At 46.6% G+C, this 144,179-nt stretch overlaps 1 protein-coding gene across 1 annotated transcript; it reads right to left on the bottom strand.

Annotated features, from left to right (window-relative positions):
• Nucleotides 1-51,185: 51,185 nt before the first annotated feature.
• Nucleotides 51,186-142,965, bottom strand: CCDC180 (coiled-coil domain containing 180). The gene is made up of 37 exons (XM_069747651.1): nt 142,893-142,965; nt 135,864-135,981; nt 135,598-135,788; nt 124,823-124,911; nt 117,628-117,737; nt 117,417-117,545; nt 116,559-116,669; nt 116,162-116,257; nt 93,909-94,072; nt 93,709-93,828; nt 93,550-93,629; nt 91,706-91,794; nt 89,739-89,861; nt 89,466-89,639; nt 89,219-89,334; nt 88,761-88,887; nt 87,673-88,020; nt 79,307-79,530; nt 73,317-73,492; nt 72,365-72,545; nt 70,957-71,103; nt 70,726-70,870; nt 70,354-70,470; nt 67,982-68,080; nt 67,295-67,381; nt 67,020-67,207; nt 65,112-65,182; nt 64,319-64,436; nt 63,944-64,018; nt 63,642-63,708; nt 62,941-63,082; nt 62,697-62,857; nt 61,353-61,490; nt 52,328-52,439; nt 52,149-52,254; nt 51,621-51,765; nt 51,186-51,469 (listed from the first exon to the last, which is right to left on the bottom strand). The coding sequence occupies exons 2-37, from the start codon at nt 135,930-135,932 to the stop codon at nt 51,332-51,334; spliced, it is 4,773 nt and encodes a 1,590-aa protein (XP_069603752.1). The 5' UTR covers nt 135,933-135,981; nt 142,893-142,965; the 3' UTR covers nt 51,186-51,331.
• Nucleotides 142,966-144,179: the final 1,214 nt, after the last annotated feature.

The following is a 144,179-nucleotide window of genomic DNA, read 5'->3' as shown; positions in this document are numbered from 1 at the left end:
ACCTCTTCCGACAAGCCTACAACCTGCAGTAACCACCGATCAACCAAACCGCTGCACGGCCAGCTCTACCCTACCTACTGTATCCTCACCCATCCCTTGTAGATTGTGAGCCCTTGCGGGCAGGGTCCTCTCTCCTCCTGTACCAGTTGTGACTTGTATTGTTCAAGATTATTGTACTTGTTTTACTATGTATACCCCTCCTCACATGTAAAGCGCCATGGAATAAATGGCGCTATAATAATAAATAATAATAATAATCTTCCAGATGTGCCTTTTCTAGGGTGGCTGGGAGCAGATGTTTGTAGCCAGGGGGGAGCCAATAACCATGGACCGCGATTTAACCCTTTAATTTAATAGCTAGAGCGCCCAAATTTTTCACATACACACTACTAGCATTAGTAGTGTGGAATATGAAAAAAAAAGGGATATGAGATGGTTTACTGTATGTAAACCATGTCTCATATAATGTCGGGTTTGAGAAGGAGATAGTAAAAGCCGGCAATTGAATTACAGTCTTTTAAGCTATCTAGCGCTGTATGATATATTAATATATATATACAGTATATGGGTCTCACTGATATATATATATATATATATACATATATATATATTTGTATATATAACAGTATATATGTTTTTACGATTTTTTGAGCACATGGATCCATTGTATGTGCATATGTCGGTTTTGCAAGCCTGCGAAAAAATCTCGCAGTACGGATGCCATACGGATTACATACAGAGGATGCCATGCGCAAAATACGTTGACACACCGTGCCTACGGAGTACTTACGGATCATCATTTTTTAAATTTTGTGGCGTATTACGGCCGTAAAATACAGACCGTATTTTTATACGCTGAGTGTGAGGCCGGCCTAAAGGTGTTGTCCGAGCTGAAATGAAAAGACTGCAGTCACTCTATGTGGCTGCATAATAATGAATTGCAACAGCGTGTGGTGCACATTTTTCTAATGAATATATATATATTTCATTGATCACATATCTGTATATTAGATCTATTGCTTGCCAGGTATAGTCTATATCATGTTATATATCGTGGATTCTATACAGTGTTGGACTGGGGTGACAAGGACCCACCAGTAGCATTGACTTCGGGGGGCCCACTTTTCACCTGCATGCAAATATTATACTACCTTCGTTCACAAATTTACCTATATCTCTATATAATAATAAACTGGGTAGTTTGGTTAATGAGCGATGAGATGCTGCTTTTTTCTGTACAGAGTGAATCAAGTGAATAATGCCAAGTACTGCCCATACAGTGGGGTTGGGGGCCCAGATCTACACAGGGGCCCACTGGGGGATTCCCCTGTTACCCAGTGGGCCAGTCCGAGCCTGATTCTATATATTTTGTACCATATAGTTTCCACATAATACGGTAATTACAATATATCCAAGTGAAATTACACTATGTTTTAATATCTTTTATATACCAGATCTTTCCACATCAATGACAATTTATCAGTTATCTGTTTTATTATATCTGTGCCGCGTTCTTGATCCATTATTTTTATGACCTGGGTTCTACAATAAAATAAGGACCTCCAGAGTTCTGTCATTTTGTGGGACATTGACCATTGCGATTGCGCCTAAACTTGCAACATTTCATTGCCATGAACACCTAAAACAAATTTATCAGCATTTGGCATAATTTATTTAATTAGATACCATTCATACCTATGCCAAAACGTAAAAAACGGTGAGAAAAAGGAACACGGAAAACCTTTCAGCGTGAAGTATGACAAATTTATAAAAGGGATTTCTGCATAAAAGTTGTTATAAAGTCTTTAAAAGAAATCAAGGAACAAACATTTATTTTTAAACATTTTTAACTTTCAGATAAAGTCACAATTTGTTAAAAACATAAAAGCACAGCACTTGCGACACACATGGGTCTTCAGCTCTTATCTAACACTGGAAACTGTATAAATGGTCTTAATTGGCGCCAAATCTGCGACATGTGAAAAATATGGAGCAACGGAGTTTTAGCGAGTGCACGAAGGGAACGTTCACAATCTCTTCTGGTGTCTTTTGGAATTGGATCGCTCTGAAAAATGCTTTAAATACTCTTCCTATTCATTCCTATGTAAAAATTACTCACTGGCTTACAAATATCAAAAGACTAATTTGGTAGTTCCGCTGGATTAGAAAAATGTCAAGCAGTTATAAAAAGTGAGCAGACCATTCCTTAGGCATTTTTTCTGAGTAACAATCAATGGGAAGAAGTACAAGTTTTTTTTGCTTAAAAAAGCTCACATTTCTTAATTACCTACTTAAAGGGACGGTCTTCTTTCAGAAAATTTCGTCACTTAGGCACAATTTGATATTACAAAAAAAAAAAAAACTCCCCCTCCCCTGTTCTATCAGGTCCAGCGCCGAGTTTCTGCTGTTGATCTTGTGTGTTATTGTCTGCAGCGCTGACAACACACCAACAGCGCTGCAGGCAATCAGTGAGATCAGCGGCTTTACCAGACAGAACACTCCGTTCCGAGCTGATGAGCTCACTAATTGGCTGCAGCGCTGTCAGTGTCATGTCAGTGCTGGACCCAGGAACAGTGGGTAATGCATATTTTTTAACAACTGCACCCCGAATCTTGAGAAATGTGACAACCCCTTTAATGGATATCAAAACATGTTCGGGGTTCATACCGGACTCTTGATGACACCATCATCAGTGTTAATATCCTACTTCTATGTCTGCTTGAAAAAACACTTCAGGAGATGATAGATAAGGTGGTGGCACAGAAGGATAAGGTGGTGGCACAGAAGGAAGAGGAGCTGGAGGACCAGGCAACATTCACTAAAATAAGCCAGGCATGGATCACAAAGGACCGGTCAGTATACCAGAAGCACTCAGCCCTGGTAACACTATTTGCCTTTCATTTAATTTTGGGGCCTCCCCCACAAAAAATAAAGAAAAAAATGTAAAAAAAATAATTGTTGATTACCTCCTCCTTGGCAGCGTCCACCTCCACTTCCCCATCATCCTCCACTTGGACCTCGGCCTCCTGGTTCGAGATAACACTTTGTTTTTGTATTTACTGTATTTTCTGGTGTATAAGACGACTGGGCGTATAAGACGACCCCCAACTTTTCCATATAAAATATGGAATTTGGGATATACCCGCCATATAAGACGGGGGTCATCTTATACGCCCAGTCATCTTATACGGCGTGTGGTTCCCAGGGTCTGGAGGAAAGGAGACTCTCCTTCAGGCCCCGGGATCCATATTCATGTAAAAAATAAAGAATAAAAATAAAAAATATGGATATACTCACCCCTCCGACGGACCCTGGCTCTCAGCGCTGCAAGAGTCTGCCTCCGTTCGTAAGAATGCAGTGAGTGAAGGACCTTCGATGACGTCGCGGTCACGCGACCGCTCACGTGACTGCTCAAGTGACTGCGACGTCATCGAAGGTCCTTCACTCACTGCATTCTTAGGAACGGAGGCAGAAGCTTGCACTGCTGAGAGCCAGGGTCCGTCGGAGGGGTGAGTATATGGAGCGTCCCCATACACAGGGCCGCGGGGTACTCGGTACCGGTCCTCTCTGTCTCGGTTCTAGGGTTGTCACGGAGGCTGGACCCGGTCCGTGACCCTGCTAAGGGGCGTCCAAAGAAAGGTGATGCAAGTTTGTCAAAGTTTTGTGACGCCACCTGTGGTATTCGGTCAGGGTGACCGACGCTGCTTGGAGCCCACTGGGGTGGTGTTATGGCAGCTAGATGGTATATCTTCCCACAGGTGAAGTATATCCCCAGGGCTTCCCAGTAGTATAGATGGTGATGATGTGAGGCGCGGTTAATAACGAGGACACAGGGTTGCAGTCTCTTTACCTTTTTACTGAAGGCTTCGGGATCCGCAATCCAGAGCACTGTTAACAGGGCTGGCTGAGACCGGCCGGTCCGAAGGCACATTCAGAGTTCCCTTTGCAGGTGGAAATCGTTGCCTACCAACTAGCGCCTGTGTGTTGTAGTCCTTCCCTGCTGAGCACCACGGGATAGTCCTCACAACTCTCGTATCAGTTCTTTCTCTTCTCTGTCCCCCAAGTTTATCTGGCTAGGACGCACCCATATGACGGGTAGGCTCGGAGCTATTCTGGGACCCTAGAGACGCCCCTCTCCATGTTTGCCCCCTGTGTCTGCTTAGGTGATTTAAGGTAGACAGCCAACCTGTAATCAACTGTCCTGCCACTGTTTGAAGTAATGCTTGGAGTCAGTTACTTCCTCGGCGTTCCGGCCACCGGCTACGCGCCTCAGTAGGATGTTGCCGATCTCGGGGCACGACTCCTACTGGCTCTATCTCCTTGTGCTGTGATCTTGTTTCTCACTTCTCCACAATATACTTCGCTTCGTGTCCTTTCTTAGGATGCCGCCGCAGGGTAGCGCAGGCGCGGCTCCGTCACGTTCTGTCCTTTCTGCTAGGTACCTGCCAGGAACCCACCCCTGACAGGTCCTCCCTGGAGCTCTCCCAGGTTGCTTTCTGACTAACTTCCTGTCCAACCCCCAGTTTTACCAGAGTGTGAGGAGTGGCCTAATACATAGTGCCTTTTGCTCCCCATGGTGGCCGGAGTGTGAAGTGTAATGTGTGACTGTGATACCTGGTCAGGTGAACTCCTTTAGTGCAATCAGACATAACATCACTTCCATTAGTGGCAGAGTGACATTACTGCAATGACCAGGACTCTGGAGCGCTGCACTTTCCCCCGGTTAAATCCAGTACTCCCGGACTGGGAAAAGAAGAACAACAATACATGTTGGCAAAAGACATACAAAATTTTGGAATGCTTTGAACAAGTAAATATTACAATGCTACCCTTTATGGGAGGTGAGGTCACTTGAACGTTACAAACAGAAACATATTGAAATCTTTTAGATAACACTCTAATCTACTGACTATAAATAATTTCTATTACCCAGCCGGGTATTCTACTAAGTGCAAATTTTTGAACAATAATTTAACTTCTCCTTTAAGGGCGTATAAGCTGAACCCACTAAAGGCTGACTATAAAACTCTATGGTACAAAGGTAACCTTTTTCTTCTTCGACTTCACATATGCAGGACCGCCTAGCCACTTGTCTGGGCCTACTGCATCTCTCCTTCTCGGTTCACAACATGAGACCTATCAACCATCTCTCTATGGCTTTCAGAAGGACTCACTAACCCCTATGGGTTCATTTACTAGCTTTCTAGCTAAAACATTATTACTATCTTATTACTTAAGGCAACATTATCACAAGGCAACAAGTAACATTCCCTTTAAGAGGGAAAATCAGTCTTCTTCGAGGTAGTGCAAACAATCACCAAGTCTCTAATAAACTGTAAGACACAAGAAACTTTCACGTCGTCACCTGGAATAGTTTCTTCGCAAAGTCTTCTTTCCTTGTAAAACCAGTAGAGAGCACCTTTACGAAGGCGCAAACTATTTACAAAACCAGTTTGTGAATCATTCACCGTCCATGATTCGGCAGTCTTTTGAAACAATGATAAACTTGTGCAAAAAACATAAAACAATAGGGATCACGGGTCAACAAAGGGATCCCTTTAAGAAATAACCCTAAACGGGTTGAAGCAGCAAAAGAGCAGGAAACAAACAGTTAACTATTTACATTTGTCGGGGTTTCGAGGTTTACTCCTGCTCCGGTGGTCTCTACCAGGGCCTAACCGGGCAGGTAGGCCTCTGTGGCTTGGGAAGGCTTGCATCCAAGTCTGCTCCCGGCGCCAGGTGCGCCTGATGAGTCCAGTGATTGATTCCAGGGATGGCAGCGGCGGCTGCTGCAGCTTCAGCAAGTTCTGTTATGATCTGGTGGCCTAGGAGTAGCATGAGACGGACTCTGGAGAAGGTGGTCCCTGTACTGACCGCAAACCCTGAACCTAGCAGCGCAACTAGAAGTAGCCGTGGGGGGTACCTAACACTCCCTAGACCCCTCGGCACAGCCTAAGATCTAACTACCCCTAAAGACAGAAACAGGAAACCTATCTTGCCTCAGAGAAAATCCCCAAAGGATAGATAGCCCCCCACAAATATTGACTGTGAGAGGAGAGGGAAACAACATACGCAGATATGAAATCAGATTTTAGCATAGGAGGCCATACTAGCTAAAAAGAAAGAATAGAACAGAGTACTATGCGGTCAGTATAAAAACACTAGAAAATATCCACCGCAGAAAATACGAATCACCACATCTGACTAAAGACATGGGGGGTATATCTGCATCTCCAGAGAAATAGCTAGGCTGCAAAAAATCCTTCGCAGACTAAGCTGGACAAAACAAAAACATGAAAAAGCACAGAACTGTAAGGTCCACAGCAGGTGGACAGCAAAAACAAAGCCAGGACTTATCTTTGTAGAAAAACACAGCAAACTGGAGAGACCAGCAGGGAAGTGAATCCTTCAAGAACAATGGACAATTGGCACTGACTAAAGGATCCTGCAAAGCTATATACCCCAGTCAATTTTGCAATTAGTAGATACACCTGTCCACTCCTGCAGTCCAGGCACAACTGCATTACCCTCTACAACCACCGGAGGGAGCCCAAAAGCTGAATTCACAACAAAGTTCCTCCTCTAAGGTATTGGAGATGGCTAAGACAGCGGTACATCGCTGGATATCTTGGGCCCACTAGCCACAGCCCCTTTGGTATCCACGATAACTTACTGCATCCCTCGGCGTCAGGACAAGACCTTTACTGTCACCACTCAGGCAAGACTCTACCACTTCCCGGGTGATGTGGACCCTTACCGACGACCCGATCTCCTGGACGAAACCTTTTCCCCTCTGGGGCTGGTAGACGATCACCACTCCCCATTTCGGTAGGGAACCATCCAGCAACTCACCGCGGGCCTCTCGCTCCACCTCTCTAGCATATTCCGCAATTAGGTGCCTCCGATAGTCCCCCCCAGGGAAAGGGTCCAAGATCCCGCCCACACAAATCCGGGCCTGATAGTGGGGACTCCGGAGCTCCGTCAGCCATGGTGAAGGTCGGCTCCAAGGTCGGAGGAATACCGACTCCCGGTCTGTCAGGACACCGAGCTCTCTCACAGGTGGGGGCTCTGCCGGCACCACGCCACTCCTCTGGGGCTGCTGCCAGAGCTGGTGCCGGCAGCGGAGGCTCCACGGACAGCTCCCAGGGATCGATCTTTTCCAACGGTGGCATAGATCCCCATACTCCGGTGATGGGGATCTATGCAGGGCCATTCTCTTTCGTAAACCTTCTCTGCTCTCCAGTTCCACTCCATCTGAGTCATAGTTTCGGTTCTTCGGCCTCCGCCCGCCATAGATAATTAGGAGGCGGACCTCGGCTGCTGACAGACACGTCCTCAAGACACAGAAATATTTAGACTGGGCAGCCATTACTTTTTGCGCTTCTCAGTTCGTTTATGCCCACAACTCCACGCCCTTCTTCTCCTGCGCTCCTCGTGGCGCTATAATAGCGGCAATTTTGGCGGGAATCTTTGCAGCAGTTAGCAACACACAGTCTTTGCAATAAGTCACAGTTCAAGCACGATTCAATCACAGTTCCAAGGCACACATGACCTGATTCTTCAGGCTTAAGTAGATCCTGTTCGTGACACCAAGTTGGAGTGCCCCCAGACACAGGGCCGCGGGGTACTCGGTACCGGTCCTCTCTGTCACGGTTCTAGGGTTGTCACGGTGGCTGGACCCGGTCCGTGACCCTGCTAAGGGGTGTCCAATGAAAGGTGATGCAAGTTTGTCAAGGTTTTGTGACGCCACCTGCGGTATTCGGTCAGGGTGACCGACGCTGCTTGGGGCCCACTGGGGTGGTGTTATGGCAGCTAGATGGTATACCTTCCCACAGGTGAAGTATATCCCCAGGGCTTCCCAGTAGTATAGGTGGTGATGATGTGAGGTGCAGTTAACAACGAGGACACAGGGTTGCAGTCTCTTTACCTTTTTACTGAAGGCTTCAGGATCCGCAATCCAGAGCACTGTTAACAGGGCTGGCTGAGACCGGCCGGTCCAAAGGCACATCCAGAGTTCCCTTTGCAGGTGGAAATCATTGCCTACCAACTAGCGCCTGTGTGTTGTAGTCCTTCCCTGCTGAGCACCACGGGATAGTCCTCACAACTCTCGTATCAGTTCTTTCTCTTCTCCATCCCCCAAGTTTATCTGGCTAGGACACACCCGTATGACGGGTAGGCAAGGAGCTATTCTGAGACCCTAGAGACACCCCTCTCCACGTTTGCCCCCTATGTCTGCTTAGGTGATTTAAGGTAGACAGCCAACCTGTAATCAACTGTCCTGCCGCTGTTTGAAGTAATGCTTGGAGTCAGTTACTTCCTCGGCGTTCCGGCCACCGGCTACGCGCCTCAGTAGGATGTTGCCGATCTCGGGGCACGACTCCTACTGGCTCTATCTCCTTGTGCTGTGATCTCGTTTCTCACTTCTCCACAATATACTTCGCTTCGTGTCCTTTCTTAGGATGCCGCCGCAGGGTAGCGCAGGCGCTGCTCCGTCACGTTCTGTCCTTTCTGCTAGGTACCTCCCAAGAACCCACCCTGACAGGTCCTCCCTGGAGCTCTCCCAGGTTGCTTTCTGACTAACTTCCTGTCCAACCCCCAGTTTTACCAGAGTGTGAGGAGTGGCCTAATACACAGTGCCTTTTGCTCCCCCTGGTGGCCGGAGTGTGAAGTGTAATGTGTGACTGTGATACCTGGTCAGGTGAACTCCTTTAGTGCAATCAGACATAACATCACTCCCATTAGTGGCAGAGCGACATTACTGCAACGACCAGGACTCTGGGGCGCTGCATATATCCATATTTTTTATTTTTATTCTTTATTTTTTACATGACTATGGATCCCAGGGCCTGAAGGAGAGTCTCCTCTCCTTCAGACCCTAGGAACCATCCAGGATCGCTCCGTGCACCTGTACCCAGCGTATAAGACGACCCGCGACTTTTGGGACAATTTTTAGGGGTTGAAAAGTCGTCTTATACGCCGGAAAATACGGTAATTTGTTATTTTCATTAGTTCTCCTAAATAAAAAATGTTGGCTACTGTACAGGTAGGTGCCCACGATCCGGAGTTGCTGCGGGTTTGATGCCGCGTACTTGTGCAGCATCTGGATGTTTGCTGTGAATTCCGCTCTTGGGCTCCCTCCGGTGGTTGTAAGTGGCACTTTTGTGAGTTCTGCTCTTGGGCTCCCTCTTGTGGTTTCTAGTGGTATCGCTGCTCCTTGGAGTTAGCTGTCATCAGCTGCATCCACTTATCGTCTCTTCTGCTCGGCTATTTAAGTCTGGCTCTTTCTTCAGCCAGTGCCACTTGTAAATGGTTCCTGGTTGGATTCACATCTCTTTGGAGTTCCCTGTTATCCTCACCAGTTCAGCTAAGCTAAGTTTTTGCTTGCTCTTTTCTGTCCATAGTTTGTGGACTTATCCATTCTGTGCTTTCTGTGTTTTTCCAGCTTATCAGTGTGAATTAATTCTGTCTTGCTGGAAGCTCTGGGAGGCAGATTTGCCCTCCACACCTTTAGTCAGGTGTGGAGATTTTTTGTAAACTCTGCGTGGATTTTTGTAGTTTTTTATACTGACCGCACAGTATTCCATCCTGTCCTATCTATTTAGCTAGACTGGCCTCCTGTGCTCATCCTGGTTTCATTCTATGTATGTCTTTTCCCTCTCCACTCACAGTCATTATTTGTGGGGGGCTCATCTATCCTTTGGGGATTTTCTCTGAGGCAAGATAGTTTTCCTGCTTCGTTCTTTAGGGATAGTTAGCTCTTAGGCTGTGACGAGATGCCTAGGGAGAGTTAGGAGCATTCCACGGCTACTTCTAGTGTTGTGTTGAGCTTAGGGACTGCGGTCAGTACAGTTACCACGTCCTTCAGAGCTCGTTCCATGTTGCTCCTAGACCACTGTATCATAACAGTAGCCAAAAATGAATTAAATGCATCTCAAAAGAAGGAAAAGAAAGTTCTGAACCATTTTTTTTTTCTGTGCTTTGGTTTGTCTTTTTTTTTCCTCTTGATATCTGGGCGGTTCAGGATATATGCTTTAGCATGGATGTTCAGGGTTTGTTTACTCGTGTGGATCAACTTGCTGCAAGAGTACAGAGTATCCAGGACTATGTTGTCCAGACTCCGGCTTTAGAGCCCAGAATTCCTACTCCTGATTTGTTTTTTTTGGGGACAGATCCAAGTTTTGGAACTTTAAAAATAACTGCAAATTGTTTTTTTGCTTTCAAACCCCGTTCTTCTGGTGATCCCATTCAGCAAGTAAAAATCATCATATCCTTGCTGCGTGGTGACCCTCAAGACTGGGCTTTTTCTCTTGAAACAGGGGATCCGGCATTATTGAATGTAGATGCATTTTTTCAAGCGCTCGGATTATTGTTTGACAAACCTAATTCTGTGGATCATGCAGAAAAAAACCCTGTTGGCCTTGTGTCAAGGTCAGGAAGCGGCAGAGCTATACTGCCAGAAATTTAGAAAATGGTCTGTGCTGACTAAATGGAATGAAGAGGCTCTGGCTGCTATTTTCAGAAAAGGTCTTTCTGAAACCCTTAAAGATGTTATGGTGGGCTTTCCTACGCCAGCGAATCTATGTCTCTAGCCATTCAGATTCATCGGCGTCTGCGCGAGCGCAAAGCTGTGCACCATATGGCAGTATCCTCTGAGCAAAGTCCTGAACCTATGCAATGTGATAGGATTTTGACTAGAATAGAACGGCAGGAATTCAGACGTCAGAATAGGCTGTGTTTTTACTGTGGTGATTCGGCTCATGTTATCTCTGATTGCCCTAAGTGTACTAAGAGAGTCGCTAGGTCTGTTACCATTAGTACTATACAGCCTAAATTTCTCTTATCTGTGACCCTGATTTGCTCATTGTCGTCCTTTCCTGTCATGGCATTTGTGGATTCAGGCGCTGCCCTGAACTTAATGGACTTAGAATTCGCCAGGCGCTGTGGTTTTTCCTTGCAGCCTTTGCAGAGCCCTATTCCTTTGAGGGCCATTGATGCTACACCCTTGGCCAAGGATAAACCTCAGTACTGGACACAGATGACTATGTACATGGCTCCTGCACATCAGGAAGATTGCCATTTTCTGGTGTTGCATAATCTGCATGATGTTGTTGTACTGGGATTTCCATGGTTACAGGAACATAATCCGGTGCTGGATTGGAAAACTATGTCGGTGACTAGTTGGGGTTGTCGAGGAGTACATAGTGACGTTCCTTTGATGTCATTTTCCTCTTCCCCCTCTTCTGAGGTCCCTGAGTTTTTGTCGGATTTCCAGGATGTATTTGATGAGCCCAAGTCCAGTTCCCTTCCTCCACATAGGGACTGTGATTGTGCTATTAACTTGATTCCTGGTTGTAAGTTCCCTAAGGGCCGACTTTTCAATCTGTCTGTGCCAGAGCATGCCGCCATGCGGAGCTATGTTAAGGAATCTTTGGAGAAAGGGCATATTCGGCCGTCTTCGTCACCATTGGGAGCGGGTTTCTTTTTTGTTGCTAAGAAGGATGGCTCCTTGAGACCCTGTATTGATTATCGTCTTCTTAATAAGATCACGGTAAAATTCCAGTACCCCTTGCCTTTGCTTACTGATTTGTTTGCTCAGATTAAGGGGGCTAGTTGGTTTACTAAGATTGACCTCCGAGGGGCATATAATCTTGTTCGTATTAAACAGGGTGGCGAATGGAAAACTGCATTTAGTACGCCCGAAGGCCATTTTTAATACCTTGTGATGCCATTTGGGCTCTCTAATGCTCCATCTGTGTTCCAGTCTTTCATGCATGATATTTTCCGCAATTATCTTGATAAATTCATGGTCGTATATTTGGATGATATTTTGATTTTTTCCAATGATTGGGAGTCTCATGTGAAGCAGGTCAGGATGGTGTTCCAGATCCTTCGTGATAATGCTTTATTTGTGAAGGGGTCTAAGTGCCTATTCGGAGTTCAGAAGGTCTCTTTTTTGGGTTTTATTTTTTCTCCCTCGTCTATAGAAATGGATCCTGTTAAGGTCCAAGCTATTCATGACTGGATCCAACCCACATCTGTGAAGGGTCTTCAAAAATTTTTGGGCTTTGCTAATTTCTATCGCCGTTTCATTGCCAACTTTTCCAGTGTGGTTAAGCCCCTTACTGATTTGACGAAGAAAGGCGCTGATGTGACGAATTGGTCCTCTGAGGCTGTTGAGGCCTTTCAGGAGCTTAAACGCCGATTTACTTCTGCCCCTGTGTTGCGTCAACCGGATGTTTCTCTTCCTTTTCAGGTTGAGGTCGACGCTTCTGAGATTGGGGCAGGGGCCGTTTTGTCTCAGAGGGAGTCTGATGGTTCTTTGATGAAACCGTGTGCTTTTTTTTCCAGAAAGTTTTCGCCTGCGGAACGCAATTATGATGTCGGCAATCGGGAGTTGTTGGCTATGAAGTGGGCGTTTGAGGAGTGGCGACATTGGCTTGAGGGAGGTAAACACCGTGTTGTGGTCCTGACCGATCATAAGAATCTGATTTACCTCGAGTCGGCCAAGTGGCTGAATCCTAGATAGGCTCGATGGTCCCTGTTTTTCTCCCGTTTTGATTTTGTGGTCTCGTATCTTCCGGGATCTAAGAATGTTAAGGCTGATGCCCTCTCTAGGAGTTTTTCGCCTGATTCTCCTGGAGTCCTTGAGCCGGTTGGCATTCTTAAGGAGGGGGTGATTCTTTCTGCTATCTCCCCTGATTTGCGGCAGGTGCTTCAGGAATTTCAGGCTGATGGGCCTGACCGTTGTCCAGTGGGGAAGCTGTTTGTTCCTGATAGATGGACAAGTAAGGTAATTTCTGAGGTTCATTGTTCAGTGTTGGCTGGTCATCCTGGGATTTTTGGTACCAGAGATTTGGTTGCTAGGTCCTTTTGGTGGCCTTCCTTGTCGCGTGATGTGCGTGCTTTTGTGCAGTCCTGTGGGACTTGCGCCCGGGCCAAGCCTTGCTGTTCCCGCGCTAGTGGGTTGCTTTTGCCTTTGCCGGTCCCTGAGAGGCCCTGGATGCATATTTCCATGGATTTTATTTTGGATCTTCCTGTTTCCCAGAAGATGTCTGTTATCTGGGTTGTTTGTGACCGGTTCTCTAAAATGGTCCATCTGTTACCTTTGCCTAAGTTGCCTTCCTCCTCAGATCTGGTTCCATTATTTTTTCAGCATGTGGTTCGTTTGCATGGCATTCCGGAGAATATTGTGTCTGACAGAGGTTCTCAGTTTGTCTCTAGAATTTGGCGGGCCTTTTGTGCTAGGATGGGCATTGATTTGTCTTTTTCTTCGGCGTTTCATCCTCAGGCTAATGGCCAAACTGAGCGATCTAATCAGACCTTGGAGACCTATTTGAGATGCTTTGTGTCTGCTGATCAGGATGATTGGGTGTCTTTCTTGCCGTTGGCCGAGTTTGCCCTTAATAATCGGGCTAGTTCGGCTACTTTGGTTTCACCTTTCTTTTGTAATTTTGGTTTTCATCCTCGTTTTTCTTCTGGGCAGGTTGAGCCTTCTGATTGTCCTGGTGTTAATTCTGTGGTGGACAGGCTGCAGCAGATTTGGACTCATGTGGTGGACAATTTGACGTTGTCTCAGGAAAGGGCTAAACGTTTTGCTAACCGCCGTCGGTGTGTTGGTCCCCCGCTTCGTGTGGGGGATTTGGTTTGGTTGTCTTCTCGTCATGTTCCTATGAAGGTTTCTTCTCCTAAGATTAAGCCTCGGTTTATTGGTCCTTATAAAATTTCTGAAATTATTAATCCGGTGTCTTTTCGTTTGGCTCTTCCTGTCTCTTTTGCCATTCATAATGTTTTCCATAGATCTTTGTTGCGGAGATATGTGGTGCCCGTTGTTCCCTCGGTTGACCGTCCTGCCCCGGTGTTGGTTGAGGGAGAGTTGGAATATGAGGTTGAGAAGATTTTGGATTCTCGTTTTTCAAGGCGGAGGCTTCAGTATCTTGTCAAGTGGAAGGGTTATGGCCAGGAGGATAATTCTTGGGTTGTTGCCTCTGATGTCCATGCCACCGATTTGGTTCGTGCTTTTCACTTGGCTCGTCCTGATCGGCCTGGGGGCACTGGTGAGGGTTTGGTGACCCCTCCTCAAGGGGGGGGGTACTGTTGTGAATTCCGCTCTTGGGCTCCCTCCGGTGGTTGTAAGTGGCACTTTTGTGAGTTCTGCTCTTGGGCTCCCTCTTGTGGTTTCTAGTGGTATGGCTTCTCCTTGGAGTTAGCTGTCATCAGCTGCATCCACTTATCGTCTCTTCTGCTCGGCTATTTAAGTCTGGCTCTTTCTTCAGCCAGTGCCACTTGTAAATGGTTCCTGGTTGGATTCACATCTCTTTGGAGTTCCCTGTTATCCTCACCAGTTCAGCTAAGCTAAGTTTTTGCTTGCTCTTTTCTGTCCATAGTTTGTGGACTTATCCATTCTGTGCTTTCTATGTTTGTCCAGCTTATCAGTGTGAATTTATTCTGTCTTGCTGGAAGCTCTGGGAGGCAGATTTGCCCTCCACACCTTTAGTCAGGTGTGGAGATTTTTTGTAAACTCTGCGTGGATTTTTGTAGTGTTTTATACTGACCGCACAGTATTCCATCCTGTCCTATCTATTTAGCTAGACTGGCCTCCTGTGCTCATCCTGGTTTCATTCTGTGTATGTCTTTTCCCTCTCCACTCACAGTCATTATTTGTGGGGGGCTCATCTATCCTTTGGGGATTTTCTCTGAGGCAAGATAGTTTTCCTGCTTCGTTCTTTAGGGGTAGTTAGCTCTTAGGCTGTGACGAGATGCCTAGGGAGAGTTAGGAGCATTCCACGGCTACTTCTAGTGTTGTGTTGAGCTTAGGGACTGCGGTCAGTACAGTTACCACGTCCTTCAGAGCTCGTTCCATGTTGCTCCTAGACCACCGTATCATAACAGTTGTTACAGCATAGGGGATGAGATTCACTATGCGACTCTGTGCACCAGCGGATACTGACACACGATGCAGCTTTCAAGACAGCACAATGACAATTTCTCTTGCAGAGACATTAGACTCTGAAACAGAAATGTCACCAATATAAATGTACTAGCTGAAGAGCCCGGCGTTTCCTGGGCATAGTAAATAACTGTGATTAGTTATAGCACCTCACTTCTCTTATTTTCCCATCACCCCTCTCATTTAGCACCTCACTTCTCTCATTTTCTCCCTCACACCTCTCATTTTCCCCCTCCTTTTATTTTCCCCCTCACTCCTCTCATTGCCCCCCTAACACTTGTCATTTCGACCTCACATCTGTCATTTTCTGATCACTCCACTATTTCCCCTCACTCCTCTCATTTTGCACTCACACCTTTTCATTTTCACCTGAAACCTCTCATTTTCCCCTCATTATATACATGTTTGTCATCTCCCTTATATATAGTATACACCTGTATATAGTATATACCTGTATGTCATCTCCCCTGTATATAGTATACTAGATGGTGGCCAGATTCTAACACATCGGGTATTCTAGAATATGCATGTCCATGTAGTATATTGCCCAGCCACGTAGTATATTGCCCAGCCACGTAGTATATTGCCCAGCGATGGAGTATACAGACTTAAAACAAAAAATAAACATACTCACCCTCCGTTGAAGTCCTGGCCCTGTGTGCGGTGCACGCGGCAGCTTCCGGTCCCAGGGTTGGTATGGGCGCAGGACCTGTGATGATGTCGCGGTCACATGACCGTGACGTCATGGCAGGTCTTTCTCGCAGGACCTGTGATGACGTCGCGGTCACATGACCGTGACGTCATGGCAGGTCCTTGTCGCTTTCCATCCTTGCCACCGGAACCTGCCGCTTGCAGGAGCGGTTACCGGTGCGCCACGAGGAGCGGGAAAGGTGCCGGAATGTGAGTATATGATGATTTTTTTATTTTTTTACTATTTTTAACATTAGATCTTTTTACTATAGAGGCTGCATAAGCAGCATCAATAGTAAAAAGTTGTTCACACAGGGTTAATAGCAGCGTTAATGGAGTGCGTTACACCGCTGCATAACGCGGTCCATTAGCACTGCCATTAACCCTGTGTGAGCGCTGACTGGAGGGGAGTACGGAGCGGGGACTGACTGCAGGGAGGAAGGAGCGGCCATGTTGCCGCCGGACTGCGCCCGTCGCTGATTGGTCATAGCAATGGTCATGGGCGTTTTGCCACGACCAATCAGCGACTTGGATTCCATGACAGACAGAGGCCGTGACCAATCACTATCCGTGACAGAAGGACAGACAAAGACGGAAGTGAACCTTAGACAATTATATAGTAGATACCTGTATGTCATCTCCCCTGTAAATAGTATATACCTGCTGTATGTCATCTCCTCCTGTATATTGTATATACCTGTCTCATCTCCTCCTGTATATACTGTAGTATATACCTGTATGTCATCTCTTCTGTATATACAGTCATGGCCAAAAGTATTGACACCCCTGCAATTCTGTCAGATAATACTCATTTTCTTCCTGAAAATGATTGCAAACACAAATTATGTAGTAGTATTATCTTCTTTTAATTTGTCTTAAATGAAAAAAAAACACAAAAAGAATTGTCCGAAAGCCAGATTGGATATAATTCCACACCAAACATAAAAAAGGGGGTGGACAAAAGTATTGGCACTGTTCGAAAAATCATGTGATGCTTCTCTAATTTGTGTAATTAACAGCACCTGTAACTTACCTGTGGCACCTAACAGATGTCGGCAATAACTAAATCACACTTGCAACCAGTTGACATGGATTAAAGTTGACTCAACCTCTGTCCTGTGTCCTTGTGTGTACCACATTGAGCATAGAGAAAAGAAAGAAGACCAAATAACTGTCTGAGGACTTGAGAAACCAAATTGTGAGGAAGCATGAGCAATCTCAAGGCTACAAGTCCATCTCCAAAGACCTGAATGTTCCTGTGTCTACCGTGCGCAGTGTCATCAAGAAGTTTAAAGCTCATGGCACTGTGGCTAACCTCCCTAGATGTGGACAGAAAAGAAAAATTGACAAGAGATTTCAACGCAAGATTGTGCGGATGTTGGATAAAGAACCTCGACTAACATCCAAACAAGTTGAAGCTGCCCTGCAGTCCGAGGGTACAACAGTGTCAACCCGTACTATCCGTCGGCGTCTGAATGAAAAGGGACTGTATGGTAGGAGACCCAGGAAGACCCCACTTCTTACCCCGAGACATAAAAAAGCCAGGCTGGAGTTTGCCAAAACTTTCCTGAAAAAGCCTAAAACGTTTTGGAAGAATGTTCTCTGGTCAGATGAGACAAAAATAGAGCTTTTTGGGCAAAGGCATCAACATAGAGTTTACAGGAGAAAAAAAGAGGCATTCAAAGAAAAGAACACGGTCCCTACAGTCAAACATGGCAGAGGTTCCCTGATGTTTTGGGGTTGCTTTGCTGCCTCTGGCACTGGATTGCTTGACCGTGTGCATGGCATTATGAAGTCCGAAGACTACCAACAAATTTTGCAGCATAATGTAGGGCCCAGTGTGAGAAAGCTGGGTCTCCATTAGAGGTCATGGGTCTTCCAGCAGGACAATGACCCAAAACACACTTCAAAAAGCACTAGAAAATGGTTTGAGAGAAAACACTGGAGACTTCTAAGGTGGCCAGCAATGAGTCCAGACCTGAATCCCATAGAACACCTGTGGAGAGATCTAAAAATGGCAGTTTTGAGAAGGCACCCTTCAAATATCAGGGACCTGGAGCAGTTTGCCCAAGAAGAATGGTCTAAAATTCCAGCAGAGCATTGTAAGAAACTCATTGATGGTTACCGGAAACGGTTGGTCGCAGTTATTTTGGCTAAAGGTTGTGCAACTAAGTATTAGGCTAAGGGTGCCAATACTTTTGTCTGGCCCATTTTTGGAGTTTTGTGTGAAATGATCAATGTTTTTCTTTTTGCTTAATTTTCTTTTGTGTTTTTTTCATTTAAGACAAATGAAATGAAGATAATAATACCAAAGAATTTGTGTTTGCAATCATTTTCAGGAAGAAAATGAGTATTATCTGACAGAATTGCAGGGGTGTCAATACTTTTGGCCATGACTGTAGTATATACCTGTATGTCATATCCTCCTATATAAAGTATATACCTGTATGTCATCTCCTATATATAGTATATACCTGCTGTAACATAGTAACATAGTAACATAGTAACATAGTTAGTAAGGCCGAAAAAAGACATTTGTCCATCCAGTTCAGCCTATATTCCATCATAATAAATCCCCAGATCTACGTCCTTCTACAGAACCTAATAATTGTATGATACAATATTGTTCTGCTCCAGGAAGACATCCAGGCCTCTCTTGAACCCCTCGACTGAGTTCGCCATCACCACCTCCTCAGGCAAGCAATTCGAGATTCTCACTGCCCTAACAGTAAAGAATCCTCTTCTATGTTGGTGGAAAAACCTTCTCTCCTCCAGACGTAAAGAATGCCCCCTTGTGCCCGACACCTTCCTTGGTATAAACAGATCCTCAGCGAGATATTTGTATTGTCCCCTTATATACTTATACATGGTTATTAGATCGCCCCTCAGTCGTCTTTTTTCTAGACTAAATAATCCTAATTTCGCTAATCTATCTGGGTATTGTAGTTCTCCCATCCCCTTTATTAATTTTGTTGCCCTCCTTTGTACTCTCTCTAGTTCCATTATATCCTTCCTGAGCACCGGTGCCCAAAACTGGACACAGTACTCCATGTGCGGTCTAACTAGGGATTTGTACAGAGGCAGTATAATGCTCTCATCATGTGTATCCAGACCTCTTTTAATGCACCCCATGATCCTGTTTGCCTTGGCAGCTGCTGCCTGGCACTGGCTGCTCCAGGTAAGTTTATCATTAACTAGGATCCCCAAGTCCTTCTCCCTGTCAGATTTACCCAGTGGTTTCCCATTCAGTGTGTAATGGTGACATTGATTCCTTCTTCCCATGTGTATAACCTTACATTTATCATTGTTAAACCTCATCTGCCACCTTTCAGCCCAAGTTTCCAACTTATCCAGATCCATCTGTAGCAGAATACTATCTTCTCTTGTATTAACTGCTTTACATAGTTTTGTATCATCTGCAAATATCGATATTTTACTGTGTAAACCTTCTGCCAGATTATTAATGAATATGTTGAAGAGAACAGGTCCCAATACTGACCCCTGCGGTACCCCACTGGTCACAGCGACCCAGTTAGAGACTATACCATTTATAACCACCCTCTGCTTTCTATCACTAAGCCAGTTACTAACCCATTTACACACATTTTCCCCCAGACCAAGCATTCTCATTTTGTGTACCAACCTCTTGTGCGGCACGGTATCAAACGCTTTGGAAAAATCGAGATATACCACGTCCAATGACTCACCGTGGTCCAGCCTATAGCTTACCTCTTCATAAAAACTGATTAGATTGGTTTGACAGGAGCGATTTCTCATAAACCCATGCTGATATGGAGTTAAACAGTTATTCTCATTGAGATAATCCAGAATAACATCCCTCAGAAACCCTTCAAATATTTTACCAACAATAGAGGTTAGACTTACTGGCCTATAATTTCCAGGTTCACTTTTAGAGCCCTTTTTGAATATTGGCACCACATTTGCTATGCGCCAGTCCTGCGGAACAGACCCTGTCGCTATAGAGTCCCTAAAAATAAGAAATAATGGTTTATCTATTACATTACTTAGTTCTCTTAGTACTCGTGGGTGTATGCCATCCGGACCCGGAGATTTATCTATTTTAATCTTATTTAGCCGGTTTCGCACCTCTTCTTGGGTTAGATTGGTGACCCTTAATATAGGGTTTTCATTGTTTCTTGGGATTTCACCTAGCATTTCATTTTCCACCGTGAATACCGTGGAGAAGAAGGTGTTTAATATGTTAGCTTTTTCCTCGTCATCTACAACCATTCTTTCCTCACTATTTTTTAAGGGGCCTACATTTTCAGTTTTTATTCTTTTACTATTGATATAGTTGAAGAACAGTTTGGGATTAGTTTTACTCTCCTTAGCAATGTGCTTCTCTGTTTCCTTTTTGGCAGCTTTAATTAGTTTTTTAGATAAAGTATTTTTCTCCCTATAGTTTTTTAGAGCTTCAATCGTGCCATCCTGCTTTAGTAGTGCAAATGCTTTCTTTTTACTGTTAATTGCCTGTCTTACTTCTTTGTTTAGCCACATTGGGTTTTTCCTATTTCTAGTCCTTTTATTCCCACAAGGTATAAACCGCTTACACTGCCTATTTAGGATGCTCTTAAACATTTCCCATTTATTATCTGTATTCTTATTTCTGAGGATATTGTCCCAGTCTACCAGATTAAGGGCATCTCTAAGCTGGTCAAACTTTGCCTTCCTAAAGTTCAGTGTTTTTGTGACTCCCTGACAAGTCCCCCTAGTGAAAGACAGGTGAAACTGTACAATATTGTGGTCGCTATTTCCAAGATGCCCGACCACCTGCAGATTTGTTATTCTGTCAGGTCTATTAGATAGTATTAGGTCTAAAAGTGCTGCTCCTCTGGTTGGATTCTGCACCAATTGTGAAAGATAATTTTTCTTGGTTATTAGCAGAAACCTGTTGCCTTTATGGGTTTCACAGGTTTCTGTGTCCCAGTTAATATCCGGGTAAAGTCCCCCATAACCAGGACCTCATTATGGGTTGCAGCTTCATCTATCTGCTTTAGAAGTAGACTTTCCATGGTTTCTGTTATATTTGGGGGTTTGTAACAGACCCCAATGAGAATTTTGTTACCATTTTTCCCTCCATGAATCTCGACCCATATGGACTCGACATCCTCATTTCCTTCGCCAATATCCTCCCTTAAAGTGGACTTTAGACAAGACTTTACATAGAGACAAACCCCTCCTCCTCTCCGATTTTTACGATCCTTTCTAAACAGACTGTAACCCTGTAAGTTAACTGCCCAGTCATAGCTTTCATCTAACCATGTCTTGGTTATTCCCACTATGTCAAAGTTACCTGTAGATATTTCTGCTTCTAGTTCTTCCATCTTGTTTGTCAGGCTTCTGGCGTTTGCGAGCATGCAGTTTAGAGGATTTTGTTTTGTTCCAATCTCCTCGCTGTGGATTGTTTTAGAAATGTTCTTACCTCCCTTCTGAGTATGTTTTCCTGGGTCTTCTTTGTTCAAGTCTAATGTTTTTCTTCCCGTCCCCGCTTCTTCTAGTTTAACGCCCTCCTGATGAGTGTAGCGAGTCTTCTGGCGAATGTGTGTTTCCCAGGTTTGTTGAGGTGTAGTCCGTCTCTGGCGAGGAGTCCATCGTACCAGTAATTCACACCGTGGTTCAGGAATCCAAATCCTTGTTGTCTGCACCATCGTCTTAGCCAGTTGTTTGCATCAAGGATCCTGTTCCATCTCCTGGTGCCATGCCCGTCTACTGGAAGGATAGAAGAAAAAACTACCTGTGCATCCAGTTCCTTTACTTTCTTCCCCAACTCTTCAAAGTCTTTGCAGATTGTCGGTAGGTCCTTCCTTGCCGTGTCATTGGTGCCAACATGTATCAGAAGAAATGGGTGGACGTCCTTGGAGCTGAAGAGCTTTGGTATCCTATCGGTCACATCCTTGATCATCGCACCTGGAAGGCAGCATACTTCTCTTGCAGTTATGTCCGGTCTGCAGATGGCTGCTTCTGTGCCTCTCAGTAGTGAGTCTCCCAACACCACCACTCTTCGTTGCTTCTTGGCTGTACTTTTTGCTGTCACTTGTTGCTGTGTGCCCTTTTCTTTTTTGCTTGCTGGTATTGCTTCATCCTTAGGTGTGCCATCTTCATCCTCTACAAAGATTTGATATCGGTTCTTCAGTTGTGTGGTTGGTGATTTCTCCATGGTCTTCTTGCTTCTTTTGGTCACATGCTTCCACTCATCTGCTTTTGGAGGTTCTCTGACATTTTTTTCACCTTCTGTGACCAGTAGAGATGCTTCTGTTCTGTCTAGAAAGTCTTCATTCTCTTTGATGAGTTTCAAAGTTTCTATTCTTTCTTCCAGACCCCGCACCTTTTCTTCTAAAAGGGCCACTATTCTACACTTCTGACAGGTGAAATTTGATTCTTCTTCTGGTCGATCTGTGAACATGTAGCACATGCTGCAGCTCACCATGTAGGTTGTCACATCTGCCATGTTGCTCCTAGATCCTGCTGACTTGCTGTGTGTTTTCCTTCTTGTGTAATCTACTCAGCCAAGCTCTCTTGCAATAATATCCCACAGGCAAAAATTTGCGCGCCGTGAGGCGCGCGGTTTGGTGATGCTTTCCAAGCAGCTGGTCCCGGCTGTACCCAACGATCTTCTAGCTTAGGGAGACTTCGCTTTTCCCAGAAGGCACCTGGAATATGCAAATTAGCCTCCTCAAGCTTGAATCCCTGGTTTTTGCTGTATGTAATCTCCTCCTGTATATACCCATGTGTCATCTCCTCTTTTATATAGTATATACCTGTATGTTATCTCCTCCTGTATATACTGTAGTATATACCTGTATATCATCTCTTCTGTATATAGTATATACCTGTATGTCATATCCTCCTATATAAAGTATATACCCGAATATCATCTCCTGTATATAGTATATACCTGTATGTCATCTCCCCTGTATATAGTATATACCTGCTGTATGTAATCTCCTGTATATACCTATGTGTCATCTCCTCTTTTATATAGTATATACCTGTATGTCATCTCCTCCTGTATATACCTGTGTGTCATCTCCTCCTGTATATAGTATATACCTGTATGTCATCTCCTCCTATATATAGTATATACCTGTATGTCATCTCTTCCTGTATATAGTATATACCTGTAAGTCATCTCCTCCTGTATATAGTATATACCTGTGTGTCATCTCCCCTGTATATAGTATATACCCGTATGTCATCTCCTCCTGTATATAGTATATACCTGTAAGTCATCTCCTCCTGTATATAGTATATACCTGTGTGTCATCTCCCCTGTATATACAGTAGTATATACCTGTATGTCATCTCCTCCTGTATTTAGTATATATCTGTGTGTCATCTGCTCCTGTATATAGTATGTACCTGTATGTCATCTCTTCCTGTATATAGTATATACCTGTGTGTCATCTCCCCTGTATATAGTATGTACCTGTATGTCATCTCCTCCTGTATTAGACTTCATGCACACGTTATTTGGACAGTATTTTTACCTCAGTATTTGTAAGCTAAATTGGCAGCCTCATAAATCCCCAGCCAACAGGAAGCCCTCCCCCTGGCAGTATATATTAGCTCACACATACACGTAATAGACAGGTCATGTGACTGACAGCTCCCGTATTTGCTATATGGTACATTTGTTGCTCTTGTAGTTTGTCTGCTTATTAATCAGATTTTTATTTTTGAAGGATAATACCAGATTTGTGTGTGTTTTAGTGCGAGTTTCATGTGTCACGTATGTGTGTTGAGTTGCGTGTGGCGACATGCATGTAGCAACTTTTGTGAGATGAGTTTTGTGTGGCGACATGCGTAGCAACTTTTTGAGTGTCGAGTTGCATGTGACAGGTTAGTGTAGCAAGTTGTGTGCAGCAAGTTTTGCGCATGGTGAGTTTTGCGTGTGGCGAGTTTTATGTGTGGTGCGTTTTGAGTATGTGCAAGTTTTGTGTGAGGCAACTTTTGCATGTGTTGCAACTTTTGTGCATGTGGCAATTTTTCCGCGTGTGCAAGTTTTGCGTGTGGCGAGTTTTCCATGAGGTGAGTTTTGCACGTTTTGCAGAGCCTAGTTTTGCATGTGGCGAATTTTGCGCGTGGCGAGTTTTGAGCGGCGACTTTTGTGTTTTGACTTTTATGTGGCGAGGTTGGTGTATGTGTTCAAGCACGTGGTAGTGTGTGGCGCATTTTGTGTGTGTGTTCATATCCCCATGTGTGGTGAGTATCCCGTGTCGGGGCCCCACCTTAGCAACTGTACAGTATATACTCTTTGGCGCCATCGCTCTCATTCTTTAAGTCCCCTTTGTTCACATCTGGCAGCTGTCAATTTGCCTCCAACACTTTTCCTTTCACTTTTTCCACATTATGTAGATAGGGGCAAAATTGTTTGGTGAATTGGAAAGCGCGGGGTTAAAATTTCACCTCTCAACATAGCCTATGACGCTCTCGGGGTCCTGATGTGTGACTGTGCAAAATTTTGTGGCTGCAGCTGCGACGGTGCAGATGCCAATCCGGTCATACACACACATTCAGCTTTATATAATATATTTAATGCTGTGAATCCACACGGCTCAGCGATCACATGCGGATTCACCTGCGCTCTATAGACGGCACAGCAGGGCTGGACTGGCCATCTTGCAATTCTGGCTAATGCCAGAAGTGCCTGTCTGGTCGTTGGCCGCCTTGTCTGGTTACGTTGTTAACAGAATCGGTGTTCTCAAAACACTCATATTATTAAGAGTTGTGATGGCGCAGAAAGTCGCTGACATTTACCCCAGCAGGCCACGGGTATCATTAGAAATATTGGTCTTGTAGAAAATCTTCCTTTCCTCCTTCCAGGGTAATATTAGTAATATATCCCATCTGGTTCATGGGGACGGGGACAGTATGCGCCTGTGTGATTTCAAATGCCAGGACTGAATTTCAGCCCCAGTCAAGTACCTGGATGGCAGCGAACATGTGCTGCATCCAAAGCGCCACCACTTCCGGATCCCGGCCTAAGGCTGTGTGCACACATAGCAGATTTCTCACGTTTTTTTTCCCGCATTTTTCCGCTATAAAAACGCTATAAAACCGCAAAAAAAACCGCTCACATTAAGCATCCGTTGCCATCAGTGGGCCCCCAACGTCATCGGAAGATCAGCTGTAGCGGCATTTAGCCGATACAGCTGATTGCAATGATGGGAGAAGAAGCAAGTGCTGCGCTCCTTCTCCCATCATCCCCCTGTCGGCGTCTGACGTCGCGATGACGTCAATGCCCGGCGCCCGCTGTCAGGAGATCAGCGGGAACAGCGCAGGAACCAGGAAGAAGAGAGGTGAGTATTTTTTTTTTAAATGGGTGCTGCTGCCTTATTACAGGGTCTGCCTATGGGGGGGCTGCCTTATTACAGGGTCTGACTATGGGGGCTGCCTTATTACAGGGTCTGCCTATAGGGGGCTGCCTTATTACAGGGTCTGCCTATGGGGGGGCAGCCTTATTACAGGGTCTGACTGTGGGGGCTGCCTTATTACTGGGTCTGCCTATAGGGGGCTGCCTTATTACAGGGTCTGACTGTGGGGGCTGCCTTATTACAGGGTCTGACTGTGGGGGCTGCCTTATTACAGGGTCTGACTGTGGGGGCTGCCTCATTACAGGGTCTGACTATAGGGGTGCTGCCTCATTATAGGGCCTGACTATGGGGGTGCTGCCTTATTACAGGGTCTGACTATGGGGGCTGCCTTATGCTATAGAGTCTGCTTATGGGGAGTGCATTATACTATATTGTGGACTATTTGGTGCATTATGCTACAGTATATGGAGGCTATCTAGGGGGCCATCATACAGTATGGGATTACAGTGTGGAGGTCATTATACATTGTTGGAGCCATCAGTTTGGGGGCTACTAAAGAGTCAGTGTACTGTGTGGGTGGTACTATACAGTGAGGGGTCAGTATACTGTGCATAGGGGAGCTGTACGGGGGGGGGGGGGAGACTCGGGACTTTATTAAATGTAAAGTGGGCACTTATTGTTATAGGGGAACTCAGGTTACTGTGGCTATCAAAGGGGCACACAGGGCATTATTACTTTCTAGGGGCAAAATATGGGCACTGTTTTCTAGGGCACTTGCACCTGGCATTACTATATTGTAGAGAGTTGCTTTAGAATTTAGAGGACTCAGAGAACCACACAGCAGGTGCAGTAATAGGGACACATATGGCAGCAGCGGCTCAGTATTGGGGTATCAGGTGGAGTAATAGGGACACATACGGCAGCAGCAGCTCAGTATTGGGGTATCAGGGGCAGTAATAGGGACACGTACGGCAGCAGCAGCTCAGTATTGGGGTATCGGGCAGTAATAGGGACACATACGGCAGCAGCGGCTCAGTATTGGGGTATCAGGGGCAGCAATAGGGACACATACGGCAGCAGCGGCTCAGTATTGGGGTATCAGGTGCAGTAATAGGGACACATACGGCAGCAGCGGCTCAGTATTGGGGTATCAGGAGCAGTAATAGGGACACATACGGCAGCAGCGGCTCAGTTTTGGGGAGTAGGATGAGGAGTTTGTGCAGGTTGGGAATAGATGGTGATGGGGCTGGAATATGAGAAGTGAAATGTGTCTTTGTTGTATTCTCTGTGGACGAGTTGTAGTTGGAAGAAGTTGTCATGTCGGTCTGGGCCAGATGGAAAAGATGGGAAAAGTGAACGATTCCATCAGAATGAACGTCAGCGGTAAGACATTATCTGTAACTGTGCTGTGATCTCTTATATGTTCTGTAGGGCTGGTATCTACCACCGACCATATGGCGGTAATATCCATATTAGTCTTTATATAGAGATTATCTTCAGTAACAGCACGGTCACCTGCTGAGGTTCTCCTCCACTATTACGGCGCGTCACCAAGTTCTAATGAAGGTTACCTGGTTAGGGGCCCACTCAGAGGCTTCGCCCCCCTCCCCCCTCCCCCTGAGCCAAAACCCTAGCTACGCCTCTGGGATGGAGTGAAGCTCAACTCCCAGACCTACTGCCAGTTTCTGGAAGACAACTTCTTCAAGCAGTGGTACAGGAAGAAGTCGGTATCGTTCAATAAAAACATGATTTTCATGCAGTACAATGCTCCATCACATGTCTCCAACTACTCCACAACGTGGCTGGCCAGTAAAGGTCTCAAAGAAGAAAAAATAATGACATGGCCCCCTTGTTCACCTGATCTGAACCCCATAAAGAACCTGTGGTCCCTCATAAAATGTGAGATCTACAGGGAGGGAAAACAGTCCACCTCTCGGAACAGTGTCTGGGAGGCTGTGGTGGCTGCTGCACGCAATGTTCATTGTAAACACATCAAGCAACTAACAGAATCTATGAATAGAAGGCTATAGAAGTTATATTGGTTTACCTGGTGAAAATAAACAAGTGAGATGGGAATATATTTGGTTTTTATTAAGTTGCCCAATAATTCTGCACAGTAATAGTTACCTGCACAAACAGATATCCTCCTAAGATAGCTAAATCTAAAAAAAACCAAAACACTCCAACTTCAAAAAATATTAAGCTTTGATATTTATGAGTCTTTTGGGTTGATTGAGAACATAGTTGTTGATCAATAATAAACATAATCCTCTAAAATACAACTTGCCTAATCATTCTGCACACAGTGTAGATAGAAAGATACATACAGAGATATATCTATCCATTTGTCTATATCCATAGATATATCCATGTTTCTTAATGAACAATGTTTCAGTTAAAAAAAAAAGAGTAGCATGGGCTCCCGCACAATTTCCTGCGACAGGGGGAAAGCTAGGGGCCAATATTTGTAGCCTGGGAAGGGGGTAATACTCATCGCCCCTTCAGAGGCAATGAATTTCAGCCTGCAGCTGTCTGCGTAGCCTTTCCTGGCTATTAAATTAGGAGGACCTAAAAAAAAATAATTACGTGGGGTCCCCCTATATTTTATAGCCAGAAAGGCTACGCAGACAGCTGCAGGCTGATCCTCATAGCCTAGAAAGGGGCCATGGAAATTGCTCTTCCTCCCCCCCGGCTACAAATAACAGCCCGCAGCCACCCCAGAAATGGCGCATCTCTAAGATGCACCAATTTTTGCATCTAGCCCCTCTCTTCCCACACCCCTGTAGCGGTGGGATATGGGGCAATAAGCGGTTAATGTCACTATTGTAAGGTGACATTAAGCCTGGTTAATAATGGAGAGTCATCAATAAGACGCCTATCCATTATTAATCCTATAGCAGTGAAAGAGTTAAAAAAAAGACACAGCCAGAAATAAATATTTTAATATTCTTAATTTCATCATACTTACAAGCATGCCTACTTCCTGCAACGCCCTCAATCGCCTGCAAAAAATAAGAAACCAACCGTTTACTCCCTGTCCGCCGTAGTCCAATTAATAATGAGTGTTCCACGACGATCTCCCCTATAGCACAGTGACATCGGGTGATGTGACCGCTCTATAGGGCCTCCAGTGACACACTGACAGGAGACAATGGCTCCTGCAGTGCATCACTGAAGAGGTTACTTTAGTTCACTGCTCACTTTATGGCAATGCTGCGAGGGAATTTTCCCTTTAGTAATTCTATTTTTTAACCTAAATAAGAAGGAAGTCGTACCCTAATAAAAATGAATATATGCAATATTTAGCAATAATTAAGTAGATAAAGTGCAAGATGTGCTGTTCCGTGTAAGTTGTGTTCTTTAGTTTTATGTATTGTAGCGTTTCCCTTACTTCGGGTCTTGGGGGACACTCGCTTAGCACGGGAATAACGCATACAGGCACGATTTTTCCACAAAAATAGTCTATTCCGGTTTATTAAACGTCATAAACCATAACACAAACAGTTCATCATTTATATCAACGGAACACATTAACCACCAATAGTCTGTTCCAATGGCAGATCCCTGTCTGCCCGTAACCCCTTGTTACCTGGAGTTACCTTACAGGAGCTCCGGCTCCACACACTGACTCCTGCCAGTGCTGGTTTACAGGGAAACTGCCTCACTGGGATCACCGTCCTTGTGACCAGGGCACCTCGGATAGTCCAGACCCACAGTAGGAACTGTAGCTTCCCCAACACAGAAACCGTCTCAGGCTCTGTAGATGCAGCCTTTCCATGCGCTTCCAGGAAGTCCAAACACAGGCACTTCCAACACACAGGCCATCAGTCCATGATTTTACCAAGTGCTTACAGGAATCCAGTTCATCCGCGGACAATCCAACACTCTGACCATTCCAGGACTCTGTAACGCTCGCGCCGAGACTGGTTGGCGCGGGCACCTGGGGGTGACGCTCGCGCCGAGACTGGATGGCGCGGGCACCTGGGGGTGTGGCCCCACTGGACCACAGACCGAACTTCCCTGGAAGGGGCGTAACTAAGTAGCTTCCTAGGTGTCCGCTGGAGCCTCTGATGGTGAGGTCAGACTTGTGCAATAGGAAGCTACCAGGTACCACTCCAGGGTGGAGTCGGACTGTGGATGCTGATCCCACCGGGGACAAGACACGGGCAGGCAGGCACGGCTGTGACACTGGCTGACAGACGGGTATGGCAGAGGCCCTGACGGGCGGACTGGCTTGACGGAGATACAGGCAGGCAGACGGGTGCGGCTGGTACTCAGGCAGACAGGCGGGCACGGCTGGCACTGGCAGACAGGACTGATACTCTGGTAGGAACTGGTATTCAGATGGATGTGTGGAAACAGGTAAGAACCTGTTCAGACTGGAGAATATAAAGGAACAGGTAGAGACCTGTAGGGAAAGTTGCAGAATTAAGATAGAGCAAGAGTGGAAGAAAAGCTGAATCGCAGGAGGCGGAGTACGAGTAGAAGGTGGAGCTATGAGCAGAGAAGAAGGCAGAGCAGAGAGTAGAGGAGAAGGCAGAGCCAAGGACGGAGCCGCAGGAGGCGGAGCCAATAGCGGAGACGCTGGAGGCGGAGCCAAGAGCGGAGATGCTGGAGGCGGAGCCAAGAGCGGAGACGCTGGAGGCAGAGCCAAGAACGGGACGCTGGAGGCGGAGCCAAGAGCGGGGACGCTGGAGGTGGAGCCAAGAGCGGGGACGCTGGAGGCGGAGCCAAGAGCGGGGACGCTGGAGGCGGAGCCAAGAGCAGAGACGCTGGAGGCGGAGCCAAGAGCAGAGACGCTGGAGGCGGAGCCAAGACGCTGGAGGCGGAGCCAAGAGCAGAGACGCTGGAGGCGGAGCCAAGAGCAGAGACGCTGGAGGCGGAGCCAAGAGCTAAAGACGTAGAACCGCAAGGAGCGGTGCCAGGTGGAACCGCAAGGAGCGGAGCCGTAGAGCAAAGCCACAGAGAGCGGAGCAAGGTCAGAGAGCAGAGCTGAGAGAGAAGCTGAGAGACACAGAGCCACAGGTTGTGGTAGAACTGAGCAGAGAGAAGCAGAGCCACAGACTGTGGCGAACAGAGCAGAAAGATAAGGCAGAGGTACACACAGCTGAGTGGGAAATGACTAATGACAAAGAAGGAGCAGGGACGGACATAGACCAGAGTACAGACAGGAACGGACACGGATACACAAACAGAACACAGATGAAGGCCTGCAATAGTGCAGCCCTCAGAGACAGGAAACACACGACCTGGCAGCTCAGTAGCAAATACTGAGGGGAATAGTTTGCTCAGGCATCCTCCAATGGGCGAGGATGCCTTAAGTATCAGAGGCCTCAAGGCTATTGGCCAGAAGCACCTTAGGGAAGTGCACACAGTCTCAATAAGAATCCGGAGTGGCTGGCGCCGCCCCCCTATGCACACAGCCAGGAAGTGTACACAGAGCAGGCCGCCATGAAGCACATGGCATGGAATTAGCAGCAGACAGATCTCACAGCATGGCACTGGGTGAGTGAGTAGATGTAACAGGCAGGTGGGGAATGGAAGGCCATGCAGTGATGCCGGCAGGGTTGTTACAGACTCACACTCTTACCAGGTGTTTGCAGGACTCCAGCCCATCCCAGGACAATCCAATACCGTCGAGCATTCAGTCCATAGCCTCAGCAGTGCTTCCAGGACTCCAGCCCACTTCAGGACAATCCAACACATAGGCTAATGCTGGACTCACGGTCTCAGTGCTTCCAGGACTCCAGCCCATACCAGGACAATCCAATACTGACCGTTCATCAGGTCCACAGTCTCAGTGCTTGCAGGACTTCTCCAATGCCAGGAGACTCCAACACCGACCATCCAGGACTTTGCACATGGACCCAACAGATCCATACACAGGAACCACACAGGAACCATGAGACCCACACCCTGGCCACATTACATACCTGTAACCAATCTCCTATTAGAACTACACAATTACTTGTGGGACTACAGGTCCCAGAACACCAACCAAACTTCAGACTGACAGCACAGAGTGTCTTCCTCTGCAACACACACACCGACCATTTACACTACTGCCGGACTTTATCTCATCACATTTATGCCTCCAAGCGCATCTTGAAGTGCACACACAGCACCCCCTGGCTGTAACGTGGGTCACCGCACCACAGTATCTTCATGCTATGTATGTTGTTATATTTTACTCTGCTACCACCCAATGGCCTTTTTCCGTATGGCAGCTTGTTATGCATTAATTCTTGTGGGCATGTCTTTCACATCTGGTTCAAGGGTCAAGTCTTCTCTTCCTCTGGCAGCCATTTCAGTTTCATGTAATTGTGAGAGGACACTCTTGAACCGGGCTTAGGAAGGCATCAGTCTTTCAACCTCTCTTGCTGGTCACACTTGCAGTCATACTTGGTGCTACATCTTACTGTACCTGGTCTACACCTGCATTTCTGGAGAAAGTACTGTATTACCAGTTATACGCTGTATGTTCAGATTTACAAAATAAACAAGTCTGGATTGCACAATCCCTGGTGTGCATCATCTCTCCGGACGCTGAACAGCATTGGTCCTGTCTGCCTCACATAGAAGAAATACTGAAGGTACGATTATCTATCTCTCACAACTCTTAATAGTCAACCACACCTCCATTCGCCTCATGTGGGGACAGAACACAAGACACAAGAATAGAAACTACTTGAAAAGTATAAATGAAGCCACAAATAGTACTAATCAATGACCATTTTATTGGAGACACCAAAATTAAACAAACATGATTAAAAACACACAAGACTAAAGGACAAGATATAAAAATTATATACATGTGGACAAGGAGAGAGATGGCAGCACTCACCAATCTTGAAGGCAGGTAAAGCTTTATTATTATAAAATCTTCACGGCTCGGGGGTGCATGTACAGATGAGTGTGCAGGTCAAACGACGGCCGTTTCACGCAGCTAGAGCGCTTCAACAGGTCTGTGTTCAACAGACCTGTTGAAGCGCTCTAGCTGCGCGAAATGGCCGTCGTTTGACCTGCACACTCATCTGTACATGCACCCCCGAGCCGTGAAGATTTTATAATAATAAAGCTTTACCTGCCTTCAAGATTGGCGAGTGCTGCCATCTCTCTCCTTCTCCGCATCTATGTTTGGCTGAATCTTCCTGGCAATAGCACCCGAAGTCCGGGTATCGGCTGCAGTGCATGTTTGCGGAGCTCAGTCAGTCAGCCTTCAGGCATCCTGGTGGTGCAGTCAGCTGTACCTGCTTTGTAAAAATTATATACATATACCGTAATTAAAAAGGAGGCAGGGCAGCATACACAGCACAATTGGTGTGTATATGTCCAGGAGTATAATCTACTATATAATTGTCTAAGGGTCACTTCCGTCTGTCTGTCTTTCTGTCTGTCTGTCTATCACGGATATTCATTGGTCTCGGCCTCTGTCTGTCATGGAAATCCAAGTCGTTCATTGGTCGCAGCAAAACAGCCACGACCAATCAGCGACCGGCACAGTCCCGCGGAAAAATGGCCGCTCCTTCCTCCCCGCAGTCTGTGCCCGCTCCATAATCCCCTCCAGTCAGCCCTCACACAGGGTAAATGCCAGCGTTAATGGACCGCGGTGTAACGCACTCCATTAACACAGCTATTAACCCTCTGTGACCAACTTTTTACTATTGATGATGCATATGCAGCATCAATAGTAAAAAGATCTAATGTTACAAATAATAATAATAATAAAAAAAAGGTTATTCTCACCCTCCGCCGTCACATCCTCTCCTCGGCAGTGCAAGCGGCAGGTTCCGGGGCCAAGGATGGTATGTGAGAAGGACCTTCCATGATGTCATGGTCATGTGACCGCGACGTCATCACAGGTCCCGCGCTCATTCCAACCCTGGGACCGGAAGCTGCCACCTGCACCGCACACAAGCTCCAGGACTACAAGGGGCCCTCGGATGGTGAGTATGTTTATTTTTTAACCTGTTACATACGTGGCTGGGCAATATACTACGTGGCTGGGCAATATACTACGTGACTGGCCAATATACTACGTGACTGGCCAATACACTACGTGACTGGGCAGTATACGTGTTTGTGCTGTATACTACGTGGCTCTGTGCTGTATACTAAGTCGCTGTGCAATATACTACGTGGCTGAGCAATATACTACGTCACTGGGCAATATACTACGTGGCTGGGCAATATACTACGTGACTGGGCAACATACTACGTGACTGGGCAATATACTACGTGACTGGACAATATACTACGTGACGGGGCAATATACTACGTGACTGGGCAATATACTACGTGACTGGACAATATACTACGTCGCTGGGCAATATACTACGTGACTGGGCAATATACTACGTGGCTGGGCAATATACTACGTGGCTGGGCAATATACTACGTGGCTGGCAATATACTACGTGACTGGGCAATATACTACGTGGCTGAGCAATATACTACGTCACTGGGCAATATACTACGTGGCTGGGCAATATACTACGTCTCTGGGCAATATACTACGTGGCTGGGCAATATACTATGTGACTGGGCAATATACTACCTGCCTGGACAATATACTACGTGACGGGGCAATATACTACGTGACTGGGCAATATACTACGTGACTGGGCAATATACTATGTCGCTGGGCAATATACTACGTGACTGGGCAATATACTACGTGGCTGGGCAATATACTACGTGGTTGGGCAATATACTACGTGGGCTGTGCGATATACTATGTGGACATGCATATTCTAGAATACCTGATGCATTCGAATCGGGCCACCATCTAGTCTAGTTACAAAGTGCAAATGCACACCATAATTGTGAAATCCATAACAAAAAAAATATAAAGTGCAGTGGACATGCAAATTAAGTTGCCTTAGGATGCTTTCACACATCAGTTTTTTGCCGTCAGTCACAATCCGGCGAATTTTGAAAAAAAACGGATCTGGCTAAAATTGCCACCGGATCTGTGTTTTTTCTCATAGACTTGTAGTAGCGACGGATGGCCTCGCCGGACCTGTTAAAAATGTGTTTCCCGGTGGCCTGAGAAAACTGACATGGTAATGTTTTTTGTGTCCATCGAAAAAAACGGACAGCGACAGATCCGGCTCTATCTGGCTTTTGCTAGAATGGAAGCCTATGGCACCGGGTCAGTCATATGATGGAATCCGGCAACGGATACATTTTTTTTTTCACAATTTGCGACAGATCCTTTTTTTCAAAAAGTCGCTGTATTGTGGTTGACGGCAAAAAAATGATGTGTGAAAGCAGCCTTAGTTATCAAAATAGATCAGTAAATTACCTCAAGTGAGACAATTATGGTTAATAGATACAGACATATTGTATAGCAAATTTCCAAGTTTGTGTTGCTTTTTTTTTTTTACTCTTGGTCTCAGTTGCCATTTTAGTATTTTTCATTTGATTTATAATGCTAAAAATTTTTCTTTTTTTTGTTTTAGCTTAGACAGTTGCGTACGCAGTGATACCAAATGATAATTGAAGGTATAGCTGACAGACGCCATGTTTCCTGCCTTTTAAATACCACTTCCTACTTTCTTTTAGGAGGTCACATGTACGCCATTATTGCGGTTGTCCCAGTTCTCCTTGTGCTCCTGATTTCTTCAGTGTCTAATATAAATGTATTTCAGGTAATTGACTTGCGAGGGCTTTACATACTGTGGTCAGGGACTGTACTATTATTTCTTAGTACATCTCTTTACACTCAATGTTACGTGATACGATCTTGTCTTTTCTTTTATAGCTTTTACATCAGATGCCTTTTGGCTGCTACCACTGGATAAACCTCCACGATTCATTGTCCCCAGGGAATCCCAAGGAAATCTGCCCAAGTTGATGCACGTTCTCCGACCTCTGCCGTGCGCGCTGGGCCTTCACGGGCCGGTCCTGGCCGCAGCTCTGGTCTTACATCCATTCACTGATCACAGCATTATTTATATGTTTATAATATATTTTTAAATGTTAGCTAGTTTTTCTACAACCTATTGCAATAAACTTCACTTACCCTCCCAATACTTTGCCTTCTATCCACCTTCTCTCTTAAATTTTGGGCTAAAAAGTGGCGCGATGCTGTGAGATTTTTAGTAATTCCCCTCCTTTACCCTGAAAGGAGCCACAAGTGGCAGATTGGTGGGTCTGTGTCTCCTTTCACTGCCAGAAATGGAAAAACTATCTTAAATGAGAATATTAGATGTGTTTTTGTTTTGCCTGATTATAATACAATTCTTCAAAACAGAGAAACTACTTATCTCCACATCTATACTTCGCTTTTCAAAAATTCCAATCCTACTACTACTACCCCTATGATACGTCACCCATACCTACATTGGACAATTACTGTCCAAGATCTGATGTGCAGGAGAAAATAATTGGCAGCAAAAACCACAATGTGTGAATAAACAGTTAAATAATTCTGCTTGCTGTCATTGAACAGCTGCATTTTTTTTTAAACTTTGTTTCTTAAGTTTGTATTCAGTGACTGCAAACATAAGAGAAAGTTGTAAAACTCATAGTTGCTAAGACTGGGGATCCTCGTTCTGTTTGAATTTGACACTTCAGTAATAGAAGGACGTCCTCCAAAATCAGATTAGTCAGACCTCCCCATGAACACAAAGATGTCCCCCACCCTCAGTGCCGTGATCTGAATGACTACAGGGGAAAGAATCATTTCCACCTCTGCAACCCAGAAAGGAACTGAACACTCCCTGTCTATCTTTACTTTAGCCTTCGTTTATGTATCGCTCCATGCACAAAAGTATGTAATAATTCTATACAATATATAAAAAAAGAGAGTCCTCCAGGGATTCATCAGTCATCTGTCTCACATCTGGTGGAGGAACAGTCAGAGCCAGACTGTATACAGCAGAGCAGCGATGAGGAGGAAGCACAAAGTCATCCGCACCGAGGAGATAACAATCTGCTGTGCACTCACATCACCTGGAAAACACAAACTACAGTAAGATGCAGCACAACACCGTATAACACTTATGTAATAATCACTGTGGAAAAGATTTCACACAGCACGTTACAATATGTACGGTAATCAGGATTTTACTAGTATAAACACATTGTAGTAGTTAGATGGCACATATGGGAAGCAGTATTGTAGTAGTTATATTCTACACAGGGGGAAGTATTATTGTAGTTATATTTTTGTACATAAGGGCAGTATTATAGTAGTTATATTCTTGTACTTAGGAGCAGTATTATAGTAGTTATATTCTTGTACATAGGGGGCAGTATTATAGTAGTTTTATTCTTGCACATAGGGGCAGTATTATAGTAGTTATATTCCTGTACATAGGGGCAGCATTATAGTAGTTATATTCTACACAGGGGGAAGTATTATAGTAGTTATATTCCTGTACATAGGGGCAGTATTATAGTAGTTACTAGACGGTAGCCCGATTCTAACGCATCGGGTATTCTAGAATATACAGTGGGGCAAAAAAGTATTTAGTCAGTCAGCAAAAGTGCAAGTTCCACCACTTAAAAAGATGAGAGGTGTCTGTAATTTACATCATAGGTAGACCTCAACTATGGGAGACAAACTGAGAAAAAAAAATCCAGAAAATCACATTGTCTGTTTTTTTATCATTTTTTTTGCATATTATGGTGGAAAATAAGTATTTGGTCAGAAACAAACAATCAAGATTTCTGGCTCTCACAGACCTGTAACTTCTTCTTTAAGAGTCTCCTCTTTCCTCCACTCATTACCTGTAGTAATGGCACCTGTTTAAACTTGTTATCAGCATAAAAAGACACCTGTGCACACCCTCAAACAGTCTGTCTCCAAACTCCACTATGGTGAAGACCAAAGAGCTGTCAAAGGACACCAGAAACAAAATTGTAGCCCTGCACCAGGCTGGGAAGACTGAATCTGCAATAGCCAACCAGCTTGGAGTGAAGAAATCAACAGTGGGAGCAATAATTAGAAAATGGAAGACATACAAGACCACTGATAATCTCCCTCGATCTGGGGCTCCACGCAAAATCCCACCCCGTGGGGTCAGAATGATCACAAGAACGGTGAGCAAAAATCCCAGAACCACGCGGGGGGACCTAGTGAATGAACTGCAGAGAGCTGGGACCAATGTAACAAGGCCTACCATAAGTAACACACTACGCCACCATGGACTCAGATCCTGCAGTGCCAGACGTGTCCCACTGCTTAAGCCAGTACATGTCCGGGCCCGTCTGAAGTTTGCTAGAGAGCATTTGGATGATCCAGAGGAGTTTTGGGAGAATGTCCTATGGTCTGATGAAACCAAACTGGAACAGTTTGGTAGAAACACAACTTGTCGTGTTTGGAGGAAAAAGAATACTGAGTTGCATCCATCAAACACCATACCTACTGTAAAGCATGGTGGTGGAAACATCATGCTTTTTTTAAATTCGTTTATTAATTACAGGACAGATCATACACACATTTGCTTGTATACATCATTATCCATTAGTTAGTTACAGAAAATTACCATACATAGCCGTGTATAAAATATTATAAAGATAATAAACTGTGTATGTTAATCAGTAACATCTTATTTGAATCTTAACTACATTAACTTCTAATAAAGCCTCCAAAACTAACATAACATAGTGCCTCTTGCAGGAGAGTTCTAAATAGACTCCGCCCTGTGAGTAAATAGTGTCCGCATAATCGTACACCCTTTTTATGCGTATACTGAGTTATTTTGATCTAAACAGTATGGCCGGATGAGTTCCATCTTCCCCATATCTTCTCAAATTTGGCTGGACAACCCCTGTTTTGATATAGCGTCCGCTCATATGGAATAATTGAGTTCACTAAGTCAATCCATGCCCTAAGAGATGGACAGGAACCTCCCATCCAACGCATTGCTAACACCTTTCGTGCCATAAATAGCGATTCTCTCAGAAAGATTCCCGTGTGGTGATCCCATGTCTCTGCCTCCCATACCCCAAACAGGCATACCAGTGGCTCAAGTGGAACAGGGATCGACACCAAGGATGTCAATAGTACCGTTACCTCTTTCCAAAATTGAAAAACAACAGGACATTTCCAGATCATATGAATGAAATCTGCGTCACTGGAATGACACCTCAAGCAGTCTGATGAATGAAGATGGCCCATTTTAAATAGACGAGTCGGGGTCAAATAGGATTGATATATAATATACAGTTGGGTCATCCTATTATTGATTGATGGGGAGACCCTAGTCGGGGATTCCAAGATTTCATCCCATTCTTCTCCTAGTGTATCTGGAAGTAGCCTCCCCCATTTTCCCTTAATTAAATCTAAGGTGGATTCTTCGCCTATGGATAACATATAGGTATATAAAGAGGAGATGAGTCCCTGAGGCCCTTGTGATTTGAGAATTCCTATTAATGGTAAAGTTGAAATAGTTCTACCTGCACCCGTATGCCGTACATATGATTGGAAAGCAGATCTTAATTGTAAATAACGGAAAAATTGAGATCTCGGTATATTGTGAGTATTTTGTAATTGTTCAAAAGAAACAAAAATTCCTTGGCTATGTATATCACTCACTGTGAGGACACCATACGATATCCAAAATTCAGTAGATGGATGGCCTAATAATCCCGGGAAATAGCTATTGTTCCACAATGGCATTTCGGCTGCTATATCAACAGATTTTGTAACTTTTTTAATTTGCCTCCATATCGAACGGGCCAATCGGAGCAAAGGAAGCAAACGAGGGACAGTAATTTTCTCCATTTCCAAAAAGCCCAGCGGGCAATCAATCTGAGCTGAATGTAATACATGGCTTTCAGAGTTGGGAAGAGACTCCCCGGGCATCCACTTATTTATCATTTTTGCCTGCCCAGCAAGGTAGTACAGATAGAAGTCCGGCAAGGCAGCCCCACCCCCCTGTTTGGGTCTCTGTAGAATGGATAATTTAAGTCTAGGCCTAGCTTTCCCCCATATGAAGGATGTGGTAAGGGAATTCAGGGTTGCAAAGAAAGATTTAGGTATTGAAACGGCACTATGTTGAAGACAATAGCTCAATTTTGGGAGTAATATCATTTTGATCAGGTTAATACGACCAGCCACAGATAGCGGGAGCTTGTCCCAGGTAGCAAATTTAGATTTAACCACGTCCAATAGTGGATATATATTGAGATGCAAATCTTGGTGACTGCATTGAGACATATGTATTCCAAGGTATTTAAAATTGGAGACAATGGGCAGCAGCGAGAGGGTTTCAAGGCATGGCATTGGGGTATGGGAGAGAGGCATCAAAGCAGATTTATCCCAATTTATATATAGACCAGAAAATGTACTAAATTTATCAATCATCGTTATTACTTTTGGCAATGTATCTTCTGTCTGGTCCATAAACACCACCATATCGTCTGCATAAAGACCAATAATGTCCACCCGGTCAGCAATATGTATCCCTTTAATGTCTACAGAGGACCTCATCCGTATTGCCAGGGCTTCTATAGCCAAGGCAAATAGAGCTGGGGAGAGAGGGCATCCCTGGCGAGTTCCCCTATGTAAGGAAAATGGTGCAGATACAGAACCGTTTACCACCATACGTGCCCCAGGTTTCGCATATAGTGTACCTATCCCTCTTAGAAATTTATTCCCAAACCCATATTTCCGTAAGCATGCAGTTAAAAAGGACCACTCAAGGGAATCAAAAGCCTTAGCTGCATCCAACGAAGCTAATGCCCACTTATTGTCTGGCTCTAATGAACTATATTGAATGACCGATTGCACTCTTCTAATATTAATAGAGGTATTTTTCCCGGGCATAAAGCCAGTTTGATCTGGGTGTATGAGATCTAGTATGATCGCATTCAATCTAGTAGCCAGAATTTTAGTGAAAATTTTGTAGTCCACATTCACTAAAGAAATTGGTCTATATGATCCACAATCCAGAGGATCCTTCCCCTCCTTCCTAAGCACGATAATATTAGCATCATAAAACGATTCGGGTACCGATTCTCCCTCCCATATTTCCCTTAGTACCTTCAGCAATATAGGTGCTAATTTATCACGATATTTTCTATAAAATTCAATGGGAAATCCATCAGGTCCCGGGGCCTTCCCGGTGGCCATATCTGCTATAGCATGTTCTACCTCTTCCAGAGTAAATTCAGCCTCCATAAGAGCTCGTTGGGATGGACTCAGCGAGGGGAATGTTATATCCGATAGATAATCCAGGCATTCATCGACATCTAAACCACTCTTAGACTTATACAACGAAGTATAATAATCATAAAAGCCCTGAAGTATTCCATCAGTAGAGGACACCAATGAGCCATCGGACACCCGGATCTGCAATATTGTGTTGGAGGTGCTATGCTGGCGCACCAAGAAGGCCAGGAGTGTGCTGGCTTGATTCCCTAGCTCAAAGTAGGACTGACGAGTAAAAAATAATTTGCGCTTTGACTTAGCATCTGTATGTTGGGTATACAATCTCTGGGAAGTAAGCCACTCAATTCTATTACTGCTGGACTGATTAGCTATATAAGTGGCCTCTGAGTCTTTTAATCTTTGCTCTATCTCCTCGTCCTCCCTCGCCGTCACTCTCTTAATATAGGAAATGGTAGAAGACAAGCATCCCCTCAAGTATGCCTTCAGGGTATCCCAGAATAGACCAAGGTTTTGGATTTCCGAATGTGTCAGCACAAAGCTATTCAACTGATCAACCGTCCTATCACTAGAGTCTATCAATTTTAACCAAAAGGGATTTAATTTCCAGGACCTATTACTATTATCGGATTGCCCATATTTAAGTTTAAGAATGATCGGGCTATGATCTGAGATCCCCCGGTTACCATGTTCGATGCTATCCACCCATAGCGCCAAGCCACCCGACCCAAATATATAGTCTATTCGAGACAAAGACTGCCTAGTAGACGAGTGGCAGGTGTACCCCTTAACTTCTGGATGGTTTATTCTCCATAAATCTAGCCACCCACTCCCTTCCATAAATAGTGCTAATTGTGAGGGGTGCTGAGGCACAACTTCCCCTGAGTCCACATCGTCCAATCTCAATCTATCCATGGACTGATTCATTATTAAATTAAAGTCTCCCATACAAATAACATTGGCTTCCGGATATTTTAAGGAGAAGCCCAGAGCCATACGTAGGATTGACATGTTAGCGGGAGGGGGGTTATAGATACACAACAACACATACTCTCGTGAGTTAATAAATGCATGCACAAAAACGAAACGACCCTCCGGATCACGTCTCGCCTCTTTAGCCTCCCATCTGACCTCTTTGTGTATCAGCAGAGAGACCCCTCTTGAATAGCTAGTGTGGAATGCGTGTAGGGACCACTGTACCCATGGCTTTTGTATACATCGAGCCGTGTCTCTTGTCAGATGTGTCTCTATCAGAGCTACGACTTGAGGGTGATATCTTTTAATCTGCGAAAACACCTTAATTTTCTTTCGAGGAGTTTTTATACCTCGTATGTTCCAGGTCATACATATAAGTTCAGCCCCCATATTTACTCTTAAAGGGAGCATTGATATATATCATTATCATTCGGGTGCAGTCTAACGGCACCGCACAGAGCAAAGAATTAGCATTAGAGGCAGCCATGCTTAATAAACATCCAAAACTAGTATATAAAACCAAACTAAACAAAACTTGAACAGTAGGGGAGCATATTTCCATACTCCCACAGTCAAATTGAATAGGGGATACCCTCACTGGACTCAGTGTCCGGTATTGTTGATATTTTCCGCATCCAGGCAGAAAGCTCTATCTATGTTGCCATTAATCAGGGAGCTCAGGTTAGGAGTCTTCCGCATTCGACCCCCCGCGAGACCGCAACCACTCAGTCGCCTCCGCTGGATCCGTGAAGAATAAGGAGGAGCCCTTATAAACGATGCGAAGCCGGGCCGGATAAAGCATGGAGTAAACGATGTTCTTATCTCTAAGTTGTTTCTTGATATCCATAAATCGTGCTCGCTGCTTTTGAAGTTCCATAGAAAAATCTGGAAAAATCGATATGGTAGCATTATCGAATTTGATGAGGCCCTTCTGCCGTGCTAAGCGGAGGATGATATCTCTGTCTCTACAATTAAGGAGACGCGCCAGGAAAGGCCGCGGCGGGGCTCCAGGAGGAAGAGGCCTGGTCGGGACCCTATGGGCCCTTTCCACCGCGAATGTCGAGGAGAATCCATCTCCCAGTGATGACTTGAGCCATTCCTCCAGAAACTGTTCAGGCTGCTGACCCTCCGACCGCTCCGGGAGACCTATAATTCGGATATTATTGCGGCGCAGTCTATTTTCCAAGTCGTCTGCCTTTTGCTTCCAGGCATTTACGGATCCGGCAGCTTTGGTCAGTTTAGCCTCCATAGGGGCGATAGTGTCTTCAATATGAGACACCCTCGTTTCAACCTCCGTGATGCGCCCTCTCATAGTTTGCATGTCATGACGCAGGCGTCCCACCTCAGTATGCACATCTTCTATTTTCTCCGTAAGAGCTGATCTAGTGAGGGAGATAGCCTGCATCAACTGCTCTGATGCCTGTTTAAGAGTCAGTTCATCCTCTCCTCCCTCCTCATTGCTGTCGGAGGGGGGTCCTTTACGTTGAGACGGTGTAGGATTATTTCTAAGATTGCGCACATTATCATGAGGATCATCTTTGGCATATTTTTTTAATTTTTCAGCAGCCGATGCTCCTCTAGGGTGCTGCATGGTGGATATTCACAAGGGGATTTCACAAAGCGACCCAAGGAGTAATTATGGACAAGCTGTATTCCGATTTTGAGACTTGTATTATGGAGCCCGAGGTTATAAGACAGGAGTCCACTGGGCAGGCAGTTTAGGGTATCCGGTATATAGAGATAGCCGCTGTAACACTCAAGCCGTGCAATTCCACAGTTATCATAAGGGGAGCAGCTGAAAAGGGGTTAATCCCTGTAATGTTATGGCATTAGCAGGGAAAATGTCCACCCGACAGGGGGGCGCAGGTCCCACTTTCTCAGGGCACACACTGCACCACCCCTACTTCTTCAGGCGCACACTCACCGCCCAGCGCCGCTAATAAGATTAGAAGCGCACTTCCCTAACTGTCAGGGTGTGCGCTGATATGATGGCCGCTACCCCCGGCATGTACCGCCACTTGCATCAGTCCTCACGGCTTACCAGTAGTATCCACCGCCACCGCCTCCAAGATGAGGGGGACCCGGCTCCAGCAGAGAGCAGCACCGCGTTCTTTCCTGCTCCCTCTTGCAGGTCCCTCGTCGCGCCCACCAGTGCGGTCAGTCACCGCTGCCTCCGAGATGGTGGGAGGTCCAGCTCCGGCAATGAACAGCGCGGTGTCTTGTGCTCCCTAGCGCGCGCTCCCAAGATGGCCGCCGCTGCACATGGGGCTCTCCTGCCTATTTTAGCTTCTGCAGCTCCCGGCTCCGCAAATCTCCACAGCGGTCTCCCAGAAGGTCCACCAGACTCTCCGGTGCATGGGGTCCCGATCCGGGCTAGTACCGCTCGGTCACGCACAATATTTATAGCAAAATCAGCTCAGGATGTATGGAGCTCTCCTAGGATGCCTCCTTCTTCTTCAGCTACATAGCCACGCCCCAAACATCATGCTTTGGGGCTGTTTCTTTGCAAAGGGGCCAGGACGACTGATCCGGGTACATGAAAGAATGAATGGGGCCATGTATCGTGAGATTTTGAGTGCAAACCTCCTTCCATCAGCAAGGGCATTGAAGATGAAACGTGGCTGGGTCTTTCAACATGACAATGATCCAAAGCACACCGCCAGGGCAACGAAGGAGTGGCTTCGTAAGAAGCATTTCAAGGTCCTGGAGTGGCCTAGCCAGTCTCCAGATCTCAACCCTATAGAAAACCTTTGGAGGGAGTTGAAAGTCCGTGTTGCCAAGCGAAAAGCCAAAAACATCACTGCTCTATAGGAGATCTGCATGGAGGAATAGGCCAACATACCAACAACAGTGTGTGGCAACCTTGTGAAGACTTACAGAAAACGTTTGACCTCTGTCATTGCCAACAAAGGATATATTACAAAGTATTGAGATGAAATTTTGTTTCTGACCAAATACTTATTTTCCACCATAATATGCAAAAAAAATGATAAAAAAAACAGACAATGTGATTTTCTGGATTTTTTTTTCTCAGTTTGTCTCCCATAGTTGAGGTCTACCTATGATGTAAATTACAGACGCCTCTCATCTTTTTAAGTGGTGGAACTTGCACTATTGCTGACTGACTAAATACTTTTTTGCCCCACTGTATATGTAGTTTATTTATGAAGATTTTCGAATAATACATTGAATGCACAGGATTCGGCTGGCCGGGCGCGACCAATTAGCGAAGCGTGGTTCAAATCCCGCGCCAATTCGCGGCCGGACTGCACCTGTCGCTGATTGTTTGCGGCCGGCCACGTAGTATATAGCACAGCCACGTAGTATGTAACAGCCCACGTAGTACATAGCACAGCCACGTAGTACATAGCACAGCCACGTAGTATATTGCACAGCCACGTAGTATATAGCACAGCCACGTAGTATATAACAGCCCACGGAGTGTATTGCACAGCCACGTAGTATATTGCACAGCTACGTAGTATATAGCACAGCTAAGTAGTATATAGCACAGCTAAGTAGTATATAGCACAGCACACGTAGTATATTGCACAGCCCACGTAGTTTGTTGCACAGCCACGTACTGTACAGGTGATCAGGTTTTTAATACATCAGATAGGGATTATATACATTAGACAGGACTGCTCTATTATGGGTATACCTTGGCGATTGGTGGAGCAGCTTAACATACTTTTTTTGCAAAAAACGTGCTAACTAAATACCCTGTATTTTTTCATTTTTTGACTAGCACTTGCTTATTTACTGTGAATTTTTTTACAGCAGAGTATTTTTTCACCTCTCTGTGCGCTTTTGTGTCTTCAAGTTCTTTGGTGGTGTGAACAGGCTTCTACAGACTTGTTCACTGTGCAAGTAGCCCATGTGTTTTTGGTTTTATAATTGTTCTCTTGTGTCTACAAGACTGGGGAGTCCACCACTCCTCTGTGGGTCATTTGCATTGTAGCTGTTCCATCTTGCAAGTTCTGCATGGATATTTTCTCTCTGAGCCCTGTTCACACAGGTACTGTACAGGTGATCAGGTTTTTAATACATCAGATAGGGATTATATACATTAGACAGGACTGCTCTATTATGGGTATACCTTGGCGATTGGTGGAGCAGCTTAACATACTTTTTTTGCAAAAAACGTGTTAACTAAATACCCTGTATTTTTTCATGTTTTGACTAGCACTTGCTTATTTACTGTGACTTTTTTACAGCAGAGTATTTTTTCACCTCTCTGTGCGCTTTTGTGTCTTCAAGTTCTTTGGTGGTGTGAACAGGCTTCTACAGACTTGTTCACTGTGCAAGTAGTCCATGTGTTTTTGGTTTTATAACACAGCCACGCAGTTTATTGCACAGCTCATGTAGTATATTGCACAGCCCACGTAGTATATAGCACAGCCACGCAGTATATTGCACAGCCGACGTAGTATATAGCACAGCCCACGTAGTATATAGCAATGTGGGCATCATATCCCTGTTAAAAAAAAATAATTAAAATTAAAAATAGTTATATACTCACCCTCCGTCATCCCCCCCGGATCCAGGCAAGCCGTTTACCGATGCTCCTCGTGACGCTTCGGTCCCAAGAGTGCATTGCGGTCTCGCGAGATGATGACGTAGCGGTCTCGCGAGCATGGAGCGGTCACCGAAGTGTCGCGAGGAGCGCGAAAGGCCTGTTCTGGATCCAGGGGGCCGACGGACGGTGAGTATATAACGTTTTTTTTTTTTTTTTTAACATTAGATCTTTTTACTACTGATGCTGCATAGGCCGCATTAATAGTAAAAAGTTGATCACACATTAATAGCAGTGTTAACGGACTGCGTTACACAGTGGAATAACGCGGTCCGTTAACGCTGCCATTAACCCTGTGTGAGTGCTGACTGGAGGGGAGTATAGAGCGGGCACTGACGGCTGGGGAGTAGGGAGGGACGAATTCTCGGCCGGACTGTGCTCGTCGCTGATTGGTCGCGGCCTGAAGGCCGCGACCAATCAGCAACGCAGGATTTCTGGGACAGACAGAAAGACAGACGGAAGTGACCCTTAGACAATTATATAGTAGATATTCTTGTATATAAGGGCAGTATTATAGTAGTTACAGTCTTGTACATAGGGGCAGTATTATAGTAGTTATACACTTGTACATAGTGGGCAGTATTATAGTAGTTATATTCTTGCACATAGGGGCAGTATTATAGTAGTTATATTATTGTACAATGGGGCAGTATTATAGTAGTTATATTCTTGCACATAGGGGCAGTATTATAGTAGTTATATTCTTGTACATAGGGGCAGTATTATAGTAGTTAGTCTTGTACATAGGGGGCAGTATTATAGTAGTTATATTCTTGTACATAGGGGCAGTATTATAGTAGTTATATTCTTGTACATAGGAGCAGTATTATAGTAGTTATATTCTTGCACATAGGGGCAGTATTATAGTAGTTATATTCTTGTACATAGGGGGCAGTATTATAGTAGTTATATTCTTGTACATAGGGGGCAGTATTATAGTAGTTAGTCTTGTACATAGGGGGCAGTATTATAGTAGTTATATTCTTGTACATAGGGGGCAGTATTATAGTAGTTAGTCTTGTACATAGGGGGCAGTATTATAGTAGTTATATTCTTGTACATAGGGGCAGTATTATAGTAGTTATATTCTTGTACATAGGGGCAGTATTATAGTAGTTATATTCTTGTACATAGGGGGCAGTATTATAGTAGTTACAGTCTTGTACATAGGGGCAGTATTATAGTAGTTACAGTCTTGTACATAGGGGGCAGTATTATAGTAGTTATATTCTTGTACATAGGGGCAGTATTATAGTAGTTATATTCTTGTACATAGGGGCAGTATTATAGTAGCTATATTCTTGTACATAGGGGCAGTATTATAGAAGTTGTATTCTTGTACATGGGGGCAGTATTATAGTAGTTATATTCTTGTACATAGAAGACGTTATTATAGTAGTTGTATTCTTGCATAAAGGGAGCAGTCTTATCTATATATATAATTGCCTAAGGGTTTTTCCGTCTGTCTGTCTTTCTGTCTGTCTGTCCTGGAAATCCCGCATCTCTGATTGGTCGAGGCCACCACAGCGGCGATGATGTCTTAAAGGACGTAGACATCTCACGTTTCTGATTCAGCGACGGGCACAGTATCGACGTAGATGTCATAATGGTTGCCATGGCGACGATGATGTCATTCAGGTTGCCTCGACCAATCAGCGACGGGCACAGTCTGCCGCGAATTCTGGAATCATCATTGTCCATATACTACGGGGATATGCATATTCTAGAATACCCGATGCGTTAGAATCGGGCCACAGTCTAGTAATAATAATAATCATCGTAGTTCTATAGAGCCAACATATTCTGTGGTACTTTTAATTAAGTAACCCACAGTTCTATAGTTACAGGAGTAGTGAGGGCTCTGCTCTCACGCTTACAATCTATAAGTATTTATGTAATAGTACATGTATAATCTAAGAGTATTACTGTACGTCTGACTTACTGTTGATTGACACATTTTCATTGATGTTTACTCTGATGTTACGTTCCCACCACGTGTTATTGGCAGACAGAAGAAGAGTGTATACGCCGGAGTCGCTCGCTTGCACATTGTGCAGTAACAATGATGCATTCAGATCAGTGAACTCCGTTCGGAGTTTATACTTTGGGTAGATTGTGAGAGTTCCATTGGTCCATATGGGAGATCCATGAGGGCCGATGGTGCAATTGACAGCACTGTAATAAATGATGGCTTGGTTCCCAGTTTTCCATCTTATCTTATAATTGGAGATTTCGGGTGGTAGGCTATACAACGTCTCTAGGAACACAGATTGCCCCACGCTGCAATTTACCGTGTCATGGACAATATAAATGTTCCTTCCTGATAAAGAATCTGCAACAATAAAATACATGGAGTTGTAGTATGAGATATTGGATCATCTCCGTGCCTCCGTACAGGTGCAGCACTCGTACAGCATCTCATTACTCACCAGACAGAAGGAGCAGCACAGCGGGAACGATGCAAGTGAAACCGTCCATGTTCACAGTGAACAGAGTAAAATAAGTTTCTTGGTAGAAGCGTGTGGTCAGGAGTGGACAGGAAGTCGGCCCCTCAGCCTTCACTGATCGGTCACAGACAACCTGCAGGCTGACCAGACTGAGACAGGCAGAGGGAACCATGGCAGACCAGACTGGGACAGGCAGAGGGGACCATGGCAGGCCAGACTGGGACAGGCAGAGGGGACCACCAGAAGCAGAGGGGGCTGAGGCAGGCTGACCAGACTGAGACAGGCAGAGGGAACCATGGCAGACCAGACTGAGACAGGCAGAGGGAACCATGGCAGACCAGACTGGGACAGGCAGAGGGGACCATGGCAGACCAGACTGGGACAGGCAGAGGGGACCACCAGAAGCAGAGGGGGCTGAGGCAGGCTGACCAGACTGAGACAGGCAGAGGGAACCATGGCAGACCAGACTGGGACAGGCAGAGGGGACCACCAGAAGCAGAGGGGGCTGAGGCAGGCTGACCAGACTGAGACAGGCAGAGGGGACCATGGCAGACCAGACTGGGACAGGCAGAGGGGACCACCAGAAGCAGAGGGGGCTGAGGCAGGCTGACCAGACTGGGACAGGCAGAGGGGACCATGGCAGACCAGACTGGGACAGGCAGAGGGGACCATGGCAGACCAGACTGGGACAGGCAGCGGGAACCGCCAGAAGCAGAGGGGGCTGAGGCAGGCAGACCAGACTGAGACAGGCAGAGGGGGCTGAGGCAGGCAGACCAGACTGAGACAGGCAGAGGGAACCATGGCAGACCAGACTGGGACAGGCAGAGGGGACCATGGCAGACCAGACTGGGACAGGCAGCGGTAACCACCAGAAGCAGAGGGCGCTGAGGCAGGCAGACCAGACTGAGACAGGCAGAGGGAACCATGGCAGACCAGACTGGGACAGGCAGAGGGGACCATGGCAGACCAGACTGGGACAGGCAGAGGGGACCATGGCAGACCAGACTGGGACAGGCAGCGGGAACCACCAGAAGCAGAGGGGGCTGAGGCAGGCTGACCAGACTGGGACAGGCAGAGGGGACCATGGCAGACCAGACTGAGACAGGCAGAGGGAACCATGGCAGACCAGACTGGGACAGGCAGAGGGGACCATGGCAGACCAGACTGGGACAGGCAGAGGGGACCACCAGAAGCAGAGGGGGCTGAGGCAGGCTGACCAGACTGGGACAGGCAGAGGGGACCATGGCAGACCAGACTGGGACAGGCAGAGGGGACCATGGCAGACCAGACTGGGACAGGCAGCGGGAACCGCCAGAAGCAGAGGGGGCTGAGGCAGGCAGACCAGACTGAGACAGGCAGAGGGGGCTGAGGCAGGCAGACCAGACTGAGACAGGCAGAGGGAACCATGGCAGACCAGACTGGGACAGGCAGAGGGGACCATGGCAGACCAGACTGGGACAGGCAGCGGTAACCACCAGAAGCAGAGGGCGCTGAGGCAGGCAGACCAGACTGAGACAGGCAGAGGGAACCATGGCAGACCAGACTGGGACAGGCAGAGGGGACCATGGCAGACCAGACTGGGACAGGCAGAGGGGACCATGGCAGACCAGACTGGGACAGGCAGCGGGAACCACCAGAAGCAGAGGGGGCTGAGGCAGGCTGACCAGACTGGGACAGGCAGAGGGGACCATGGCAGACCAGACTGGGACAGGCAGAGGGGACCATGGCAGACCAGACTGGGACAGGCAGCGGTAACCACCAGAAGCAGAGGGCGCTGAGCCAGGCAGACCAGACTGAGACAGGCAGAGGGAACCATGGCAGACCAGACTGGGACAGGCAGAGGGGACCATGGCAGACCAGACTGGGACAGGCAGAGGGGACCATGGCAGACCAGACTGGGACAGGCAGCGGGAACCACCAGAAGCAGAGGGCGCTGAGGCAGGCAGACCAGACTGAGACAGGCAGAGGGAACCACCAGAAGCAGAGGGGGCTGAGGCAGGCTGACCAGACTGGGACAGGCAGAGGGGACCATGGCAGACCAGACTGGGACAGGCAGAGGGGACCATGGCAGACCAGACTGGGACAGGCAGCGGGAACCGCCAGAAGCAGAGGGGGCTGAGGCAGGCAGACCAGACTGAGACAGGCAGAGGGGGCTGAGGCAGGCAGACCAGACTGAGACAGGCAGAGGGGACCATGGCAGACCAGACTGGGACAGGCAGCGGTAACCACCAGAAGCAGAGGGCGCTGAGGCAGGCAGACCAGACTGAGACAGGCAGAGGGAACCATGGCAGACCAGACTGGGACAGGCAGAGGGGACCATGGCAGACCAGACTGGGACAGGCAGAGGGGACCATGGCAGACCAGACTGGGACAGGCAGCGGGAACCACCAGAAGCAGAGGGCACTGAGGCAGGCAGACCAGACCGAGACAGGCAGAGGGAACCATGGCAGACCAGACTGAGACAGGCAGAGGGAACCATGGCAGACCAGACTGGGACAGGCAGAGGGAACCATGGCAGACCAGACTGGGACAGGCAGAGGGGACCATGGCAGATCAGACTGGGACAGGCAGCGGGAACCACCAGAAGCAGAGGGGACCATGGCAGACCAGACTGGGACAGGCAGAGGGGACAACCAGAAGCAGAAGGGGGCTGAGGCAGGCAGACCAGACTGAGACAGGCAGAGGGGACCATGGCAGACCAGACTAGGGCAGGCAGAGGGGACCATGGCAGACCAGACTGGGACAGGCAGAGGGGACCATGGCAGACCAGACTGGGACAGGCAGAGGGGACCATAACAGACCAGACTGGGACAGGCAGAGGGGACGGTGGCAGACCAGACTGGGGCAGGCAGCGGGAACCACCAAAAGCAGAGGGGGCTGAGGCAGGCAGACCAGACTGAGACAGGCAGAGGGAACCACCAGAAGCAGAGGGGGACCGTGGCAAACAGAGACAGGCAGACCAGACTGGGGCAGGGAGATGGGACTACGAAAAGCAGAGGGGGCTGAGGCAGGCAGAGAGGGACCGTGGCAAACATAGACAGGCAGACCAGTCTGGGGCAGGCAGAGGGATCCGTTGCAGTGAAAAGAACCATTTTCATGTTTGCAATAAATTTTATTTTTAATTGTGCAGTTACATAGCAGCAGAATTTGCTTCTGATAAATGATTATCATATTCAGATTTCATTATACCCAACCCTCTCCCTGTCAATTATAATGTGTCCCAATGTGAATCTGTAATCAGTTTGCTGGATAAAGCTCTTTTATCTTTAGGACAGACTGGCTCCACCATTGTTCCCAGCGCTGCGCTGCCCGATGTTGCTGCGTCCTCTCCTCTTCGATGTCAGTCAGGGCCGATTCTGCATCTTGTAGAAATTTCTAAAGTGCAATAATTGTAGATTCACGATTTTGAAATGAGTGTAACGTACCGCCAAGTGTGTTGCGATTATATTATTAGGTTCTCAAATTTCCAACCCTTTTATATCCCTTTAATTTCTTCCATCCGATTATATGATAGTTACACCATTACCTTGTAAGCAGCATCCCGGGCTTCTACTGTGGAGATGTGACCTAAGGTGGTCTTGGCGGTGGTTACTGATGCCGTTTCCGGGCTCCCGGTGTTATTGCTAATCTTTGTATGGGCAGAGTCCTTGAGGGAGATCCCCGGCCAAACCCTGAGGGACAGAAAACTCAGAGCTTAGTCTTTCCTAACCACCCTATATGCACACAGTCAATGTTTTTGAGGAGGACTTGGAGAGTTTCTGCTCCGAAAACTCAGCAAAACGACTCTGTGTTTAAATACCCTATATTAAATCATATATAAGCTATCCATATGATATGGGATAAATGTATGATCGCTGGGATCTGACTGCTGGAGCAGTAGTGAGTACGTGCAACCACCATTTCTATACCCAGTGAATGGAGCCATGGTCGCACGTGATCACTACAGCTCCAATCACGAAAGAATCTCCATTCGTGTGATTAGAGCGGACCGCCATCATTATGTATGTAAGAGTGAATGGATTTCTGCCGTGCGCCCCCTGTAGTTCATCCTTACCTGGAGCCGCGCTCAATCAGAGGCCGGTACTCTGCGTCTTCTAATGGACGGCCGGTTTGCTTGCGTCTGATCAGTGTGGAAAGCTTCTCTTTTGGGATCTCGGTCCCTGCAGATGATCAGAGTTACATTGATCACTATGGTGTAATGCAGTATATGGATAATTGATGCTTGACACTTACTGGCAGGTAACACGTCATCCACAGTAAGTGCTTCGTCCAATTCCAGCAGCATATGCTCAGCGATGGCAGCCAGAGAGTTGACAAAATGCTGAATACTCTCCAAAACGCATTCCTGTGAGAGGTAACAACGAGGCTAATAATAATTTCTGCAATTGGGTTTTAATAAAAATTTTGCACAGTTTATTTTCTACAGTCTATTTGCATATTCAACTTTGATGTGTTCTGTGGTCATAAATCAGAGAAGTGGAGGTAGAAAAAACAAGACAAAAAGTTGGAACCTTTCAGACCCTCAGAACGAGCTCACTGATGGATGCTCAGTCAACTCATTCTGCAGCCAGCAACAAACTTGTGTTTGTTTAATGAAACCCAAATGCAAAAAAATGCTTTTAAAATACATTAAGCAAAAAAAAAAAAAAATAAAAACAGGGATTTTTGTGTTACCCACCGTAAAATCCTTTTCTCCGAGTTGTTCATTGGGGGACACAGGACTGTGGGTGTATGCTACTGCCGCCAGGAGGCTGACACTAAGTAGGTATAAAAAAAAAAGTTAGCTCCTCCTCCATAGTATACACCTTGCCACTGGCCCTGACAGCTCCAGTTTGGTGCACAAGCAGTAGGAGATAGAGAAAGCAAAACAGCATTAGAGCAAAGACAACATGTCTAGAATAATACTACAGTCTGAACAACCCCATAGACAAATAAAATGAATAGGGAGGGAGCTGTGTCCCCCCAATGAACAACTCGGAGAAAAGGATTTTATGGTGAGTAACACAAAAATCCCTGTTTCTCCATCGTCTCATTGGGGGACACAGGACTGTGGGATGTCCCAAAGCAGTCCCAGGGTGGGAAGAAGACTCACTGGAAAAAAAACCCTAGGCACTTACCGCCTATAGGTGCGATACCGCAGCCTGAAGAATTTTCCTTCCCAAACTTGCATCAGCAGAGGCCTGAGTGTGGATATTATAATGTTTAGAGAAAGTGTGCAGGCTGGACCAAGTGGCCGCTTTGCAAACCTGCTCTGCTGAAGCTTGGTGCCGAAGCGCCCAGGAAGCCCCTACCGCCCGAGTAGAGTGTGCCCTGATCCCAGCCGGGATGGCTGCACCCTTGATACAGTAGGCCTCCTGAATAGTGGTTCTTATCCATCTGGCTAAGGTCGATCTAGAGGCTGCGAGTCCCTTTTTATGACCCGCAGGAAGAACGAACAGAACATCCGTCTTTCGAAAAGAAGCGGTCCGAGAAACGTATCTTCTCAGAGCTCTCACCAAATCTAGAGTATGGAGAGCTTTTTCCACCCGGTGTGTAGGCGCAGGACAAAAAGAAGGCAAGACAATGTCCTCATTAATGTGGAATGAGGAGACTACTTTTGGCAAAAAGGAAGGTGCTGGTCTCAGCACCACCTTATCCTGATGAAATTGTAGAAACGGCGCCTGACAGGACAAGGCCGCTAATTCCGATACCCGCCTAATGGATGTTATAGCTACCAGAAACAAAACCTTCCAAGAAAGGTACCTTAAAGGAACATCTTGGAGGGGCTCAAATGGAGGTTCCTGAAGAGCACTCAAGACCAAATTAAGGTCCCAAGCTTCTATCGGAGCTTTGTAAGGAGGGACTATATGAGAGACTCCCTGCAAAAAAGTTTTTACTTGCAGATTGGTAGCGATCCTGCGCTGGAAAAGAACCGATAAGGCGGATATTTGCCTCCTAAGGGTACTTGGAGCGAGACCTGAGTCTAGACCAGATTGGAGAAAAGCTAGGACATTAGGAATGGAAAACCGAAGAGGAGGAAGACCCTTCTTCCTGCACCATGAGAGAAAGACTTTCCAGGTGTGGTGGTAAGTGCGTGCTGAAGCTGTCTTTCGAGCATTAACCATAGTTGAGGCTACTTTCTGAGAAAAACCGGCCTGGGTCAGAATCCAGGATTCAACGGCCAAGCCGTCAAACGCAGGGCCTCTAAGTTCTGGTGGAATATCGGCCCCTGCGACAGAAGATCTGGCTGCATTGGTAGCTGCCAAGGAACCCCGACGATCAGCTGAACTAGGTCTGCGTACCATGACCTCCGAGGCCAATCTGGGGCGACTAGAATTGCCGGAACTCCCTCTAACTTGATCTTCCTGACGACCTTTGGAAGCAGCGCCAGAGGGGGAAACAGATATGGAAGACGAAATTGGTTCCAAGATAGGACTAGTGCGTCTACGGCAATTGCTCCTGGATCTCGAAACCGTGCAACGAACCTGGGTACTTTGGTATTCGACCCGGTGGCCATTAGATCCACGTCCGGGATTCCCCAGCATAGACATATCTGCCGAAAAACATCGGGGTGAAGAGACCATTCCCCGGGCGCAAGACCCTGTCGGCTCAGAAAGTCTGCTGCCCAGTTCTCCTTGCCCGGGATGTAAACTGCCGAGATCACAGAGTGATTGTTCTCGGCCCAGCGGAAGACTTGTCCTACCTCGCGCATGGCTGATCTGCTGCGAGTGCCCCCCTGATGATTTACGTAGGCCATGGCCGTGGCATTGTCCGATTGGATCCGCACCGGGCGACCCGCCAGAAGATGGTGAAAGTGCTGCAAGGCCAGCCAAATTGCCCTTATCTCCAACAGATTGATTGGAAGGGTTGATTCCCTTGGGGACCAACGACCCTGAACCGTGTGCTGGAGAAACACTGCTCCCCAACCGAGAAGGCTGGCGTTCGTAGTGACTACCAGCCAATGAACTGGAGGAAAGGCTTTCCCCTGAAGTAGGGAGGAACTCCTCATCCACCATATCAGGGATTGCCTGACCCCAGGAGACAGACGACACCTGAGGTTGAGAGACAAAGGACTCCTGTCCCAGGCTGACAGAAGTGCCTGTTGGAGTGGACGAAGATGGAATTGGGCGAATGGAACCGCTTCTATAGCTGCTACCATCCTGCCCAAGACCTTCATGCAGAACCGGATTGAATGGAAACTCGGCTGCCGAAGAATTTTTACCTCCTGCCGGAGACAAAGCACCTTGTCCTGGGGTAAAATAGTTAGCCCCCGAGAGGTGTCGAAGATCATCCCTAAAAGAGAGATCTTCCGAGATGGTACTAGAGATGACTTCTTTAAATTGACCAGCCACCCTAGACGAGCTAGGGTGTCCAAAGAGATGTTGACGTTGTCCCTGCATGCCTGAAAAGTTGGTCCTTTGACTAAGAGATCGTCTAAGTAAGGCAGAATGACTATGCCTCGAGAGTGCAGGATTGACACCATTGTTGCCATCACCTTCGTGAACACCCTGGGAGCAGTGGCGAGCCCGAAAGGTAATGCAGTGAATTGGAAGTGTCGCTCGCCTATGGAAAACCGTAGAAATTTTTGATGAGGAGGAAATATAGGAACGTGCAGATAGGCGTCTTGAATATCTATGGAAGCCAGGAATTCTCCCCTTTCCATAGCCGCAATGACCGAGCGGAGAGATTCCATACGGAAGCGACGAGTGCTGATGAATTTGTTTAGACACTTTAGGTCCAGAATGGGTCTCACGGTCCCATTCTTTTTGGGAACCGTAAACAGATTTGAATAAAACCCTTTGAACCTTTCTTCCTTTGGAACAGGGACAATGACCCCGTTGGACTGAAGAGACTCGACTGCTCTGAATAAAGCTCTTAGACGGGTTTTTGAACTGGGAAGACTGGATGGAAAAAACCGGCCTGGAGGGAGATAGGAAAACTCTATTTTGTACCCTGAAACCACCAGGTCTCTTACCCATCTGTCTTGAACAACTGACAGCCAGGACTGATGGAACAGTAGTAGGCGACCGCCTACCCTGTTGAAAGCGACGAGAGGCTGCCTCCAGTCATTTAGCCGAAGATCGAGGATATCTAGATCCCCTAGATCTTGATGGTTGATACCGCATTCTTGCCAATGGATTGGCCCTATAGGAGACCTGGTGCTCCCTGTCTTGGACAGGCCGACTTGGGGGACCTGCGCTTGGTGCCGCAGACCACCGGGAGTTACGAAAGGATTTAAATCTTGCTTGAAATTGGCGACGAAAAGGTTGCTTAACCTTTTGTTGAGGAAGGAAATTACTTTTACCTCCCGTGGTATCAGATATAAGCTGATCCAGTTTTTCGCCAAAAAGACGGACACCTTGATAAGGGAGGGATGTAAGGGACTTTTTTGAAGTAGAGTCCGCCCGCCAATTTCTTAGCCATAGGGCCCTTCTGATAGCAATAGCATTTGCCGCAGCCAATGCTGAACAATTTGCCGCATCCAAGGATGCATTAATCAGATAATTTCCTGCTAAAGATATCTGATTTGACATCTCTATCACCTCTACAGGAAACCCCTTATCCTGAAGAGCCTTAGTTACGGACTCTGACCAAGCTATCATAGCTTTGGCAACCCATGTGGCCGCAAAAGACGGCGCGAGGGCTGACCCTGAAGCCTCAAACAGAGACCGAGCTAGACTCTCTAGGAGCCGATCAGTCGGATCCTTAATAGACGACCCATTAGGAAGAGACAGCAACGTACTAGAGGCCAAACGGGACACGGGAGGATCCACTGAAGGGGATTCTGCCCACTTTTTACAAAGCTCTGGAGCGAACGGATACCTTGCACCTAGGGCCTTCTGGCCTAAGAAACGCTTATCTGGTCGCTCCATGTGACGTTGGACTAAATCCTCAAACTCAGGATGAGTAGAAAACACCCTATGAGGTTGCTTGAATTTCTTAAAGGACACCTTATGACCAGAAGGTAAGGTGGCCACATTCTCTACTCCCAAAGTCTGGTTAACGGCCTCAATGAGACTGTCAACAGATTCCTGATAACCAGGAGCTTCTAAATCAAAAGACCCCTCTGAGTCATAGTCCGAACCATGTTCACTCAATTCCGCAGGAGAGGAAGATCGAGAGACGGGATTCAAAGATGCTGATGCACCTGACGGATCGGGAGACGCTGTGTGGGATCGTTTCCCCTGTGTCTGCCTAGAGGGAGTACGGCTCCTGCAGGCCGGAGGATCCTGAAAATCGGAGGATCTTTCCAAAACAGGCGGATGAATGTCCCTGACAGGGGCTTGAAGGGACTCAACCGCCTTTGTTAGAGACGCCATAGACTGCGTTAATGATATGACCCACTCAGGGGGAGACACTGCCGACCCAGGTACAGGCACACCCGGCAGGATAGCCGGCGGGGTAACAGGCAGGGTAGCAGACGGGGGCTCCTGCACGCGCTCGGAATCACAAGCCTCACAAAGATGGTTACTTTGCGCATGCGGAAAAGCAGACCGACAGGTAATGCATGAGAAATACAGAACTGAGTGAGTCTTAGGGTTTCTAGACATGATGACTCTAAAGCCGCTATGCTCCGTATCTCCTTATGAGCTACTAGGTCTAGAACAAATACTGTTGTCAGGCTGAGGGAAGTAGCACTCACCCCAGTCCTGTGTCCCCGTATGCTCTCAAACACTGAACCATGTCTCCTGTGCAAATCACACATATATACTAAATTATAGGGCGGATGCCTGAAGAAAGTGGGAGGAGTTACCGCGCATGGACCCGGTTTAGGCCGAAGCAGGGAACTAGATTTCACTCCTTCCCCTGCTCTCCCGGGAAAGCTGGGTGCTCGAAACCGGAAGTAAACTGCCGCCGATGGAGGCGGGACTTCCCCCAGACTACAAGACCCATAATGCCACAGGCTGTACAGAAAAACCGGAAGCCGCCGAAAAGGGGGCGGGACTTCCGCCCATGCTCAGACTACAAGATCCATAATGCCTCAGGCTGCCTAGAGAACAGGAAACCGCCGAAAAAAGGGGCGGGACTTCCGCCCATGCCCCTGCTGAAGTTTGCTTGTGGGGAATAACGCTGGAAACCCGCACAGCGCCGGATAATAGTCGCCACCTGTGCAGTACCAGCAGAATGCGCGATGAAGCAGGAGCCCCCTGTGCAGCCCTCTGACAGCGGATGAGGTTAGACCAAAAAAATCCACATATAAATATATATATATACATATATAAAAAAGATGGTGCAGGCACCCTAACTCCTTAAACCCTTCAGAAGGCGAGGAGAGGGACCGTCTGCCTCCTTTAAACACCGTAGCCGTGCATTGGTGATGAAGTGGAGGCTGCACGGACAAGGAATGAATGCCTGTACAACCTAGGGTTCCGTTACCTCAGGGTGGTCAGGTTCTTAGTTCGGCAAAAAAATCCCACGTCGCGGGAGAGGATACGTGGAGGCGACACTCCACGTGCTCGCCCGTTGTTGGTTTGGGGAGATCGGACCCCTTCAAAAGGGTCCGTCGCCCCTGTCTTATCTTCAGAGAAAGAGAAAAAAGCATCTGGGAAAACCCAGAGATGTGCCTCCTACGGACACTAAGCATAAACTGGAGCTGTCAGGGCCAGTGGCAAGGTGTATACTATGGAGGAGGAGCTAACTTTTTTTTTTATACCTACTTAGTGTCATCCTCCTGGCGGCAGTAGCATACACCCACAGTCCTGTGTCCCCCAATGAGACGATGGAGAAATATATATATATACATATATACATATATATATATATATATATATATATATATATATATATATATATATATATATATATATACACACATAATAGATGGTAGCCCGATTCTAACGCATCTGGTATTCTAGAATATGTATGTACTTTATTTATGAATATTTCCAAATAATACATTGAATACACAGGATTCGGCCGGCCGGGCGTGACCAATTAGCGAAACATGGTTCAAATCCCACGCCAATTCACGGCCGGACTGCGCATGTCGCTGATTGTTCGTGGCCGGCCACATAGTATATAGCACAGCCACGTAGTAAATAGCACAGCCCACGTAGTAAATAGCACAGCCACGTAGTATATTGCACAGCCACGTAGTACATAGCACAGCCCACGGAGTGTATAACAGCCCACATAGCATATAACACAGCCACGCAGTTTATAACAGCCCACGTAGCATATAACACAGCTCATGTAGTATATAACAGCCCACGCACGCAGTATATAACACAGCCCACGTAGTGTATAACACAGCCCACGTAGTGTATAACACAGCCCACGTAGTGTATAACACAGCCCACGTTGTATATAGCACAGCCACGTAGTATATTGCACAGCCACGTAGTCTATAACACAGCCATATAGTATATTGCACAGCTACATAGTATATTGCACAGCCACATAGTATATTGCACAGCCACATAGTACATTGCACAGCCACATAGTATATTGCACAGCCACATAGTATATTGCACAGCCACATAGTACATTGCACAGCCACATAGTATATTGCACAGCCACATAGTATATTGCACAGCCCACATAGTATATAACACAGCCCTCGTAGTGTATAGCACAGCCACGTAGTATATTGCACAGCCACATAGTATATTGCACAGCCACATAGTATATTGCACAGCCACATAGTATATTGCACAGCCACGTAGTATATTGCACAGCCACGTAGTATATTGCACAGCCACATAGTATATTGCACAGCCACATAGTATATTGCACAGCCACATAGTATATTGCACAGCCACGTAGTATATTGCGCAGCCCATGTAGTATATTGCGCAGCCCACGTAGTATATTGCACAGCCCACGTAGTGTATAGCACAGCCACGCAGTATATTGCATAGCCGACGTAGTATATAGCACAGCCCACGTAGTATATAGCAATGTGGGCATCATATCCCTGTTAAAAAAGAATTAAAATAAAAAATAGTTATATACTCGCCCTCCGTCGACCCCCCCCCCCCCCCGGATCCAGGCAAGGCGTTTACCGATGCTCCTCGCGACGCTCCGGTCCCAAGAGTGCATTGCGGTCTCATGAGATGATGACGTAGCAGTCTCGCGAGACCACACGTCATCATCTCGCGAGATCGCAATGCATGGAGCAGTCACCGGAGCTGCATAGGCAGCATCAATAGTAAAAAGTTGGTCACACAGGGTTAAGAGCAGCGTTAACGGACTGCGTTACACCGCGGCATAACGCGGTTCGTTAACGCTGCCATTAACCCTGTGTGAGCGCTGACTGGAGAGGAGTATGGAGCAGGCACTGACGGCTGGGGAGTAGGGAGGGACTAATTCTCGGCCGGACTGTGCTCGTCGCTGATTGGTCGCAGCCTTCAGCCCGCGACCAATCAGCGACGCGGGATTTCCGGGACAGACAGACAGACGGAAGTGACCCTTAGACAATTATATAGTATATATATTATATATACATATATATATCTATATCTATCCCACAGGTTGTCATCCCATTTAATGAGATGATAAAGGGACATATAAAATATGCTATAAAACTCCTGACACATGAGTCACGGCAGCTCTATGTAGGGTAATGCTAGGATGCATTTATAGGATTCAAGAAATAATCAAAAACGGCAAGTAAAAAACTGCACGTTTTACCACAAAATGCTACAGTTTTGCACATTTTTTCGTTTTTTTTTTTTTTAACGTGCTACACCTATAAAAGATGGCCATCAAGATAAAATTCATGAAGTTTATTCAGATTTTTTTATGCATTTTGACTGCGCTGTCAAAAGCGGTTCATGAAAATGCACCATTTTTTCAATATATATTTTCATGACAAAAACTATAAAAGATGACACTCGGATCACTAGGGATGCTGCAGTCAGGAAACTCATGGCGGTATTCACACTTTAAGGCTATGTGCACACGTTGCGGATTCGTGTGCGGATTTTTCCGCACTGTTTTTGCAAAATCCGCAGGTAAAAAGCACTGCGGGTTATCTGTGGATTTACTGTGGCTTTTGTGCGGATTCCACCTGCGGTTTTACACCAGCGGATTCTTATTATGGAACAGGTGTAAACCGCTGCGGAATCTGCACAAAGAATTGACATGCTGCGGAAAATACAATGCAGCGTTTCCGCGCTGTATTTTCTGCAGCATGTGCACTGCGGATTTCGTTTTCCATACGTTTACATGGTACTGTACAATGCATGGAAAACTGCTGCAAATCCGCAGTGGCCAATACGCTGCCGATCCGCAGCAAAATCCACAACGTATGCACATAGCCTTACAATTCTCCTACCTTTAAGTGCTTGGCATTGAGATCGATCTGCTCTCGCTCTTCCCTCTGCCTTTGCCCTTCTTGTTGGCAGATCTGCTGTAAAGTCTGGGAGTTATCAGGATGGCCTAGACTAGGCCTCAGCAGATTCTTCAGGTCTTCCTGGAAGACAACAGATTTTGTCATTGCATACCCCTCAATTGTCATTCTGCCCTTTTCAGCCATTCAGATTTATTTAATCGGGTCATTGTAGACATTCGTTCACATGATCAGTTGTTGGTTCCAGCAGTCAGACCCCCAGTGATAAGCAAATTATCTATTGGTGTGAGCACAAAATAAATCATGTCCGGCAGTGCTTACTGGTGGATGCAGAGAGTGACGAAAGTGCAGGGGCAGTGAAACGCGCGTCGAGGTGCGCTACGGGACCACCACCCAGGGTTGCACTATGACTGCAGGTATCGTATGAGCCTTAATGGTGCATTTTAACCTCTTTATTGGGTGATCATTTGGAAGGTATTATACCGTTGTGCCACCATTTATTAGCTCTGCTATGCCTTAGGGTAAGCATTCTTTGGGGATATAGGTACTATTGAGCTATTGTCTTGCTCTGCTTATATCTTGGCAGTAGTCTATATTTATCACTAGTATGTGTTATTGGTATCCCATGATTTATATGATGGATTGAGCTATTTATGATACTTTATAATTGACATGTATTAGTGGTTTGTTGCATATGCAAGCAATATTACATATCTTTGAGTGGGCATAAGTGATTTTTGATGTGGATTTGCCTTATTCTCAGTCGTGGTGGTATATGCCTGGGTGGTTCTTGGCCCCATCGGTTTTTCCTGATACACAGTGAGCATACCTTAGTCTGGTGGAGGCAGAGAGTGAGGGTACCTTGGTCTGACTGGTGGAGGCAGAGACTGAGGATACCTTGGTCTGACTGGTGGAGGCAGAGAGAGAGGGTACCTTGGTCTGACTGGTGGAGGCAGAGAGTGAGGATACCTTGGTCTGACTGGTGGAGGCAGAGAGTGAGGATACCTTGGTTTGACTGGTGGAGGCAGAGAGTGAGCGTACCTTAGTCTGACTGGTGGAGGCAGAGAGTGAGGATACCTTGGTCTGACTGGTTGAGGTAGAGAGTGAGGATACCTTAGTCTGACTGGTGGAGGCAGAGAGTGAGGATACCTTAGTCTGACTGGTGGAGGCAGAGAGTGAGGATACCTTGGTCTGACTAGTGGAGGCAGAGAGTGAGAGTACCTTAGTCTGACTGGTGGAGGCAGAGAGTGAGGATACCTTAGTCTGACTGGTGGAGGCAGAGAGTGAGGATACCTTAGTCTGACTGGTGGAGGCAGAGAGTGAGGATACCTTAGTCTGGTTGCTCTGGTTGAGCTCTTTCATGAAGAGCAGACGAGTGTCGTTAGTCGAGTTTTGCATGAAGCTGAAGTTTTCTTCCCTCAGGCTCATAATTACAAGTGGCGGCACGTGGCTCATCCACTTCTCCAGCTGCTCCAGCTGCTCTCGGAGCTCTGAAATTACAGGACGAGTAACTACTAATGTGTTACTGCACCCTCAAGAGACAATGCAACTACTGGCACGAGGAGGCGATTACCAAGCACACAGTTATTGTGATACTCCAGGGCTTGCTTCTCATAGGACTGAAGCTTGGCGACCAAAGTGTCAGCGCAGTCTTCAAATGTTTCCTGCAGTAAGTCCCGCCGGGCTATAGGGCGGCGCTCCTTCTTATAGAATTCCTGCAGTCACAGATGGGACAGAATAATGGCGTCACCGAGGTGTCGCATTAGAGATACAATCCCACGATGAGTTTTTGGTGTTGCAGATTTTCTGAACCCATTAAGCAAAATAAGTTACGTGCATTTTTTTTTTTTTTTAAATATGCACCATACAAAACTCAGTAAATAATCATTTCACATTGCGTTCTGTGTCTCCATAGGGGAATACATCTGAAATCCCATCAAAAAGGGGTCTGGACGCATGCGCCGATGGGGTCATAGACTGTAATGGTGCTGACAGAGCGAGCATGCACTCTGATGTGCATCATTTTCGGGAGAATCCACCTACTAGTGGCAGATACCCTGACGCAATTTTCCAATACTGAGTGTCTGCCTCCAGTAGGCGTATACTCATACTAAATTATCCCACTAGACATTTTTGATGTATCCGTAGGATATGTCATAAATGTTAGAACAGGGCGGTTCTTGGGCATTCATGGAACAAGAGAAGAAAGATGCCAAGAATCGAACAAGAGAAGATGCCAAGAGCCCCAAGGCAGCCACGCTCCCCAGATGTTACCTCTGCCAAATACAGCAGGTGATCGTTGCTCTCCCAGAGAATAGAAGTCAGGATGCCCATAAAGTTTCTGAATAAAAAAGACAGAAATAATCAGTACAGAATTCAAAACTATATTATTGCCCCTAGACACAGAGATAAAAAGATTGGAGGCCTCATTAGTAGTAACTATCTGAGGACCACCTTGGAGCAATGCTGAGGAATATGTTGGCGCTACATAGGCACCTATACATCTGCTTCTTCAAGAAAAAGCAAAGACACAAATCATGGCAGAACCACGTGGTGATGTGAGGCCTTTATCTTACTCTGATTCCTCTTTCTTTTCTCCAAAAACCTGGTATTTCTTGTCAAACCTCGTCGGCTTCACCAGCTTACGAAGACTATGGGAGGTAGGGAAAAAAATAAAGAAATGAAACATGGTCCCTATTTATGTATAGTCTGACTATATAGTCAGGTCTTATGAAACTATCACTATAGGATCAGACAACAAGAAACACATAGGTCTGCATAGGAGCGGTATACACAAAATGCTTGAATTTTATCAACCTTGGCTATATGCAAAATAGTTTATTTTTTCTTTTAAAGTGCATTGCAGCAATAAAAACATCATAAAAAAACGCCTTTGTGCAGCCTGTAAAGCCGAGTGATCGTCTGGTATAGATGACTTTAGGTAACAATACCTGGGAGATGAGAACTTGACCTGGACGCTTTCCCCATCAGCAGAGCTGGCCTTCTTTTTATTTCCATTGCTGGGCCGTAATGGAGGGTGCGGGGCTACGGGTGGATGCTGATGTGACCCTGGAACAACAACATATTCATACTGAGAAACGTCATTATCTAGAAATCAGCGTCGTACAGAAAACAGCAAGTTCTGTGACTGCGGCAGTGGTGTGGTTTTCTCCTCTAATATTACCGCCATATGGGAATAGATCTTACAGTCTTATATAGTTACTAGATGGCAGCCCGATTCTAAAGAATCGGGAGTCTAGAATACATATTTACTTTATTTATTCAAATGTAAGAATACTACAATTAATAAATAATAGTAAGAAAGAACAAAAATAATAGGCAGTATATGGAGAAAACACCAAACAAAAGTTCAAAATTGGTGTGAAAATGTCACTGAACCACTTCACAACTAAATATATATAGTTTTGGTAAATGGTATTATCATTTTTTTGACGAAATTCAGCAGGAGCTTGAAGAGCAACGTCACTGGGCCCGCCTCCACGCAGTAGAAACTTGCTGTGAGGTAAAAATTCAAAAATCACACCAAAATGGCGGGCGGAGTGTGTCACAGTACGGCACGTTTCTGATTGGTCGCTCGCAGCAGGCGGCAACCAATCAGACACTGGACAATGTTGACGTCACTTATCTCCGGACATTAGCTCCGGACATTAGCTCCGGACAGGAAGTTGGCACAAATTGCAGGAAGTAGTATTCTAGGCAATTATATATTAGATAATTCCCGACCTGCCGCAGTAGACTGCCATGGGTTCCCTTCGTCCAGCTCTTTTTCTGCTTCTCCACATATTCTTTGTGTCCTATTGTATAAAAAGAAAACCATTAAAGAAATTGTCTCATGAACAACATTTATCGTCTACTTACATGAAAATTGTATGATGGATGGGGGTCTGACCATTGGGACCTCCACTGGTCACAAAAAGGAGGTCCCAAAGTACCTGGGGTAACTGGAGTAGGAGTGAGCATGTGTGACCATTAGACTTCATTGTTACAGGCTTGGTGGTGGCGCATGTTCACATCTGCTGTATTCACCCAAGAGTCCTGTGTGGACCTATCTTCTGCCTTTGACACTGTGGACCACTCCCTCCTGTTACAGATCCTCTCATCTCTTGGCATCACAGACTTGGCCCTATCCTGGATCTCATCATATCTAACAGACCGGACATTCAGGGTCTCCCTCTCCCACACCACCTCCTCATCTCGCCCCCTGTTTCTCGGTGTTCCTCAAGGCTCAGTTCTAAGACCCCTACTCTTCTCCATCTACACCTTCGACCTGGGACAGCTCATAGAATCCCATGGTATGCAGTACCATCTCTACGCCGATGACACGCAGATCTACCTATCCGGACCTGACCTCACCTCCTTACTTACCAAAATCCCACACTGTCTTTCTGCTATCTCGGCCTTCTTTTCTGCTCGCTTTCTAAAACTAAACATGGACAAAACAGAATTCATCATCTTTCCTCTATCTCACTCTATCCCTCCACCAGACCTATCCATCAATGTCAATGGCTGCTCACTTTTGCCGGTCCCACACGCCCGGTGCCTCTGGGTGATCCTCGACTCTGCCCTCTCTTTCAAGTCACATATCCAAGCCCTTGCCTCCTCCTGCCGTCTCAAACTCAAAAATATTTCCCGGATCCGCACATTCCTTGACCACGACACCACAAAAACACTAGTGAACGCCCTTATCATCTCCTGCCTTGACTACTGCAACCTCCTACTCTCTGGCCTCCCCTCTAACACCACTCCAATCCATCCTACACTCTGCTGCCCGACTAATCTGTCTCCCTGCTACTCCACAGCCTCTCCCCTATGCCAAGCGTTTCACTGGATTCCCATCGCCCAGAGAATCCAGTTCAAAATCCTTACTATTACATACAAAGCCATCCACAACCAGTCAACTCCATACATCTGCGACATGGTCTCCCGGTACTTACCTACACGCAACTTCCGATCATCTCAAGACCTCCTCCTCTACTCCCCTCTCATCTCTTCTTCCCACAACCACGTACAAGACTTCTCCCGTGCTTCCCCCATACTCTGGAACTCTCTAACACAACACATCCGACTCTCGCCTACCACGGAAACCTTCAAAAAGAACCTGAAGACTCGCCTCTTCTGACAAGCCTGCAGTGATCCTCAACCTACTCAACCACCACACAACCAGCTCTACCCTCTCCGAGTATATCCTCACCCATCCCCTGCAGACTGTGAGCCCTCGCGGGCAGGGTCCTCCCTCCTTATGTACCCGTGTGCCTTGTTTTTTGCTCATGTTTAATGTATTTGTCTATATTTGCCACCTTTTCACATGTAAAGCGCCATGGAATAAATGGCGCTATAAAAATGTATAATAAAGAGTCTGGGACCACCATTCTAAAAATCGTAGGGGTCTCAGAAGCCACACCACAAGTAAACATCCATTTATCATGTATTCTGTGGATAGGGTGTACAAATACAACTTCTTAAAGGGTGTCTATGGTTTTGATGATGGTGGTCTGATTGATGAGACACCCACCAATTGTTACAAAGAAGAGGCAGATCTGCTGTGTGGCAATGAACGGGATGAATTTGGTGAGATAGGAGGATCACGTCACCCGACTATTTTCAGTGTCGTCGTGCTTTTTGCACACTCACTTCATGATGTTCCTTATGACTCCCACTGCCGCATCATCCAGAGCTAGTTTTCCAATCCTGCTTGGATTTAGTAGGCTGTCAGGGGTCCCAAATGTGACCCTTCCTTCTTGTCTTGATGCAACATCTGAGCGAGAAGCCGTGGCGATAGGACCTTGTAAGGGAGATTCTTGGAGAACGGGGTTAAGGTCCTGCAGGTTGGTAGATGGCAGGAGGAGGGAGTGCGGTTATAGAATAGGTGACTGTATGGCACCTGACTGATAATTCGGGTCACTCACCAGCAGACATGACAGATAGCGGCTCCTCTTGGTTACTCCTTCCATTACAGTCTTCATGAAGGCATAGAGATTGTCGCTGCTTACCACCTGAAACCGTAAAAAAAGGCGTCACCAACTAATGCAGGTGACCGGTGTATTCTCCCTGCATAGTGAGTGCAGACACCGGTATGGTAGCTCTACATCACCTATACGAGTATATGAGCTGAATACAGATGGATACCACAATATAATACACCCGCATGAGCCGAAGAAAAGCAGATATTAATACCGTCTCTCCAAAGTCCAGCTCATCTGAAAATTGGGCATTTCAACAAGCACTGTTCAACCCTTATCCATAGGGGTGTGGATAACTTTGTGTACACTGGGACAGAAAACCAGAGAATGAGGCTCTGCAGCGTCCCATCTGGACTGAGCAGGGGAGCGCATGCTCGACCTCTGTCCCATTCATTGTCTACGAGACTGTAGGATACAATAGCTCTATTTCCGGCAGTCTTACAGACAATGAATGGAAATGAGCACGTTTGACCTCCACTCACGATCACTGGAGGTTTCAAAGATTAGACTGTAAAATCCATTTCTGAGATGTTTCATTTGGGGGAAAGTAGGTCATCAGAGACCCACAATGATGAGAAAAACAGAGAAATCCCTAAATAACAACCTCAGACCGCTGAACTAAAGACAACTCACTTCTTTGTCGATGTTTGGATGCGCGCAGGCGTCAGTCTTCTTCCGGAGATGTTCGAGCTGAGAGTTGATTTGCTGAGACTGCGAATTACTGTCTGCAACCTACAAACATAAGAGAATGAGTTTGCAAAGCAGAGATCCCAATAGAAAGACGAAAAACGATCGATACGGGAAATGTTACATTCCAATCAGGAAAGAAAAATAAAAGATGAAAAAGAGAAATTTTTCCTCCAGTTCAGATTTCTTCTTTTGCTCATAAGCGGCAGAGTAACGCTGGATGCTGTGAGAAAGACAGATGCGATATGGTAATTACACTCGGATCCTGCTCTGCTGCGAGCGTAAGCCGAGCGTCCATGCTCTGATCCTCTCACATGAAAGAATGGCAGCACAGGTGCGGAGGAGACAGAGAAATTAATTTCTCCAGCTCCTTCATTGCATTGCTGTCATCTTTGGGAATTGCACTGCACTCGGGTGACCTCAGAGTGCAGTGTGATGTTTCACACGCACCTATAGGTTTGTATAGGAGCCTGCGATCTGATTCTCACTGCCACTCGCAGCATCGGCAAGACAAATCTGCATGAGAAATTATCACAGATGTGCTCACGGGTTTACCTCAACAGAAAGAGGCCAGAAGACAGCAGCGTTTGATTTCACTGCACTGATTAGAAGCACTTCTCCTTCATATTAAACAGTGCAGGTTTCTGTCTGCAGTGCAGGGGTTAAACTGTTCAGCTTGATGTTTTCCTGCTTGGATGATCTCAGCTGTGCAGTGTTGGCCACTCCCCTCTCCTATACATACTCACCTCTGGCAGTCTGGTTTGCCAGTGTTAGGGCTTGTTTCCATTTGCGAGAAACACGTCCGTGTCTCGCATGTGGAAACGAAGCTCTGGTGCCGGCACTTCGGAGCGGAGCGTGCGGCTCCATGTGTTGCTATGCGGCCACATGCTCCGCCTTGGAGTGCCGGCACCAGAGCTTCGCTTCCACATGCGAGACACGGACGTGTTTCTCGCAAATGGAAACAAGCCCTTAGTCTTATACTGCCTGGTGTGGAGTGGAGGTGTTGGTTGTTGGTAGAGGTTTGGAGTGTTGATCTGTGACTGTTGCTTGGTGTTTTGACTGTAAGTGATTCCTCATACTCTCCTATTTGGTTTTCCTTCCTTTTCTCCCCGGTGTTCCACTCTGTTGTTTGTGAGTGCATATTTGTATGTTTGGTATTTTCATTTATCGCTATACGTTCTTCCTTGCTAGTCTGGTTTGTGTATATTCATACATTATTACTCCCCAATTCCCTGGGTGGGGGAGGGGAAAGATATAGGGCTGTTTCAGGAGTTAAGCAAGGTATGTGGCCCTGGTATCTTCACCATCAGAAGAGAGGAGGGATAGCTAGGACGCCCCTAGCATTAGGGACAGGAATGGAGCCCATGGCCCCAGGTATTCCGACAACAGAGTTGTGACGTGTGCACTGCCCCATAGAGTAACAGTGGTCCAAGTGCAATGCGATTTTTTTTATTGGATTGCGCACAGTAACCTACAGACAGTGACAGGTCAGTGCCGTTATACTGATTAAAATGAGACCTTGGTTGATGAAATCCATCTTGTGGTTGTCTTTAATCTATATTTTCAGTTTAGAGTTAATGCTATGCTTGTGCCATGGGGCGGCCTGGAGGGAGGTCTTCATGTGGTGCTCTAATTAGGTATACATAATGCAGCCTGCTGACAGGTCACTGATCCCTCACTGACCTGCCCCCAGTTTACATAATGAATATCTGTACAAAAAAAAAGGAAAAATCTTCTGCAGGCTGGTGCCGGCCATGTCACCTGCGCTGCAGCATAGTCGCATATTTTATGTGCCAATAATGCATGTTCTTCATGTTATTCAGCTAGAAAAAAAAACAATTCTAAAATGGCGCTCGCTGCTCCTGCACAGTAGCAGCCATCGGTGTATATAGCTTTGATCCGATAGCTGCTACTGTGCAGGCGGCGCCATCTTACTGGAGAAGAAAAAAAATTCCTTCCCCAAGATGGCGCCGCCAGCGCCTGCGCAGTTGCAGCTCTCAGATCACAGCTATATACACCGATGGCTGCTACTGTGCAGGCGCAGCAGGCGCGATTGCCTACAGAAGGGTTTTTTTTTTTTTTAAGTATGTACAGATATTCATTTTTCAAAAGCTTGGAAAATCATTATCCTCAGCAGCATGTTGTTTTGTGCAAACAGAATGTGCTGCTGATAAGAAAATACTCTTCTGCGTCCACAGAACATTCATCGGTTTGAACAAAGAGGCCATTATGCCACCGCCAATCGGCTTTGCATCGGTCGTCGTTTAACACTTTGATATGAAAGTTTTTTCTGCAGATGCTCGTGATATCCCACTTACCAGAGCTTTAATCTTCACCTGCAAGTTTGTCAGGAGTTTCTGAATATTCTCAAGGAAAATCATGTCTGTAGTTATGCTGAGGAATTTGTCTTCAGACTTTTTTACGACTTCTGTGGCCTGACAGTAAACAAACAATACAATGGACATTAATGGGGTTTTGAAGAACTCAGATATCCTTGGGATTGGACATTAGTGTCAGATTAATGTGTGCCTGAACCCCACACCTCCACGATCCGTTGTTACCAGCACCGACACTTTCTTTTGGTTATGATACAGAACTCAGTCCACAGTGTACGGTCATCAGAGTCCATGTATGTAGATAAATATGGTTCCCTGATGTGATACGGAAATATACTACAACTCCGAACGAACCTGCTCCAGGCACTGAGATTCCAGGCCCTCCAGATCCACCATAATGGAGCCTTCAAATGCCGCTATGGTGGCCGACGCTTTATGAAGCCTTTTCCGCAGCATCTCAACTTCGTCCGGAGAAAAGTTTCCTCCTTCTGAAAACAACCTAATGGGAGACTGTAATTACCCTGTAAGAAAAGACCAATCCTGTCATTTTATATCTGTCACAACCTTGTCTTGCCGAATATTTACCGAAACGACTTGATGAAATCTGAGTTGGTGTCACACAACTTCCCCAGCATCTCCTCCACATGTTGCCGGTAGTTCCTCATGGCCGTCTGCACCCCGCTAACGTGACTGTCCAAGATGGAGGGGAGGGAGTTGCTCAGGGCGACTAGTCTGAAATAAGAAAAAAAAAAAAAAACTAAGACAAAGTCAAAATCAGATTTGTTTCTGTACTGTCCGGCAGGGAAAAAGGTCCGGCAATAGGCCTGGCTGCAGAAGAGGATACATGGAGGTACCACTCCAGTGCTCGTCTGATAAGGGAGGGGGGGAGATCGGTGCCCTAGAAGGGGCCCGTCGCCCCTAAAATCAGCTCAGGCAGTGGCATCCCACGTCTCAGGAGAGGATACGGAGAGGGACACTCTCTGTGCTCGCCTGTTGTTGGTTCGGGGAGATCGAGCCTTGAAAGGTTCCGTCGCCCCTTCATCCAGAAAAAAGGGATAAATAGTAGAAAAAATCCGAAAAGTTCTGGTCTGAATAGCAGACCCTGTGTGCCTCCTACGGACACTAAGCTTGGACTGGGTCTCTGGAAGCCCGCATGAGGGTGTATACTGCAGGGGAGGAGCGAACTTTTTTTGTCTCAACTTTGTGTCAGCCTCCTAGCGACAGCAGCATAACACCCATGGATCTGTGTCCCCCAATGTGGCGAAGGAGAAAAAAAGAAATAAAAAAAAAATGACAAAAACTAAGACAAAGTCAAAATCAGATTTGATGACAGGCAAACGCTTCCTCTCTTCTCCCCATTCAGAAGACATGCACACACTGCTGAGATGAGCATGCATGTGTATGATGGTGGTTGGTCGAAATAGCCATTTATCTGACACCTATCTTATGGGTGTAGCCAGCCTAAAGGGTTAATCCCAATATTGAGAGTTATCATATACCCACGTAATTAGAGAGAACATTCTCACTGTTGGGGTCCTACCCCCACTAATGTCGAGAAAGGGGCTCTGAAATGCCCCATTGGAACAAAGCGGCGGCTGTGCAAATCCAAGCAGCCCTGATTGCCAATGCGACTGCCGGATATAACTGTGCGCCATAGTTGTCACCTCCGGCAGTTCCACAGAGGATGAATGGAGCGTGGTTTTGCACGCACAGCCATTGCTATGTTCTGGTGGAGTGTTACAATTGTTCGGACCCCCAGCAATCTGTGAATTATCACTTAGTCTGTGCATGTCTATGGAAACAGGGACATACTTGTAGAAATGTGGTTGAAAGAAGGATGTGGTTGTGTTGGGGTTAGTGTGTCTGCTTACATTTATCACACTGACGTATGCCATGTCCCTCTCCAGGAGGAGCGATGTCACCGCTTACACCCACAGAGCAAAATATTATGTCAATCGTATTTTCCCTATGATCCTTCGCACGATTCACTCACTTGTCAGATTTCCTGGCCTCCAGAAAGGTATTGTGCATGCCGCTGATTTTACTGCGGAAGTTTTTGGTCTCCTTTTTCATCTGGTCAATGAGCACAATGCTTTCTTCCCTTAGGTTGCTCAGCGCCTGCTTTATCCCCTCGCAGTGACGGTCCACCCGCTCCGAGTGGAGGCGCAGCTCAGCTAGAACACAAGAAGCCTGAACATCAGAGGATACCTCCGTATACTATCTCTAGGGTCAATGTGTTCTGACTATGATCAATCACATTGGTCCCCAGGAGGCATCACAAGCACATTTCTTTATTCAGCCTGGTAACCAGTCAGTGAATTTTTGGTGTGTGCAATGAATACAGAGAACCTGGAGATAATCTGGCAGTCATGGGCAGAACGGGCAACCTCCATCTCTTTCTACTAAACATGGCGGCAAAACACAAAACTATTTTGAGCTTGTAAAACGTTGCACTGCCACCCAGTGGTACATTTTTTACTAAACCTTTCTTATCTTTTACAAAATTGGAACCTATAGAAATTACAGTCACTCTCCAGTCAATACTTGTGCTGCGATCTATGACTACAGCTCATCTGCAGCGTCTACAGGTGGCTTCAGGTAGTCTGAGACACACCTCCTGCTTCATCATTGGCTGAAGCTGCTGCTCTCTCCCTCCTCCCTGCAGATCTGATTCATCTGATTGGTTGCTGAATAGTAAAACACAAGTTTATCAAATGCTCAGCAGGAAGTCTGTCCATGGAGATTTCCAAGACGACAAGGGCAGAAGGACTACAAAATGCACGCTGTATACACAAAAACTTTTGCTTAATTTGTTTCTGATATATTTACTACCGGATGCAAAGACGGACATGGCCGATTACCCTGAAGAGCCTCTTTGAACAAAACTCAGTATCATGGATGGCATGGTGTGTAGGATTTAGGACCCGTGACGACCTGGGCCGTACCTGCTCTGACGTTATGGACGTCCATCTTTACGCGTTGGCTGCGAGGCTGATGCAGGTGACAGCGCAGGTCCAGCTCGGATTTCAGCTCTTCCTTCTTGGCAAGGACGATGCTATGTGAACTGGACACGGTGTCGTCATACCAGCCCTCCAGATGCTCGAAGAAGCCCAGACGGAGCCTGAAAGTCAGATTCACATTAACCCTTTCATGATTGTTGACATAAGTTTATGTCAAAGGTCATGCTCTTGCCTTTCATGTGGGCTTGCACACCGAGCCTGCATCTTTCCTTGCATATCATAGCGGATTTAATCTCTGATGGCAGCATTTAGCACGTGCTGGCAGGGAGCACGTCATTGCTCCTGCTCATTGGCACGCCCGTCATGTGATCGCGGGGCGCTGAAGGGTAGTCATGACAGGAGGGGTTCTGCCAATGACACCCATGCTTGTCATTATGATTCTTCTATGAACGCCGGACAGTGTAGCAGACCGTTATTTTATCTACATATAGGAGTGTTTATGCACTGCTATGTAGTACAACACAAGCGATCAGACATTCGCAGGTTCAAGTCCCCTAAGGCTAGGTTCACATTTGCGTTGTGCAGTCCGTCTAGCGCATATGCTAACGGACTGGGTTAACGCAATGTCTAAAAAGGGATCGCGTTTAGCGATCGCGCTAGCGCAGATGCCCGATCTGCGCTAGCGAGAACGGACCCAAAAACGCTGCAGACAGCGTTCGAGGTCTGTCAGAAAATAACGGAACATCGCTAACGCATGCCAAAAATGGCATGCGTTAGGGATGCGTTACATACATTGTGGTCAATGGGTGCGCTAACGGATCCGTTACATTGCATTAGTGGCGCTATGTAACGGATTCCGTCACCCACTAACGCAATGTGAACCTAGCCTAAGGTGACTAGTAAGACAGTAAAAAAATGATAAAACATTTAAAAAATACACATATTGAGTATCGCTGTGTTTGTAAAAGTCCGATCTATCAAAATATAAAATAAATTACTCTTTATGCTAAATGGTGTAACGAAAAAAAAAAAACGCCAGAATTACTTTTTTTGATGCCCACAACACTACAATAATATGCATCTAACCCTAAATGGTATCAGTAAAAACGTCGGCTCAGGGCACAAAAATGATAATTAATTACCCATAATTTGATTTTCCCGCACCCATGAAAACACCTTAGAGAGGGATCCACCGCTATTACTGGACAGGAAACCAAGAGCACAAAATAAAAAAGCAACTCACACTTCCTCCTTCAACATGGTTTCCAAGACGCCAAGTAGGAGTCACCCAAATTATTATCATTATTCTTGCTATTATTTATACATTCACTCAATCCTGTTCTCATTGTGTGAAGAGAAGATTGAGAACCACCATCAACCAGAAGCCAGATGGAGGGAAGAAATAGCGGTGCCGTCATGGGTTTCAGGAAAATCAAATTACCGGTAAGTAATTACCATTTTCCACTCAACCCATGACAGCAACTGAGAGATGATAAAGAAATCCTCTGCTGGGGAGGGAGCACCCCTGAAAGATCGTACACCTGAACAAACATCTCAAGAATATTCTAGTCCAATGGATAGTAGATTAAGGAAAATAGATTGCGAACATTTTAGATCTCATTCAATCAAGATAATCTCTATTGATTTGGAGCTCCAACAAAAAAGCACCAACAAGAGCAAAAAAGGAATTATTTTACTGGTTACAACTTTTTTTTTTTCCAGAGAGGGACTATATTCATAGACTTTACTTATATGTATGGCTGGGCATCTTCCTCAGATTTAATTAGATATTCTGAATTGATGTATATAGGAACTGGTACTAAGACTTAGTCAAGGAAGAACCTGGAAAGCTTAACTGGGCCCTGGAGTAGGGTTCCTAGTGGCCGTTGGGCCCAGGAGTAGGGTTCCTAGTGGCCGTTCGCCCAGAAACTGCTCCTGCTTTAAATATTTTGTAACTTCAAATCAAATATTGTTGATATTTTCCACTGAAGTGCCTTATCTCCTGAATCCACCTTCAGTCTGTACCCATCCCCCACCCAGGGAAGAGGGGAGTAGTAGTGTACCATAATACACCAACCAGACTAACAAGGTAATACGAACAGGGGTAATGAAAAATACCAAACATACAAATACACATACAACAGATGAATGCACAGGGGAGTGGAGGATGGGGTAAAACCACCGTTGGAGAAGAAAGGGAATAATCACACACTCAAAACCTAGAAACAGTCACAGATAAATCCACCAACTGCCTTCTCCAATAATAACTAGCATCAACCTCCAGCCATGCAGCACAAGCCTACTCTGACAATGAGTGCTAGCCAGGACCCAGATTATATAGGAGATGGGAGTGGCTAACAGTGCACAGCTGAGAGCCCCAACACTCCAGGAGCTCTCAACTGAGCAGATTAACCCTTGCACTGCTAAAAGAAACTTGCACCATTTAATATGAAGGTGAAGTGATGAGAGCATTATACTGCCTCTGTACAAATCCCTAGTTAGACCAAACATGGAGTACTGTGTCCAGTTTTGGGCACCAGTGCTCAGGAAGGATATAATGGAACTAGAGAGAGTACAAAGGAGGGCAACAAAATTAATAAAGGGGATGGGAGAACTACAATACCCAGATAGATTAGTGAAATTAGGATTATTTAGTCTAGAAAAAAGACGACTGAGGGGCGATCTAATAACCATGTATAAGTATATAAGGGGACAATACAAATATCTCGCTGAGGATCTGTTTATACCAAGGAAGGTGACGGGCACAAGGGGGCATTCTTTGCGTCAGGAGGAGAGAAGGTTTTTCCACCAACATAGAAGAGGATTCTTTACTGTTAGGGCAGTGAGAATCTGGAATTGCTTGCCTGAGGAGGTGGTGATAGCGAACTCAGTCGAGGGGTTCAAGAGAGGCCTGGATGTCTTCCTGGAGCAGAACAATATTGTATCATACAATTATTAGGTTCTGTAGAAGGACGTAGATCTGGGGATTTATTATGATGGAATATAGGCTGAACTGGATGGACAAATGTCTTTTTTCGGCCTTACTAACTATGTTACTATGTAAGTGCTTCTATTTAGTGTAGGAGTAGAGAGAAATCAGACGCTGTGGTCTTCTGGTTCCTCTCTGTTGTGGTAAACCCGTGACAGCACTTCAGCACACCCCTGTACCAGATTCGAAGGCTGAGCCATCAGCAACTGCATCCCAGACACACTGAGGGGTGGAATCATGACAGGCATCAATTCCGCAATTTAAATGCATGCTAATAATACATTCCAACCATGAAGATTGTTAGCTAAAAATGGCTAAATGAAAAGAGATTAGTTTTTGAGCAGAGATCCTACACTTTTTTTTCCCCCCATGAGGAAACAACTCAGTCAGAAAGAGATACAGACCTCATATGGTATTGATCAAAGCTCAGATGGACTTAAACCAAGGTAGTAGTACCCCTTAACCATGTACCTTATGGAAATATCATCTTGTTTTTGTGTAATTATCAGAAAGGTCTTACCTCAGCACGAAAGTATACGTCTGTATGGCGACTCAATGTATGGGTACTAGAATGACAGATTTCCAATTCTCCAGAATAAAACATAGCGTGGAAGTTACAAAATAGTCATTGCAGCCATAGAATAATTTATTGACAGGTCCAATTCCTACAATGGGGTTACTTCTGGGGTGTTTCTGCAGTTCTGGCACCTTCGAGGCTCCGCAAATGTTGCCTGCAAAATATTCTAGCAAAGTTTGTGCCTCAAAAGCCAAATAGCGCTCCTCCTTTGCAGCCCTGATGTGTGGCCTAACAGTAGTTTCTGACGACATATGGGGCATCACCGCGGGAGAAATGGTGCAATAAATTGTGAAGTTCCAGTTTCACCTATTAACCCTTGTGTAACTGACAAATTTGCATAAAATACAATAATTACATTTTTACCACTAAAATCTCATATTTCCACGTCTCAGTGTCATAAAATTCTGTGACGCACTTATGGGATCAAAATACTGACTACACCCCTGGATGAATTCCGTAGGCAGTGAAGTTTCCACTATGGGGTCACCTGGGAAGGAGGGGTTTCTGCTGTTCTGGAACCTCAGGGGCTCGGTTAATGGAGCCCACTCTTATGACACAGCTGTCGGGACCAGGGGCTCCTTCCCTATCCCTATCTCTAGGGGGCACCTAGCCTGCCGTATTCCTCAGGATACTTCCGAAGGTGAAGATACTGGGGTCTTCACTCTTGCCCTATCTCCTGAGTTAGCCCACAGTTTGTTCTCTTCACCACCCAGGGAAGAGGGGCGCTACTGTGCACCGTAATACACCAACCCGTCAAACAAGGCTAAACAAACAAGGGTTAACATAAAACACCAGGCATACAAAATATTCACTCACATAAAGCAGGAATGCACCGTGCAGTGGAGGTTGGGGAAAAACAAAAATAGAGAAAGGAAGGGAATTACCACACTTACAAACCACGCAACAGTCACAGATAACTCCTCCAACACTCCTTCTCATGTGAACTCCTCTTCCTCCTGAAGCCATGTAGCAAATGCTAGCTCTGACAAGGATTTGCATCAGAGCCCAGATATATAAAGATTAGAAAGGGAACGGGAGTGGCTAACTGAGCTCCTACTTCAATTATGCAAATGAGCATCATTACCATTCTTAATTACTGGCTAAGAGCATAATATTGTATAACCATCACAAAAACTTAGACATGGTATTTATGTTGATTGGAGATTGCCACCATTACAATTGTGAAAATCTCATAGAATATTTCAACTAAAAACCGTCTGCTAAAATAAAATTTAAAAATTACAATCAATGCTTGGTGTTTCCTTGGTACCATTTTTTACTAGACTACCCAATCCTCCTGGTGATAACCTGTATTTTCTATGCACTCATTTAGGCCTTCAGGCTTCAGTGTGGATAACTTAAAAATCCAGTAGGATTGATTCCATGTTGCTCAAACTCTGCTGTAGTTTTTGGGAATTTTCAGGTATCTGTTCTATTATAATCAATTTGAGCTAAGTGGGATCTTTGCTGTGTTCGGCTGGAAAGACTATACCGCATGGTGCCAGTTCTTATATTGTGTCTATGTCCATTCATTCTATTGTGTATGGCCTGGGTGGTCTGCCCAATGTATTGCAGCCTGCAATCACATTCCAATAGATCAACTGCAGAGTTAGAATTGCAATGGACAATACTGCAGTATGTTGGGCAGACCACTCAGGCCATATACAATAGAATGAATGGACATAGACACAATATAAGAACTATAAGGATCTGCAGGGATTCTACGAGTCTAGTGTGAATACCTCTCTTAGGCTGAAGAATGAATTTGTGGGTAGGTAGGATCCTATCCATACTTCATATATTACATACTTTAGGACTACAGAGTGCAACTTAGTTGTATATGGAGTTGGTTGCTCCTAGTTCGCACCTGTACACACCAGTTTTCTGATTTGGAAGTGCCAGTCAGTTTTTTGTTATTTGGAATTTCCAATCAACATAAATACCATGTCTGAGTTTTTGCGATGGTTATATAATATTATGCTTTTCCCCAGTGATTAAAGGAACTCTGTCACCTGAATTTGGAGGGAACAATCTTCAGCCATGGAGGCGGGGTTTTTGGGTGTTTGATTCACCCTTTCCTTACCCGCTGGCTGCATGCTGGCTGCTAATATTGGATTGAAGTTCATTCTCTGTCCTCCATAGTACACGCCTGCGCAAGGCAAGATTTTTTTTTTTTAAATACTTTTATTTCTCTTCCTGTCCAGAGATAGGGACACATCTCACTCTCTCAGGTGCCGTCATGGGTGAGGGAAAAAAAATAAGCCCTTCTTTTTCCAATTACTTTGCACTTGGAAGTTTTTTTTCCGTTTTCGAGTACACTATGTGATAGAATGAATGGTGTCTATGGTAAAGTGGTTAAGACTCTGCTAATAGAGAAGGTCCGGTACATAAGAAACGCTCGGCGCTCACCTTCTTCTAAGGTCAGCAATCGTCTCATCTGGTAGTACAACGTAATCCAGATTTAAGGGGCTCTCGTCTTCCGTAACAGCCTCGGTGAAGAACACATTATCCTGCAGATGTCCCATCGATGAGCCTGGCTTCACGGCTTTCTTCCTTAGCACCGTATAGGTATTTAGTCTGGAGGTTGTGAACGTCTCACTTATGGTGGGGGTTTCTTCAGCCAATGACATATTCTAAGCAGCAGAAAGAATGACATATTCAGTATCTGATTATCCTTCTAATTCATAGACACAAGGGGAACAGGTCCCTTTAAATGACCAGAAATGTAGCATGTACAAAGGTTTTATATATATATATACGTATATATATATATATATATATATATATACGTATATATATATATATATATGTGTATATATATATATATATATGTGTATATATATATATATATATATATATATATATATATATATATATATATATATATATATATATATATATATATATATATATATATATATATATATATATATATATATATATACACATATATACACACTAGATGGTGGCCCGATTCTAACGCATCGGGTATTCTGGACTATGCATGTACACGTAGTATATTGCCCAGCCCACGTAGTATATTGGCCAGCGACGTAGTATATTGCCCAGCCACGTAGTATATTGTCCAGCCACGTAGTATATTGCCCAGCCACGTAGTATATTGCCCAGTCACGTAGTATATTGCCCAGCCACGTAGTATATTGCCCAGCGACGTAGTATATTGCCCAGCCACGTAGTATATTGTCCAGCCACGTAGTATATTGCCCAGCCACGTAGTATATTGCCCAGTCACGTAGTATATTGCCCAGCGACGTAGTATATTGCCCAGCCACGGAGTATATTGCCCAGCCACGTAGTATATTGCCCAGCCACGTAGTATATTGCCCAGCGACGTAGTATATTGCCCAGCCACGGAGTATATTGCCCAGCCACGTAGTATATTGTCCAGTCACGTAGTATAAAGCAGACACGTAGTATATTGCCCAGTCACGAAGTATATTGCCCAGCGACGTAGTATATTGCCCAGTCACGTAGTATATTGCCCAGCCATGTATGTAACAGGTTAAAAAAATAAACATATAAAAAAAAAGCAACACAAACTTGGAAATTTGCTATATAATATGTCTGTATCTATTAACCATAATTGTCTCACTTGAGGTAATTTACTGATCTATTTTGATAACTAAGGCCGCTTTCACACATCATTTTTTTGCCGTCAACCACAATACGGCGACTTTTTGAAAAAACGGATCTGTCGCAAATTGTGAAAAAAAAAAATGTATCCGTTGCCGGATTCCATCATATGACTGACCCGATGCCATAGGCTTCCATTCTAGCAAAAGCCAGATGGAGCCGGATCCGTCGCTGTCCGTTTTTTTCGATGGACACAAAAAACATTACCATGTCAGTTTTCTCCGGCCACCGGAAAACACATTTTCAACAGGTCCGGCGAGGCCATCCGTCGCTAATACAAGTCTATGAGAAAAAACACAGATCCGGTGGCAATTTTTGTGAGATCCGTTTTTTTTTTAAATTCGCCGGATTGTGACTGACGGCAAAAAACTGATGTGTGAAAGCATCCTAAGGCAACTTAATTTGCATGTCCACTGCACTTTATACTTTTTTTGTTATGGATTTCACAATTATGGTGTGCATTTGCACTTTATAACTAGACTAGATGGTGGCCCGATTCGAACGCATCGGGTATTCTAGAATATGCATGTCCACCTAGTATATTGCCCAACCACGTAGTATATTGCACAGCCCACGTAGTATATTGCCCAACCACGTAGTATATTGCCCAGCCACGTAGTATATTGCCCAGCCACGTAGTATATTGCCCAGCGACGTAGTATATTGCCCAGTCACGTAGTATATTGCCCCGTCACGTAGTATATTGTCCAGTCAGGTAGTATATTGCCCAGCCACGTAGTATATTGCCCAGTCACGTAGTATATTGCCCCGTCACGTAGTATATTGTCCAGTCACGTAGTATATTGCCCTGTCACGTAGTATATTGTCCAGTCACGTAGTATATTGTCCAGTCAGGTAGTATATTGCCCAGCCACGTAGTATATTGCCCAGTCAGGTAGTATATTGCCCAGTCACGTAGTATATTGCCCAGTCACGTAGTATATTGTCCAGTCACGTAGTATATTGTCCAGTCACGTAGTATATTGCCCAGTCACGTAGTATATTGCCCAGCCACGTACTATATTGCCCAGTGACGTAGTATATTGCTCAGCCACGTAGTATATTGCACAGCGACGTAGTATACAGCACAGAGCCACGTAGTATACAGCACAAACACGTAGTGTATTGGCCAGTCACGTAGTGTATTGGCCAGTCACGTAGTATATTGGCCAGTCACGTAGTATATTGCCCAGCCACGTAGTATATTGCCCAGCCACGTAGTATATTGCCCAGCCACGTATGTAACAGGTTAAAAAATAAACATACTCACCTTCCGAGGGCCCCTTGTAGTCCTGTCGCCTGTGTGCGGTGCACGCGGCAGCTTCCGGTCCCAGGGTTGGTATGAGCGCAGGACCTGTGATGACGTTGCGGTCACATGACCGTGACGTCATGGCAGGTCCTTCTCGCATAGCATCCTTAGCACCGAAACCTGCCGCTTGCACTGCCGAAGAGAGGGCGCACGTCGGAGTGTGAGAATAACCTTTTTTTTCTTTCTTATTTGTAACATTAGATCTTTTTACTATTGATGCTGCATACTATCCTTGAAGTGCTACAAGGATTCCATGACTTGGATTCCATGACAGACAGAGGCCGCGACCAATGAATATCCGTGACAGAAAGAAGGAAAGACAGAAAGACGGAAATGACTCTTAGACAATTATATAGTGGAGATTATATATATATATATATATATATATATACACAGTGCTTTTATCCAACCATAGACAAAAAGGACAAGCAAGGAAGCATCTTTGGATGTGACAACAGGTAATGAAATAGGGATTTTTGTGTTACTCACCGTAAAATCCTTTTCTCCGAGACGCTCATTGGGGGACACAGGACTGTGGGTGTATGCTTCTGCCGCCAGGAGGCTGACACTAAGTAAACTTGAAAAAAAGTTAGCTCCTCCTCCATCGTATACACCCTGACATTGGCTACCAGAGACTCCAGTTTGGTGCAAAAAGCAGTAGGAGAACAAAACACACAAAAAAAAATAATATAACAGCATATGTACAGAAAACTTATGTCTAGAAAAGATCCTACTGACTAATGTAATCAGATAAAACCAAAGCCGCCAAAAGGCTACCAGGGAGGGAGCTGTGTCCCCCAATGAGCGTCTCGGAGAAAAGGATTTTACGGTGAGTAACACAAAAATCCCTATTTCTCCTTCGCCTCATTGGGGGACACAGGACTGTGGGATGTCCTAAAGAAGTCCCTGGGTGGGAAAGATAACTCACCAGTAAAAGACATCCAGACAATGGTAGTCCTATAAATGTGCCACTGCCGCTTAAAGAATCCTTCTACCCAGACTTGCATCTGCAGAGGTCTGGGAGTGGACATTATAATGTTTGACAAACGTATGCAGACTAGACCAGGTCGCAGCTTTGCAAACCTGTTCTGCTGAGGCCTGGTGCCGAACGGCCCAGGAAGCCCCCACCGCTCTAGTTGAATGAGCCTTGATTCCGTCCGGAACCGTCATGCCCATGGTGCGATAAGCCTCCTGAATGGTCGCCCTTATCCACCTGGCCAGGGTAGATTTTGAAGCAGCGCATCCCCTCCTGCGACCCTGAGGAAGGACAAATAGAGCATCTGTCTGGCGAAAAGGAGCCGAACGGGAAATATACCTCCTCAGAGCCCTTACCAGATCCAACGTATGGAGAGCTTTTTCTATACGGTGCATAGGTGCCGGACAAAAAGAGGGCAGAACAATATCTTCATTAATGTGAAAAGATGAAACAACCTTTGGCAAAAAGGACGGTGCCGGTCTGAGAACTACCTTGTCCTGATGAAATTGCAGAAAAGGGGAACGACAAGAAAGAGCTGCCTGCTCCGATACCCGTCTAATGGATGTTATAGCCACTAAAAATACAACTTTCCAGGAAAGAAACATCAAAGAAACATCTTGCAGGGGCTCAAAAGGAGCGTTCTGTAAAGCCCTTAAGACCAGATTAAGGTCCCAAGCTTCCAAAGGAGTCTTATAAGGAGGGACCTTATGAGCGACTCCCTGGAAAAAAATCCTGACCTGACGATTAGTAGCAATCTTGCGCTGAAAAAGGACTGATAAAGCCGAAATCTGCCTTTTAAGGGTACTTGGAGCAAGCCCAGAATCAAGGCCTGCTTGAAGGAAGGCTAGAATGTTAGGAATGGAAAAACACAGAGGAGGCAGCCCGCGCACTCTACACCAGGAAAGGAAAACCTTCCAAGTGTGATAGTAAATCCTGGCCGAGACGGGCTTACGTGCACTGATCATGGTATCAGCTACTTTTTGAGAAAACCCTGCCTGAGTTAAAACCCAAGATTCAACGGCCAGGCCGTCAAACGTAGGACCCCTGAGTTCTCGTGGTAGATCGGCCCTTGAGATAGAAGATCCGGCCGATCGGGGAGCCGCCATGGAACCCCGGCGAGAAGTTGTACCAGGTCTGCATACCAGGTTCGTCGAGGCCAATCCGGGGCGATCAGGATAGCCGGCACTCTCTCCGATTTGATCTTCTTGATTACCCTCGGGAGCAGTGCCAGAGGAGGGAACAGATAAGAGAGTTGAAATTGGTTGCAAGACAGTACCAGCGCATCCACGGCGATAGCCTGGGGATCTCGGTACCGAGAGACAAAACTGGGCACCTTGGCATTCACCTTGGATGCCATTAGATCCACGTCTGGAGTTCCCCAAAGATGGCATATCTGCAAAAAAACCTCGGGATGGAGAGACCATTCCCCGGAGGCTAGACCCTGACGGCTTAGGAAATCTGCCGCCCAGTTTTCTTCGCCCGGAATGTGGACCGCTGAGATCACAGAGTGATTTCTCTCCGCCCAGAGTAGAATCTGTTTTACCTCCTGCATGGCTGCCTTGCTGCGGGTGCCCCCCTGGTGATTTATGTAAGCTACCGCTGTGGCGTTGTCCGATTGAATTCGGACAGGGCGACCCACCAGAAGATGGTGAAAACGTAACAAGGCTAGCCGAACTGCTCGAATCTCTAAGATATTGATGGGGAGATCTGATTCCCGAGGAGACCAGCGTCCCTGAGCTGTGTGATGGAAGAACACTGCTCCCCAACCCAGGAGACTGGCATCTGTTGTGACCACTAGCCAATTGGTTGGAGGAAAGGGCTTCCCCCTGAGTAGAGATGAGCTGTTTAGCCACCAAGAGAGAGCCTGCTTGATCTGGAAAGACAACCGAAATCTGCGGTTGAGAGAGCGAGGATTTCTGTTCCACACTGATAGGATTGCTCGTTGGAGGGGTCGAAGATGAAGCTGTGCAAACGGAACCGCCTCTATGGTTGCAACCATCTTTCCTAACACCCTCATCCCGGACCGAATCGTATGAGGGTATGGTTGTAGAAGATTCCTCACTTCCCACCGAAGGGCTAGGACCTTGTCCTGGGGAAGGATAGATAGGGCTTGAGAGGTGTCGAAGATCATGCCTAAAAAAGAGATTTTCCGAGACGGCTGTAGGGATGACTTCCTTAAATTTACCAACCAACCTAGACGGGAAAGGGTGTCCAGAGTGATGCCGACATTTTCCCTGCATGATTGAAATGTCGGTCCCTTGATCAGCAGATCGTCTAGGTATGGCAAGACGACTATACCTCGGGAGTGCAGAATGGACACCACAGTCGACATGACTTTTGTGAACACCCTGGGAGCAGAGGCCAGTCCGAAAGGTAATGCCGTGAACTGGAAGTGTAGATTGTTTACGGCAAACCGGAGAAATCTTTGATGAGGCGGAAAGATGGGAATATGAAGATAAGCATCCTGAATGTCTACTGAGGCCAAAAATTCTCCCTTTTCCAGAGAGGCGATGACCGACCGCAGAGACTCCATCCGAAAGTGTCGAACGCGGACAAACCTGTTTAAGAGTTTGAGATCTAGGATAGGCCTCACTGCTCCGTCCTTTTTGGGCACTACAAAAAGATTGGAATAAAAGCCCTGAAACCTTTCTTCCTTTGGAACAGGAGAAATGACACCGCTGATACGGAGAGACTCTATGGAATTGAACAAGCTTTGACGGAGAGATTTGCACCTGGGAAGACGGGATGGGAAGAACCGGGGAGGAGGAAGACGGACCAGCTCTATCTTGTAACCTGAAGATACGAGCTCTGCCACCCACTGGTCGTGAATTACCTGAAGCCAGACCTGGCGAAATAAAAGTAGACGTCCGCCTACTTTTTTGGAGACACCCGGAGGAGGCCTCCAGTCACTTGGCCGAAAATCTTTGAGTCCTAGATCCTCTGGATCTAGAAGACTGGGATACCTAGCCTTCAGAGCTCTTTGCCCTGAAAAACGTTTGTCCGGGTGCTCCCGATTGCGTCGAACCAGGTCCTCGAACTCAGGATGAGAGGAAAAGACCCTATGGGCCCGTTTAGTCCGCTTAAATGAGACCTTATAATCAGAGGAAGAGGTGAGCTCGTCTTCTATCCCCAAAGACTGATTGACAGCTTCAATTAGGCTGTCTACTGACTCCTGAAACCCAGGTTTATCAAAATTAAGAGACCCTTCCGACTCGTAGTCAGTCTCAACTTCCCCGCTTTCTGCAGGGGAAGGAGAGCGAGATACGGAACTCCAGGATGCGGAAGCACCTGAGTGCCTGGGCGACGCTTTGCGATTCCGCTTTCCATGCGTCTGTCGAGTGAGAGCGCGGCCCCTGCAGGCCGAAGACTCCTGAGACCCCGAGGCCCTCTCTGAGACAGGTGGATTACCGGTCCCGACCGCCGGGGTCTGCAGAGATTTGATCGCTTCAGTAAGGGACGCCATGGATTGTGACAAGGACGTGACCCATTCCGGTGGAGCTACCCCAGCATCTGCTTGAGGGACCGGAGCCGGAGAGACTACTGGAGAACTGGCAGGGGGGGACTCCTGGACGCGTTCAGAGTCACAGGCCTCGCAGAGGCGATTACTTTGGGCGTGCGGAAAAAGGGCACTACAAGATACACAACTGGTAAAAAGAACCGTGTGAATCTTAACCCTTCTAGACATAACGATCCGTAATGCTATACCCAGGGCCAGAGACTGGGAAAAAAAGAATGCTTCAGCCAGATGGAGAGAGAAGCACTTACCCCAGTCCTGTGTCCCCACGAATACAGAGATGGATCCTGACAGCACGATACGGAGCCCAATTGTGCTGCCTTATATGTCCAGCAGGCCATAGGGACCGCCAAACTATGCTGCAGCCTAGAGTAGGCCCGAAGCCGGGGCCTCAATTTTCCCCCTCAGTGAAAGGAGAAGCCGGAACCGGACATGACGCGCCGGAAGGGGCGGAGCCCCGCAGCGCGGCCTGCTGGACGGAAGTCCCGGGCTCCAGGAAGCAGCCCCACACCTGCAGGAAGCCAGGCAGGGCCGAAGCCTCTGGAGGAACAGCGGCGCCGATCTCCGCCTCCAACGCTCGGCATCGCTCAGGATAACGCTGCGGCGCCGCTGTCCTAACGCCGCAGCGCCGCAGGCGCCGCCTCGCCGGATCAAACCGCAGCGCCGCCGCCCAGCACACAAACAGGACGCCTGCCTCACCCGGAGACGCCGCAACAGGTAACCTAACCCGGTGCCAGGAGCCCCCCTTAGTCACACCACAGTCAGCGAGGGGTGGAAATAAATGACGGTGCAGGAACCCAAACTCCATTATCCCAGGATAAGGAGAGGGACCGTCCTCCACCCCAGCTAACACCCCGCGCAGGGGTGTAGAAATCAAGGGGGGAACACACGGACGTCTAGGTGCACCTGTACAGACTGGGGTCTAGATACCTCAGGGTGGTCAGGGCCAAGTCCAGTGAAAAATCCCACGTAGCGGGGAAGGATACGTGGAGAATATCGCACGTGCTTGCCCGTTGATGGTTTGGGGAGATCGGACCCTCAAAAAGGTCCGTCGCCCCCTCAATCCAAAATGTCGAAAGTCAGGTCCAAAAATCCAGGACCCAGAGATGTGCCTCCTTGAGACACTAAGCATAAACTGGAGTCTCTGGTAGCCAGTGTCAGCGTGAATACGATGGAGGAGGAGCTAACTTTTTTTCAAGTTTACTTAGTGTCAGCCTCCTGGCGGCAGAAGCATACACCCACAGTCCTGTGTCCCCCAATGAGGCGAAGGAGAAATGTGGAGATTCTCAGCGTTGGACCCCGCTGATGATACATTTACTGACCTCCTTCTGTGCAGCAGATGTCCTCTCACTATCCCGCTGGTGCTCGGCTCTCGGAGGGTCGGCCAAGGTATTTTCATGGTTGAGCTGTGTTGAGTCCTCGGCTTGTTCAGCACCTACATTTCCCCCATCACCGTCCCCTGTGGTCTCTATATTAGGGGGCTGCAGAATATGAACACCCCCATCCTCTGCACTGTGATCTTGGGAGGGGTTGTCCACGTCTGCAGGATGTGAGGACTCTATAGGTTCTTCTGTAAGATCGCCATCTGGACTCGCTGCAGGGCTGCTAGATACTGGGTCTGCGATTATGGCGGGCGAAGCCTCACATTCTTCAGTGTTTGAGGGAAAGTCCTTAGTGAAATAAATATTTTATTAAGAGCAAATTAATGTGTGAACTGTATATAGAGTGAGACCAAGCAATGTGTGACCTTTATATACAATCAGGTAATGTGTGACCTGTATATATAGCCAGACCAAGCAATGTGAGACCTGTATATACAGCCAGACCAAGCAATGTGTGACTTTTATATATTTTTTGTGGGTTGTCATTGCCATTACCACAAGGCATGACTAGCACATGCATCTTTGGTGGTTTTTAAATGATTTTAACACTGTTGTTGCTGTGTCCTGTTCAAAATTGTTTGAACTGTGAATTTTTTGGATAATAAACTATGTTTTTTACTTGTTACGGGTGTTCCCATTCTGTGGGCATGTTCTACTCTCTTTTTCTTGTATAGTATTTTTCACATGCTTATGGAGTACCCCGAGTACATTGTTTAGTGGTGCCCTCCAAACCTTTCTTTATTCTGTATATACAATCAGGTAATGTGTGACCTGTATTTACAGTCAGACCCAGCAGTGTGTGACCTGTATATACAATCAGGTAATGCGAGACCTGTATATACAGCCAGACCAAGCAATGTGTGACTTTTATATACAGTCAGACCAAGCAATGTGTGACCTGTAATATACAATCAGGTAATGTGTGACCTGTAATATACAATCAGGTAATGTGGGACCTGTATATATAGCCAGACCAGGCAATGCGTGACTGTATACACAGTCAGACCAAACAATACAGTAATCCTCACCTTTCCATATACTTCATTTACATGAAAGAATTTGCTCAGAGCTGCACTGTACGCCAATAATTCAGATAGCACCAGGTGTGGGTAGGTTTCAATGATCTGGACCTGATCTTCATGGAATTGCTTGTATCTGTTCATTGAAGTGACATTTAACAGCAATCATATTCTATACACACAAGTGGCGCACAGACATAGCAATGTATAATTGTATGAATATTGGGCTGCTTTAGCTTGTGTGGGCCAATTATGCGTCACATGGTCGACCTTTTATCTGGACAGCCCCCTGCAATGCTGCATTGCATATAAGAGGCAAGAAGCAGTTGTCTGCAGCAGGAATCTCCAGCAACATGCTTCTTCTTCAGAAACAGCACTGATCTAGGCTAAGTAAAGTTACATATGAGTGGCATATCTCTGCACGTAATTCATAGACCCCCAATATATAGAGTAGGCACAGCACCTACCCAGACTGGATATCGAGCAACGCAGCCTGTGCCTTTCCCATGGAGATTTGCAGCTGTTCCTTGGTGCTCTGCTGTCGCAGGGTGTCCAGAATTATGTCCAAATCAGCTTCTTTTGCCTTAAAAAATAGACAAATAGTTGAAGTGGATCCTTAGCTCATGTTTATTACAAGAGTCATTTTCTATAAGGAAATAAAGCTGCACTAAGTAGGTACTAGGAGACAGGCAGATGGTGACACAGGGCTCAAACCTGGTTTTCTGCATCGTGCCTCTGACGACAGTGGTCTACATCTTTCTGCAGGGTCTCTTCCTGTCGGGAAAGTCCAATCTGCAAGTTTTCCCATAGGTGAACAGATTTATGGGCGAATTTGAATAACCTGTTCACATGTGCAGCCATTTTCTTGGATATAGCTCCAAGAGATTCCTGAAACGTATAAGAATTTTTTTTTAAAAAGCAAAAAATAATAAGTGATCAGGATTCAGCAGAGCCAATGTCAACCCAGGCGGACGTCGGATCACTTACATTGAATATCTGATGTCTTTTCTCACGTTCCTCCTGGAAGTGATTGATAAACGGCAATCGCTCCGTGGTCACAATCACCTCTGCATCCTCGTTGCCACAAATGTCCGTCTCTATTAATTGTGCCTGGGACAAAACACAAAACTATTTTAGAAATTTTTGAAATGTTGGAGCCCCTCGGTGTATAAATGGTGGTCAACGACTGTCTACACATTGTCCACAGAAGCCTACAAAGCCATATGCTTCCTATTAAGCCCATACATCGCTGTGTGCATGCTCCTGCTGGAACTGGGCACTTCTAATTAGTGGTTTATGGGATAGGTGGGGGTCTTAGGACAGAGCCGCGCACCTATCTAGGGGACTACAATATCCAGACACTCCTCACCTATTTTGTAGATAGGTGATAACTAGGTGATACAGTGCCTTGCGAAAGTATTTGGCCCCCTGGAACTTTTCAACCTTTTCCCACATATTATGCTTCAAACATAAAGATACCAAATGTACATTTTTGGTGAAGAATCAACAACAAGTGGAACACAATTGTGAAGTTGAACTAAATTTATTGGTTATTTTAAATTTTTGCAGAAATTAAAAAACTGAAAAGTGGGGCGTGCAATATTATGTGTCCCCTTTACTTTCAGTGCAGCAAACTCACTCCAGAAGTTCATTGTGGATCTCTGAATGATCCAATGTTGTCCTAAATGCCTAATGATGATAAATATAATCCACCTGTGTATAATCAAGTCGCCGTATAAATGCACCTGCTCTGTGATAGTCTCAGGGTTCTGTTTGAAGCACAGAGAGCATCATGAAGACCAATGAACACAACAGGCAGGTCCGTGATACTGTTGTGGAGAAGTTTAAAGCCGGATTTGGATACAAAATGATTTCCAAAACTTTAAGTATCCCAAGGAGCACTGTGCAAGCGATCATATTGAAATGCAAGGAGTATCATATCACTGCAAATCTACCAAGACCCGACACTGCACAAATCTGGCCTTTATGGAAGAGTGGCAAGAAGAAAGCCATTTCTCAAAGATATCCATAAAAAGTGTTGTTTAAAGTTTGTAACAAGCCACCTGGGAGACACACCAAACATGTGGAAGAAGGTGCTCTGGTCAGATTAAACCAAAATCGAACTTTTTGGCAACAATACCAAACGATATGTTTGGCGTAAGGGCAACACAGCTCATCACCCTGAACACACCATCCCCACTGTCAAACATGGTGGTGGCAGCATCTTGGCTTGGGCCTGCTTTTCTTCAGAAGGGACAGGAAAGATGGTTAAAATTGATGGGTAGATGGATGGAGTCAAATACAGGACCATTCTTGAAGAAAACCTGTTGGAGTCTGCAAAGGACCTGAGACTGGGACGGAGATTTGTCTTCCAACAAGACAATGATACCAAATATAAAGCAAAATCTACAATGGAATGGTTCACAAATAAACGTATACAGGTGTTAGAATGGCCAAGTCAAAGTCCAGACCTCAATCCAATCGAGAATCTGTGGAAAGAGCTGAAAACTGCTGTTCACAAACGATCTCCATCAAACCTCACTGAGCTTGAGCTGTTTGCCAAGGAAGAATGGGCAAGAATTTCAGTCTCTCGATGTACAAAACTGATAGAGACATACCCCAAGCGACTTGCAGCTGTAATCGCAGCAAAAGGTGGCGCAACAAAGTATTAAGTTAAAAGGAGCCGAATAATATTGCATGACCCACTTTTCAGTTTTTGATTTTCCACAAAAATGTAAAATAACCAATAAATTTCGTTCAACTTCACAATTGTGTTCCACTTGTTGTTGATTCTTCACCAAAAAATTTACATTTTGTATCTTTATGTTTGAAGCATGATATGTGGGAAAAGGCTGAAAAGTTCCAGGGGGCCGAATACTTTCGCAAGGCACTGTAGGTGTTCTCGGAATCACAATGGCACCCACTTATTAGTACTACACTCAAGCCATGCTTACCGTAATCCTCTCGGATTCCCTCATACATCGTTGGATCACATCCTCCTGGAGGTTATGGAGTTTTTCTAAAAAATGTGAACTTGTGCAGTCTGCAATGGGAGATTAGGAGCATTAAACACAGATCACTGCGGTCACATACACATTCATTAGTAATCACATTTATAGAAGAGAGAGAACAAAATACATTGGATTAAACGCTGTGGACAAAATATAAGTTCAGCCCCGAGTCCGGATAGACGTGAGGCTAAAAGATAGGGGTAACCCTCTAAGCTGATTATTTATGACATATACAAGTTTGGGTGTCCCTGGTCAAAATTACTGTTATTGTGAACAGTTAAGTAAGTTGAAGATTAAATGATCTCTAAAAGGTTAAAGTTAAAGATGACACATTTCCTTTGTATTTTAGACAAAAAAAAGAAAAAAAATGATATATACATATCATTATTAAATATATATCTAAATATAAATTATACATAGGAAAATGGACTGATGCACAAGTGTGTGCACCCTGCATGGTTAGGCCTAGTAGCACACCGTTTTGCAAGTATCACAGCTTGTAAACGCTTTTTGTAGACAGACAAGAGTCTTTCGATTCTTGTTTGAAGGATTTTCATCCATTCTTCCATGGAAAATTCTTCCAGGTCTGTGAGATTACTGGGTCGTCTTGCATACACTGCTATTTTGAGGTCTAGCCACAGATATTCAATGATGTTTAGGTCAGGGGACTGTGAGGGCCATTATAAAACCTAATATCTATAAACCAATGACACAAACTTAGATAAGACAAACCTAGACGTATGACAACGAAACACCAGATAGGGGAGGAAAGGGCATGGAAACTGATGGGGGGTTAGGTACCGTACTGGGCCCAGAAATAATCCCAAGGAGACCATACAGTCTGAAAAAGGTCCACCTTTGCATTTAAAATGGCCATCAAATAGTCCATACGTCTTACATACAATATTCTTCCCAACAGATCCCAATGGGAAGGTGGGTTAGTCCACTTCCAAAAGGAGGCTATCAAGCATCTAGCTGCAGTCTGCAAATAAATGGAGGAGTAATTTAGCAAAATTTTTCCCCATCCTCTTGGGAGTAGTATTAAAGAGGTATATTGATGGCTCTAATGGAACTTTGACTAACTCGGTTATTCTAGAGCATGTCTAAAAGATATGTCTCAACGATCCCCTGGCCAGTGCAGGCAGCAGCAGACATCAGGAAACCGGGGGTTACGTTTATGGAAAAGCTCTGGAGTGTGATACCAGAACATCAAAATCTTATATTGAGTTTCCTTATACAATGTACAGTACATCTGGAGGTTTTTACCGCCTTATTCCAGGTATTCTGCCAGGTCTGGAGTGGTAAATCCCTCCCCCAAAAGGCATCTCATCTAGTCATGTAGGAGTACCTACCTGGGGGGGGATCAGTCTGCGGTGAATTAATTATCCCATAAATATCTGGAAAAAAAAGTGGCAGCTGCTTAGAAGAACCCGTGGCTGCCACTTTTTGGCACAAGGTTAGAGGAGGGAAATTTGCATCACCTGGCCTTTCCTAGCAATGATAGTGAACAAGCCATAACCCTTACAGGCTAATTAAGGACTGAACCCTTGGTCAAAGTTATCTGAGCACACAAGTCTCAAAGGGAGCCCAAACGTTTTCGTTAAGTAATGATTAAAATGTAAAACATCAACACTTTTTTGTCTAAAATACAAAGGAAAATGTGTCATCTTTAACTTTAGCTCTTTTAGAGATCATTTCATCTTCACCATGCTTACCTGTTCACAATAACACTAATTTTGACCAGGGGCGCCCACACTTCTACATGCCACTGAATAAAATGCACTCACCTATCTGCTTGTTTATTTCCAGAAGTAATTTATGCCAGGCAGTCACTGCTGTGCTTGTGCAGGTCGGAGGGACAAAATCACTGTAAAAATAAGATTATACTTAGATCTTTTTCTATTACACGTGTTTAGGGTGCAGACTCCTCTCTGGTTATCTGGTACCTGACTGAGCACAGCAGCCGGAGTCTCTCTACATGGAGAGGTTTACACCGATCCATCAGCACATCCGCTTCTGTTTCTACTGTTCCTAGGATTTCCTCCGCTTCTCGCTTTGCAAACTCCCTGTAAAATACATAAAGTTACACCCCAGAATTCAGACTAAATGACCTGTCTGTTTCAAGCAGCGCATCCGCAAAATTCACCTGAAGTCCCGAAGGATCGTTTCTTTTCTATAGCATTTCCAAGCCTTTACCAGATCTTGCCACCGGAGGCGCTGCAGCCCTTCTCTTTTCAGTTCGGCTTCCATCAGATTAAGGGACAGCTTGGCAATCGCTCGGTGGTTGGCCAGTACGGCCTGATTAATCATCTAAGAGTATAGATATATGAACAGTAAATCACATACAGTTCCTGATTTCCTATTCTTTTGCATGTTTGTCAAACTTAAATGTTTCAGATCACCAAACAAACTTAAATAACAGACAAAGATAACAAGTAAGGGGGGGGGCGTGGCTATGTAAGCCAAGAGAGAAGACGCACCTTTTGGAGGCTCCCATTATCCTGACCTGAATCCGGCCATTAATCCCCCTGAACTGCAGCTGCACCGGCTGAGGCGGTGCTCTGAAAGCTCGAGAGACCGGCGACCCCTCGGGCGGCGGCGGTGGAACGCTGGAGAGCCGATTATTTGTGGCGGTCTGGAAGAGCGGCAAAGTCCCTGAGCTGCGGCGGCCATCTTTGAGCGCGGCTCCGACGGGCGGGACGCAGTGCCGGCGGCGGCTGAAGCCGGGTGGATCCCCGGGGAGCACGGCAGGCATTTACATACAGCGGGGACGCTGTGGAACATCGAGGAGCAGGAGACAGGTGCCGGGTCTGGAGCGGCGGGCGGGCCCTGGGGGACGGCGGCCATTACCACAGCGCACTCTCCAGCAGCAAGGAGAGAGGCGCTATATAGCAAGACTGCGGTGCATTCAGGAGGTGAGCTACCGGCCTGAAACACTAAAAGGGGCAGAGCGGTGTGCGCCCTGGAAAATTGGGCCCTGCACTCCCCTTATCAAAACCCCTGCTTGCACCATAACTTTGGAGGGATCGTTCCCCCTCCCTGCTGTTCTGCCTGGGGAGCTGTGGCTGCTCTGGGACGCAGTACCTGGGCAAACTCCTAAGTTGATACATTTGCAGATATCTGAGACTCTTTGCTTGGTTTGCTGCCTCTCTGGGGTGCATCCCGGTGTTTGGCCCTGTCCGGTCTACTAGTGGAGAATAGACTGCCAAAATAATAAATCTGGTCCTTTGGTGGGGATCTTCTGCCAATCACCATGCATCATCCTAAAGGAGCGGGGGCTGCTGACAAGTTGAGGAAATATGCCAGAGAAGATGCCCCAGATAATACACGCTCTCTCAGAAATAATCCCACGCAGAGTCAACGCAAAAATCGTCTTTCTGACAGCAATGAGGAGGGAGAACAAGACGAACTGACTCTTAAACAAGCATCTGAGCAGTTGATGCAGGCCATATCTCTCACCAGGTCCTCTCTCACTGAGAAAATAGAAGACGTGCATACTGAAGTGGGCCGTCTGCGACAAGATATACAAACTATGAGAGGGCGTATTTCAGAGGTTGAAACAAGGGTGTCTCAGATAGAGGACACCATTGCCCCAATGGAGGCTAAGTTATCAAAGGCCACTGGCTCTGTGAATGCCTGGAAGCAAAAGGCAGATGACCTGGAAAACAGGCTGCGTCGTAATAATATCCGAATTATTGGCCTACCAGAACGCTCGGAGGGTCAGCAACCTGAGCAATTTCTAGAGGACTGGCTTAAAACCTCCCTGGGAGACGGATTCTCCTCAACATTTTCTGTGGAAAGGGCCCATAGGGTCCCAACGAGACCTCTTCCTCCTGGAACTCCGCCCCGACCCTTTCTGGCACGTCTCCTTAACTGCAGAGACAGGGATGCAATTCTTCGCTTGGCAAGGCAGAAGGCCCCTATTAAATTCAATAACACCACCATATCAATCTTCCCGGACTTCTCTATGGAACTTCAAAAGCAGCGAGTTCGATTTATGGAAGTCAAAAAGCAGCTCAGGGATAAAAACATCATTTACTCCATGCTTTATCCAGCTCGACTCCGTATTGTTCATGAAGGCTCCTCCCTGTTCTTTACTGACCCGGCGGAGGCGGTCGAATGGTTACGGTCATACAAGGGGCCTAGTACCCCGGACTCTTGAGTAGCTCTTTCTATCTGATGGCAACACAATCTAGAGCTCTCTATGTGGGTGCTGAGTTTGTCAACTATACCGGACGCTGATTCCAGTGAGGGTATCCCCTATTCTACTCAACTATAGGAGTGTAGGATTACACTCCTCCACTGTTCAAATGTTGTTTGGTTTGGTATTTTACACCAGTTTTAATTGTTTGTTATGTTTATTAGTCGCCAGTGATAACCTTATGCTCTGTATGATGTTCCTGATTCCCGCCCAGGCTGTGGTGTATATTATGCCTTTTCCCAAACGTAGATATGGGATCTGAGATTGTATGTATGACGTGGAACATACGGGGTATTAAGACTCCTCGAAAGAAAATTAAGGTATTTTCACAAATTAAAAGGTATCATTCACATATTGTAGCACTTGTGGAGACGCATTTGACCAGAGACACAGCTAAGTGTACGCAAAAGCCGTGGGTGCAGTGGTCCCTTCACGCATTTCACACCAGTTACTCCAGAGGGGTCTCCCTGTTGGTACATAGGAATGTCAGGTGGGAGGCTAGAGAGTCACGACGCGATCCCGAAGGTCGCTTTGTTTTTGTTCATGTCTTTATTAATATGAGGGAATATGTGATATTATGTGTTTATAACCCACCCCCGGCCGGCATATCGGTTCTCCGCATGGCACTGGGTTTCTCCCTAAATTATCCTAATGCTAGTGTTATCTGTATGGGAGACTTTAATTTAGTCATGGATAATCTTAAAGACAGACTGAGACTAGACGGCGAGATGTCAAGGGGGCCCCTTTCTCAATCTCCCTCTCAATTGGCATCATTTATGAACGGTAGCGGATGGTTAGACCTATGGAGAACACGTCACCCTGAGATAAAGGAATATACTTGTCATTCTTCAACTAGACAGTCTCTATCCCGTATAGATTACATATTTGGATCTAGTGACCTAGCGCTATGGGTGAATAGTGTCGAACATGGTAACAGGGGGATATCAGATCACAGCCCAGTTGTTCTCAAACTTAAATACGGTCAGTCAAATAATAATATACCTTGGAAATTGAATCCCTTCTGGCTGAAACTAATAGATGCTAGTGATAGAACGGTTGATCAGTTAAACTGCTTTGTCTCTACTCACCCAGACCCCTCGAATCTCAATCTGTTCTGGGACACTCTAAAGGCATATTTGAGGGGATGTCTGTCCTCTACAATCTCCTATATAAAGAGGGTGACGGCGGGGGAAGATGACGAGATTGAGCGACGGCTGAAGGACTCGGAAGCCGCCTATGTGGCCAATCAAACTAACGGCAACAGGGTGGAGTGGCTCACTTCCCAAAGATTATACACCCAAAATATAGACACTAAATCAAAACGTAAATTATTTTTTACCCGTCAGTCTTATTTTGAAATGGGGAATCAGGCCAGTAAACTCCTAGCTTTTTTGGTACGTCAGCATAACACCTCCAACACGGTACTACAGATTCGGACACTCGATGGTTCGTTGGTATCCTCCACCGAGGAAATTCTTCAAAGTTTTTGTAATTATTATAAGTCACTGTACAAATCGGGTAGTGGTCTTGGGGTCCCTGAATGTACAGACTATCTATCAGACATGGCATTCCCCTTACTGAGCCCAACCCAGCAAGCTTTTATGGAAGCCGAGTTTACTCTGGAGGAGGTGGAACAGGCTATAATGGATATGGCCACCGGGAAGGCCCCTGGACCTGACGGGTTTCCCGTTGAGTTCTATAAAAAATATCGGGACCACCTGGCACCACTTTTATTGAAGGTGCTTCAGAATATATGGGAGGGAGAAATTATGCCTGAAACATTTTATGATGCAAATATCATTGTACTTAAGAAGGAGGGAAAAGACCCCTTGGAATGTGGATCATATCGCCCCATATCATTGGTGAACGTAGATTATAAAATCTTTACTAAAATATTGGCCACTAGACTAAATACAATCATATTAGATCTTATACACCCAGATCAAACAGGCTTTATGCCCGGGAAAAGTACCTCTATTAATATTCGGCGGGTCCAATCAGTGATTCAATATAGCTCCCTAGAATTGGATAATAACTGGGCTCTGGCATCCCTAGACACAGCTAAAGCGTTTGACTCCCTTGAATGGCCTTTTCTTTCCGCATGTCTGCAGAAATACGGTTTTGGAGATAAATTTATTAGCGGGATAGATACACTATATAGGAATCCTAGGGCACGGGTAATTGTGAATAATTCTATCTCTGATTCCTTTACTTTACATAGGGGAACCCGTCAGGGATGTCCTCTGTCCCCGGCCCTCTTTGCTCTCGCGATAGAAGCCTTGGCAATACGCATAAGGTCTTCCACGGATATCAAAGGAATAAGTATTGCGGATCGTGTGGATACCATTGGTCTATATGCTGATGATATGATCATACTTATGGATAAAACAGAAGAAACACTACCACGAGTAATAACGACTATAGATAATTTTAGCAAATTCTCTGGTCTCTATATCAATTGGGATAAGTCTGCTCTGATGCCTCTGTCTCATGCGCCGATGCCCCGTCTCGAAAATCTCTCGTCACTACCTGTAGTCTCCAATTTCAAATATCTAGGAATACATATGTCTCAATATAGTCAGCTGGACCTACGACTTAATATTTATCCACTATTGGACCTGGCCAAATCTAAATTCATAACTTGGAGCAAACTCCCTCTCTCCGTTGCAGGTCGCATTAATTTAGTTAAGATGATATTGCTCCCCAAATTTAATTATTGTCTCCAACATAGTGCTGTGCCAATACCCAAATCTTTCTTTGCAAACTTAAACTCCCTGACCACGTCCTTTATATGGGGGAAGACTAGACCCAAACTCAAGCTATCTACTCTACAGAGACCGACAATGGGGGGAGGGGCAGCCTTACCAGACTTTTATCTATATTATCTTGCCGGGCAGGCTAGGGCGATAAGCAAATGGATGCCTAGCAACTCCCTACCTAATTCAGAAAGCCATATAATCCATTCTGCCCGGATTGATTGTCCACTGGGTTTTTTGGAAATGGAGAAAGTCAGTGCTCCCCGTTTGCTGCCATTGCTTCGACAAGCGAGATTAATATGGAGACAAATTAAAAAAGTTATTAAATATACAGATATAATAGCCGAAATGCCACTGTGGTATAATAGTTATTTTCCAGAATTACTAAACCACCCATCTATCGAGTTCTGGATCTCATGTGGTGTTCTCTCGGTAGGTAATTTGTATAACCAGGATGTTTTTGTGTCCTTTGAGCAATTGCGGGATACTTGCAATATCCCAAGATCTCAATTCTTCCGTTATTTACAGCTGAGGTCAGCTTTCCAGTCACATATGCGAAATGCAGGTGCAAGTCGAGCAATTTCATCTTTACCCCTTATAGGCATTCTCAAATCACAGGGTCCTCAGGGGCTCATTTCCTCTTTATACACATACCTATTATCCGTGGGAGATGGACTCACTATTAACTCCTTAAAAAAGAAATGGGAGGGACTCCTTCCCGATACACTGGGAGAGGAGTGGGAAGATATTTTGGAATCTCCAACTAAAGTTTCTCCCTCAGTTAACAATAGGATGACCCAGCTATATATTACATATCAGACTTATCTGACTCCGACACGACTTTTTAAAATGGGCCGCCTTCAGACGTCAGACTGCTTACGGTGTCACGCACATGATGCGGATTTTACCCACATGATATGGAGGTGCCCGGTAATCCTTCACTATTGGAAAGAAGTCACGACATTGTTAACGTCTTTATTGTTAATCCCTGTCCCACTTGAACCATTGACTTGCCTATTTGGGGTGTGGGATACAGAGACCTGGGATCACCATACTGTGATCTTCCTTCGAGAAGTGCTCTTCTTAGCACGAAAGGTACTGGCATTAAGGTGGATGGGTAGCTCCTCCCCGTCTCTCAGAGCTTGGATTGACCTGGTGAACTCGGTTATCCCATATGAAAGAACACTGTACCATAATAGAGGATGCCCAGGTAAATTCGAAAAAATTTGGGGTAGATGGAACTCATCTCATCATACTCTGTAGTCTACGTGGATTAGATATATGCACGGGGGGGAGGGCATGGGGTTTGGGGACATCGTTGCAGAGCAAACTTGAATCTGTTTTCTTTTGGCGACTTATTACTAAAGGTTAAAGTTGTTTAAGTTGTATAGTAGGTATTTTGTAGGTACTAGTGATTCAACATGCACAGTCTATTGCCTCTGAACTTTGGATGCGATGATGTTTTGTAATCATTTGTATCTGATGGTATGTTTAATAATGATAAATGTAATATGTGCAATGTTTGTCTATTCTGAAATTAATAAACTAATTTAAAAAAAAAAAAAAGATAACAAGTAAACACAAAACAGGGATTTTTGTGTACTCACCATAAAATCCTTTTCTCTGAGCCATTCATTGGGGGAGACAGACCGTGGGTGTATGCTGCTGCAACTAGGAGGCTGACACTAAGTGAAACAAAGAAAGTTAGCTCCTCCCCTGCAGTATACACCCTCCTGCTGGCTCTCAGCTAACCAGTTTGGTGCAAAAGCAGTAGGAGATCAATAACATATGAGCGTACAGCAAGTCATATTATATATGAGAGTATAGCATGTCAGATTATAAAACAAGCATAAGCTATTAACAGGGAGGGAGCTGTGTCCCCCAATGAATGGCTCGGGGAAAAGGATTTTACGGTGAGTACACAAAAATCCCTATTTCTCCGTCGCCTCATTGGGGGACACAGACCGTGGGACGTCCCAAAGCAGTCCCTGGGTGGGGACAACATCAGATCAGGCCTGTGTAACCGCTACTTACAGATGCGCCACCGCGGCCTGCAGAGTCCGCCTGCCCAGACTCACATCTGTGGAAGTGTGGGAATTATAGTGCTTCAAGAATGCATGCGGACTGGATGAATCCGCAAGCTTGCAGGCGTGCTTTGCCGACGCCTGGTGCCTAGAACCCTCGAAAGACAGGGAGATAGGCTGACATCTAACACGAAAGGACTCCTGGATGGTGAAACGAATCCACCAGTCTAACATGGCCGATGAAATGGCTAACCCTTCCTGTAAACGTCAGGAAGCCTTCCTCTTACCATCAGGAATCCCAAATAAAGCGTCCAACCTTCGGAAGGACGCCTTCGAGACGTACCTACTCAGAGCACTCACTTCGTCCAGAATATGGGTAACTCATTCCAATTTGTGGGCTGGTGCCGAAAGAGATGAGGGAAGAACGATGCCCTCATAACAGTGGTAATACAGTACCACCTTGGTAACAAGGGACGGGGATGGCCTGAGGACAACCTTGCCTTGAAGGTAATAAGGGAAAAAAGTCTGAAAGAACAGAGCAACTAGCTCAGAAGACTCGTCAGGATGAGGATATCGCAGAGAAAAGAGGGTGACCTTCCCTAATAGTAAACTCTGTCTGGATCAAAAGGAGTCTACTGTAAGACTCCCAAGACCATTAAGGTCCCAATGATCTAACGGTATGCGATAGGGAAGAACTACGTGTGAAAACTCCCTGCGAGAAGGTCCCTACTTGCAGTTTTTTTGCAATAAGGCAGAGAGATACTAGCTCCGCAAACAAAAAACTGACATGGTCAGTGCGGATCTCCGAGGATTACTGGGGCCCTTTCTGCTTCCGAAAGGCTTTCGGAAGTAGTGGAAGGGGAGTTATGGAAACTGGTACCACGGAAGAACCAGAGCATGCAGTGCGATGGCTCTTGGATCTTGAGGTCGAACCTGAACTCGAGTACATTGGCGTTCGGTCTGGACGCCATCCGATCTACAACTGTAGAGCTCCAGTGAAGGCAGATCTGATGGAAGACTTCCGGGTGAAGTTCCCACTCACTTGAGGCGGAACCCTGACGGCTGAATTTGTTTGCCGCCCAGAGTTCTATTCCTGGGATATGTACTGCCGAGATCACCAAATGATAGATCTCGGCCCATAGAGAATGTGAGGTACCCCAGCCATGGTGCCTGACCGTGGGTACCTGCTAGATGATTGACGTAAGGCACAGGCGTGGCATTATCAAATTGAATTTGGATGGGGTGACCCACCAGAAGGCAGTGGACCTGCTGTAGGACTACCGTTCGGATCTCCCGAGCAATGATCGGGAGAAGAAGACTGGCATTGGTAGTTACTAATAACCATTGAACCGGGAGAAAGGCCCTGGATGAAGAAGGAGCTCAGAGACTACCCTCTGAAAGTCTGTTTGACTTGCTGAAAACGTGCGGAGCGAAGGAAACTGCTTCCATTGTCGTCACCATTTTTCCTCAGAACCCTCCTAGCAAATCGAATGAAATGAGGGGATGAATGATCAAGTGCGCGAGCTCCCTGTTGAAGGGCCATGACCTTGTATCGAGGGAGAGTTACCATCATTCTGGAAGTGTGCAGGATCATCCTCAAAAAGGATATCTGCTGGGCTGGAAATGAGATGAACTTGTCTAAGTTTAGCTGCCAGCCCAGGGGAGAGGGTATCACAAGTGATATAGACGACTCAGCGTAGTCCTGGAAGAGCGGCTAGACAGTCGACCAAACAGGGCAGAACGACCACGCCTCTAGGGTGCAAGAGGAACATGACAGCCGCCATGACCCTTGCGAACATTCTGGGTGCGGTAGCAAGGCCGAAGAACAAGTTCGTAACTTGAAAATACTGTTCATGAATAGAAAAGCGAAGGAATTTTTGAAGAGGGGAAAAATAGGAATGAGGGTAAGCATCCCAAATGTCGATGGATGCTAGAAAATTCCACCTTTTTCTGTTGAAGTAATGGTTGAGCGGAGGAACTCCATCCGAAGAAGGAGGACCTTGTCAAAGGTTGCTAGAAGTGTGAGGTCCAGGATCTGTCTTACTTTTCGTTCCCCTTTTTGGAACCAAGATCCCTTAGATCTAGACTGTCCTGGACAACCCTTCGACAGCTGGTTGGGTCTGTAGGAAACATACGATCCTTTGTTAGTCTCCCACTCAAAAGATTTGATTGGCCAGTTGTACTGTCTTCGGGAAAAGGTTACTGTGTGAATCAAAGTAGTTAAGGTCTCCAACCAGGAGACCATTGCTCTAGCAATCCATGCGGCGGCTAGGGAGGGTAGAGCGCTGAACCCGAAGCCGCAAGACGGAACGAACCAGATTTGCTATCCGACAGTCCGTGGTATTTTTAATTGATGAAACATCGGGCAGGGATACTGGTAGGTATACCACAGGAGATTCTACCCGGTTAATCTGCCAAGTGGCAGAATGCGCGGCTGCATCCAGCAGGTCGTCTCTTTCCATTGCCGCTCTCTTTTGACGGTGCAGAGTTAAAAATTAGGAACCCTAGATCCACCATCCTCTTAACAGGGAAGTGGAGAGGGATCGTCTGCCTTCTTGCATCACCTGCTAAATAGTGGTGATGCAGAGGGGGGTGCTCGGACGACAAAGAGGGTGCCTCTGTACATCCACAGAGTTCAGGTTTCCGGGTGGACAGGACAGGTTGTCTGGAGTTAGGCATGGATGCAGAAGAGGATACATGGAGGCGACACTCCGTGTGCTCGTCTGTTGATGGTGTGGGGAGATCGATGCCCTTTAAAGGACCCGTCGCCCTTAAAAATAAGACCAGGCATAGCATCCCACATAGAGGCTTCTGTCCAGTGAATCGCTTATCCGGACTGAATGGCAAATGCTCTACGAGGGAGTTTAGTCTCCTTATGAGGGACACTGCATAGTCTAGAGCAAAACCGGAGTCCTCATCAATGTACAGAGATGATATAAATAGGCGAGTTTATCCTTTTCTGAAGCTCTGGCAAGCCCAGATCCAAGGCAATATCCGATCCATATTCAGAGTCTTGTTGTCAGCAAATCATTGAGGAGAGAGATCAGGAAATGAAAACTTCCATTTTCTAGATGCCTGTACGTTTCTAGACGCCTGTACGTCTCTTGAATACTTGCGGCCCCTACTAGCCGACGGCTCCCATGTAGGAGAGGGACCATTTATATCGGTACTGCGAGCACTCCGAGCCACAAAGGGATCACGGAGGGATTCAATCTCTTGGTCAGAGAAACTATGGATTGTGGTCAGTGACGAAGTCCACTGAGGGAACTAGGTAATCTGGGATAAACTGGGATCAGTGGCGGAGGGCTCCTGAGCTCATTTAGGGTGATCTGCTTCGTCATGTTCCTTTAAGACCAGGGAATACTGGTCATGTGCCTTTAAGACCAGGGAATACTGGTAATGTGCCTTTAAGACCAGGGAATGCTGGTCATCTGCCTATAAGACCAGGGAATACTGGTCATGTGCCTATAAGACCAGGAAATACTGGCCATGTTGCAGAGTCGTTGTGCCCCTTTAATGCAAAGTCATCGCCCCTGTGTGAGTCGGGCGGGTGGACCAAGATGGCCACCGGGAGTTGCAGAGGCGATAAAATCTCGCAGAGAGCGAGAAGCACCAATTTGGGGGTGGAGCCACAGGCACGATGTGGGCGGAGCCTCGAGACTTCCATGAATAGGCCCAAGCCGGGGCCTAAATTTCTGCAGCCAGCGGGAGCGATACCAGCGATAGAAGTGAGGGGCGTTGTAGTGGCCGAGAAAACTGAGCGCTTCCGTGCCAGGCGAGAAGCGCCAGAAAAGCGGGCAGAGCTGCCTTGGGGTGCCATAGTATGGGTGCGGCTTCTGGGGTGCGGCCTACACATCGGCCTAAGCCGGGGGCTCAATTTTTGCAGCCGGCCGGAGCATTACCTCAGGGAGGTGGGCCACAGTGAAGCTGAGGCTGCCTGTCAGCATGTGAATATCCCGCTGCAGAGGCCCACCGCTGACAGCATTCACTCGCCATCGGTGCGCGTCCCGGCATGGAGCCGCTGCAGATGACTAGGTTTCAGCGCCGAGGAAAGCGTGCACACTCTACTGTTCGGCTGCAGGTCAGGTATGGCAGCGTGGACGGTGCAGGGATAGAGGGATAAACCTCAATCGACCATCCCTTTGTTAGGGAGATGGAGATTAACCATCCGCTTCCTTGTACCATCCGCTTTACCAGTGGTGGGATAGTGGGGGCTGCTCGGACGCCATAGAGAGGGGTCTCTGCACATCCACGGAGTTCAGCCCCCGGGTGGAGAGGGCCAGTTGTCCGGCAATAGGCCTGGCTACAGAAGAGGGTACGTGGAGACAACACTCTATGTGCTCGTCTGTTGATGGTGTGGGGAGATCGGTGCCCTTGAAGGGGCCCGTCGGCCCTAAGAATCAGCCCAGACTTGGCATCGCACATTGCAGGAGAGGATACGGAGAGGCGACACTCTCCGTGCTCGCCTGTTGATGGTTCGGGGAGATCGGAACCTTGAAAGGATCCGTCGCCTTATTCGTCTGTGGAAAAAATAAAATCAAAAATGTATAAGGTAAAAATAAAATAAGAAAGAGTTTTGGGTCTGAATAGCAGACCCGTACGTGTGCCTCCTACGGACACTAAGCAAGAACTGGTTAGCTGAGAGCCAGCAGGACGGTGTATACTGCAGGGGAGGAAATCACTTTCTTTGTTTCACTTAGTGTCAGCCTCCTATTGGCAGCAGCATACACCACGGTCTGTGTCCCCCAATGAGGCGAAGGAGAAATGCAGTTTTTAAATGAAGGTCTTTATTATTAAGGGAAAAAGAAATCCAAATCTACAGTGCTGTTGTGAATTCTCTTGTCAAGCTCCCTCCTGTGGTCATGAATGGTACTTCAGCTGGTTCTGTCCATGGGCTTCCTCTGTTGGTTGTGAGTGGGGCTGCGGCTTCTGAGTTTCCTTCCACAGGTGACGAGGTTAATTCGTTAGCTGGCTGCTCTATTTAACTCCACTTAGATCATTGCTCCATGCCACCTGTCAATGTTCCAGTATTGGTCTAGTTCACTCCAGGATCGTTCTTGTGACCTGTCTTCCCAGCTGAAGCTAAGTTCCTGCTTGTTTTTCTTTGGTTTGCTATTTTTCTGTCCAGCTTGCTATTTTGATTTTTTGTCTTGCCTGCTGGAAGCTCTGGGACGCAGAGGGAGCACCTCCGCACCGGGAGTCGGTGCGGAGGGACTTTTGCGCCCTCTGCGTGGTCTTTTTGTAGTTTTTTTGTGCTGACCGCAAAGTTACCTTTCCTATCCTCAGTCTGTTCAGTAAGTCGGGCCTCACTTTGCTAAATCTATTTCATCTCTGTGTTTGTATTTTCATCTTTACTCACAGTCATTATATGTGGGGGGCTGCCTTTTCCTTTGGGGAGTTTCTCTGAGGCAAGGTAGGCTTTATTTTTCTATCTTCAGGGCTAGCTAGTTCCTTAGGCTGTGTCGAGTTGCATAGGGAGCGTTAGGAGCAATCCACGGCTATTTCTAGTGTGTGTGATAGGATTAGGGATTGCGGTCAGCAGAGTTCCCACGTCTCAGAGCTCGTCCTATATTATTTGTAACTATCAGGTCATTCCGTGTGCTCTTAACCACCAGGTCCATTATTGTCCTAACTACCAGGTCACAACAGTACAGGTGGCGGTCTTTGTCGCAGGATGTGCGTTCTTTTGTGCAGTCCTGTGGGACTTGTGCTCGGGCTAAGCCCTGCTGTTCTCGTGCCAGTGGGTTGCTTTTGCCCTTGCCGGTCCCGAAGAGACGCATATCTCTATGGATTTTATTTCGGATCTCCCTGTCTCTCAAAAGATGTCGGTCATTTGGGTGGTTTGTGATCGCTTCTCTAAGATGGTCCATTTGATACCCTTGTCTAAATTGCCTTCCTCCTCTGATTTGGTGCCATTGTTTTTCCAGCATGTGGTTCGTTTACATGGCATTCCGGAGAACATCGTTTCGGACAGAGGTTCCCAGTTTGTTTCGAGGTTTTGGCGAGCCTTTTGTGCTAGGATGGGCATTGATTTGTCTTTTTCCTCGGCTTTCCATCCTCAGACAAATGGCCAAACCGAACGAACTAATCAGACTTTGGAAACATATCTGAGATGCTTTGTTTCTGCTGATCAGGATGATTGGGTGTCCTTTTTGCCTTTGGCTGAGTTCGCCCTTAATAATCGGGCCAGCTCGGCTACTTTGGTTTCGCCGTTTTTCTGCAATTCTGGTTTCCATCCTCGTTTCTCTTCAGGGCAGGTTGAGTCTTCGGACTGTCCTGGTGTAGATACTGTGGTGGATAGGTTGCAGCAGATTTGGACTCATGTGGTGGACAATTTAACATTGTCCCAGGAGAAGGCTCAACGTTTCGCTAACCGCCGGCGCTGTGTGGGTCCCCGACTTCGTGTTGGGGATTTGGTTTGGTTGTCGTCTCGTTATGTTCCTATGAAGGTTTCCTCTCCTAAGTTTAAGCCTCGTTTCATTGGTCCGTATAAGATTTCTGAGGTTCTCAATCCTGTGTCGTTTCGTTTGACCCTTCCAGCTTCTTTTGCCATCCATAATGTATTCCATAGGTCGTTGTTGCGGAGATACGTGGCGCCTGTGGTTCCATCCGTTGATCCTCCTGCCCCGGTGTTGGTTGAGGGGGAGTTGGAGTATGTGGTGGAGAAGATTTTGGATTCTCGTATTTCGAGACGGAAACTCCAGTACCTGGTCAAGTGGAAGGGTTATGATCAGAAAGATAATTCCTGGGTCTTTGCCTCCGATGTTCATGCTGCCGATCTGGTTCGTGCCTTTCATTTGGCTCGTCCTGGTCGGCCTGGGGGCTCTGGTGAGGGTTCGGTGACCCCTCCTCAAGGGGGGGGTACTGTTGTGAATTCTGATGTCAAGCTCCCTCCTGTGGTCATGAATGGTACTTCGGCTGGTTCTGTCCATGGGCTTCCTCTGTTGGTTGTGAGTGGGGCTGCGGCTTCTGAGTTTCCTTCCACAGGTGACGAGGTTAATTCGTTAGCTGGCTGCTCTATTTAACTTCACTTAGATCATTGCTCCATGCCACCTGTCAATGTTCCAGTATTGGTCTAGTTCACTCCTGGATCGTTCTTGTGACCTGTCTTCCCAGCTGAAGCTAAGTTCCTGCTTGTTTTTCTTTGGTTTGCTATTTTTCTGTCCAGCTTGCTATTTTGATTTTTTGTCTTGCTTGCTGGAAGCTCTGGGACGCAGAGGGAGCACCTCCGCACCGTGAGTCGGTGCGGAGGGTCTTTTGCGCCCTCTGCATGGTCTTTTTGTAGTTTTTTGTGCTGACCGTAAAGTTACCTTTCCTATCCTCAGTCTGTTCAGTAAGTCGGGCCTCACTTTGCTAAATCTATTTCATCTCTGTGTTTGTATTTTCATCTTTACTCACAGTCATTATATGTGGGGGGCTGCCTTTTCCTTTGGGGAGTTTCTCTGAGGCAAGGTAGGCTTTATTTTTCTATCTTCAGGGCTAGCTAGTTCCTTAGGCTGTGTCGAGTTGCATAGGGAGCGTTAGGAGCAATCCACGGCTATTTCTAGTGTGTGTGATAGGATTAGGGATTGCGGTCAGCAGAGTTCCCACGTCTCAGAGCTCGTCCTATATTTTTTTGTAACTATCAGGTCATTCCGTGTGCTCTTAACCACCAGGTCCATTATTGTCCTAAGTACCAGGTCACAACACAGTGCCCTGTGTGAAAAAGTGATTGCCTCCTTTTAAAACGTAAATTAACTGTGGTTTGTTACATCTTTGGGAAGTAGAGTTCAATTTCCCTAGCCACAACCAGGTCTGATTACTGCCACTCCCGTTCTCAGTCAAGAAATTACTTAAATAGGACCTGCCTGACAAAGTGACGTAGACAAAAAGTTCCTCAAAAGCTAGACATCGTGCTGTTATCCAAAGAAATTCTGGAACAAATGAGAAACAAAGTAATAGAGATCTATCAGTCTGGAAAAGGTTATAAAGCCATTTCTAAAGCTTTGGGACTCCAGCAAACCACAGTGGGAGCCACTATCCACAAATAGTGAAAACATGGAACAGTGGTGAACTTTCAAAGGAGTGTCCAGCAGACCAAAATTACCCCAAGAGCGCAGCGACGACTCATCTAAGAGGTCACAAAAGACCCCACAACAACATCCAAAGAACTGCAGACCTCACTTGCCTCAGTTAAGGTCAGTGTTCATGACTCCACCATAAGAAAGAGACTGGGCAAAAATGACATGCACTTCAAAGAGAAAAACCACTGCTGAGCAATAAAAACACAAAGGCTCATTTCAGCATTGCAGGAAAACATTGATGATCCCCAAGACTTTGGATGTTGTGGGGTCTTTTGTGACCTCTTGGATGAGTCGTTGCTACGCTGTTGGGGGAATTTTGGTCTGCCGGCGTCTGCTGAGAAGGTTTATCACTGTTCCAAGTTTTCCCTATTTGTGGATAATGGCTCTCACTGTGGTTCGCTGGAGTCCCAAAGCTTTAGAAATGTAGAAATGGCTTTATAACCTTTTCTAGACTGATAGATCTCAATTATTTTGTTTGTCATTTGTTCCAGAATTTCTTTGGATCGCGGAATATTCAGCTTTTAAAGGAAGTTAAAGGGAACCTGTCACCCTCAAAATCGAGGGTGAGCTAAGCCCATCAGCATCAGGGGCTTATCTACAGCATTCTGTAATGCTGTAGATAAGCCCCCGTTGTATCCTAAAAGATAAGAAAAAGATGATGTCCTCTTCTGGTCTTCACGCTGCGGCTCCGACGTAGGCGTACTTTGTCTGCCCTGTTGAGGGCAGAGCAAAGTACTGTAGTGCGCAGGCGCCGGGCCTCTCTGACCTTTCCCTTCTCCTGTGCACTGCAGTACTTTGCTCTGCCCTCAACATGGCAGACAAAGTACGCCGGAGCCGCAGCGTGAAGACCAGAAGAGGACATCATCCTATGAAGATGGGAGGCTGTTATGAATAGGTAATTCAGAACCACAATGGACCTTGAAGTTCAGAGCACACAAGTGACCTGACAAAAACCACAAAACATAGGACGAGCTCTGAGACGTGGAAACTCTGCTGACAGCAATCCCTAAACCTATCAAACCACACTAGAGGTAGCCGTGGATTGCGCCTAACGCTCCCTATGCAACTCGGCACAGCCTGAGAAACTAGCTAGTCCTGAAGATAGAAAAATAAGCCTACCTTGCCTCAGAGAAATTCCCCAAAGGAAAAGGCAGCCCCCCACATATAATGACTGTGAGTTAAGATGAAAATACAAACACAGAGATGAAATAGATTTAGCAAAGTGAGGCCCGACTTACTGAATAGACCGAGGATAGGAAAGATAGCTTTGCGGTCAACTCAAAAACCTACAAACAACCACGCAGAGGGGCAAAAAGACCCTCCGCACCGACTAACGGTACGGAGGTGCTCCCTCTGCGTCTCAGAGCTTCCAGCAAGCAAGCAAAACCAAAAAAGCAAGCTGGACAGAAAATATAGCAACAAAAGTAACACAAGCAGAACTTAGCTTATGCTGAGAAGACAGGCCACAGGAACGATCCAGGAGGAAGCAAGACCAATACTAGAACATTGACTGGAGGCCAGGATCAAAGCACTAGGTGGAGTTAAATAGAGCAGCACCTAACGACTTAACCTCATCACCTGAGGAAGGAAACTCAGAAGCCGCAGTACCACTCGTGACCACAGGAGGGAGCTTGATCACAGAATTCACAACAGTACCCCCCCCTTGAGGGGGGTCACCGAACCCTCACCAGAGCCCCCAGGCCGACCAGGATGAGCCATATGAAAGGCACGAACAAGATCGGCAGCATGGACATCAGAGGCAAAGACCCAGGAATTATCTTCCTGACCATAACCCTTCCACTTAACCAGATACTGGAGTTTCCGTCTCGAAAGACGAGAATCCAAAATCTTCTCCACTATATACTCCAACTCCCCCTCCACCAAAACCGGGGCAGGAGGATCAACAGATGGAACCACAGGCGCCACGTATCTCCGCAACAATGACCTATGGAATACGTTATGGATGGAAAAAGAATCTGGAAGGGTCAAACGAAAAGACACAGGATTAAGAACCTCAGAAATCCTATACGGGCCAATGAAACGAGGCTTAAACTTAGGAGAGGAAACCTTCATAGGAATATAACGAGATGACAACCAAACCAAATCCCCAACACGAAGTCGGGGACCCACACAGCGTCTGCGATTAGCGAAACGTTGAGCCTTCTCCTGGGACAAGGTCAAATTGTCCACTACATGAGTCCAAATCCGCTGCAACCTGTCCACCACAGTATCCACACCAGGACAGTCCGAAGACTCAACCTGCCCTGAAGAGAAACGAGGATGGAACCCAAAATTGCAAAAAAACGGTGAAACCAAGGTAGCCGAGCTGGCCCGATTATTAAGAGCGAACTCAGCCAACGGCAAAAAGGACACCCAATCATCCTGATCAGCAGAAACAAAACATCTCAGATATGTTTCCAAGGTCTGATTGGTTCGTTCAGTCTGGCCATTTGTCTGAGGATGGAAAGCCGAGGAAAAAGACAAATCAATGCCCATCCTAGCACAAAAGGCTCGTCAAAACCTCGAAACAAACTGGGAACCTCTGTCAGAAACGATGTTCTCTGGAATGCCATGTAAACGAACCACATGCTGGAAGAACAATGGCACCAAATCAGAGGAGGAAGGTAATTTAGACAAGGGTACCAAATGGATCATCTTAGAGAAGCGATCACAAACTACCCAAATGACCGACATTTTTTGAGAGACGGGGAGATCCGAAATAAAATCCATAGAGATATGTGTCCAAGGCCTCTTCGGGATCGGCAAGGGCAAAAGCAACCCACTGGCACGAGAACAGCAGGGCTTAGCCCGAGCACAAATCCCACAGGACTGCACAAAAGAACGCACATCCCGCGACAGAGACGGCCACCAAAAGGATCTAGCCACCAAATCTCTGGTACCAAAGATTCCAGGATGACCAGCCAACACCGAACAATGAACCTCAGAGATAACTTTATTCGTCCACCTATCAGGGACAAACAGTTTCTCTGCTGGGCAACGATCAGGTTTATTAGCCTGAAATTTTTGCAGCACCCGCCGCAAATCAGGGGAGATGGCAGACACAATTACTCCCTCTTTGAGAATACCCGCCGGCTCAAGCAAACCCGGAGAGTCGGGCACAAAACTCCTAGACAGGGCATCCGCCTTCACATTTTTAGAGCCCGGAAGGTACGAAACCACAAAGTCAAAACGGGAGAAAAACAGCGACCAATGAGCCTGTCTAGGATTCAACCGTTTGGCAGACTCGAAATAAGTCAAGTTCTTGTGATCAGTCAAGACCACCACGCGATGCTTAGCTCCTTCAAGCCAATGACGCCACTCCTCGAATGCCCACTTCATGGCCAGCAACTCTCGATTGCCAACATCATAATTTCGCTCAGCAGGCGAAAACTTCCTGGAAAAGAAGGCGCATGGCTTCATCACCGAGCAATCAGCACCTCTTTGCGACAAAACAGCCCCCGCTCCAATTTCAGAAGCATCAACCTCAACCTGGAACGGAAGCGAAACATCTGGTTGACAACACAGGGGCAGAAGAAAAACGACGCTTTAACTCTTGAAAAGCTTCCACAGCAGCAGAAGACCAATTGACCACATCAGCACCCTTCTTGGTCAAATCGGTCAATGGTTTAGCAATACTAGAAAAATTACAGATGAAGCGACGATAAAAATTAGCAAAGCCAAGTAACTTTTGCAGACTCTTCAGAGATGTCGGCTGAGTCCAATCATAAATGGCCTGGACCTTAACAGGGTCCATCTCGATGGTAGAAGGGGAAAAAATGAACCCCAAAAATGAAACCTTCTGAACACCAAAGACACACTTTGATCCCTTCACAAACAAAGAATTAGCACGCAGGACCTGGAACACCATTCTGACCTGCTTCACATGAGACTCCCAATCATCCGAGAAGACCAAAATATCATCCAAGTATACAATCAGGAATTTATCCAGGTACTCTCGGAAGATGTCATGCATAAAGGACTGAAATACTGATGGAGCATTGGCAAGACCGAATGGCATAACTAGGTACTCAAAATGGCCCTCGGGCGTATTAAATGCAGTTTTCCATTCATCGCCCCGTTTAATACGCACAAGATTATATGCACCACGAAGATCTATCTTGGTGAACCAACTAGCCCCCTTAATCCGAGCGAACAAATCAGATAGCAGCGGCAAGGGGTACTGAAATTTGACCGTGATTTTATTTAGAAGGCGGTAATCAATACAAGGTCTCAGCGAACCATCCTTCTTGGCCACAAAAAAGAATCCTGCTCCCAATGGCGATGACGACAGCCGAATATGACCCTTCTCCAAGGATTCTTTTACGTAACTCCGCATAGCGGAGTGCTCAGGTACAGATAAATTAAACAGTCGACCCTTAGGAAACTTACTACCAGGAATCAACTCGATAGCACAATCACAATCCCTATGCGGAGGTAGGGCATTGGACTTGGGCTCATCGAATACATCCCGGTAATCAGACAAGAACACTGGGACCTTAGAAGGGGTGGATGATGAGATAGACAGAAATGGAACATCACCATGTACCCCCTGACAACCCCAGCTGGACACAGACATTGATTTCCAATCTAATACTGGGTTATGGACTTGTAGCCATGGCAACCCCAACACGACCACATCATGCAGATTTTGCAACACCAGAAAGCGAATATCCTCCTGGTGCGCAGGAGCCATGCACATGGTCAGCTGGGTCCAATACTGAGGCTTATTCTTGGCCAAAGGCGTAGCATCAATTCCTCTCAATGGAATAAGACACTGCAAGGGCTCCAAGACAAACCCACAGCGCCTAGCAAACTCCAAGTCCATCAAATTCAGGGCAGCGCCTGAATCCACAAATGCCATGACAGAATAGGAAGACAAAGAGCAGATCAAAGTAACGGACAAAAGAAATTTCGACTGTACCGTACCAATGGTGGCAGACTTAGCGAACCGCTTAGTGCGCTTAGGACAATCGGAGATAGCATGAGTGGAATCACCACAGTAGAAACACAGCCCATTCTGACGTCTGTGTTCCTGCCTTTCAGCTCTGGTCAAAGTCCTATCGCACTGCATAGGCTCAGGTTTATGCTCAGATAATACCGCCAAATGGTGCACAGATTTACGCTCACGCAAGCGTCGACCGATCTGAATGGCCAAAGACATAAACTCATTCAGACCAGCAGGCATAGGAAATCCCACCATGACATCCTTAAGGGCTTCAGAGAGACCCTTACTGAAGATTGCTGCCAAAGCACATTCATTCCATTGAGTGAGCACAGACCACTTTCTAAACTTCTGACAATAAATCTCTATCTCATCCTGACCCTGACACAGAGCCAGCAAATTTTTCTCTGCCTGATCCACTGAATTAGGTTCATCGTACAGTAATCCGAGCGCCAAAAAAACCGCATCAATATTACATAATGCAGGATCTCCTGGCGCAAGGGAAAATGCCCAGTCTTGAGGGTCGCCACGTAATAAAGAAATAATAATCTTAACTTGTTGAACTGGGTCACCAGAGGAGCGAGGTTTCAACGCCAGAAACAGTTTGCAATTATTTTTGAAACTCAGAAATTTAGCTCTATCTCCAGAAAACAAATCAGGAATAGGAATTCTTGGTTCTAACATAGAATTCTGAGCAACAAAGTCTTGAATATTTTGTACTCTTGCAGTGAGAAGATCCACTAAATCTTGAATATTCTGTACATTTATAGCGAGATTATCCATCAAAGAGAACAGACCTTGAATGTCCATGTCCACACCTGTGTTCTGAACCACCCTGATGTAAAGGGGAAAAGAAAGACAAAACACAGTGCAAAGAAAAAAAAATGGTCTCAGAACTTCTTTTTTCCCTCTATTGAGAAGCATAGTACTTTGGGCCTCCAGTACTGTTATGAATAGGTAATTCAGAACCACAATGGACCTTGAAGTTCAGAGCACACAAGTGACCTGACAAAAACCACAAAACATAGGACGAGCTCTGAGACGTGGAAACTCTGCTGACCGCAATCCCTAAACCTATCAAACCACACTAGAGGTAGCCGTGGATTGCGCCTAACGCTCCCTATGCAACTCGGCACAGCCTGAGAAACTAGCTAGTCCTGAAGATAGAAAAATAAGCCTACCTTGCCTCAGAGAAATTCCCCAAAGGAAAAGGCAGCCCCCCACATATAATGACTGTGAGTTAAGATGAAAATACAAACACAGAGATGAAATAGATTTAGCAAAGTGAGGCCCGACTTACTGAATAGACCGAGGATAGGAAAGATAGCTTTGCGGTCAACACAAAAACCTACAAACAACCACGCAGAGGGGCAAAAAGACCCTCCGCACCGACTAACGGTACGGAGGTGCTCCCTCTGCGTCTCAGAGCTTCCAGCAAGCAAGCAAACCAAAAAAGCAAGCTGGACAGAAAATATAGCAACAAAAGTAACACAAGCAGAACTTAGCTTATGCTGAGAAGACAGGCCACAGGAACGATCCAGGAGGAAGCAAGACCAATACTAGAACATTGACTGGAGGCCAGGATCAAAGCACTAGGTGGAGTTAAATAGAGCAGCACCTAACGACTTAACCTCATCACCTGAGGAAGGAAACTCAGAAGCCGCAGTACCACTCGTGACCACAGGAGGGAGCTTGATCACAGAATTCACAACAGGAGGCCCCGGACCGGACCGCAACGCCCACCGGATCGGCCCGCCCGCCCAGGTGAGTATAATCTAACCTCTTTTTCTCATCTTTTAGGATACATCGGGGGGCTTATCTACAGCATTACAGAATGCTGTAGATAAGCCCCTGATGCCGGTGGGCTTATCTCACCCTCGATTTTGGGGGTGACAGGTTCCCTTTAAGGTCTAATTCACTTTGTCAGGCAGATCCTAAACCACAGTTAATTTATATATATTATATTTTAATAGAGAGATCACTTTCTCACACAGGGCCCTGTAGGTTTGGATTTCTTTTTCCCTTAACAATTAAGACCTTCATTTAAAAACTGCACTTTGTGTTTACTTGTGTTACCTTTGTCTAATATCTAAATTTGTTTGGTGATCTGAAACATTTAAGTGTGACAAACATGCAAAATAATAGGAAATTAGGAAGGGGGCAAGCACATCCAAAACAGTGAAAGAGTAACATAAAATATATAAAAAGTTTAAATGGCCACTTCACCTGTCCTCAACCAACAAAATGGAATAATAAAAATAAAGATCAGAAAGTTGTACAGACCCCAAAATGGTACCAATAAAAACTATGGTGCTCACCCTCTATTTACGGGAAAAAAAAGTTGAGAATTTTGAAAGAGTGAGAAAAAAATATATAAATAATGAGAAACTAAAAAAGTCTAAGTATGGCTCACCATGGCTTCTTTATGGATAAATCTGTGCACATCAGGTGGCATGAGAAAGCAAATCTCTGTCAGCAGGGTTGTGAACTTCCGCAAAACGTCTGTAATCTGCAGTGAAGAAAGGGGGCACATTATCATTAGCGGGGGCACAAACCGCTCAGAAAGAAGGCAGCAATGTACATCCAACACTGTGCATGTGACCTGCTGCACTGGGCGCATTCCTGCCTAGCGGGTACGCGCAGCAAGTGCCGGACCTCCTCTCCCGATGTCCACGCCTCTCATCTACACTACTATAGCCTCTGCTGTGCCGTTGGGCCATAAAGGGGAACTCTTCAGGACTCCGGTGGGCATCCAGGAGCTCATGGCGACAGACGCTTCCATGTATTTTCCCAGGATTATCCAAACCTACCCGTTTGGCTCGTTTTTGCTCCACTTCAAACATTGTCTTCTCTGTAGCCCTTATGTTCTCCCTCCGGTGCTTGGATTCCTCAATAACCCGACCCCAGAGATCATTCAGAGTCTATATGGAGAAAGAAAAAAAATCGATGAAAATTCCAAACACTTCCAATTTTTTTTCACTTCAATACCCCTGCGGTCAGTGAATGGAACAGCAGATGTCAATATCCGGAGGCTGAAAATCCCAACCTGATCATGTCTGACAGTATTTGAACACAACCACTTTTATTTATAGATTACTTGTATTTCCCAAGTATTGGTAAGCTCACAACACCTAGCAGTCGGGTAGGCTACTCCCTCTTTTTGATTTCCTTTTGATTTCTTTTTCATCCAATCTTTTTCTGCTTCTAAGTATGGAGATTAGGCCGATATGGCCATTACCTTGGTTTACTTGAAAGATTTGTATATATTTTGTTCATATCATCAATATCACATGTGTCTGATTTGACATTGTTATGTTATTATATAATTTTGTTTCACTATGTATCACAGTACCTGATGAAGGTCCATTTGAGGACCGAAACGTTGTATATTTACTTTTCTGGACTGTATTAAAAATCTTCACATTCAAGGTGAGTGGCAAGTTATATATTTATATTATTGACGGGGGTTTCAGCCGGATCCACTGTGACACATTTTGCACTTACATCTGGTGGGAAAGATCGGAATGGGGTTTCAGTCTCTGGATGGAAGAAAGGATGTTCCTATTCACTGACAGCAAGCCAAGGTGCTGAAGACTAGAAGTCCGGGTTATCCCTGTCATTATATGGTAGCCTGAAGTCGTTTCATATACCTTCGTGCAGACACTTACGCTCATGGTGACGCTGGCGTTGTCCATCCTGTTCTCAGACTTCTGGAACAACAGGTCGGTCTTTACATGGGACTCGCTGATTTTTCCCTGGAGACTCTTTCCAGCTTCCATAACTAAGATCTCCATTTCCTGATAACAAAAAAAATGTAAAATGATGGAAACACGATAGTGTCTCTGGTGTAAGGAGCACAGGCGTGAGCCTCCTCCGCACCTTGCTGACATCCGCCAACTCCTTCTGCAGGGAGGACACGGCGGCGGCGTGCCGCTCTTGTCTGGCGGCGGTGATGCGCTTCAGGAGTCCACTGTCCGTCTTCTCAGGAACTGAAGTACACGATAATGTATCAGATGTCTGACACTTAAGCAAGCAGAGCAGCAGCAGAAGAGTTGAAGAAAATGCTGCTATAACAGTTAGTTTAACCCCTTGCGATACGTGCAGCACATTACAGCGCCTTCTAGCTGGGAGCTAGAGTCATAGATGGGCAGGACGGAGACGGGGCTCACTTTGCTGCAATGTCCAGGATCAGATATATCTCCTATCCCGGCTGTATAATTAGAGGAAAGGGATTGTTTTGTCACCAAATCATCGTCATCTGGCCAATACAAGAAAGATGCGGAAAACAAAAGTAAACGACAGCAAAAACGGAATGTAATAAATATCAAATAAACCTTTATTGATGTACATAACATACAAAAAAAGATAAAATACGGACCAATACACGGGACCAAGTGCAATATGGCGAAACACACGGGGAAACAGCTACCCGTGTAAAAAGACGTGCGGCTAAGGGGCTGGCTATAGAGGACAATGGTACATAAAGATAGTTCTACCTATCATGGATACTGCCCATGCATGTGACCTTACACCCTAATTACAAATGTGCACTACTGACATAGCTGAATATTACCAAGATATGTGGGTGCCACAGTGGGCCCACATGTAGGCTAATCAGAGAGGGGTAATATATATATATATACACAATTGTCACATAACAGGATCAGGCATACCAAATGTCCAAGAGCTATCAACCCATCATCCCTACCCGCCAACTACACAGACTCCCCACATGTGAAAAGGCAGCGACGCTGCTCAGAAAGTATACCTGTGATAGACCAGAGAGGGAACCAGCGCAGGACCTCAGGCCGCACGTCCGCCCGACGCGCGTTTCGGAGAAGAACTCCTTCGTCAGGGGTCGTGTCAGGACCGATCACATGCCGGGTTAAATACTACACTACAGGATCATCTGGCGGAGTCATGTTTTAGCACGTATGTTTTATTGTCTTGGTTGGTATTTCTCGTTGTTTATCATTTTTGTTATTTGTGCTTCTGTAGTTGTCCTAGCTGCTACCATTAAGTGTTTGTTTATATATGTGCAGTTTTTTGTGTTAGTCCGGTCTCATGCCTTGCCCAGTATATGTATCTGGTTATCTATGTGGTACCTTATTGCGATGTAATTATTGGCATATGTGGCACAGTTTTGCCCTCTGTTCTTTATCTATTACTCTGGGTACCCACTTATTTGTATTCTCGATCCATTGCGGCGGCACCTGCACGCATGCGTGCTGGGCACTTTCACTCCGGGCGGCTTGCGGCGTCTTCACGCTTGGGAGGTTGCCATGGTTATGGCGTCGCCCTCGCTTGACGCCGCCACCGCTGGGAGTGTTATGCTGCCTCGGCAACGCCTGCGTCACTTCCGGTGCGCGCCGTCTATTGATCCTGTAGTGTAGTATTTAACCCGGCATGTGATCGGTCCTGACACGCCCCCTGACGAAGGAGTTCTTCTCCGAAACGCGCGTCGGGCGGACGTGCGGCCTGAGGTCCTGCGCTGGTTCCCTCTCTGGTCTATCACAGGTATACTTTCTGAGCAGCGTCGCTGCCTTTTCACATGTGGGGAGTCTGTGTAGTTGGCGGGTAGGGATGATGGGTTGATAGCTCTTGGACATTTGGTATGCCTGATCCTGTTATGTGACAATTGTATATATATATATTACCCCTCTCTGATTAGCCTACATGTGGGCCCACTGTGGCACCCACATATCTTGGTAATATTCAGCTATGTCAGTAGTGCACATTTGTAATTAGGGTGTAAGGTCACATGCATGGGCAGTATCCATGATAGGTAGAACTATCTTTATGTACCATTGTCCTCTATAGCCAGCCCCTTAGCCGCACGTCTTTTTACACGGGTAGCTGTTTCCCCGTGTGTTTCGCCATATTGCACTTGGTCCCATGTATTGGTCCGTATTTTATCTTTTTTTGTATGTTATGTACATCAATAAAGGTTTATTTGATATTTATTACATTCCGTTTTTGCTGTCGTTTTCTTTGTGGTTTCCACAACTCCCCCTCGCATGTTTATGTTACGACTAGGAACTTTTTTAGTCCGGCCAGCACATAGTTGTGCACACATATGTATATTACCTACGGGATGTGGCCATTTAATACCGTTCTCTTTATTTTGTATCATCTTTCTGTGTTTCGCACAGGCACGTCCTTAGGTATTATGGACTTTAGAGCCAGGGAGAAGTCCTGGCTAGGACAAGTGGAGCAGGTCTTCGGACATAACGGGACAGGTGACGTGGTGACCAGTGATCGCAGTGGCGAAGCGATGTTTGAATCTATGAAAAAGATGCTACTGAAGCGAACTAGGATTTGGTGGAACAGGATGTTCCTTGAACAATACCTGTCAAGAAATATGATTCCTAGGGGGCTTCGAGTGAGAGTTATGCCAACCTTTCCTGTTGATGATACCGAGTTCATAGCTGGATGGGAGGAGGCATGCGGAGTATGTTCAGTGGCATTCATGAAATTATTAATTGGTTCTAATAGTGGGATTATCGAAAACCTGGATAAAGAGATTGATACTATACTCTCTGAGTTGCGAAGTATATGCACTGATGAGCAGTTTAAAAAGTACGAGACACTGATGGACAAATCTCTTGAATCTTTAGTGAACAAAATCAGTGAAACACAAGCCTCTAAACTAAATAGGGATTTGAGGGACTATCAGTCCCATAATGTCTACCAATGGAGGAAACCATCTACACAGCAGCGCCATACGCTGCGCAGCATGTCTATTACATCTATATCTTCCAATGGTACTCAATCTGATTGCTCTACATCATCGGCAGTCACAAGGTCTGGGGCCAGTTACAACAAGAAAAGAAATTATAACTATCATCCTTATAAGAGAAGTAAACCTCGACAGTTTGAGACTTCGAGGGATGATAATAAGGTAATCAATTTGAGTGAGTACCCTTTGTCTGAGGCCGACTGTTCACTTCTGTGTAAGGGGTTATCTTTTTCACCCACAGCTGGGCTTGACCGTTTTACGGTCATTAAGGACTTACATTTATTTGCACGTTCCTTATTATTTAAAAGGTATTTCTACGATGATAACCTTCACCAATTGTTCCCCACAGAAAGTGAGCAGTCGGCCCTAAGAATTTAGGAGGAATTATCCAGAGAACAGCACATAGAGGAAGGAGGTATGATCCCACAGTCCATTCGGGTGCGGTCTAAACGGTTTCCACCACTTTCTAATTGTGCGGCTATTGACACCTTTGTTAAGGTGGTTAGCGAGGAGATAACACATATCCCGCAATTCATCGTTAAGGACAATTTGACTAGACCGGAAAGGATACGGCTGAGACAACTGAGGGATCTCCCTGGGGTCGAGATTAAGCCGGCGGACAAGGGGGGTAACATTGTTTTATGGCCGCAAGCGATGTATGAACAGGAGGGGATGCGCCAACTATCTAATTCTACCTGTTATAAGAGATTGACATATAACCCCTTGTCCGCCTTCTGTTCCGAACTCAGGGTGATCCTCAGTGCAGCTACTGATAGGGGTGTCATCAGCAAGGAGTTATGTATGGCACTAACCGTGGAGGAACCCACGGTACCGACTTTCTACCTCCTCCCTAAGACACATAAAAATGCTGTGGTTCCACCTGGACGCCCCATAGTGTCAGGGAGAGGTAACTATTTAGATTGTATCAATAAATGGATAGACTCCATCTTACAACCCCTAGTTGAAGAACTACCCTCCTTCCTGAAGGACACTAACCAGCTATTGAGAAGGGTAGATGACCTTAAGTTGGGTGATGACACTATTATGGGGGCATTGGATGTGGAATCATTGTACACTAGCATTCGCCATTGCGATGGTCTAGCGGCTGCTGAATTTTTTCTTTCCACGTCCAATTGCTCCCCTGCTTTCCGCAGCTTTGTCCTGGAAGTTTTGTACTTCACATTGACTCATAATTTTTTCACGTTTAGGGGGTCCTTTTTCCTGCAGCTCCAGGGAACAGCCATGGGGGCGGCCTTTGCGCCCTCCTATGCTAATCTGTTCCTGGGGCTGTGGGAAAGGGACCTCCTACGGTCTGATGGTCTGCTGTCTATGGAGCGCGTCCTATTATGGACGCGCTACATAGACGACATTTTCATCATTTGGCAAGGCAACAGTGAGTCTTTTTCCAGTTTTGTGAAGGGATTGAATGATAACAACAGAAATATTAAGCTGTCAGCTATGTCTGATAGTTCCACTATTGAGTTCCTGGACGTTAGAATTTCTAGAGATAAGATGGATACCGTTCAAACAACGGTGTATAGGAAACCGATTGCCGCTAATATGCTTCTGCATGCATCCTCCTCCCATCCAGCCCACATGATTAACTCAGTCCCAATAGGGCAATTTTTGCGTATTCGCCGTATTTGCTCAACTACCGAGGAGTTTGAAGTGCAGGCCAAGGTTCTTTGGTCTCGGTTTAGAGATCGTGGTTACAGTAACCACGCCATTAAAAGAGCATACCTTAGGGCTAAACACAATGATAGGAATGCACTTCTGTACAGGAATAATCAAAGAAATGACAAATCGGATATTAGATTCATAACTAATTTCAACTCTCGGGCAGGGGCGATTCGCAATACGCTTGTAAGGGCTTGGCCCATCCTTAAGACCGACCCCACTCTAGCTAAACTACTCCCGGATCATCCTTTGATCACGTATCGGAGGGCCAAAAACATTCGTGATCATCTTGTAAGGAGCCACTACGCTGGTGATCCCCAGCGGACACTTCCATACGCCCCGGATATGCGAGTACGAGGTGGCTGTCGTCCGTGTGGCCAATGTGTGGCCTGTAAAAATATAGAACGTGAGGACACTTTTGTGGACTCGTCTGGTCTTAAGCGATTCAAAATATCTAAATCAATCACGTGTACGACAAAAAACGTAATTTACTACGCTTCGTGTCCATGCCCACTTATTTATGTGGGTTTGACCACGCGACAGCTGAAAATTAGAGTGAGGGAGCATGTCCGTGGGATTGAGGCGGCAACACAGGTGGTGGAGCTTGATACATTGAAAACGATACCCAGGCATTTCAGGGAACATCATAATTGCGATAGTCGGTTACTACGCGTTAAGGGTATCGATATGGTTGAGGTTGGTATAAGAGGTGGTAAGATCCCAAAGGTTGGCACAGCTTGAAACTCGCTGGATGTGGACACTAAATAGTGTCCACCCTAATGGTCTGGTTTGACACGATGTATGGTGAGGCATATGGTGGACTGTGCCTGTATGTGATTTTAATTTTGTTTTTAATCATTCTTCAGCTAGGTATTATAAGGAATTGTCGGACCGTTGTGTTTACTTCTTCAAGAACTATCGTATCCCATTGAAGATTCTATCAGGAAGACAAGAATATATTACAGTTATTTCGGTCCGCATCCATCTGGCGGAGTCATGTTTTAGCACGTATATATTTATGTTTGTTTTATTGTCTTGGTTGGTATTTCTCGTTGTTTATCATTTTTGTTATTTGTGCTTCTGTAGTTGTCCTAGCTGCTACCATTAAGTGTTTGTTTATATATGTGCAGTTTTTTGTGTTAGTTCGGTCTCATGCCTTGCCCAGTATATGTATCTGGTTATCTATGTGGTACCTTATTGCGATGTAATTATTGGCATATGTGGCACAGTTTTGCCCTCTGTTCTTTATCTATTACTCTGGGTACCCACTTATTTGTATTCTCGATCCATTGCGGCGGCACCTGCACGCATGCGTGCTGGGCACTTTCACTCCGGGCGGCTTGCGGCGGCTTCACGCTTGGGAGGTTGCCATGGTTATGGCGTCGCCCTCGCTTGACGCCGCCACCGCTGGGAGTGTTATGCTGCCTCGGCAACGCCCGCGTCACTTCCGGTGCGCGCCGTCTATTGATCCTGTAGTGTAGTATTTAACCCGGCATGTGATCAGCCCTGACACGCCCCCTGACGAAGGAGTTCTTCTCCGAAACGCGCGTTGGGCGGACGTGCGGCCTGAGGTCCTGCGCTGGTTCCCTCTCTGGTCTATCACAGGTATACTTTCTGAGCAACGTCGCTGCCTTTTCACATGTGGGGAGTCTGTGTAGTTGGCGGGTAGGGATGATGGGTTGATAGCTCTTGGACATTTGGTATGCCTGATGCTGTTATGTGACAATTGTATATATATATATATTACCCCTCTCTGATTAGCCTACATGTGGGCCCACTGTGGCACCCACATATCTTGGTAATATTCAGCTATGTCAGTAGTGCACATTTGTAATTAGGGTGTAAGGTCACATGCATGGGCAGTATCCATGATAGGTAGAACTATCTTTATGTACCATTGTCCTCTATAGCCAGCCCCTTAGCCGCACGTCTTTTTACACGGGTAGCTGTTTCCCCGTGTGTTTCGCCATATTGCACTTGGTCCCGTGTATTGGTCCGTATTTTATCTTTTTTTGTATGTTATGTACATCAATAAAGGTTTATTTGATATTTATTACATTCCGTTTTTGCTGTCGTTTTCCTTGTGGTTTCCACAACTCCCCCTCGCATGTTTATGTTACGACTAGGAACTTTTTTAGTCCGGCCAGCACATAGTTGTGCACACATATGTATATTACCTACGGGATGTGGCCATTTAATACCGTTCTCTTTATTTTGGAAAACAAAAGTGCAATAGTGGGGATTCAACACCCGAGACCCCCACCAGTCAGCAGCTTTCCTCTGCCATGGAGGAGCACAGCTCCGGGCACCCGGTAGTGTTCGTTCAGCTCCTACTCCCTTCAGTGGCGGAGCTGCTGGACCCTACCAACCTCATACTGATGACTATCCTTAGGACATTTGAGCAACATCCCAACCCCAGACAACCCCTTTAAATAAAAATGTTCAGAAATGTAAAAATAAATAAAATAAAAATGTTCCTCTTACGCCGTGTTTTCCTGCTGCAGCTGCCAGAGCTGTGCCTTTTTTTTTTGGCTCAGGGGTGAACCGTCATTCTGCAGCATCAATACAATCGCTAAATGTGAAAGTATCCAACTTTATATCCAGCATTATATAAACCTGACTAACTGGTCTATAAGCCCAGAAAACAGCACAGATTACCAATGACGTCACACAGGCCGCGCACTTCTCTGGCTGCGATCAAACCTTCGCTTTCCTGCATTGTCCTAAGAGCGGCCGCTGCTCCGTCCCTGGAAGGAAGATTACAGATGGGAGAAGAGTCCAGAAAACGTAATAATACCGCACCATGGAACCATGAGTATACACATAATACCATAAATATATAAATTACAAAGCTAAGAATACCAAGCACAATATATTACCCAAAAGTATTCAAAGAAACTAAGAAAAAAATATATATATTGCTTTATTGATAATTAGAAAAACACGATTACACAAAACAACAAAAAAAATGTATGATAAAATAATATACACATACAGGAAAAAATTTATGGCACAAGAAGAATTTATTATTTAAAAATAGTAACATAAAACAAAATAATAAAAAAAATAACAATAAATGTGTAGCAGGGGACAAGGAATCACAGACTGTGCGTATATATACATATATATACGGTATATATATATCTATAATATAACGCTGGGAGCGTCACTCTGTCCGAAGCCTTTATAGACTGCGCAGGCGCAAGCGCCGGCGCAGTCTGGGCCTCACGGAGTGACGCTCCCGGGGGATCGCGGTGTGCGTTCACACTGAACGCACACCGCGATCTCCAACAGAGAAGCAGGGACCGCCAGGAGGGTGAGTATCGCCTATATTCACCTGTCCTGCGTTCCATCGCTGAGCGCCGCCATCTTCCCGGTCTTCGGCCTGTAACCTTCAGTTCAGAGGGCGCGATGACGTGCTTAATGCGCTCAGCGATGGAACGCAGGACAGGTGAATATAGTAAGTGCAGGGGGGCCTGAGCTGGCGGCGATACCGGCACCTGACCCCCACAGCGCGCCGGTGTCCCCGCCTGCTCAGGCCCCCGGATGGATGCAGCACATACCAGGATGGGGACGCAGCACATACCAGGATGGGGACGCAGGATGGGGACGCAGGATGGGGACGCAGGACATACCAGGATGGGGACGCAGGATGGGTGCAGCACATGACAGGATGGGGACGCAGGATGGGGACGCAGGATGGGGACGCAGCACATACCAGGATGGGGACACAGGATGGGTGCAGCACATGACAGGATGGGGACGCAGGATGGGTGCAGCACATGACAGGATGGGGACGCAGGATGGGGACGCAGGATGGGGACGCAGGATGGGGACGCAGCACATACCAGGATGGGGACACAGGATGGGTGCAGCACATGACAGGATGGGGACGCAGGATGGGTGCAGCACATGACAGGATGGGGGTGCAGGATGGGTGCAGCTCATACCAGGATGGGGACGCAGGATGGGTGCAGCACATGACAGGATGGGGACGCAGGATGGGTGCAGCACATGACAGGATGGGGACGCAGGATGGGGACGCAGGACGGGTGCAGCACATGACAGGATGGGGACGCAGGATGGGTGCAGCACATGACAGGATGGGGATGCAGGATGGGGACGCAGGACGGGTGCAGCACATGACAGGATGGGGACGCAGGATGGGTGCAGCACATGACAGGATGGGGACGCAGGATGGGTGAAGCACATGACAGGATGGGGACGCAGGATGGGGACGCAGGATGGGTGCAGCACATGACAGAATGGGGGCGCAGGATGGAGCAGCACATGACAGAACGGGGGCGCAGGATGGGAGCAGCACATGACAGGATGGGGACGCAGGATGGGTGCAGCACATGACAGGATGGGGACGCAGGATGGGGACGCAGGATGGGGACGCAGGATGGGGACGCAGCACATACCAGGATGGGGACACAGGATGGGTGCAGCACATGACAGGATGGGGACGCAGGATGGGTGCAGCACATGACAGGATGGGGACGCAGGATGGGGACGCAGGATGGGGACGCAGGATGGGGACGCAGCACATACCAGGATGGGGACACAGGATGGGTGCAGCACATGACAGGATGGGGACGCAGGATGGGTGCAGCACATGACAGGATGGGGGTGCAGGATGGGTGCAGCTCATACCAGGATGGGGACGCAGGATGGGTGCAGCACATGACAGGATGGGGACGCAGGATGGGTGCAGCACATGACAGGATGGGGACGCAGGATGGGGACGCAGGACGGGTGCAGCACATGACAGGATGGGGACGCAGGATGGGTGCAGCACATGACAGGATGGGGATGCAGGATGGGGACGCAGGACGGGTGCAGCACATGACAGGATGGGGACGCAGGATGGGTGCAGCACATGACAGGATGGGGACGCAGGATGGGTGAAGCACATGACAGGATGGGGACGCAGGATGGGGACGCAGGATGGGTGCAGCACATGACAGAATGGGGGCGCAGGATGGAGCAGCACATGACAGAACGGGGGCGCAGGATGGGAGCAGCACATGACAGGATGGGGACGCAGGATGGGTGCAGCACATGACAGGATGGGGACGCAGGATGGGTGCAGCACATACCAGGATGGGGACGCAGGATGGGTGCAGCACATGACAGGATGGGTGCAGCACATACCAGGATGGGGACGCAAGATGGGTGCAGCACATGACAGGATTGGGACGCAGGATGGGGACGGAGGATGGGTGCAGCACATGAAAGGATGGGGACGCAGGATGGAGCAGCACATACAAGGATGGAGACCATATACCAATATAAATGCTCGCCACCCGGGCGTAGAACGGGTTCAATAGCTAATATATATATATATATATATATATATATATATATATATATATATATATATATATATATATACACTAGATGGCAGCCCGATTCTAAAGAATCGGGAGTCTAGAATCCATATATACTTTATTTATTCAAATGTAAGAATAATACAATTAATAAATAATAGTAAGAAAGAACAAAAATAATAGGCAGTATATGGAGAAAACACCAAACAAAAGTTCAAAATTGGTGTGAAAATGTCACTGAACCACTTCACAACTAAATATATATAGTTTTGGTAAATGGTATTATCATTTTTTTGACGAAATTCGTCAGGAGCTTGAAGAGCAACGTCACTGGGCCCGCCTCCACGCAGTAGAAACTTGCTGTGAGGTAAAAATTCAAAAATCACACCAAAATGGCGGGCGGAGTGTGTCACAGTATGGCACGTTTCTGATTGGTCGCTCGCAGCAGGCGGCAACCAATCAGACACTGGACACTGTTGACGTCACTTATCTCCGGACATTAGCTCCGGACATTAGCTCCGGACATTAGCTCCGGACATTATCTCCGCACATTAGCTCCGGACATTAGCTCCGGACAAAGCCACGGAAGTTGGCACAATTTGCAGGAAGTAGTATTCTAGGCAATTATATATTAGATATATATATATATTAAATATACCGTAAATTATATATAAATTCAAAGTAATGCACCAATATGACCCCTATTAACTATGCCACATGGGACATAAAAATGTGTGAAAAATAGTAAATGAAAAATAAGTGATAGGGCTGCACAGGGGTCGAGAAATCAGATACTATATGTCTGTACTGAGTAACACACAACTGAGCTGCCAAATAGTCATGCTGAAATGTGATTACGCTGACCACTCATGCAGTATACTATATGACTAGTGTGGTATGACGACTGGTCATGTGATTGATGGGCGGTATGTATCACATAGGTGGGTGGCCCTTTGATGGAAGCCTGTGCGAGTTTTTGCTCAGCAGTTCTACTGCTGAGGGATTTCTTTTACATTGGGAAGGCTTCCAAGTGATTGGAGAGATGGGTGGGTCCAGTCACCTACAAACCCACCCAAAGGGATGTGTCTGAACACCTAAGGTGGTTGTGTGTTTGAGGACCTGGGGTGATGTCACAAGATAGTTGCTGTGGATTGGTGGGTCCACAAAGTCTGCGGACCGGAGCCGCGCAGAGCCTTGTGGAGAGGAGCTGCAGTGGCAGCAGCAGCAGCTTGTGATCGGCAGCCGGAGGTGACGGTGGTTTGTAACTGCAGCAGGAGCTGTGGCAGTGCCAGCAGGAGCTGGTGAGGTGTCATAAAGGCATTGGTGGTCTAAATCGTGCAAACTCTTAAAGGGCCAGTGCAAGCCCAGAGACGTATTGGTGTTTTGTGCGAACTGGGGCCTGAGAGTACCGTGGGGAGTCCTCGGGGTGTACCTCAGGGAAGGGGTGGTGTCCCTAAAAGGGGTGGTGTCCCAAAAAAGGGGCGGTGACCCAAACAGGGATGGTTGCTCAAAAGGGGCAGAGTCCCAAAAGGGAGTAGTTGCCCAAAAGGGGGTGGAGTCCCTAAAGGGGCGGTGACCCAAAAAGGGGTGGCGTTCCAAAAGGGGATAGTGGCCGAAATAGGGGCGGAGCTTTCAAAAGGGGTGGCACCGGTTACCTCAGTAGACATGTCTGGCGAACAGCAGTGTTTGTGCTATACTTATTTCAAGTGCGGCATAGACTTCCCGTTTGACGACAGGCCGCAGGTCTGTACCATGATGTTACACCGTGAAGGAGTCTCTGGACTGCTGGACTCAAAAAGTCAGGTGACTGACGGGAACTCCTATTGTTCTCTGTCTGAGAAAAAGGTCAAGGTTCGCTGCATGCATGGGGTCACTGTGGAATATATTGTGGACAGAGTGATGATTGATATGTCCAAAAGTGTCGTGTGCCAAGATGGCGGTATAACACTGAACTAGTTGTACCCCTTTTTCAGAGGGGCCAGGACTTTGTGTTATTTGAAGATCTACGGGAAGTTGATGAAGTGTGGGGTTGCTCAGAGGAGAGACAGAATGGTAGTATGGAAGCTCCTCTACAGCAGGAGAATGGAGGGCTCTCGGCTTGTGGGGTTTTGTACTTAAAAGCATTAATACCTTCCAAAATTGATGGGTCAGACATCAGGTTGACCAGTGGGAAGGGTGCATCTGCCCAGCTTACAGACATGATGTCACCTGACGTGTACCACAAGGTGACGGTGGTAACCATACCAAAACGTATGACTGGACGAAGTGTGGGTCTGACCAATTCTGGGACTTGGCAGAGGTGACCAAAGGTGTGACCGTTGTAGACAGGGAAGCTCCAGGAATGGTGTCCGACACCGTTAGAAATGGGGACCGCTGGTTCCAGGTTGACCGAGTGGGTGGTGGTGACTCCCATTCAGATGCTGATGTGGTAGTTGAACAGAGTGGAGCTGACACCGATAGAGAGTGACTTGGGGGTTCACCATACTGTGGTGTGTGACACAGACTCTGGGGGTGATTGTGACTCTGAGAAATTAAGGGAGTACAGTAAAGATGAGCCCCATCTGAGATGAGCCCCTGGAAGGGCAAGACCTCCCGTCACCGGAGAAAAAAGGGCCACAAAGAAGTTGTTCAAGTGACTCTTGCTGATAAGAGAAGGTCGTGTACTTCTACCTCCAATAGGAGTTCTCTTTCAGACACTGAAGAGATCGGGAAGCAAGGTGACGTGTCATTGCCCCTAGCAAACGCTAGGGTGGAGTCGGATGACCGGCCAGTTGATGGCGCTGTAGGAGAAGAGAACCTGGAGAGGACTGGTGTAGTGAGACTCCACGGAGATCATGAGGAACTGGCCTGTTATAGACCCACGTCTGCGGTGAGGGGTGAAATAGCGGAGTGTGTGAAGTACTCTGAATTCCCCGAGAATCAGGAGGAGACTAAGGTTGTCACTACTGAAACCCAAGAGAGGGCTGAAGCTGACACTGTTGAGACCCAAGAGAGGGTTGAACTTGTTGATGAAGAAATAGGTAAAACTCTGAAGCGGCAAAGTGTGGGTGAGTAATTTGGCCCATCTGAAATATATTTAAAGAAGTGATGGTGCGACACGTGCTAGCCAAAAGAGAACAGGATCATAGAGATGATTAAAGAGACAGTGAAAGACCATGTTGAATGAGAAAGGGTCCTGAGACAAGTGGCTGAGCACAGGGTGGATGAGCTGGAGAAGGAAGTCTCTGAGTTCAGAGGTCACCTGTCCACGTGGCAAAGTGTGTATAAGGCCTTAAGGGAAGATGTGGAAGTGCTCAGAGAAGCATTAAAGGGACTCGGGTGTTTGATTCACCCTTTCCTTACCCGCTGGCTGCAATATTGGATTGAAGTTCACTCTCTGTTCACTCTCTGTCCAATCTTGTGCAGGCATGTACTACGGAGGACAGAGAATGAACTTCAATCCAATATTGCAGCCAGCATGCAGCCAGCGGGTAAGGAAAGGTTGAATCAAACACCCGAAAACCCCGCCTCCATGGCTGAAGATTGTTCCCTCCAAATTCAGGTGACAGAGTCCCTTTAAGGCTGTGTGCACACGTTGTTGATTTTTCGCGGTTTTTCCCGATAAAAACGCTATAAAACCGCAAAAAAACAGCATACATTATGCATCCCACCATTTTTAACCCTTTCACAACATGCGCTGTAATAGTACGGCGCATGTCGTGTCTCCCCCTTTGATGTGGGCTCCGGCGGTGAGCCCACATCAAAGTCGCGACATGTCAGCTGTTTTGTACAGCTGACATGTGCGCGCAATAGCGGCGGGTGAAATCGCTATTCACCCGCCGCTATTAACCTGTTAAATGCCGCTGTCAAACGCAGACAGTGGCATTTAACCAGCGCTTCCGTCCGGGCGGCCAGAAATGATGTCATCGCCGACCCCCGTCACATGATCGGGGGTCGGCGATGCATCAGGAAGGTAACCATAGCGGTCCTTGAGACCTCTATGGCTACTGATGCAGGCCTGCTGTGAGCGCCCCCGTGTGGTCGGCGCTCACAGCACACCTGTATTTCTGCTACACAGCAGCGATCTGATGATCGCTGCTATGTAGCACAGCCGATCAGGCTATGCCAGCTTCTAGCCTCCCATGGAGGCTATTGAAGCATGGCACAAGTAAAAAAAAAATGTTTTTAAAAATATGAAAAAAATATAAAAGTTTAAATCACCCCCCTTTCGCCCCATCCTAAATAAAACAATTAAAAAAAAAAAAAACCTACACGTATTTGGTATCGCCGCGTTCAGAATTGCCCGATCTATCAATAAAAAAAAAGCATTAACCTGATCGCTAAACAGCGTAGCGAGAAAAAAATCTGAAACGCCTGAATTACGTTTTTTTTGGTCACCGCGACATTGCATTAAAATGCAATAACGGGCGATCAAAAGAACGTATCTGCACCGAAATGGTATCATTAAAAACGTCAGCTCGGCACGCAAAAAATAAGCCCCCACCTGACCCCAGATCACGAAAAATGGAGACGCTTCGGGTATCGAAAAATGGCACTTTTTTTTTTTTTTTTTTTTTAAGCAAAGTTTGGAATTTTTTTTCACCACTTGGATAAAAAATAACCTAGTCATGTTTGGTGTCTATGAACTCGTAATGACCTAGACAATCACAATGGCAGGTTAGTTTTAGCATTTAATGAACCTAGCAAAAAAGCCAAGCAAAAAACAAGTGTGGGATTGGACTTTTTTTGCAATTTCACCGCACTTGGAATTTTTTTCCCGATTTCTAGTAAAAGACATGGTAAAACCAATGGTGTTGTTCAAAAGTACAACTCGTCCCGCAAAAAATAAGCCCTCACATGACCATATTGACGGAAAAATAAAATAGTTATGGCTCTGGGAAGGAGGGAAGTGAAAAATGAAAATGCAATAACGAAAAAGGGCCGCGACTTGAAGGGGTTAATGAATTCCGCAATTTTTGTGCACATGATGCGTTTTTTTTTTTCACGGAAAAAAACGCATTGCGGTAAAAAATACAGCATGTTCATTAATTTTGCGGATTTTTCGTGGATTTCCCACTATATAATGCATTGGGAAATGTCTGGAAAAATTGGCAAAAAAACGCACCAAAACCACACCAAAAGAGATACCCAAGGACGTGCGGGATGCATGTACCAGTGAGGGTGTATGTGAAGCCTTTGAAAAGGCAGAAGCATGTAGTGTGCACTGGGCACCAGAGACGAAACAGTTGGTGATACTGTCGACTAAGGAAGTCACAGTGAAGAAGGTGGCTATCCTGAGGGATATGCACCTACAATGTCTCCACACGAAACGGATGATCCTGTTGAGGAATGAGGGAGCCGCTCGATGTCTGGAGCGTGCAAGTAAAGCTCCAAGTCGGCTGGGCTTGGTGGAAGACATAGTGCAAGTACCCAGAAATTTGGTGGGGAAAGTCATCGGAAGGCTTGGGAGAGTGATGCAGCAGATTGTAAATAGATCCGGTGTGAAGAGACTGAGGATTCCAGCTGATGACAAGGCCCAGGTCGTGGGTGAAGATGGGATGGTTCCATTCCTTGTTGTTGGATCCATGGAGAGTCTTGGGAATATCCGGATGCTCCTGGGGTATCGCCTGGTGTACCTAAAAGAAGTCGAGCAGCTAAGACGTGAGAGGGAGAAGATCAATATAGAGCTGCAGGAAATGGAAAGAAGATGGCCGCCATCCACATCATGCGGGATAGAGAGACAAAGAGGTTCGCTTAAGACTGGAAGTCCTCAAGCTGAAGCTAACAGAAGACATAGAGATAAATGGAAGAACTGCTCTTCGTGCAATAAAGACCATGGGAGAAATGGCCAGCAGAGACATAACAGAAGGTGGCCTGATGGAAGAGGTAGAAGTAGTGATGCCTCAGTTAGCTCAGGGCTAAGTGACCTAGATGGGGGACCCTGTGACGGACGTGTTGAAATAGAGTCAGACCAGACAGATGGTATGGTTGCAAGGGAATTGCGACGCCGGTTTGACCGCCGGGGATGCGGGTGGTCTGAAAAGGGGTCATCTCAATTAAAAGATGTGACTGAGGATGGGTATCTACAAAAGGGTTCAGTAGCAGGGCCTGATTTTGACAGACGATTTGACTGGCAGAGACGACCGAGAAGCATCTCTGGTTCGGTAATAGAAAATGCAAAGCCCCACGACTTTAGGCAGAGGGGGGGAATATTGGCATGGCGACTGGTCATGTGATTAATGGGCGGTATGTATCGCAGAGGTGGGTGGCCCTGTGATGGAATCCTGGGCATGTTTTGCCCAGCAGTTCTACTGCTGAGGGATTTGTTTTACATTGGGAAGGCTTCCAGGTGGCTTGGAGAGATAGGTGGGTCCAGTCACCTACAAACCCACCCAAAGGGATGTGTCTGAACACCTAAGATGGTTGTGTGTTTGAGGACCTGTGGTGATGTCACTATCACCTGACTAGCCATGTGATAGGTACCTGGGTGTCGTTACACTTATGTGATGGAGGTGTGTTTGGCACATGGAGCGAGTGCTGGCTTGTCTGAGCCAGAGCAAGGAGGCCTGTGAGATACCTCCGGAGTGGATGGTCTGATAACCGTCAGTGATACTGACCGGGGTCAGTGAGAGATGTCTGTGGGATACCTCTGAGGATAAGAGGCATCTGGGAACCTGTGTGGCACCAACAGGTAACGGACAGGGATCCGTGTTATGCTGACCGGGGTCAGTGAGGGACTGTGGTTCCACTGTAAAGCTGAATATGTACAGACAGTGTTCAAGCTGTTGCATACTACCAAGTTCCTGAGGTTGCGGTTTATGCTGATGTCGAAGTAAACCAAATAGACTGTTTTTGTAAGAAAATCGTGCCTGTGTGCGTTTATTCCATTGCCAAGCGAGTGTCCCAAGACACGCAATAAGCGTTATCTTACACTAGTATGTACCAACTGATAAGACAGCATGAAAAAATGGAAAGAACTGATACTGAAAAACCGCAATAAAATACAAATGCAGGGGGAAAATAGCATGTACTCAGACAGTGGATGGGGTAAATGTAAAGACAAATATGTGAGGGCTCTGTGAGCTGAGTGGTAACAGAATGGTTGAATTGTGCAGGCGGAAACCTGGAGGAACACTGCGCCATAGACTCACCTGTATACAGATAATACTGCACCATAGACTCACCTGTATACAGATAATACTGCACCATAGACTCACTGGTATAAAGATAATACTGCGCCATAGACTCACCTGTTTACAGATATTACCACACCATAGACTCACCGGTATACAGATAATACCGCACCATAGACTCACCTGTATACAGATAATACTGCACCATAGACTCACCTGTATACAGATAATACCGCACCATAGACTCACTGGTATACAGATAATACTGCGCCATAGACTCACCTGTATACAGATAATACCGCACCATAGACTCACCTGTATACAGATAATACTGCACCATAGACTCACCTGTATACAGATAATACCGCACCATAGACTCACCGGTATACAGATAATACTGCACCATAGACTCACCTGTATACAGATAATACTGCACCATAGACTCACCTGTTTACAGATATTACCACACCATAGACTCACCGGTATACAGATAATACCGCACCATAGACTCACCTGCATACAAATAATACTGCACTCTAGACTCACCCATATGCAGATAATACCACACCATAGACTCGCACGCATGTAGATAATACTGCACCAGACTCGCCTGTATACAAATACTATAGACTCATCTGTATACAGGTAATACTGAACCATAGACTCACCAGTATACAGATAATACCGCACCAGCAGACTCACCAGTATACAGATACCGCACCAGCAGACTCACCAGTGTACAGATAATACCGCACCAGCAGACTCACCAGTATACAGATAATACTGCACCATAGACTCACCCATATGCAGATAATACCGCACCATAGACTCACCTGTATACAGATAATACTGCACCATAGATTCACCTGTATACAGATAATACCGCACCAGCATACTCACCAGTATACAGATAATACCGTAATATAGAATGACCTGCATAGATATTACTGCACAATAGTACACATTTAATATCGCACCATAAACTCACATGTATACAGCCGGGTTCTCTGTGAAACCGTCATATGGCATGCTGTCCACCCAGCGCCGCTGGCGAGCAGATAACAGCCCCGCAGAGTGAGTGTCCTCATCCCTGATGAGAGGAATCTTCCCACTATCAAACCGTCCTCCATGCTGCGCCCCCCGAGTTCGCGCCTCTCCAAGTGACCGAACGAGCTGCACCTGTAACAGCAGGACGAGGCTCAACAAGCAGATCCACCTACACTGCAGATGGCAGCAGCTGTGAAGACCCCGTACCTCCGCATCAAAGATCTGTCTGTAGACTTTACCGCTGGGAACAACGTGGACGTCTCCAACAAGAGCCATAGCGTCAGCTCATGTGCACCAGAGGGGGCGCTGCGTGTTCCTCCGCCATCTGGAAATACACAGATAGTGACAGATAGTGACAGTGCCGCTCCCAGGACTCCTGGTGCTATCAGCCTGCATAATAAAGATGTCTCCAAGAGTTCATGAAGACACAATGCATGGATGGACGGCGTGCCTCTCTGCAGGACGCACGTATTACTCCGCCCAGTGCACTGATATAGGTATGGCTTCGCCCAGTGATATAGTTATGGCTCTGCCCAGTGTGCCCCTATAATTCTGGCTCTGCCCATTGCACTCGTGCAGTTATGGCTCTGCCCATTGCACTCGTACAGTTATGGCTCCGCCCATTGCACTCGTACAGTTATGGCTCCACCCATTGCACGCATACAGTTATGGCTCTGCCCATTGCACTCGTACAGTTATGGCTCCGCCCATTGCACGCATACAGTTATGGCTCCGCCCATTGCACTCGTACAGTTATGGCTCCGCCCATTGCACTCAGTTATGGTTCCGCCCATTGCACTCATACAGTTATGGCTTCGCCCATTGCACTCATACAGTTATGGCTCCGCCCAGTACGCTCCTATAGGTCAGTTATGGCTCCGCCCATTGCACTCGTACAGTTATGGCTCTGCTCATTGCACTCATACAGTTATGGCTCCGCCCAGTACGCTCCTATAGGTCAGTTATGGCTCCGCCCATTGCACTCGTACAGTTATGGCTCTGCTCATTGCACTCGTACAGTTATGGCTCCGCCCATTGCACTCGTACAGTTATGGCTCTGCCCATTGCACTCGTACAGTTATGGCTCTGCCCATTGCACTCGTACAGTTATGGCTCCGCCCATTGCACTCGTACAGTTATGGCTTCGCCCATTGCACTCGTACAGTTATGGCTCCGCCCAGTACGCTCCTATAGGTCAGTTATGGCTCCGCCCATTGCACTCAGTTATGGCTCTGCTCAGTGCACTCGTACAGTTATGGCTCCGCACATTGCACGCATACAGTTATGGCTCCGCCAAGTACGCTCCTATAGGTCAGTTATGGCTCTGTCCTTTGCATTTGTACAGTTATGACTCCGCCCAGTGTACTTGTATAATTATGGCTTTGCTGGCCTGAGCTTCTACAGTTTGGGCTCCGCCCAGTGCACGCCTACCGTTGTGGCTCTGACCACTATGCTCCTATAGGTCAGCTGTGGCTTTGAGTTTGCACAGTTATGGCTTCTCCCAGTACCGTCCTACAGTTATGGCTCCACCGTACACATGCTACCCACCTATCAGTTATGGTTCAGCCCAGTGCACTCCTATATGTCAATTATGGCTCCACCCTATGCACGCCTACAGTTATGGCTCCGCCCAGTGTACTTGTATAATTATGGCTTTGCTGGCCTGAGCTTCTACAGTTTGGGCTCCGCCCAGTGCACGCCTACCGTTGTGGCTCTGACCACTATGCTCCTATAGGTCAGCTGTGGCTTTGAGTTTGTACAGTTATGCCTCCTCCCAGTACCGTCCTACAGTTATGGCTCCACCCTACACTGTTATGATCCGGTGACCTTGGAGCTGCATGAGAACTTACACTGGAGAAGATGGCCACTATACTGACCGCAATCCTGAACTTAACACCGCAACTGGAAGTAGCCGTGGAGTGTACCTAACACACCTAGACACCTCGTCACAGCCGGAGGACTAAATACCCCTAAAGATGGAAATTGGAATACTATCTTGCCTCAGAGAAAATCCCCAAAGGATAGACAGCCCCCCACAAATATTGGCGGTGAGTCGGAGAGGAAAAAACATACACAGGCAGAAAAACAGGATTTAGCACAGGAGGCCACTCTAGCTAGATAGGACAGAATAGGACAGAGTTCTGTGCGGTCAGTATTAAAACCCTTCAAAATAATCCACAGCAGAATATACAAAAAAAACTTCCTACATCTAACTAAAAGATGTAGGAGCGTAAATCTGCAACTCCAGTGAATCCTTCAATCAGAGCAGGAATAAAACAAACAAGCACACAACAGTGTGCCACAGATACAAAAAACAAACACTTATCTTTGCTGAATTTGGCAGCAAGCAGGAGAAGCCAGAAAGTGATCCAACACTTCAGAAGGAACATTGACAACTGGCAAGGGCTAAAGGATCCTGCACACCTAAATATCCCAGTCAGAATTGTAATCATCCGATTCACCTGGCCAGGACTGCGAGTCAGAGACAACTGCATTCCCACCAACAACCACTGGAGGGAACCCAAGAGCAGAATTCACAACACTACACATGCTACCCTCCTATAAGTCAGTTATGGCTCTGCCCAGTGCACTCCTATATGTCAATTATGGCTCCACCCTATGCACGCCTACAGTTATGGCTCCATCCTATACGTGCTCCTCTCCTATAGGTCAGTTATGGCTCCGCTCCTGTGTGTCAGTTATGGCTCCGCTCCTGTGTGTCAGTTATGGCTCCGCTCCTATAGGTCAGTTATGGCTCCGCTCCTCTGCGTCAGTTATGGCTCCGCTCCTCTGCGTCAGTTATGGCTCCGCTCCTCTAGGTCAGTTATGGCTCCGCTCCTATAGGTCAGTTATGGCTCTGCTCCTATAGGTCAGTTATGGCTCTGCTCCTCTGCGTCAGTTATGGCTCCGCTCCTGTGTGTCAGTTATGGCCCCGCTCCTGTGTGTCAGTTATGGCTCCGCTCCTGTGTGTCAGATATGGCTCTGCTCACTATGTCAGTTATGGCTCTGCTCCTATAGGTCAGCTATGGCTCCGCTCCTATAGATCAGTTATGACTCCGCTCCTATGTGTCAGTTATGGCTCTGCTCCTCTGTGTCAGTTTATGGCTCGGCTCCTATAGGTCAGTTATGGCTCCGCTCCTATAGGTCAGTTATGGCTCCGCTCCTATAGGTCAGTTATGGCTCCGCTCCTATAGGTCAGTTATGGCTCCGCTCCTATAGGTCAGTTATGGCTCGGCTCCTATAGGTCAGTTATGGCTCCGCTCCTGTGTGTCAGCTATGGCTCCACTCCTGTGTGTCAGTTATGGCTCCGCTCCTGTGTGTGTCAGTTATGGCTCCGCTCCTGTGTGTGTCAGTTATGGCTCCGCTCCTGTGTGTCAGTTATGGCTCCGCTCCTGTGTGTCAGTTATGGCTCCGCTCCTGTGTGTCAGTTATGGCTCCGCTCCTGTGTGTCAGTTATGGCTCCGCTCCTGTGTGTCAGTTATGGCTCCGCTCCTATAGATCAGTTATGGCTCAGCTCCTATAGGTTAGTTATGGCTCCGCTCCTGTGTGTCAGTTTATGGCTCGGCTCCTATGTGTCAGTTATGGCTCAGCTCCTATAGGTCAGTTATGGCTCCGCTCCTCTATGTCAGTTATGGCTCCGCTCCTATAGATCAGTTATGGCTCCGCTCCTATAGATCAGTTATGGCTCCGCTCCTATAGATCAGTTATGGCGCGGCTCCTATAGGTCAGTTATGGCTCGGCTCCTATAGGTCAGTTATGGCTCCGCTCCTATGTGTCAGTTATGGCTCCGCTCCTGTGTGTCAGTTATGGCTCCGCTCCTATGTGTCAGTTATGGCTTCGCTCCTATAGGTCAGTTATGGCTCGGCTCCTATAGGTCAGTTATGGCTCCGCTCCTGTGTGTCAGCTATGGCTCCGCTCCTGTGTGTGTCAGTTATGGCTCCGCTCCTGTGTGTCAGTTATGGCTCCGCTCCTGTGTGTCAGTTATGGCTCCGCTCCTATGTGTCAGTTATGGCTTCGCTCCTATAGGTCAGTTATGGCTCCGCCCATATAGGTCAGTTATGGCTCCGCCCATATAGGTCAGTTATGGCTCCGCTCCTCTGTGTCAGTTATGGCTCCGCTCCTATAGGTCAGCTATGGCTCCGCTCCTATAGGTAAGTTATGGCTCGGCTCCTGTGTGTCAGTTATGGCTCTGCTCCTATAGGTCAGTTATGGCTCGGCTCCTATAGGTCAGTTATGGCTCCGCTCCTGTGTGTCAGCTATGGCTCCACTCCTGTGTGTGTCAGTTATGGCTCCGCTCCTGTGTGTCAGTTATGGCTCCGCTCCTGTGTGTCAGTTATGGCTCCGCTCCTGTGTGTCAGTTATGGCTCCGCTCCTATGTGTCAGTTATGGCTTCGCTCCTATAGGTCAGTTATGGCTCGGCTCCTATAGGTCAGTTATGGCTCCGCTCCTGTGTGTCAGCTATGGCTCCACTCCTGTGTGTCAGTTATGGCTCCGCTCCTGTGTGTGTCAGTTATGGCTCCGCTCCTGTGTGTCAGTTATGGCTCCGCTCCTGTGTGTCAGTTATGGCTCCGCTCCTATGTGTCAGTTATGGCTTCGCTCCTATAGGTCAGTTATGGCTCCGCCCATATAGGTCAGTTATGGCTCCGCTCCTCTGTGTCAGTTATGGCTCCGCTCCTGTGTGTCAGTTATGGCTCCGCTCCTATAGGTCAGCTATGGCTCCGCTCCTATAGGTAAGTTATGGCTCGGCTCCTGTGTGTCAGTTATGGCTCTGCTCCTATAGGTCAGTTATGGCTCGGCTCCTATAGGTCAGTTATGGCTCCGCCCCTATAGGTCAGTTATGGCTCCTGTTATGTTTGCTAATGACAGGTGTTATGAAGGCAATCCAGAAACACAGTGTGCTTAGCGATCAGAGCGCACACAGTGATCTGACAAATACCCAAAAATACAAGAACGAGCTCTGAGACGTGGAAACTCTGTAGACTGCACACCTGATCCTATCCTAAACACAACTAAAAGCGGCTGTGGATTGCGCCTAACAACTACCTAGGCAACTCGGCACAGCCTAAGAAACTAGCTAGCCTGAAGATAGAAAAATAGACCTGACTTGCCCCAGACAAATTCCCCAAAGGAAAAGGCAGCCCCCCACATATAATGACTGTGAGTAAGATGAAAAGACAAAACGTAGGGATGAAATAGATTCAGCAAAGTGGGGCCCGATATTCTAGGACAGAGCGAGGACAGTAAAGCGAACTTTGCAGTCTACAAAAAACCCTAAAGCAAAACCACGCAAAGGGGGCAAAAAAACCCACCGTGCCGAACTAACGGCACGGCGGTACACCCTTTGCGTCTCAGAGCTTCCAGCAAAACAAAAGACAAGCTGGACAGAAAAAAAGCAACAAAAAAACAAAAAGCACTTAGCTATACAGAGCAGCAGGTCACAGGAACAATCAGGAGAAGCTCAGATCCAACACTGACAAGGAGCAAGGATAGCAGCATCAGGCGGAGTTAAGTAATGAAGCAGTTAACGAGCTCACCAGAACACCTGAGGGAGGAAGCTCAGAAGCTGCAGTACCACTTGTGACCACAGGAGTGAATTCAGCCACAGAATTCACAACAGGCTTCGCTCCTCTGTGTCAGTTATGGCTCCGCTCCTATAGGTCAGTTATGGCTCGGCTCCTATAGGTCAGTTATGGCTCCGCTCCTATAGGTCAGTTATGGCTCCGCCCCTTTAGGTCAGTTATGGCTCCGCTCCTATAGGTCAGTTATGGCTGCGCTCCTATAGGTCAGTTATGGCTCCGCTCCTATAGGTCAGTTATGGCTGCGCTCCTATAGGTCAGTTATGGCTCTGCTCCTATAGGTCAGTTATGGCTCCGCTCCTATAGCTCAGTTATGGCTCCGCTCCTATAGGTCAGTTATGGTTCCGCTCCTATAGGTCAGTTATGGCTCCGTTCCTATAGGTCAGTTATGGCTGCGCTCCTATAGGTCAGTTATGGCTCCGCTCCTATAGGTCAGTTATGGCTCCGCCCCTATAGGTCAGTTATGGCTCCGCTCCTATAGGTCAGTTATGGCTCCGCTCCTATAAGTCAGTTATGGCTCCGCTCCTATAGGTCAGTTATGGCTCCGCTCCTGTGTGTCAGTTATGGCTCCGCTCCTGTGTGTCAGTTATGGCTCCGCTCCTATAGGTCAGTTATGGCTCCGCTCCTGTGTGTCAGTTATGGCTCCGCTCCTATAGATCAGTTATGGCTCCGCTCCTATAGGTCAGTTATGGCTCCGCTCCTATACGTCAGTTATGGCGCGGCTCCTATAGGTCAGTTATGGCTCGGCTCCTATAGCTCAGTTATGGCTCCGCTCCTATAGGTCAGTTATGGCTCCGCTCCTATAGGTCAGTTATGGCTCCGCTCCTATAGGTCAGTTATGGCTCCGCTCCTATAGGTCAGTTATGGCTCCGCTCCTATAAGTCAGTTATGGCTCCGCTCCTATAGGTCAGTTATGGCTCCGCTCCTATAGCTCAGTTATGGCTCCGCTCCTATAGGTCAGTTATGGCTCCGCTCCTATAGGTCAGTTATGGCTCCGCTCCTATAGGTCAGTTATGGCTCCGCTCCTATAGGTCAGTTATGGCTCCGCTCCTATAAGTCAGTTATGGCTCCGCTCCTATAGGTCAGTTATGGCTCCGCTCCTATAGCTCAGTTATGGCTCCGCTCCTATAGGTCAGTTATGGCTCCGCTCCTATAGGTCAGTTATGGCTCCGTTCCTATAGGTCAGTTATGGCTCCGCTCCTATAGGTCAGTTATGGCTCCGCTCCTATAGGTCAGTTATGGCTCCGCCCCTATAGGTCAGTTATGGCTCCGCTCCTATAGGTCAGTTATGGCTTCGCTCCTATAAGTCAGTTATGGCTCCGCTCCTATAGGTCAGTTATGGCTCCGCTCCTATAGGTCAGTTATGGCTCCGCTCCTATAGGTCAGTTATGGCTCCGCTCCTATAAGTCAGTTATGGCTCCGCTCCTATAGGTCAGTTATGGCTCCGCTCCTATAGGTCAGTTATGGCTCCGCTCCTATAGGTCAGTTATGGCTCCGCCCTTCATGTTCCTATAGTTTCTGTCTCTCTACCTGACAGTGAGAGCTACATAATGACGTCCTGTGCCTTTAAATGTGGCCGGAGTCTCGGAGCAGGGTGCGGGGGACACGGGGCCTGAGCAGTCACTTCTGGGGCCGTTATCCTGAGCCGCACAGTCCTCACCTGAGCCCGGCAGCGCCTCCTGTCACTGACCCCCACAACACTGGAGTGTACGGTACGGATGCGTGGGGTCACCATGACAACGACATGGAAATATCGCGGGAAGTGCGAGAACTCCGCTCATTTACATATAGAGGCGGGGCTTTTATCATTCCGTGTATGTGAGTCGGATGTGTGATCGGACGCCCTCTTGTGGTCACTCAGAGACTTGCATCTGCCGGTAACAGTATGGTGATACTGCCATTGTGTTCTGTCTGGAGTCCTCTGATCATGTGACCAGCAGTAGTAGTGCACATGTGCTGCTATAGTGCAAAAATTAATAACACTGCCAAACAGTGCGCACCGGGCTTGTGGAGATTCGCTCATCTCTGCTTGATTGTGCAGCGGTCACTTATAATAAGTCTCGCCATAATTGTCCTGCTCTGGAGAATCACATTACTGGGTCATTTTTATTGCACACTGATCGCCATTAAATTAATAAAAATGGAGGTGTTTTGTTTTTTTTGGCCACAGCTGTGATTTCTTTTCCTATTTTCAGGATATTATATGGTAAAGTGAATGGTGTCATTCAAAACTGTAAGACTACGTTCCCATAGTGGGGTCACCGAGACGTCGTCATTAAAGGGACTCTGTCACCTGAATTTGGAGGGAACAATTTTCAGCCATAGGGGCGGGGTTTTTGGGTGTTTGATTCACCCTTTCCTTACCCGCTGGCAATCTTGCCTTGCGCAGGCGTGTACTACGGAGGACAGAGAATGAACTTCAATCCAATATTGCGGCCAACATGCAGCCAGCGGGTAAGGAAAGGGTGAATCAAACACCCGAAAACCCCGCCCCTATGGCTGAAAATTGTTCCCTCCAAATTCAGGTGACAGAGTCCCTTTAAGGCTGCGTTCACACGATGAGTTTTTGATGTTGCAGATTTCCTGCACCATTTCTGCACCCATTAAATAAAAACAGGTTCCTTGCATTTTTTCAAAAATTCGCACCATAAAAAAATCCTCAAAAACTCATTATGGGAACGTAGCCTAAAAACAAGCTTAAAAGGCCGGGATCACACATGTGAGAAACACGTCCGTGTCTCGCATGTGAAATCCAAGCTCTGGCGTCAGCACTTGGGAGCATAGCGTTCAGCTCCATGTGTTGCTATGCGGCCGCACGCTCCGCTCCACAGTGCCGGCACCAGAGCTTGGATTTCACATGCGAGACACGGACGTGTTTCTCGCATGTGTGATCCCGGCCAAAGAAGGGAGAATGGTAGTGCGCTTCAGGGTGTACAATGGCCCTGAG

This window comes from Ranitomeya imitator, chromosome 2 (genome assembly GCF_032444005.1).
Source record: "Ranitomeya imitator isolate aRanImi1 chromosome 2, aRanImi1.pri, whole genome shotgun sequence".
Lineage (NCBI taxonomy): Eukaryota > Metazoa > Chordata > Amphibia > Anura > Dendrobatidae > Ranitomeya > Ranitomeya imitator.
The sequence above is the reverse complement of the archived record's forward strand: the minus strand, read 5'-3'. Positions and strand labels throughout refer to the sequence as shown.

Bases quoted from the DNA above. Each gene is read 5' to 3' on its own strand.
- CCDC180 (XM_069747651.1), bottom strand. From the start codon at position 135,932: ATGGCTCTTGTTGGAGACGTCCACGTTGTTCCCAGCGGTAAAGTCTAC. The intron at 88,021-88,760 runs GTGAGGATTACT...TATTTCACTAAG, and splicing joins TAAATGAAGTATATGGAAAG to GACTTTCCCTCAAACACTGA. The intron at 79,531-87,672 runs GTCAGTAAATGT...TCTGCTGCTTAG, and splicing joins CATCTGCTGCACAGAAGGAG to AATATGTCATTGGCTGAAGA.